The sequence below is a fragment of the Cavia porcellus genome, unplaced genomic scaffold (genome assembly GCF_034190915.1).
Source record: "Cavia porcellus strain 051 isolate PalLab524CR breed Dunkin Hartley unplaced genomic scaffold, mCavPor4.1 scaffold_17, whole genome shotgun sequence".
Taxonomy (NCBI): Eukaryota; Metazoa; Chordata; class Mammalia; order Rodentia; family Caviidae; genus Cavia; species Cavia porcellus.
Window position 1 is genome coordinate 18,832,436 of NW_026947500.1, and position 139,863 is coordinate 18,972,298.

Here is a 139,863-nt window from a genome sequence, read left to right on the forward strand (position 1 = left end):
CATGATAGCTGGAGCTGAGGCACCTACGTTGTTATCATGAGGCAGCAGCTCTTGTGAGGAAAAGCCAAGCACACCCCAGGGAGATGCCCGTACAGATATGAGCTGGGTATGTTTAGCACAAACCCCATTCTGCAGCCCCTCTGAAGTTGGGTTGTGAGGATGTGGTGAGTGCCGCAAGCTCTCCAGCCATTGAGATTGGGTAGGTGCCAGGATGGGGCAGGGAGGACAGATGCCTGGCGGCTGGGGCTGGGACACTGTCTTTCTGCCTTGCCAGCTTCTCTTCCCATCCAGCTCCTCGGATCCCCCCACCAGGACAACGGGTGCTATGTTCACGCCCCGAAGGATGGCGCCTGGGCTGCCTGGACAAGGGACAAGGGACAGGGCCGTGGCCATCACAGGTGGAGTCCATGGGCCGTAGGGAAACCGAGGCTCCTGTGTAACCTGGCCATGCTCTTACCAGACGAGAGTCTAAATGACTTCAGGTGCCGAGGCCAATGAGCAGACCTTGCAGGAGCCATGGTGACAGTGACCACTCCCTGTCCTCAGCCATAGCCGGGGACAATAGGATGCAGGCAGCAAGGGCCGGTCCCCAATGCCCCCGGGAGGCTGATGCCCACCCCCAGGGTGTCCCCCACCTCTGCTCTGGGCTCAGGTCGTGATTCCTGGCCTTTGGTGACCCCGTGTCCTGGGCTGAAGTGGGACCCAGCCCTCCAGTGGGGAGCTGAAGGCCCACACTGAGTGGCCACTAGGATTGGGAGAGGAGTTGGACCTCAGCCAGGGGCACCTGTCATGGGACCACTAGCAAGGCTGCCAAGGAAGGGAACTGGTGTGACGGTACCCCGTCCGAGCCATGGGCCACCGTCACCAGCCAGAAATTCTTTCCTTTAAAAAAAAATTTGAACTCAAAAATATTTTCTTCTTTCTTTTCTTTTTTCTTTTTCGTTATTTTTTTTTTTTTTTTTTTTTTGGTACCGGAGATCGAAGTGCTTGCCAGGCAGGCGCTTATGCAGCTGAGCTAAATCCCCAGCCTCTCAAAACTATTTTCTATTGAAGCAGCTATGAGTACTTTAACCAGTTATTAAACACAGATGAACGGGCAGACATGCACACATACAGAATATATAAAGCAGTTATATTCAGCAGAGTGTACTCTTCCATGCTAAATTTTAATAACCATCTTCTTACCTTTAGGTTTGTAAGACGAATGCCCTCGTCACCTGGAATTTTCCCTAGAGGCTATCACTCCTTTTCCTTATCTAAATCATTACAGGGTTTCCTGGAATACTTTTAAGTTACTCTGAATACCCGTCCTCCTGTTAGTTAACACTATAAACAACAACAGAAGGGGGAAAGAGAGAAGGTCTGTAAATTGCTAGATGGGACCTTTGTTCATTTTCCCTACTGATCAAAAAGCCAAATTTGCTAGGTGTGGTGCATGCCTGTCAATCCCAGCACTTGGGAGGCCCAGGCAGGAGGATCATTACAAATTTGAAACCAGCTTGGGCTACCAAGTGAGCTCAAGGCCAGCCTGAGCTGCATGGCAAGAACTTGTCTCAAAAAAAAAAAAAAAAAAAAGCCAAGTTTGAGGTTTTGACCCTTTACTCTTTAACTTACACTTAGAGGAGTACAAAGAGAAAAAACACCCTTTTACAACTTTCCAAGTTAAAGTAGTCCCAAGTTCATAAGATATAAACTAAAGGTGAAGGTTTTTTTGACAGACACTGAGTCATGTGTGGTCATTTAAAATGCACAACATGCCTTTAAAATCTTCCTTGTGGCTGGGCATGGTGGCACATGCCTGTAATCCCAGCCCTGGGGAGGCTGAGGCAGGACGATCACCATGAATCCCAGGCCGACCTGGACTACTATATAAAGAAGGAGTTCAAGGCCAGCCTGGACTGCATAGCCAGACCCTGTCTCAAAGAAAAACCAAAAGAAAAAGAGCTTCCTTGTGTACTTTTGCAAAGAGATACAGAGCAGAAACAAAAGAAAAAGAGAGAAAGGCCTCCGAAGGTCAGGCCTCCCAGATGGAAGCCGCTGGTGCTCAGGCCACGGCCGCCACCTGATGAGCAGAAGGCTGTGCTTGTTTCTGGCCCAAAAGCCTTTTAGCGCTTGCTTCCGAGTCTCATGGGAAGCATTATTCAGCATCAAGACATGGCTGGACTCCTGAGCCACGTTAGCATCAACCGCACAGCAGGGAAAAACAGAAACATGGACCCACAGCAGTACCAAATGCACCAGGAGGCCACGGCTGGAGTTAACCAGCCACGCGACTGACTTCTCGGCTGGCTGGACGACTGTCTGGAGACCCAGCCCCGCAGGAAAGTCCCCACGCGATAGATAATCCAGCATGTTCACCCACATGGCTGATGCTGGCTATGGCATCAGTCTGTTCAAAAGGAGACGGATCTGTAGGTCTGCGTGATTTTCCTTTTCTTGCTTTCCCGACAGTGAATCCCGGCATCTTGGCAACCAATGGCTGCCCTACTTCCTTCGGCTCTGGGTGGTGAATGAGTTCACCTTCCTCAGCCCCTTCCATTCTCAGAGAGGTTTCGGTCTGGGGTGATATTGAGCCCCTGCAGATGGGGGTTTTTTACGTGCCTTCTGTCCCCCGTCCCTCTGGGAATAGCACCTCTACTTGGGGCTTGAAGAAGTGCTTTTCTCGACAGATGCACATCAACATCACCCCCCCACTTTCCTTCCCAGGTATCCAGGTCCTCCCCTTGCTTGGAGGACAGCAAGGCACCGCGGTGGTGGTGGTAGTGCCTTGGTCACCAGGGGGAGGCTCCAGACTCCTTGCTCAAGGGTCCCCAGCTGCCTCTTGGGCCTCCTGGACCCCTACCAGGCCCTCCTAAGGTGCATGTGTGCTTGGAGGGGCTGGGCCTGCAATTAACCTGCCCCACCCCTTAGAAATTAATTCTTAAAACACCGAAAGAAATGTGCAGAGACTGAGCTCCCAGGAGGGGCTGGCCATCACGTCATTGCTCTTCGAATTTAAAACAGTGGCAGAGCACTTTCCTAACATGCTCAAGATCCTGCCCTGCAACAAGTAAACACTAAAATAACGGGACCTAAATGGCCTTTGGGTTGGGTAAACCACGATTTGACCGTAAGATGGAATCGCATGGAGGCACAAGTCACAGAAGAATTTTTATGACATGGTAGTCATAAGCTATTTGAAAAATAACATAAGTAGAACAATCAGTACAGAAGGAGCCCGTCACCAAGGATGACTAGAGCAGGGCTGAAAGCTCCAGAGTCGGACAGCACCCGGCTCCCAAAGGCTGGAGCAGCGCCCGACTCCCCACTCCCAGCTCTCCCCCACACTGGCCCTCCTCCCCTCCCCGGCACACCCTGCCGAAGGGAGCTTCTGGCCCAGGACCTGACATGAGGCTGGCCACCAACTGCACACACGCATGCACTCCGCCACAGGCAAAGATGTCTTGAGGGGGTGAAGGGGACAAACTGGGGCTCTGGTTGAAGGGAGCCGAGAGCAGAGAGCTGCAGGATGGGCTGCCAGCCAGTAGTTCTCACGGCCACAGAGCGGTTGCCAAACATGGTTTTTCCCCAGGACAGCCCCAGACCACCAGAAGGCCGGGGCTGAGCCCTAGAGGCTCTGGTCTGGTACGTCATCCTGCACAAAGCATGCTGGGCCTCGTCCTTGTGGCCAGCTGGTGGCCAACGTCACTCAGCTGGTGGCCAACTGCTGAGTTCCTCTTACAGCTGGCCGTATTGCCCTGCACAGATAGACTGGCCTTCAGCTAGGTCACACGAGCTGCTGAGAAAGCAGCACCAGGATGGGGGGAGGAAAAGCAAGTCAGGCCAACCCCCGGTGGTGCCTTGGACACAGTGTTTCTTAAATTATCAGTGAGTCTCACACAGAGCTGAGGAGAATCTGACCAAGGGTTAAGAAAGCAAACAGTCGCCACTGAAGGAGGAGATGACGAGCCCTTTGCCTCAGTTCTGTCCCCTGTATTAGGCATCTGTGGGCTGTGTGTCAGGGAAAGGCTTCGGGCTGCTGCAAAGCCCCGGGAAACCAGTAGCCACTGCCCAGCTCTGTGACCTCCAAAAGCAGTGATTTTAAGTCAACTACAAGCAAGTTCCGCAGGAGGACGCTTTTTAGAGTTCGTTGTTGTTTTGCTAACACTTTCTCATTTATGCCCAGCTTCCCTCTGTGCAATTTAATGGGAGCCTTATGACAGGTCCCCCGACACACGCCATGCTACTAAGGGCCAGAGTTTATTGCGCCCGGGGGCTTGTTTTGTCATCCTGGTCTCTGTCTCACCCCTGTCCCACCATGTTGGTCCCTAGCTGTCCCTATGAAGCCCTTTGGCAAATCTGGGTTCCTTAGGGTGGTCTGGTGGCAAGAGCCCCGACTCTTTGCTTTACTAGCTTTCCAAACAAATATTTCCTCCTGCATGGAGTTGTCCTCGGCTCCTCGGCCCTTGCAAGCTGGGGGTGATGGACGTGGGTTTGGCGCCGTGTCTGTGAGCAGAGGCGCAGGCCAGCTGGGAAAGGTTCTGTCTCTGGGTGTCAGAGTCACCTGTGTCCCCTCCTGCTGTGGGTGGGGGACACTTCCCCACCACGCTCCTCTTGCCTCTTGCCCTAGCAGTGCAGGGTGCCAGGCTCACACAGGTGTTTAATTTAACCCGGGAAGATGTCATGTTTTTGTTCACAGAGGCCCTCAGCAAGCAAATCCTGTGGGCAGCAGCTCCAGCGGGCAAAGCCCCTTCTGAGGCCCATAGAAATGGCCCAGAGACAGCATCTCCTCTAAACCTCCTCGTGGACCACTGGGCAGGTTCAGGACACAAAGCCAGCACACTGTCTTTCCACGAGGGAAGGACTCAGAAAGACACAGATTAAACCTGCGAGCAGTTATTTTAGAATCCAGCTGAGCCCTGTAAATATAAAGTGCACCCCAAACTCCCCAGGCACCCAAGTGGGGGCCCCTGCTCTGCAGCTCACTTTGTTCCTAAGACAGCACTCTTCTGTCTCTCTCTCTCTCTCTCTCTCTCTCTCTCTCTCTCTCTCTCTCTCTCTCTCTCTCCTGCCACACTTTAAACCTTTGCTTCTCACCATCCCGGTCCTGACTCCCCCATTTTCCGCTAAGAGCCCCGCTTCTTCCTTCTTTGCTGGATTGAGAGCAAGGACTCCAAGAAAAGTGGAAGGCCAGGACAGGGGACCCCAGTCCCACCCCAACACCTCCGGCAGGACACCTCCGGCAGGACACAACAGGGCGGTGCCCGCCAAGACTAGCCAGATGCAGCCAGCCTACGGTAGCTGGCACCAGACGTAAACACATCCCAGGGACCTCTGCAGTCCACCATGATTGTACCAAAGGACAGACGGCTGTCATTTCAGGGCAGGGGGTTGTTTGCTCTTTTCCCACTCACCTTCATTTTCTAAATTGCCTGCACTGACAGCCTTTGTAAGGGAAGACCATGCACGCGTGCATGGATTTAAGGCAGCTGCAGGAAGCTTTAAAAGCCGACCTGGTCTCGTCTCTTGATGCCCATCTTCAGCCAGACATTTGGTCACCTTGTGACCACCACAGGAGACACGCTTGGAGCGCCAGTCTCCTCCTTCTGTCACACTGTAAACCTTCTGTTCACCCCTGTCCTTTGTCACTAGCATTCTCGGTGACTGTCCGGACATCCTGCTGGGTAAATACAACACAATACCACATGCTTATGTTCTCCCCACTCCTGGAGACTTAAATTACCCCTGAACTTACCTCCTGATCTCAGGTCCAGGAGTACACTGTGCCTTCCTCTCTCTGATTTGAGTCCCAAACACACTGTCACAGGCCTGGGGCCATGGAGAGGAAAAGAGTAGTTTACTTCCTCTTACGTATTTGAAAATTTGCCTTCTAGAAGGATCCAGCTGCTCTGTGCATCCATTTCTAAATGTCTGGCCTGTTAAGCAGCTTTTCAGAACCTCATTCCACTAATTCTGCTTACATCTCACTGCTGCCTCTTGCTACAAAGTCATCTGGGTACAACGCCTCTCAAAATAAAATCAGGGACATGACAGTGGTTGTTCTGCAATATCTACCCCAGGCTACAGCTTCTTTTTGCTCCCTATGCCTACTTCATGCTGTGATGGTTGATCTTCAGGGGCCATTTTGAACCATGAGGCTACTTTGAAGTTAGATGCTATGCAAAGTAGAGGAAAAAATTCCCAGTAACATTACAGAGCTGCCAAGCCAGACTTAGATTGCCTATGTCCGGCTTTCTTTTGTATTCAAGAAAAAGGGCTTCTGTATGACCTAAGCCTTTGAATTTTCAGTTTCTATCACTAACAACTAACTGAGCTACTACTTAACTTCCTCAAAACATGATCAGTGTTGGTTTTTTAGCACACTCAAATTTTAAAACCCTGTTTCTAGGTGTGTTGGAGTTTGGACATGGTTTGAGCCTGTGCCCCCAGGCTTCCTGTGTTGAAATTTAATTTCTACATTGAGACAGTGGGATGGTGGGCAGTCAATGTGACCATGGGGCTGAGAGGGGGATCTTCAGGAGGTGACCAGGCTTAGAGTCATTAGGGTGGAACCCTTGTGGTTGAATCTTGGTGGTTTTGTTTGAAGAGGACCAGGGAGAGACGGCAGAAGGCACATAGCTACACAGGCACATGCTCCCTGCCTGTCACACATGGTGCCCTGGGCTACCTCTGCCAGCATGCAAGTCATCAGCATATACACCGATTTTCTTCCTAATGTATCCGGGCTGTGGCGTTGTTATTAGCAACAGAAAAAAGTCCCATAAGGAGGAGCCAGGCGGAAAGGGCTCCATTCTCCCTTGTTCTGCCTGTCCTGAGGGACACGGCGGACAGAAAAAGTAACAAAAAGGTGCCTGTGGCCCAAGAGCTTGGGGTTTGCACATACATGTGAGTCGATCCCGGAGCACGAGGCCTTCCGCTTTCAGCCCCCTGAGAGAAGGATCGGGAAGCCCTGTTCTGGGGCCCCTGGACGTCCAGTGGCACTCACATCCCGGAAGCCACTGAGACAGGTGTGCCTTCTCTCCCCTCCTCCTCCATTCCTCTCACTACCCACCGCCTTGCTCTTTCTCTTGCCTGGTGTTTGGCAGCAGGAGGAGCCATCAGGAAGCCCCCTACCCAGGCTGGGGTGAGCACCCCCCTAGGGACTGCAGCCCGGCTGCCCAGGCTTGGAGAAGAAGCGGAAAGCCGACACCCTCTAGCACCAGTGGCCCAGCCCTGCTGGCGCTCGTGCTGGGCTATTCCTGTCCTCCCCGTGTTCTGATGGAGACTCGCCAGCCCGGCCTATCAATGCCCCTTTGTACTCGCTCAAGAGCTGCCCTCCAACCCACCAATGGCAAGCGATCCTGGGTGCTGCCCAGCAACTGGCCTGTGGGCCATGGCCCCTGCCAGCCAAGACACCATCAGAGCCAGGGACAGGAAACACAGCATTTCAGGCTCCGCTCAGCACAGGCGGCCTTCACGGGCTGGGAGGGTGGTGGCCCTCAGTGTCCTCTGGTGCCCCGGCTGGGCTCAGCAGGGAGAACACACTTGCCATTGTCCTGGCCGCTCTCCTCCCTTGCCTCCAAAGCCCCACACAGATCAGGACACCTCGAATGCCCAGTCCTTCCTGTCAACCCTGGTGACAGGGAAAGAAAGAAGCAGAAGTCAGATGACACCCAGCACTGGAGGGAAACTCCGGAGGGGAAGACCGGCTGGCTACGTGTGCGAGCGCAGAGGGCACGGATGCGTCACTGGAGTGTGTGACAGCAGCCAGGGCTGGGCCAGGGCAGAGGGCACGGTGGGCATTCAGCCACCTCCACCCTCCGGGGTTTCCTTTTTGGGGCCTGAGGTCAAGGTCGCCTGAGACTACTGCTTCAGGGGTCACTGTCCCCTGAAAGACATACACAGGCCCTGCTTGCTTATCTGCTGCTGGGCTACATCTCGTGTGATCTGAGATGGGACCAGGCAAGGACACCGCTACTGTCGCCCCGATCTAACCCAGCAGGTGGATGTATCCTGGCCTGTGGGCCTCTTAGGCCTCTTTCCTTCCCAGACAGGTGTGAGAGTGCATCCATCTCTAACCTGCCACATGAGGGATGTGAGCCTTCCAGCAGCGGAGGATAGCTGGATCCTAGCGAGGGACACCTAGCCAGGCTCTGCGTGAGCAGGCTGGTGTGGCCTCACCTGTGACTACAGGTCAAGGGCAGCCCCACCTGCCCTTGTGCCTTAGTCCCACCGCCTACTGAGGGTAGCTGAAGCTCCTAGCAGGGGCATTGCTGGCAGCCTCGGGACTGGGGAAAAGCACAGGGCTGGGCTCAGCAAGCAGCCCCAGAGCCTCTGAAGCACATCCAGGTGTGGGGAATCTAGGCCTAGCTGGAGGTAGGACAAGAAAAGAAGCCAGCCCAGGCCAAGGGCCACAGGGTTCTGCCATACAGGGACAGAGGGTATGGGGCACAGGGTGACCACTGCCCAGCCTCGGCCTCCCCGCCAGCCTCGACCAAGTGCTGTGGGCCTTTGCAGAGGCCACCTCGGATCTGAGGTGGGCTGCATTCTCCATGGGAGAAAAGAAAAGGCTGGGTGGGCAGAGAGCTAGGCAGACACAGGGGGCTGGGGTTCAAGTCTGGAGTCTCAGAGGTGCAGGAACCCCCTTATCTGACAGGGGAAAACACCCTGCAGCCACGAGATAACAGCCCCAGCCTGGATCTCCAGGGACATCCACAATGACAGCTCCTTCTGAACTCAGCCTCCCATCCCAGCAAGATGGCCTTGACTCTGAATGCCTCAAGGATCAGAGTATCTGGGAGTGTTCCCAGTGGAATTCGGGGTGCAGCTCGATGGAAGAGCACCTGATGAGCATATGCGAGGCTCTGGGTTCCATCCACAGGAGGTCAGGCAGCCCTCAAGAAATCAAAATGCCAGAGGGAGACAGTCCTGCCTCAGCCCCCTTCACCTCAGCGGGAGGGGCTCAGGGAGAAAGGGCAAGGGGCACATAGTGAGGAGTGCTGTATGTGGCAGGGTGCCCTGAGGCCTCAGGGACTTGGAGGGGAGGCTCTGGGCCTGCCATAGGGTGAGGGGGTGGGGTTGGCAGCAGGAGGCAGCCCCCCGACATAGGACCCTACTCACAGTCCCCAGGGGCTGCCCTAAACACTCAGGCTGGCAGCAAGCCTGGTGGCAAGCGATCTGTAGACCCGACTCCCTGAGCAAGGGCGGCCACCCCAGCCTGGTCTGGCCTGCGGGGAGAGGAGGAGACACAGACCGATGCCACGTGCCAGCAGACGGCTCTCCTCCAAGCCACAGAGCACCTGCGCCTGGCCACCACCTTGCACCCACACTCCCCAGCTGAGGGCTCTGTGGCTGAGACAGTAGACTGAGCCAGGGCCAGGAAAGGAGCCGGCAGCCCCTGTCATTAGCGGTTGGCTGAGTGCAGGCTGGGCCAAGGGGCAGTTGGCATGGACAAACCATATGATCAGGCATGCCCTGGGGAGACCTGGAGCTGTGAGCAGTGTCCCTGGCACCTGGGCTCTGGGGTGAGGACTTTTCCCCCTTCCAGGCTGCTGATGACTGAGGTGCTGGGCTGGGACTACTTGGGGAGCAAGCAACACTGACAAACAGACAAGGTGCTTTTGGGCACTGGTCCAGGGCCGGGGACATGGGGGCAGGACGGAGCTGACCGTGTGGGCCTGGGTGGGACAGTGTATTTAGGCAGCAGCAGAAGAAATTCAGCAGTGGGACAGAGAAGGGGGGTTCCCCTTGTGCCCACGTGTGTGTGTGTGTGTGTGTGTGTGTGTGTGTGTGCGAGCATGTGTTACAGACGTGGGTCAGCGAAAAGCAGGCACAGGGGCTGAGGGCGGGGGTGGGGAGGAGCAGGGCTCCCGGGAAGGAGCCTTGGGGAGGAGTAAGCTGCCCAGTCACAGTGCAGCCTAAGTTATTTTTGCAAACTAGAATTGATATCAACAGTGAGGGTTGGAAGAAAACAAAATTACAATGGCCTCCAAGTGAGAGACAGTTTGTTTTCTTACATCGAGAAGTCCGGTCGCAGTTTCCCTCTGCCTTCAGCCCTGCTGTTCGTGGCTTCCACACCACAGGTTTCCTTGTGGTCCAGCACAGTGCCACAGTTCCAGCCATTGCATCCTGTTTCAAGCTGGAAGAAAAGAGGAAGTAGTTAACATCCCCTCTGTTCACCATCCTTGCCGTGAGGTCTCTTCCATCTGCAGAAGGTGGCTGTGGGGCTCCACCTAGCTGAAGGGGAGACAGAGCCCCTGCTGTGGAGAGGGAAGTTGGGGTGTAAGGCAGAGAGGGTGGGAAGGACAGGTTGAGGCTGGAAACAGGGCTTTGCTGGATGCAGATGCTCATGAATACAAAGCGGTGTCCAACTCAGCCTGACCCTTCCAGCCCCAGAAGGACATAGGGCTGAAGGCAGGCCCCGTGTTCTGCCCCATGTCCTGCTCCTCCCTGCCTCTGGGCTGGTCCCCCGAATCAGTGGGCTGCTCCCGCTCCTGCTGGACGGCTGCACAATGCTCCAAATGGCGGAGGCCTTGACTCATCGGTCACCCCCATGCGCCGGGAATCCACTGTATCTCTGACAGAGCGGCCACACCCGGCTGTGTGGTCTTGGGCACATCTCTTTGCCCTGGGGAATGGCTCATCATTCCCCTGCTGAGGGCTCTGTGGCTGAGAGCCCTCAGGCCTCAGGCTCATACCACCTGGCCTGTCATCCTCCCTGACCCCACCTGGCCCCTGCTCCATGGACCCTGCCTGGTGACCTTGGAAAGTTCCCTGGCCTTGGAGCCTCCAGCACCCTGTCTCTGGCATGGGCAAGGTGCCTTGGATCCTCCTTCAAGGCCAGGCCTTCCTTCCTTTGTCGCCACTCACCTCTCTCTTTGGTCACGACCAGGTCAGAGCTGTGGTCCCTGAAAATGTGGTCCCTGCTGGAAATGCAGACCCCAGCTGCCTGGGTGAACAGGCTTCCGGGGTGCATAGGGGCAGGCAGGCCGCGCCCAGCGATGTCAGCGCTGCAGATGCCCTGGAGGTGGGCATGTGCGGGCGGGCAGCCGCGGGCAGGCCGGGGCAGGAGCATACTCGCCAGCTGTCCCCTGCAGCGGCGCCCTCCAGGCCTTTCCAAGGTGGAGGAGCCCAGGCACAGCCATCTGCCAAGACTCCAGCGTGCAGCCTGCCCATCAGCATCTGAGGCATTTGTCCCTGTTCTCCCAGATCCCAGGGTCACCTCTGTCCTCCATGGTGCCATGGGTGTCAGACCACCCACACTCAGCCCTGCTACGGGCAGTGAGATGAGGAGACGCTGGCCTTTGGTTTCCACCCAGGGTGATGAGAGCCAGCCAAGCCCTCTCCAATGCAGCACCTCTGCAGGCAGGAACAGGTAGGGGAGACCTGGCCTTCCCCCCATGAATCCCCCAGAGGAGGCATGAACTCCTGAGGCCCTGTCATTTGGTCAGGAGGACGCAGCTGGCTACTAGAGGCATCACTGTGACCAGGCAGCTAGGAGTGGGACCACCATGGTCCAGCATGCAATCTGCACAGCTTTCTCATCTTACAGACACCAAAGAGCTCAGAAGGAGCTGAGGGGAATTCACTCCACAACCCGGAAATTATCCACTGCTTCTGGTCATGGGGACTGTGATGCATGAATCCCCCAGGCCGAGGGGTCACAGCCTGAGACACTGCTGACCATGGGGTGCCAGCAAAGGTGCCCAGTGTCCTTACTCAAAGACACCAGTGTGTCTGTGTGTCTACTCCTACATTCACATGCGTGCGTGCACACACCCACAGAGACAGTGTCTTTCCACTGCAGAGATGGGCTCAGCCATGTCCCTTCTTAGGACACTTCCAGCAGTCAGTTCAGGGCCAGTGCCAAGGAGCTGGCTGCGGATGGCTCGTTTTATCAGGGTTCCCCAGAGAGATCTTGAAAACGTGTGGGCAGGGAGAACACAGTCCCTTTAAGATGTCCTGGGAGGGATCCAGCAGACAGTAGCTTTGCGGCTTTACAAGCTGATGACACAGCAACCTGGGAAACTCTTCCCTGTGGGAGAAGAAAGGCCCAGGGACAGCGGAGGACACTGAGGCTGGCAGGCAGAGGTCTCAGACACCAGCATGAAGTGGAGTTGCAGGCACAGAGGCCATTGCCCAATTTTTATTTTAGATCTTCCTGGGCTTCCTTTCTTTGGGAAGGTGAGTGTGATAAACTCACAGCCTGGGGGAACCTCTGGGGCCCCACCAGTGGAGTCTATCCAGACCATGGAAAAGGGACAGGCTCTTCCTGTGTGGATGGCACCAATATCTAACGACCCTGCTCTTCAGCGGCTTGTGACCCCTGTGACAGTGACCACTGTTGTTGCAGGCCACTTCCCAAGGCCCTGCCAGAAAGATTCCTGTGGGGAGGGCTTCAGCACAGACAACCTCTCTCAGCCTCAGTTTGCTCAACTGCAAAGTGGGTCGCAAACAGCTCCTCCATGGTCTGGCCCTAATGAAGGCCAGAAGCCCATAGGACAGCTATCAAGGGCAACCCTATCCCAGATGCCTGCCTTGTGACACCCTCATTCTCCCAGCTGCTGTCCTGGTGGGGGGACTGCCTCAGCTGGAGGCAGTAGGATGGGGGGGGGGGGGGCTGCAGCCAGGGTGGACTTCCCTGGCCTCCTACGTGGCCGCCACCAACCCTTCAACCCCCAAATGGGCAGAGCGCTGAAGGATGGGCACTCAGGAAACAGGCTCAGAAACCAGGGGGGTCCAGTGGGACTACTGTACCCCCTCGCCCCAGCCTGACCACAGTACAAGTGGCAGACGTGCTACGGGTTGGACCAGGGCCTGGCCCAGGGTGAGCAGAAGATCTGTTTTCTAAAAAGTCCCCTGGGTGACTTGCATTTTCTGTGCTTTCAGTTTCTCTTACAGATCCACCTCCCCAGTGGAGGAGAGATGGCGGATGGGGGTGGGGGGCACATCAGGAGGCAAGGCTGGGCGTCCAGCCTGGGAAGGTGGAGGGAGGACAGGGCACTCCAAGGGTTGGCACCAACTTCCCCGAATTCTGAGCATAGCCTCCTGGGCTCTGTGCTCTCAGCTAAGCCTCAGTTTCCCCCATCCAGTGAGTGGGAAGATGCGGTCTTTTCTGGGCTCTTCGTCAAATGAGACGTAACAGCACCAAGCCCCTCACAGACCTGGCCTGGGGGCCTCCTGCCCACTCCTGTCTGATGGGGTCCCACAGCAGAGCTCTGTCTGTTGCAGCTTCCACTGCCTCCAGCCAGCCTGGGAGTAGGGACAACTGGAGTGCCATTTCTCACCCCTCTGCTCTTTTATCTCATTTTGCTTTTGCTTCTGGCAACATGAATGATTGAACCCAGGATTTCTCACTAAGCTACACCTGCATTTTTTTATTTTCTTATTTTGAAACCAAATCCCACTAAGTTCCTAAAATGCTCAGGCTGGGGTGGAACTTATCATTCCTTCTGGCTCTGTGACTCCAAATTCTGGGATCACAGGTGCCTACCACATCAGACTGTTAGTTCCTTTATGGGAGGGCTGTTATGGATCAGAAACTGGTGGGCAACTTAACACCAGCTAGATTACATCGGCATGGTGCTGAGAATAGATGTCCCACCTAAGGAAAGTTGCCAGCATAAACAGAGACATGGAGGAGAAGTGAGGTGTTGAGGCATTGAGGCATTGTGGGTTCTCCTATGTGTTTTTGTTTGAGCCGTTGGTTCTGGAGAAGCTCTGGTCCTCACATCGAGCATTGCTTCCTGGCTCCAGGGTAGATGTGTGCTGCTTGGTCTCCAGGATGAACCCGTCACGCTCGCTTCCTGGCATGTACCCGACTGTGCTTCTCATGGGAGGAGCTCAGGCCTCCGTGTCACTGAGGATGGCTGTGGTGCCTTTCAGGACATCCCTGGTCTTTGTTGTGAGTGTGACTTCTCGGCTCCAGTGTAGAACCCTCAACCTACCAGCAAACCTCGCTGGCATGGACTTTCTGGCTTCTACCGCTGACCTTTGGGCCTTTCCAGGCTCTGATCTGTAAAACATATTGGTGTGAGTCGTTGTGGGCTCTAGACCTCCAGTTGGACTCATGGGAGGCACTGTCAGGGACTCTAGGTTTTCATCTGGACTCATGCAGGACATTGCTGTGGGATTCAGGACCTTGGCTGAATATTCTATGTCTTTGGTGTTGTGGATAGATTTCCTGCACTAATGCTTTTTCTGGGTGACCATCATAAAATAATATTATAAATTCCATGTCCTGATTTTAACTGTTCTCCTCACAACCCCTGACTACAACAAGGGATAAAAGAAGATCAGGCTCCTAAGACCTTGACCAAACCCCAGTCTCATGCTGAGAGCACAGGAGGGTAATGTTACACACAGGAAAGTGAAGTTACTACAGGCAGCTAAGTTTGATAGAAATCAGTGGGGGACTGAACACTCAAGGAAGACAGCAGAAAACACGAAGGCTTTAGAACCCGGGCTGGAGGTGCACCTGTTGAAGGCCAGGCCTCAAGATAGAGATGTAGGGCTGGGGATTTAGCTCAGCAGCATAAACGCCTGCCTTGCAAGTGCATGGTCGTGAGTTCAATGCCCAGTACCAAAAAAAAAAAAAAAAAGATAGAGATGTAAAGGCCCACACATCTCCCTAAGGATAAGCAGGAACTTGGAACTATAATTGGTATCTCCTGGTCCAGTGAAGTCCAGATAAGATATCAACCACCGAGCAGGTGACCAAAGCACCCAAACCCATTCCTTCCCAAAAATGCTCCTTCCACATACCTGCCCTACTGAGTGGCTATACTTAACATCTTATTGGTTGGTTACAGTTTAACCCACACTATACCCCACCTTATGATTTGGCTGTATAAAACATTCCTAGATACACTCATCAGTAACCAATACACTAACACAGTTCCTACAGAAATGACCTTGGTGCCAGCTTGCTTTCAGGTCCCCTCCTGTTGCTCAGCAGCTATCTCTCAATAAAGCTTTCCTGCTGTTAACCTCTGTTGTTCCTTAGAATTCCTTCTACCATTTTGGGGGACATGAAGTTGTCGTATCAGGTTGGGAGTTATACTTTCCTTTGTATCAAATCCAACACCTACCTGCCTGAGCCCACCCCAGACTAGCCAGAGTGCAGGTGTCTGCTGGCTACTTGAGAGGTTCTGGAGAACCATCAGCAGACACCAAAAGACAATGCACAAATCTGGGGTGCGGGCGGGGGTGGAGGTAGGGGTGGGGAAAGATATTAAACTGCAGCTGCGTCTGACATGAGGTGGGAGGGAAAGACACACAGTGTCCTGTACTCCCCAGCTCCTGCGGCCTGGTTTGGTCCTGCAAGGCCATGTTCCTTGTGTCTGTTCCCACCTGGCTTCCCAGGCCCAGGGGAGGTTCCAGGATGTCCTAGGAAACAAAGTCTGACTGAGCTGAGGCTGAAAGAGTTAGCAAGCTGTGCCTGCCCAGACGGCGGGGCGAGCACTGCGAGATCCTGCCTCCCTCCTGGACACTGGAACCCACTCCACCTCCTTCCCAGCACCATCTGTGGGGGAGGCCTTGGGACTACCTTCGCCCAAGCAGGAAAACAGAGGCTGGGCTGGGCTGGAGGCACCTACACCACCAGGGTGCGTCTTGCCGGGGTCAGAGCCACACGCGTGATCCCCACGCCCAGAGCGCTGAGAGCCCGGCAGTCTCATCCCAGCGGACCTGTGTGCAGAGGGGTCGCGCCCAGCTCGCTCGCAGTTCTCTTCCGGTAAGGGGCGGGGCCGGGACGGAGGGGCGTGGCTGGGGAGGGCGAGGGGCGGGGCCGCGGCGGAGAGGCGGGCGGAGGTCCGGGGTCCAGGCCGCGGCGACTCTACTCGCTACTCGCTCAGGCTGGAGCCAAGCGGTCCGGCGGCTGCACCATGGACTCACGCACCGAGGAATACGAGCTCAATGGCGACGTGCACCCGGGCTCGCCCGGCTCCCCGGACCCCATGGTAAGAGCGCCCCCAAACCTGGCGCTGAGCCCTTGCCCCGGCGCCGCCCTCTCTCGGTGCAAGCCCTAAGCGCGTCCACTCTGCGGGGTGCCGGGGACGCTGTGCCCCGGCCCAGCCCTGCTGGTCCAGAGCAGTGGCCGCCGGGGCTCCGGGCACCCCGGCAGGGACGCGGGGGCGCGCTGGATCCAGGCAGTGCCCGCTGCGCTCTGCCTGCCTCCACGCCGCCTCCCTAACTTCCAGCCCCCGGGCCATCTCCTGGTGCGCCACGGGGTGGGCGTGGAGTCGCCGCCTCCGGGATCCAGGCCAGCGTCGGGCAAACGGTTACGTCACACTACCCATGCTGTGGTGTTGAGGAAACCCGGGCGCGTGTTGTGGCTCCATTCACCTGACTTCCAGACACAGACGTCACCCACCAAACCCCCCCTCCGCCCCAATGCCCACCCGCGGGCTGTCCAGAGCCTGCGCCCCACATTGGAGGTGCTCCCCTCCCTGAACCCCCCTTCCCCTTGTCCTTCCTGCTCCAGCCAGGGGCCCTCGCATCCGGGGCCCTGGGGCCCTGGCAGCTTCAGCCTAGTGCCCAGCCCTGACCAGCGCAGTTGGACCTGGCGTGGACCTCTGGAGAAATGTTGACTTTGGGCGTTCTTTCGTTTTCCGACCCCTCTAGGGATGGGGGTGGAGAACTGGGGCTCGGCTGGGATTTTCCAGGCGTCCTTGGGGCGTGAACCACTCTGGGGCAGTGACATTTTGCCTGGGTACTGGTGGCCAGTTCTAAGCTCACAGGGTGGTGAAAGGCCAGGCAGGGAGGGATGGCCACAGGAACCAGGGCTGGGATGAGCCGTGGATGAAAGGAGCGTCCACTCACCATTTAGGTTTCCCGTGCAGAATCTTCAGAAGGGAGAACAGATGATCCCTCTGCCCTCAAGGTCACGTGGGAAGCAGAGCACGGGCAGAGGGCAGGGGCTTGGAAGCAGGTTAGGGGGACCTATCCTTGGTCTTGCCCAGGCTATGGCCTCCACCTGGCACCAGCTTTGTTCACAGCAGGGTGGCCTGTGCTTCCTGGGGGTTCTGGGTGCATCTTGGGCCCCAGAGGATTGTGTAGGTTGCTCAGGGGTCACTGTATTGGCTCTAGGGACAAGAGAGAGGGAGATGGAGTCTCTTCCCACCACCCTGTCTATCCCGGACAGCAGAGAGGGGCCCAGAGGGGCAGGCGAAGCTTCTGGTAGAAATGCGGCATTCCCGGGGGAGGCCTTCCTGGGGGGCAGGGGATGTTAGCACAGGCTCCTGAGAGCTAGGCGGGGCAGAGTAGGCAGGTGAGGCCTTCTGAAGAGTGTGGAAGGCAGGAGCAAAAGTTGGACAGCTGAGTGTGCAGAGCCGGGTAGGAGGTGATGGGCTGGGAGGTGGACTACACAAGCGAGGTCCCATCCCAGGCCGTGGGAGTCCTGGGTCCCAGGCAGGAGCTTCCCGCCCTCGACTCTTGCTATGGCTTAGTCACATCGTGCCAGCACTCTGTGCCTCAGTTTCTCACCTTTGAAATGGAGGTAATAACAGCGCTCCCTACAGTGAGAGTCCTGGTGAGGGCTATGTGGTTGATGTACAGGAAGTGCTTAGAGTGGGGTCCGGCCACTGCTGCGCTGGTGGCTTCCTGTCTTCCCACTTTCCAGGTCTCCTCTTGGAGTCACCTCACACTGAGCTGGCCTCAGAGGAATGGTAAACATCAGTTTTAATGTGGAAGTTGTCCGCAGCTGTGGTGTGCCCAGGGCATGACTTGAAACAGTTTTCTATTAGACACAGCAGGAGTCAGGTAGCCAGACTGTAGCTGGTGCACAGCCCTCTGATGCTAGCCACAGTCTCCTGCCCCTCACAGCCCCCACGGTGAGGTTCCTGGGCCGCACTTAGCCTCCAGGCCACAGAATTGTATCTTCCATGCCCACTGACTGTTGGGGCCAGGCGTAAACTCAGCTGCTAGGGGAAGCATCTGCTTTCCCTCATTTCTGCTTGCCTGGCAGTTCCTGAAAGAGGCAGGGTCATAGCCAAGTTCCAAAGGCAATGTGGATGGGCCTCTGGGTCATTCCTGGTTAGCGCAGAGCCCACAGGAAGTGGGCCTGCCCAGCCTGGCCCAGTTCATGGCCCAGCTGCCATGGGGACCCACCCTGTGCACTTCCGGCTGAGGTTTCCTGCCAGGAATAGACATGCAGGGGCTGCAGACCCTCAGGTTCTGCTTCCTGTGATGGCCAGGCATTGACAGGGCAGGTGCAGGCCTCAGACAGCCCAACTCCCCAGCTAGTCCTGGCCTGAGACAGGGCCTTGTACTGAGCCTGGCCTGGGGGCAGCTGACAGCTCCTGCCCAGCTCAGGTGGCCCCCAGGCGTGCTATGTGGGAGTCAGTTCTCAGCTTCTCCCACCACTCCCGGTACCTAAACAGCCCCAGAGATAGGCAGACTGGATCAGGTCACCTAGGACAGCAACTGGCCGTGAGGCCACTCAGCCCTGGAACCCTTACTTTTCCTAACTGCTGTTTTCGTTGTGTGTAGCTAATTATGAGTTGGCGGGGCTCTTTGGTGAAGGGGAAGTTAGCCCCACGGGAGCTGGAGTTGGGATGATGGGGGAGTGTGACGGCAGCTTCTGCTGTTCTCCCCACGCAGGCCCCAGAATTGTCGTCTAGTGCTCCTAGGAAAGAAGTCCCTCTCTACCCCAGCTCCTGGTCTCACTAGGGGTTCAGAACTCCAGTGGCCCTGGTGACATATTAACCAAGGTGTTTGATCCTTGCTGGCTCGTGTCACTGGCATGGGGCTTTCCTAGCATGCTGTTGATATCCAGTGAGACCCATCCACTTGTCCAGCTGGACTCACCTGTGCCACTGTCACCTCCGAGGCTTAAGGCCTGGGTACCCCAGGAGGCCTGTCGAGAAGTCCCTTTCCCATTCACATGAAACCCCTTCAGCCTCTGAGCCCCACTAGCCACCTCTGTGCTGGACCCAGTGATGCATGTCCTGGTAGAGCACGAGGCCTGGGCGCTTGGCCCAGGCTGAATTGTGTTCTGCCGTGGAGATGCTGTGGGCAGGCACTGCAACCCTCAGTGTTCCGGTCTGCAGAGAAGGGAAGTAACGTGCAGAGGGGCTTCCCCAGCCCTGAGCCTGGGATCCAGCCTGCACTCCTTATGCCTTTCTGGGGGAGGGTCTCAGAGCCCAGGCCTCTGCTGGCCTTGGGACCCCAGGCCATCCACGGGTGTTTGCTGCACAGCTGTGTGGCTCACAGGGAGATGGAGGCTTAGTCTGGGAAGGGGAGCCCTTGAGAACTCACCCCAGCCCCCTTGGTAAGGACGGAGGGGACAGTGCTTTCAGCCCCAGAGCTCTGAGTCCCAGGCTCCGAGTTTTAATCCCCCACATCCCTGGCTGTGCGCTGCGCCACACCTCAGGGGAAAGCAGGACCGGAGCCCCTGTGACCGCATGCATGGAGAGCCAAGGTCAGGAGCTGGAGCCTGCAGCACTGCTGCCAACAGCTCCTTGTGACCGTGCGGCAATGAAACAGGCAGAAGCACTCAGGGCGAAGAATTCTTCCAGCTGAGCACAGAGGCCCTTGGGAGCCTGAGGCAAAAGGATCCTGAGTTTGAGGCCAGCCTGGGCCACTTAGTGAGACTCGTCTCAAAATAAATAAAAAGGGCCTGGGAGTACAGCTCAGTGCTCACTGGGTTCAACCACAGGATGCAAAGCCAAAAATCTTTCTCCCACTGAGAGGCCACCAACTTAGCCTAGATGTATGTGTATGTTTATGTATGTGTGGGCATAGCTTGTACATGAACGTGCAAGTGTGTTGAGTTGTGTGCACATGGGCATGAGAGTTGGATGTATGTACACATATGTATGTACAGTCTATGTTGGGTGCATGTAGTATTGCAGTGTTATATGTGTGCATATTATGTACATGTGTGTATAGGTTGTGTGTTCAGAGCTGGTGTACATGTAGGTCTGTATATATCGGCATGTTTGTGTGTATGCAGATATGTGCAGATGGAAGGTATAGATTTTGATATGAAGTGGTGGGCATGTGTGCTCACCATGTTCATGCATGTATGTACATGTGTGTATGCATGTGTCTGTGGGTTTCTGTCTGCACATGTGTCTGTGTATGTGCACATGACTGTTTCTGTATACGAAACCCCTCCTCCAAGAGGCTCACAGGGTCTGCCTCTGGCATTTGCCCCCTAAGGACAGATCCCATGTTCAGAGGAGCCCTGGGGCAGCCCTGGGGAAGGCAGTGTGGCACTTTCAGAGCTTGTGCCTGCTGTGGACCTATGATTTCTGGGTGCTCTGCTCCCAACAGGGTGCATACATTATGGGCATGGCTAGCTGGACCCTTTGCAAGGGCAGAGCTGGGAATGACCTCAGAGCGGGGCACTGGCAGGTCCTGGCTGTCTGCATCCAGACTCTTGGCAGCTGGGAGGGAACAGCCACTCCCTGGAAAGTCCAAGGAGTGTGGCCACCATAGGGCCTGGTGGTACACTTGCAGGGACCCCAGTGCAGCACTGGGGCTACAAGACTGGCACTGGTGGCCACTCAGGAAGGGGCAGCTTTCCATATGCACTCTGGAGTCTAGAATTTTGTTTTGTTCTTTTGAAATGATATCTCACTATGTCATCCAGGCTGGCCTCAAACTCAAGGCAGTCCTCCTGCCTCTGCCTCCTAAGATTGAGATTAGAGGTGTGTACCACCACACCCATGTAGAATTTTGACCCAGGTGAACTCATTGGCAGAGAGCAGCTGTGATGCCAGAGGCAGGTGGCTGAAATGTTCTGGCTGAGGTACAGGCAGTAGAACCTATCTATAGTTCCCAGCACCACCCTCCCTTACTCCTGGATACATTGTTTGAGATGAAATTTAAATTTAACAGGATCAAAGCAAAGTCCCCACCCTGTTTGCTTTCTGTGTCAGCTGCTCTGCTCCACACTTTCCAGGTTGCAGAAGTGGCCACGTGACTGCTGACATCCACCTCCTTTGGCACCAACCTCCTGTCCTGCATCTTTCATGAGTCTGGAAACAGAATCTCCCAGGGGCTCAGGAGGCTGCCACTGGCACAGGGCCCAGGCCACCATTACAACCCACTGCCCAACCCCCAAGGCTGCAGTGCAGTGCTGACTCGGGGTCACCAGTGAACATAGGACTAGGCCCTGGGCTGCTTGGATTTTCCTTGGTGCCTGGGAAGGGGTATGCCCGAGGAGGCCTGAAGTGGGCCAGCTGGATGAGCAGAAACTGAACACCCACAACTGCCTCGGAATGAAACACGCCGGCCTGAGAAGTGATTTTCCATGGCAGGAGAGGACCACATCCTGCCAGGGGAGTCATGGGACAGCCCAGCTGGGGCCCTTAGCGTGAGCGTGTATGCTGGGTGTGGTAGTGCATATCTGCAATCCCAGCACTCTGGAGACTGAAACAGGAGGATCACTTCAAGTTCCAGGCAAGCCTGGGCTACTTAGTGAGTTCAAGACCACCCTGGACTACATCTCAAAAAACCGCACTGTAAACCAACAACCACTATCATACTAAATGGACACAAATTGAAAGCTTTCATTCCAAAACCAGGACCAAGACAAGAACATCCACTGTCCTTACTCCAATTCAGTATAGTTCTGCAGATATTAGCTAGAGCAATTAGACAAGAGAAACAAAAGAAATAAGGAAAGGCTAGGAAGTTAAGTTGTTGTTATTTCCAGATGTTATGATACGTTACATAGAAGACCCCCAGAACTTTTACTTATAGAATTAACACCAAGTTCAGTAGTATAGCTGGATACAAAATGAATACTCAGACTGTCAGTAGCCTGAGGAAGCTGAAGTGCAAATTGAAGCCCAGAGAGAGTAAAAAGAAAAACTTCAATAAAGAAGGTGGTAGCAGATGGTGCCTCCTCCCTGAGGTGGATCTCACTGTACAAGAGGAGCTGTTGGAACCTGGGGACACACAGTCACGGTGACGATGGTGACGGCTGGCAACCCCAGAGGCCGCTGCAGAGAGACGCAGCAGTGGAGGGGAGCAGTGGACGTGGAGGACCACACTGGCTGGCACTGTGGGTCCTGATAATCCATGACTGAGGTTAACTAAGAGTCACACAATGTGTCATGGCACAGTGCCAGAGAACCAGGGACCAGGCCAAATGAGCAACAGCTTCTCATCCCCAGCAAACTGAGGAGGTAAGATCTCCCAACATGCTCAAAACTCAAAACCAGATACACTGGAAGATACCTCAGAGAAGCAGTCATCACCTAAGAGTCCTAAATACTAGCCGTAAAGCAACCCACCACAGGCAACTTACGATCATCACCCTAGGAATTAAACTAAAAAAAGAAATGAGAAGACACTGAAACAAGATGTAAGCCCAGACATCCAGTTCACCAGAGGTAAACCCAGGGCTCAATGAGGTGGGGCAACCTGAAAGCCCCCCACCAGGCCTCTCTGAAGTGGACACAACAAAGCAGCTGAATAAGGCTCTGTAAAAAATCAATAAAAAAGAAATAATCTCTCAAATAACTACAGAGATTACTAAAATACCATGCTTAGTGACATTATAGCAGAAATAGACCAAAAAAATAGACAAGCCTAAGAAAACTATGGAAGCAAAGCACAGGAAAAAAGGACTCCATAAAGTAGATTCAAGCAGAGATCCACAGAATAAAAGCTCCATTGAAAGTATTTCAAGCAGATTAGGCCAGTATGAGGACAGGGTCTCAGATATTGAAGACAGGCTTGCAGTCAGTGACCAGGAAAAGGAAGATTTCTCAATAATAGCAAGGGATCATGAGAATCAATCCAGCAGCTGCTAGATGAGACAAAGAAGAATAACAAGATTAATTGAAGTAAACAAACAAGCAGGAGAAACCACAAATGACATAAAAAAATGTTCACAGACAGCAGGACAGAAAATTTCCCATTAGAGAAAAAGAATTTGACATTAAGATAAATGAGACAAATACAACACCAATTAGCAATGATCAAAAACAATCTACAGCCAGGCATTTCATAGTCAAGATTCTAGAAATTCAACACAAAAATAGCATCCTAAAAGCTGTTAGAGAGGAGAAACAAATCACCTGTAGAGGAAAGCCCATCAGAATTACAGCTGACTTCTTGGCACAAACTCTCAAGTCAAGGAGAGCTTGGAGTATTCCAAGTTCTAAAGCAAAACAACTTTCAACCCAGGTTGATATATCCTGTAAAACTATCTTTCAAAATTAATGGAGAGGGGCTAGGGATTTAGCTCAGCGGCATAAGCGCCTGCTTGGCAAGTGTAAGGTCTTGAGTTCAATCCCCAGTACCACACACACACACACACACACACACACACACAAAATTAGTAGAGAAATAAGATACTTCCATGATAACATCTGAGGAAATTTATGACCACCAAATGAGTACTCCAAAATGTTCTGAAGGACTTTCTAGTAAGAGGTAATTAAGGACTACAGCTCCATGAACCCCAAAAGAAGGAATCTGCCAAGGAAGGCAAACAATTAGAAGGAAGGAAAAAACGGAGAAGCCAACAATAGGAAAATAACATGACAAGGACAAGTCATACATATCGGTTATAACCATCAATGTTAATGGTCTCAATTCAGCCAAGAGACACAGACTGGCAGAATGGATCAAGAAGCAAGATCCAACAATATGCTGCATACAAGAAACATTTAATTAAAAAAGAAATTAACGGACAAAGTCAAAGGATGGAAAACAACACTCCATGCAACAGGAAGCCAGAAAAGAGCAGGGGTAGCCATTCTATTTTCAGACAAAGTGAATTTCAAATCAAGACTGATTAAGAGAGATAAAGAAGGTCCTCATACAGGGAACAATCCAAGAGAAAGAGATAAAAATCATAAATATATATGCAACAAATACTAGTGCACCCAGCTATTTAAAATAATTACTAATGGACATGAAAAATCAAGCCCTAATACAATTGTATTGGGAGGTCTCAATACCCCACTGTCACAAAAAGACAGATCAACTACACAAAAAAGTCAATAATGAAATATTAGAACTAAAACTTTTGAACAAGTGAACTCAGTAGATGTCTGTAGTGTTCCACCCCACAACATCAGAGTACACATTCATCTCAGCTGCACACAAGGAAATAAACCATATGGTCCAAAATAGACCATGTACTGGCTCATAGAACATGCTAAAGTAAATGCAAAGAAGTTGAAATTATCCCATGAATACTATCAGACCACAGTGCAATGAAATTGGAAATTCATGCCAAAGGAAACCACAAGAACTTCATAAACACATGGAAATCAAATAGCACCATACTGAACACAGATGAAATTAAAGAAATTAGACAGTTTTTACAGTTGAATGATAATTACAATACAACATAGTGAAACTTGTGGGTCACAATGAAAGCAGTCTTAAGAGGAAAATTTATAGCAGTAAATGCTCATATCAGGAACACAAAGCAAGCTCATATAAACAACTTAATATTGAACCTCAAACTTACAGAAAAAGAAGAGCAGGTGAAACCAAAAGCTCGCGTAAGGAAGGAAATTACAAAGATCAGAGCAGAAATTAACAGATTGGAGACAAAAAACAGTACAAAGAATCAATGAATCAAAGAGTTGGTTCTTTGAAAGATTAAATAAAACTGACAAACCCTTAGCCAACCTTCCAAAAAAGGAAAGAAAAGACTCAAATCCACACAATTAAGATTGAAAAGGGCAAAATCACTACAGACCCTGAAGAAATCAGAAAACCATCTGTACCTACTTTGAAAACTTGTATTCTAATAAGTTGGAAAATGCAGAAAAATGGACATATTTCTAGATACATATGAATTACCAAAGCTGAATCAAGAAGATATAAAAATCCTACATAACCTAATATCAATAAATGAAATTGAAGATGTAATTAAAAACCCATCAACAAAGACAAGCCCAGGTCCTGATGGATTCTCTGCTGAATCTATAAGAAATTTAGGGAGGACCTAACACCACAACTTCTCAAACTCATTAATGAAACTGAGAGGGAAACAATACTTTCAAATTCATTCCTGGAAGCAGACATTACTCTGATACCAAAACCAGAGAAATACCCAACTAAGAAAGAGAATTACAGGCCCTAATTGATGCAGAAATCCTCAATAAGTTACTGGCAAACAGACTGCAGCAAATTGTCAAGAAAATTGTATACCATGATCAAATACAGTTCATCCAGGGATGCAAGGATGGTTTAACATACATAAATCCATAAATGTAATACACCATATTAACAGAGCCAAGGGTAAAAATCATATGATCATCTAAATAGATGCAGGAAAGGCTTTTGACACAGTCCAGGACCCATTCATGATAAAAACCCTACAAGAAATCGGAATAGATGGTCTTTATTTAAAAAATCAATAGTCTTCCTGTGCACAAATAAACTCCCTGAGAGAGGAATTAGGGAAACCACACTCTCACAGTAACATCCAAAAAAAAAAAGAAAGAAAAGCAGACAGAGAGACTCTGGAATCAGTCCAACAAAGGAAGTAAAGATCTATACATTGAAAATTATAGCACTCTGAAAAAAGAGATCAAAGGGTTATCAGAACATGGAAAACCATCCCTTGCTTGTGGACAGGAAGAACCATCACTGAGAACGGCCAAACTGCCAAAACTGTTACACAGATCTAATGCAATCCCTATCAAAAAACCATTAGTATACCTCACAGATCTAGAGAAAACATTTCTAAAATTCATCTGGAACCAGAAGAGACTTTGAATAGCAAAGGTAGTCCTGGGCAATGAAGGCAAGACAGAAGGCATCACAATCCCTGACTTGAAATTATACTACAAAGCCACAGTGATAAAATCAGTATCAGCATGGTACCCGTAAAAAAAAAAAAAAAAAAACAGACCTGAGGATCAGTGGAACAGACTAGAAGATGCAGACACAGCTACAAACACAACCACCTTTAACAAAGGGGCTAAAGGGGTCATTAGAAGACAGACAGCCTCTTTAATACATGGTACTGGAAAAACTGGCTTTCCATTTGCTAAAACTATACACATGTCTGTCACCATGCACTAAACCAAAGTGTAAATGGATCAAAGATCTAACTACTGAAACAGAAACACTAAATCTACTGGAAGACAAAGTAGGTAGAAATCTTAAAGACATAGGGTTAGGCAGAGAGTTCACAGACAAACTGCCTGGGAAGTACTTCAAAGGATCAACTGAGATAAGGATCTTAAAACATTTTTGCACATCAAAAGAAACCAACAGAGTGAAAAGAAAACATTTTTACACATCAAAAAGAAACCAACAGAATGAAAAAGAGTTTTAGTCAACTGTCCCTCAGACAAAGGACTTTTATATAGAACATATAAAGAACTGAAAAAAAATCAGACCCCACAAATTCAAAGACCCAATCCAAAAATGGGCATCTGAATAAATATGTCCTTCTCAGATGAAGAAATACAAATGGCAAATAAATATGTGAAAAAATGTTCAGCATCATTGGTCATTTGAGAAATGCAAATTAAAACCACACTGAGATTCCACCTCACCCCAGAAAGAATGACTATCATCAAAAAATCAACAAGTAACAAATGCTTGAGGGGCTGGGGGCAAAAAGGAACCCTTCTCCACTGTTGGTGGGAGTGTAGACTGATGCAACCACTGTGAAAATCAGTGCGGAGATTCCTCAAAACACTAGGATTGGAGGTACATTCAACCCAGCTAGTCCTCTTCTGAGTATTTTCCCAGATAAATTAAAAACATCATGCCATAGCAATATATGTGCACCTATGTTTATAGTAGCACAATTTGTAATAGCTAAATCTTGGAAACAATGCAAACGCTCATAAACCAAAGAATGAGTAGAAAAGATGTGTTTTGATACAATAGAGTACTATAAAGAAGAAGGCTTTTATAGGCAAATGGAAGCAACTTGAGACCACACTCATACGTGAAATAAATCAGACTCACCTGTGTAAACACTGTGTTGTCTTCCTAGTGTGAGAAACTGAAAGAGTAAGAGCCATCATCTCCAGCAGAGATTGTGAAAGGGAAAGAAACTGCTTCAAAGGCAGGAAGAAATGGATGAGGGAAAGGAGAAAGGAGGTTCTTAGCTAGTGTGTATATGTATAGTTCCTAAGATGATTACATTATTAATTTCTTTTAGTGCATTGAAAAGAACATTTTGTGCTAATATTGTTCGGCCAATTATTCATGCCTATATTTTGTAATGTGAGCAGCTACTTTGAAAATAACTATGCAATATATTAACCATTGTTAATTTCCTATTATCCTATTTTGAAACTCTGTATCACTCTTTCTTTTTCTCTTTAGATTTAAAAAACCTAGCCCTAAGAATCCCCAGAGCATAAGTGAACCTGGGAACAATGAAAGGTGTCAGAACAGAGGGAGATGCAGGGTTCCCCAAACAGATGCGCTGGGTTAGGGAGATAGAGGTGGCGCTGGGAGTGTTACCTGGGCCAGCGGGGCTGGACCCCAGTATCACCAGTGTTTGTGCACTGAGCCTCCTGTGTGCAGGACGCCAAGCCTTCTGTTGAGGGCCTGCCTTGTGTGTGGGGGGCTCCTGCCCGAGCAGCATGTGGCTAGGGAAGGTGGCCAGACTGCTGTGGTGACACTGAGGCCCAGGAGGCGGGGTGGGGACGGCAGTGGGGTCTGAGTTGGGCCCTGCCTAGAAAGGGCCTGTGCCTGGCCTGGACTAGTGTGCTAGGATCTGCCCACCCACGTGGCATAGCAGCCAGGCAGCCATGCAGACCCCAAGGGCACAGCTAGACAGGTGGGCAGGGAGGAAGTCCAGGGCCTTCCCCTGGGCATTTTCCAGCTATAAACCAGACTGTGGGTGCTGAGGTGGCTGTTGGATGCTTCCTGTCCCTCTTCTGTCTCTAGGGAGCAGGTGGCAAAGGCTGGGCACATCCTCTTCCTAGAGTAACAGGCGTCTGATCGGGTGGGCGACAGAGCCAGCTGCCCCTGCCATGCCCTCAGCTGGGTCCCTCCAGCCCCACCCGCCACCCCCATGCACACGCCGCCCCTTCCCTGTGTCCTCCCCAGGTCCCCGCTTCCCCTGGCTCTGCTGAGTGTCCCTGTCCCCACAGCCGCCATCCCGTTGGGGCCGCAGGAACCAGCCCATCAACGTGAACCACTACGCCAACAAGAAGAGCGCCGCAGAGAGCATGCTGGACATCGCGCTGCTCATGGCCAACGCGTCGCAGCTGAAGGCCGTGGTGGAGCAGGGCCCTGCCTTCTCCTTCTTCGTACCCCTGGTGGTCCTCATCTCCATCTCCCTGGTGCTGCAGATCGGCGTGGGCGTGCTGCTTATCTTCCTCGGTCAGTGTCGGAGCACACGCCAGGGTGGACGCATGCGCGGGGTCCTGAGGGGAGGCCTGCTTCCCAGATGCCTGGGGCTTCCTGCCACCCACAGTTCCAGCGGCAGCACAGCAGTCCGGCTCAGCGCCCAGTGATAAAGAGTGGCCAGGTTAGGAAGTGAGTGCGGAGGGGACCCAGCCTCCGCTAGGCTTGGGAGGTAGGGACCCCATACCTGCGGACAGGTGAGCCAGCCGCACCCACATTGCAAGGCACAGCCATGGGAACTTCATGCTCCCCAAACTGGCCGTCAGAACCACTTCCTCTGCCTGATGGACAGACAGACCCACAGAGCACAGGCAGGCAGGAAGTCAGCCGGGCCCCATGGGTGTTCCGGGGCTCCACAGGCTGCTACCTTTTGCTGCCAGGACCCCCAGGGCTGGCCAGAGGCTCAGTTCTGGTCAGGACCAGTGCAGGCACCAACTCAATTCCAGCTTTGCCTCCTGGCAGGATGGCTTGGGACACGTGGGTGGACCTGCTGGGCCCTCTTTCTCCCAGCTGGGAAAGGGGGCCCAGCAGAGCTGTGGGCAGTTGGGTGGAGCCATGGATGGAGCACAGGAGGGACTTGGCACATTTGCCTCAGAAACCAAACCTAGCTGACTTGATGTCCAAAAGCAGTGTGGCCTTGGGTGTGTGACCTGCCTGGGCTTTGGCTCCTTGTGGGGAGGGTGGAGGACCACAGAAGGAGGGCCGCCCAGGGCAGAGGGCCTGCTGTCAGGATTTCAGCAAAACAGGCGGTTTCTAGCAGGGAGGGTGAAACCCACCCTGAGTGCGGTTGAGGGTCCTGTAAGGTCCAGACGATGCCCACATGGCCAGGGGCCTGCCACCATGCGGATTCCTTCTCCCCCACAGTCAAGTATGATCTTAACAACCCGGCCAAGCACGCCAAGCTGGACTTCCTGAACAACCTGGCCACGGGACTGGTGTTCATCATCGTGGTGGTCAACATCTTCATCACTGCCTTTGGCGTCCAGAAGCCTGTCCTGGGTATGGCAACCCAGCAGTAGGGGGTCCAGGTGAGTGGGAAGGAGCCAGTGTCTGCAGTTGACCACCTCAAGGAAGCTGAGGACCTGGTGATCCCTCCCTGGCCATCCCAGGCTCCTTCCCAGCCAGAGCACCCTCAGCCAAACCTGCTCAGCCCTGCCTGCTCGACACCTTGAGGTCCTGTGGTCACAGTGTTTGGAGGAAATGGGTTAGGTTGGGTTGGGTTTGTGGCGCTAGACACGGAGCCCACAGCCTCATGCCTGCAAGGCCAGCGCTGCACCCGGAGCCACACCACAGACTCTGGCCACCATTTAAACCCTGGAAAGCTCTTGGAGGGTGGAAGTTCCTTGCTGTTCCTCAGAATGATGCTGTGCTCCCCTCAGAGTCCCACTTAGCAGGTGACGCTTCATCCGAGCTCTCTTCTGAGAAGGCAGCCTCCCTCGGAGTCGGCCCCCTTGTGGCCCACTTGACCAAGAAAGCAGGATTTGGGGGTTTCTCATGGGAGCTCCCATGATGCCCATCTCCCTACCCCTGACCAGGCCTCAAGAAGCCTGCAGTACCCTCCCTGGCTCCGGTATGGACCCAGCGCAGACAGGGCTGCCCCATTCCTTGAGTATAGGTCGAGGACCCCAGGGTAGAAGCATTTCCCATGTCATGTTCAGCCTCTGCCTCTGTCCCAGCTCAGAGAGTGTGAGCGGCTGCCTGAGGGCACCAGCCTGGGAGGAAGATGAGCAGGGAGCCAGGGTGAGCTTCATGGAGGCTGGAACCATCTGTTCCACAGTGCACGTGGCGGAGAGCAGGGCTGTGCATTCCCTCACAGGCGACAACTGGGGCCCACCGGCTTGGCCTTGCAGCCCAAGGCTGCTGTGCTGCTGGTCCAGGACCTGGGTGGCCCTGCACAGCATCTGATTTGCTGTACAGCTCCTGCCCTGCCCTGGTGTGTGATGGGTCACTCCCAGAGAGCCCAGGTGCCAGTCTGCCCCTCACATGTGGCACCTGCCAGGAGCTGTCAGCAGGGGGGTCAGCACTCATGCATCTTCTCTTCTTTCCAGACCCTGAGAGGCACCTGCCCCACAGCTGGTCACCCTTACCTAGGACTGCACTCCCTTGAGATGTCCATCTCCTTACTCACAGCACACCGAGCCCACCAGGCCAGCACCTGGAATAAACCTCTGCTCCCACTGTGACTGCCATGTAGGGCTGGACGCAAGACCCAGAAGGACAGAACTGGGGAGCCCAGCTCCTGTCGCCTGGGAACATGTAGCAGGTCCAAGGACAAGCCGGACCAGGAGCCAGCCGGCCTCTGTCTCAGGACATTCCAGAAGGACAAGGAGTCACTCCTTCCCTTGCCAATACACCAGCATCCCCACTACCTGTGGGGGGCCTGCCGGGTCGCCTGGTGGCTGCTGCCTCTGCTGTCTCCTAACCCAGAGACACTAGGAGGCCCCCGTGGACCCACTGATGGCCTCAGGCTGCAGCCTCAGCGCCTGGGCTCTGTGGCCATCACGAGTCAGCTGCACCTACTCAGGCCCTAGACTGTGCTCACCCTGTCCTCCAGCAGTGACCTGGCTGAGCCCTGGTCCCTGCCTCGGGGCCCAGCTGCCCACTTTCCTAATTGAGAATGACCAATGGCTCGTGCTTCTCCCCCCATCCTGGGGTGGGTTGGGACCCCTCACGAGCATGCTTTGTAAGCCTCCGAGCACACAGCTCATCCCAGTGCCTTCCCAGAAAGTCGGGGTCAGGGACCCCTTTTGGCCCCCAGCCTGTCTCAGGATGTGGTATGGAGGCAGAGGGCCCTGAGTTGAGGCCCCAATGCCTAGCTGCTTTTTCCTGTCTCTTTTTTAATTTTTTTAAATTTTGAGACAGGGTCCCGCTAAGCTGCTCAGCTGGCCTTGAACTCCTTATCTTCCTGCACGGGCTTCCTGAGCAGCTGGATTGCAGGTGTGCGATACTGCAGCCAGCTGCTTTTATGCCTTTATACCAACACATAGAGAAGTTGGGAGAATGCCATCTCAGACTTAGGAACGTTTCGCCAGGTGTGGTCTCCACCGTCCCAGGACCTGCACCACTGGCCTGTCCTGCATGTGTGAGGAACACGGAACTCCAGGCCCCGGCCTCACGGCGAGGCCCCCAGCACTTCCGTGTGCAGCGCTAGAGATGGGGCCTTTGCAGCCCTCCTGGAGCTGGTGCATGGCTGGCCCTGTGCTCAGGGGCCCTCTGTGTCCTTTGTAGCAAAGTAATAAAAATAAACACCCTTCCAGGACCCTGCACACGCCACACTACTTCTTTGTCCAAATTCAGGGCAGGCACTTGCACGCCATCAGACCCTGTGATGTCCCCCAGCCTCGCCCAGGAAAATGCTTTTGGGACCACAGTCCTGGGCTGGAGGGTGGTTTGCACTGTGGCCACCAGCACTGTGTCCTGGTGTGAACTGGCCCACAGCAGCCAGATGTTGGCCAACAACACGTGGCGTGGTTCCTCCTCTGAGGAGGAAATTCACCCACATGGGGCTGGGGAAGGGAGGATCCCGAGATGGGTGCACCAAGGCCAGGCCACAGCCCTGTTCCCAGAGGCACACGCTGGGCCCACATGTCCTGTGTGCCGACCCCCACCCAGGCGCCTGTGCTCACTGCCTGTGTAATGTCCGGGAGCATCTCGCTAGCACGCTTTGTGGTCCTGCTGCTCTCTGGAGTACTGCCTTGCAGCCATCCTGAGGCCATCGCACTGGCATCCAGGGCTGCCTCTCCTGGTCTCTGCTGGTCCCTGTCTGGGTTCTGTTACCTTTGATACCTTGGGGGAGAGCCACCGTCCATGTCAGCAGAGGTCAGTGTCCTACCCAGCAGACCGCCTGTGCTGGGAGGGGGACACTCCTGATCCATGTCCGGGCTTCTCCTCCTTGGTCCTTGGTCTGGCCTTTCTCCAGCCTTACCTCCTGTAGCCTGTGTTCACTGCTCTTGGGTGCACAATCAGTGCTCTGGGTGTCCTGAGCCCTGTGCCTCTGTCACAGCAGGCGAGGAACAGATAGAAAATGGTCCAGCACATTCCCAAGTGCTCCTCTGTGAGGCCTGCCCTGCCCTGCTCTGAAAACAGATCTGCTCTCGGGGGCAGCACCGTGGTGGGGAGACCTGGAGAGTGACCAGGTATGGCAGGAGCAGGGAGATAAGCATAGTGAGGAGATGAAGCCGCAGCGGGGCCTGTAAGGAGGTCAGCAGGCAGTGCTGGAGGGATGCGTGTTACAGGCAGAGGGTTAGCCATCACCCTGAGGCTGGGACCAGCTGGGCCTGGCATTATATGAATGGTAGGGTGGGGACAGTCACTCAGAACTGGGAATGGCTGCAAGGGGCTGAGTGAGGTGGAGGTTGGCTTCCTTTACCTTTCTATACTGGATTAAAGAGTTCATTAGCTTGAGGGATAGGCAGGTGGATGGATGGGTATGTGGGTGAATGGAAGAGATAGATGACAGGCTAGACAGATGATAGATAGGATAGATTGGGCCCTGGTCTGGCTTAAGTGTCCCCCAAAGATCCCCAAGGTGGCATCCCTGAAAAGTGGTGGAACCTTTAAGAGGTGGGGCCTCGTGGGAGGTCTGTATGTTATTGGGGGCATGGCCTGGAAGGAGACAGAGACTGCAGCCCTTCTTCGAGATGAGGTGAATGTTTTCTCTGCCATGTACTCCTACCATGATGTGCCACCTTGCTGGGGACCCAAAACAATGGGACCAATTGATTGTAGGCTAAAACCTCCAAATCTCTGAACCAAAATAAACCTTCACACTTTCTAAGTTAATTATCACATGTATTTTATTATGGTGACAGAAAACTGACTAATATAGGTAGGTATGTCTCAGTCACTTTCTTATAGCTGAGACAAAATACCAGATAGCCATGACTTAAAGGAGAGGACCATTTCAGCTCACATCTTTGTTCCATGGTCATCCAGCTCCAAAGCAGAAGTGGCATGGCTGATGGACCTGGGGAGGGGTGGGGAGGCGTGCTTTTCCCACAGCAGCCAGGAGGCAGGGAGGGAGCAGGGCTGGAGATGGAAACACACCCAGTCACACCCCCAGTGCCACGAGACCATCCAGACCCCACCTCCTAACAGGGGGCCAGCCAGGAGCTCACCATGGTTCACCCCTTAGATCCAGTCTCCTCCAAACACATGAGGCTTTGGGGGGACACCCCGACCTGAATCATAACAGGAGAGAAAATCGGGACTGAGAGGTGGTGGGTGGGCAGATTGATACAGGAGGTGAAATGCGTGATGTATGTTTAACATTTTAAAAATGAGTTACAGTAGAAGACACTGGGATTAATCCGCTTCAGAAGACCCCTCACTCTGGACACACTTGGCCATCACTCTAGCCACTTTCAGAAGCTGCTCTGGAAGTGCCCTTTCACGTGTGTCAAGCTGTCTCAGTGTCCTGCGCTGACTCAACAGGTTTTCTTTTCATGGTCGCTTTTACCTTGCGGAAGATCCAGGAGTTGCCTGGTGCCGGGTCCCCTGAGCGCAGTGAGTGAGGATGCACTGCGATGGTCGGGAGAACCTGCCTTTCCGCGGGGACTCAGCGGCAACACTCACTATATTTTTTATCACACTTCTTACAGCTGAAAGTCAGGCAGCCAGATGTCTTCATGTTTTCTTCTTTTGCTCTTGGATATTTATTTTGGGGGAATGTTAACTCCAGTGGCTGTTGACCTGGGTCTGTCCCCCGGAAGCCACCCCAAAAGTCATCTTCTGGGGGATGTCGCCAGGCTGATTTTAAGCCACGGTGTCCCTTCTCCCACATGGATGCAGTGGGGTCCACCAGAAGATGGGGTGTGAGAACCTGTGCGACATGGCCTGGTCCCTCCCTCAGGGCCCTCCATCCACTGCAAGATGAGCCCAGGCACCCAGCTCGGGGTCAGATGACGATTTGGGACCCCGTGGCCATTTGAGCAGCACCTTCTAAGGGTTCCCGCCCACCTTCAAAGACTGGGAACAGAGCTTCTGAGCCATGATGGGGCCTAGCAGTGACGTGACCCCAGGCTCAGAGGGGCGTCCTGTCCATCTTGACATCTCCCAAGTGCCCTTCAGGTGCCCAGGGCAGTAGGGAGCAGAGCGAGCCAAACCCCTCCCAGATCCTCATCCAACCAAGGGAGCCATGACCTGTGGCTGGCTGGGGGACACTGGCAGGGCTCCTAGAAGCCATCTGCAAGCAGGGTGCTGACCCAGTGGGACCTGGGAAATGTTACCACATATAAAGCCGTGTCAGCGCACTTCCAAAAGCAACCCAGGGTCTGCATGCTCAGCGTTCACCAGCCCCGTGTTGTGCAAGATGTGGATGTGTCCTCACGGCCCCGTGACCAGAATGCCCAGCGCTTTGCCTCAGCCCTCTCCTCCTTTCCTGCACCCCAAGCCTCTGGCATGTGGCGCCCTCCCTCAGCTTGGCTCCTCGCACTGGAAACTGTCCCTGGAGCAGCTGCGCCCCTCACTTGTGTGTATAGAGAGTACCCTGTACAGGTGGCATTTCTACCCAGGACCTGGAGGATTTCAACAGCAAGCCCGAGAGACCCAGGCAGAGGGAGCCCCACAGCAATGGTGTCACAGCACATGACACGTGCCCTGAGGCACAGGTCGCTGGTGAGGGTCAAGTGCTGGCATGGAGGGGCACCAGGGAGGAAGGGGCCTGCTGTGCCACCACTCCCCTGTGCCCTTGGTGTACTTTGGGTTGGGGGCACCACTTGGCCAGGTGGTGCCAGGGATGGGCATGAGGGGGCACCAAGGTCTAGATGGGGAGTCCCCAGCGTTCTCCCCTCCATAGGCCCTCGTAGGAGGGGCACTAGTGGGGGACAGCCAGGAGGGGGAGGGGCCTGATGGTGGTCAGGGATGCTGGAGTCCAGCCAGGCGGGAGGCAGGAAGCCAGAAGGGTGTCCAAGGGCAGCCCGTGGGCTCGGCGCAATGCCCTAGTGCCTTGTCACAGATGGAAGGAGGAAGTCGGCAACACTGAGGCCAGCTGGGCCCAAGGCCAGGGACAGGTAGTCCTGTGTGTGCCCTCTCAGGATGGTACCCTAAGGAATCAGGTCCCACAGGTCCTGCAGCAGCTCTGAGGAGGCGGGGCAGCCCCAGGCCTCCCTTGGCACGGGCCTGTGGTCTCACCTGAACCAATGTTTCCAGTCTTCAGATGACAGAAACCAGATGCATCTATCCATCCATCTATCCATCCATCTATCACCTTATCATCTGTCATCTACATCATCATCTATCTGTGTCATCTGTCATCTACCTGCATCTGTCACCGTCTTGTACCTTTGTATCACCTGTCTGTCTTCTGTATCTCTGTCCTCTATCTGCAGCACTGGGGCTGGCCCCGGGCTTCGCACTGAGCCACCCCATCTGCTCGCCTGCCTTCTGTCCTTTCCTTTTCCTTCCTTCTTCCTCTCTCCCTCCCCTCTTTTTTCTTCTTTTTTTTTTTTTTAATCTGTACTGGGGATCGAACTCATGACCACGTGCTTGCAAGGCAGGTGCTTATGCCGCTGAGCTAAATCCCCAGCCTCTCCTTCTTCTTTCTTTCAAAATAGTCTCACCAAGTCACTAAGTTGCCCAGGCTGGGTTGGAACGTGTGACTCTTCGCCACGGCCTCTCACCATGCCGGGATTACAGGTGGGTACTGTGATGCAGGCTAGAAAGGGATCCTAAGGTCCCTCCAGGTTCTGTGCCTTTTCCAGAGTAAGTCGTGCCTGTATCTTCTGTCACCTCCTAGGTGTGCACTGCCTTGACTGTGGTGCCAGGACCCTTCCAGCAAAGGGTGGCTGAGGGCCTTGAGCAGTGCCCATGGTGTATCCAGAGTAGGGTCCCATGTTACGCAGGCACAGACAGAGGCCTGAGACTTGGCAGCACATTTCCTGATCTTGTGGTCTGAGAAGGGGGAGTGAGAAGGTAACCGGGGCCTCCCTCGTTGGACACCTGGTGGGAGCCCTGAGTGCAGCTGCTTTTGGCCCTAACACACAGAGAGCCGGCCGTGCGGTGACACGGCCCCACCTGATGTTCTGAGCCACTGTGAGCCGCAGCCTGTGTGCAGTGCTCGAGGGACCTGGCCCAGCCACACCAGCCACTAGTGCCCCTGGAAAGTACAAGCCCACTGTGACTCTGCTGGTGATGATGCTGGAGGAACTAGCGGGCGGGGGCAGGCAGGAGATGGATCCTTGTGCACATGCATGCACGCATGTGTGCACGAGTGTGCTGCATGTGTGCATGTGGTGAGGGGAGGCAGTGCAGGCAGAGGGCACGTGACACTGCTCTGCACCCTCAGGGTCCTGTCTGTGGACCAGGAGTAGTGACTGGAGTCCCAGCAGGGCAGGGGCGACACTCGAGGTACATACTCAGAGGAGCTGCCCAGCCTGTGCAAGGCAGGGGGCCAGGGACCCCATGGCCTCAGCTCTATTTGCTTGGTCTGTGTGCCACAAGTGACCTTTCCAGGACAGGCCCTGCAGCAAGCTGGGCCATCACCTCCAGCCCAGTGTGGCCAGCACCAAGGACTCAGAGGCTTGGTCAGGGATATTTCTCACCTCTACCTCTGTGTGGCACCACGAACCGCCCTGTTCTCAGAGCCCCTATCCCTGCTCAGCTGGCCAGCCCCACCCCTGGTGGGTCGTGCAGAACGTGTGTTTGTCTCCAGCCTCAGGCTGTGACTGTGGCTGTGTTCCTGGTCCCCAGACCCCAAGGCCAGGCTTTGGCAGGCTGATTCATCTGCCCCCCTCCAGGCCCAGGTCCCCTGGGGTTCTATTCCCAGCACAGGGCAGGGCCCCGGCTGTGAGGGCCTGAGGGACTAGACGGTGATATGGTGATACGTGGGAAGGGGCTCAGGCGATCACAAGCAGGGAATAGGAACGAGGGAGACGCCCTCCCCTGGGCTCAGTGTCCCCTCAGAAAAGCGAGGCGCAGGTCCTAACCTTCTGGGACTGTGAGAACTGAAGTTAACACATGTGAACACTGGGGCAGCTGATGCCCCCTCCTACAGCACCCTCCAATGCCTCCAGTTGGGGGTGCCCAGGCCAGGGCCTCACAGAGGTGCTGGGCTGGCGACAGGAGTCCACCCTTGCCTTGGCCAATGGGGCTAGAGGGAGACCAAGTGACAGGGACCACCGAGGGCAGAAGGAAGGCTCAGGGGCCATCTGAAGGGTGAGGGGTACACGGCACAGGAGACAGTGTAGGAGGAACACCTGTGGGGGAGGAGAATGGGCAGAGGACACCTGCGTGGGCAGGGGAGGGCTGGCCCCAGAGAGGCCAGGGACACTGGGGGGCCTGCCCCAGCTGGGGCAGCTGCAGTCACCCTCCTATCACCAGGCAGCAAGTCAGACAGAGAAGACTCTGTTTATTATCATCAAGCACCTTGTAGGGCGAAGGTGGTGAGCTCCACAGAGAAATTATAAATAATGAAAAGGAAACATTTAGAAAAAGAGGTGTCAGCCCCACAGCAGGGAGCGGGCAGCGGGCATCGGACAGCAGGGAGCAGGGGACTCTTTGGTTGTGCAGTGGGAGTGGCCTGGTGTCTGGCTCCATCACAACCCCCGAAAGTCGTCTGCCAGGAAGGCCAGGAGGTAGCGGCTGACGTGCCTATCAATGATGACCGGTGAGAAGCCCAGGACGCGCCGGGTCCCGGGCAGCACCTTGGGGTCTGGAAGAGGGGAGAAGGGATGGAGCAAGTAAACTGTCTCCCGCACTCCCTGGGGCTTGAGGGGTGGGAGCACCGCCACTTCCTCCCACTTAGACCCTGTGTGCAGACTTTAGGGGCACAGGGCCCTGGAAGCGCACCCTGCCCCACACCAGGAACCTTCCAGGGGCAACACACTCGGGCATCACGGGGAAGGAGGGCTGCAAGCCGTGTGCCTCAGTGGCCCCCTTCACATGGGGCCTGCGACCCCATGGCAGGAAAGACCTCAGGCTCCAGGGTGGGAGACCTGATCCCTGGAGCTCCAGGTGACAGGCGTGGCGAGGCTCCCTAAGCCCCGGAGCCCACTCCTCTCCAGAGAATAACGGTAACAGAGGCCACCGAGGCTGCAGGCTGCATGCACTCTACTCCTGTCTCTCTGCTGCTACACAGTGGGACACGGAGGTAGGGGCCCAAGGTGCCCCGCTGCACGCAGGGCTGGGCACCCACCTGGAGGGCAGCAGTAGAGCAGCAGGGCGAGGCCGGCGGCCAGGCCAAGGCCCGCCAGGAAGCTCATGGGTCCTGGGGGGGAATGAGCACCAGAATGAGGGCCAGGCCAGCAGGCAGGAGGGCCTGTCACCAACAGAAAGCCAGGAATGGATCCCGACAGGACGGAGGGCCCCTGGGGCACAGACAGAGCCCTGGGGGGAAGAGAGAGAAGGAGAGGGAGGGAGGGGGAGGCGGAGGGGCGCGGCCCCTGTTACCCCTGTCACTCAGCCTGCGGCTCTCGCTGCCCCAGTCAAGCTCTGTGCAATCTGAGTTCTCTGGAACAGAATCACAGAGCGAGGTTAGTCATGGGCTGGGCCAGAGAGCAAGGTGGTGGCCCCCAAGGCCATTTCTACCTCCCAAGCCTGCTGGGCCTCACACATCCTTGCATGGCCACCTCATGGCCTGGGATGGCTGGGCCAGGCCTGGGGAGGTGAGGACCCGTGGGGAAGCCTGTGGTTTGGGGTCTTTTCTCTTAGTCAGGCTCCTGTGACATCAAGACCCCAAGCGTGGCATGAGTATCATTGTTGAAAGCCAGTCTCATCATCTTGGTGGCTCTTACAAGGTGCAGCTGGGCTGCGAGCTTCTCCCCAGACCTCCCTACTCACCCAACCCTCTGGACAGGCCCTGGGGACACCAAGGAGCCATGGAAGAGGCTCCACCATCAGTGTTCTGGAAGACTGGCCAGGGCCTATCCACCTGCCCCTGGGTGTCCACACTGCATCCTGTGAAGCCTGTGGTGGCTTCTGTGGGCTCGAGTCCAGGCTGAGTGGCCTGGGTTCATCCCTGTAGCCAGACACAGCAGCCTCCCTTCCCAGGGCCCCATGCACAGAGGCCTCAGAACCTGGCCACCGCCAGTGCCCTCTCCGCTGCAGAAGCTCAGAAGACCCCAACCAGAAGGCCCAGGAGCACTGCCTGGGACGTGCCCCTCTAACTAGGACACACAAGATGACCAGCCATCCATGTCCAAGGGCACGCTATACAAAGTTGGGCACACAAGGGTGGCTGGGGGGCAGAAGGGGGCACCACCCCGGGTCCACTGTGAGCTGGAATAATTGTGGGCTGGGACAGTAATAATTGTGGGTCTCACCATGTAGTGGGGGCACCAGCACGGAAATGAAGTCCCCTCAGTGATGAGGGTGAAAAGGAGCATAAGAATGAAGGACAGAAAGGAGAGATAGACGGCAGGGCAGGGACACCGGGTGAGATTTGTACGCCCGCATGCGCTCCTTTGGGGCCATGGGATGTCCCAGGGGAGGGCCAAGGGACAGGAGACACCCAGGCCGGCCTGGGGACAGAGGACACCCTGGCTAGCGGTCAGCAGTCCAGCATGAGCACCGGGGCTGGGGATGGACTTACGCAGGGCGCGGCGGCTGGGCAAGTGGCAGTGCAGGGGCTGCGCGTGGATGTACAGGGCGCGGTAGAACTCCTGGCAGTGCCGCTCGCCGCTCCGCTGCAGGTGGCTCAGGAGGTCGCAGAGCCTCACACGCAGCGACGCCTTGGGGTTCCGGAACTGGGGACGCCAGAAGGGGGAAGGAAGGGAGAGCAGGCTGGGGGGCGGCTCCGGACAGCAGAGCCTGCAGCCCCAGCTCCCCGCCCACGGCTGCGGCCGTGGTGTCACTGTCCCTCCGCAGTGCCCGTGGCGTGGCAAGGAGAAAGCATGGGACAGGCGACGGCGTCCTGGGCCTCGCTGCAGCTTCCTGGGACCGCGGGGCGGCACCTCAACCCCCAGAGACCTTTTTATTCATCTGTTAGAAGGGAAAATAATAAAGCTACACGGCAGCCTCATAGGGAATTAATGAGGTGAGGGCATAGGTGACAACTTCTATCACTGTGCAGTTCACAGGAAAGAGAGTCAGATATTCAAGAATCAGTAGGGGAAGCGCAGGTTCTTCTAAAGCACTTGATGAACCAGCAGGGAGGCCGTGGCGTGGTGCTGCCCCCTGGTGGCAGCATGCGTGACTGCGGAAACCGCAACGGACACCGACGCACTGCGGGAGCCTTTTTCCTGTGTAAACATCTTACATGTTTTCAAATGTCCAAAGGATCACCTAGCAGACTTGAAATCGCACTAACACTGATTTAAGTCCAAATTGCTTCTGTATCTGTGGAGATGGGGTCTCACTGTGTTGCCCAGGCTGGTCTCAAACTCCTACCTCCTGCCTCAGCCTCCTGAGTAGCTAGGACACAAGTATTGACACCAAGTCTGGCTGAGCCCATCAGTGTTTGCTTTTGGGGTTTGTTTTTGTTTGTTTGTTTGGTTGGTTGGTTGGTTTTTTTGGTACCTGAGATCTAACTCACGACCTTGTGCTTGCCAGGCAGGTGCTCATGCAACTGAGCTAAAATCCCTCGTCCTGGCCCACTGTGACTTTCACGATGCAGCAGCACCTGAGCAGCAGAGGACCCGTGCTGACTCCTGTTCTGTCCTTACCAACTCGTCTCGTGAGGAAGGGACCCACTCAGCAAGGAGGCCAGGGGCAAGGCCTGGGGCGCCTGGGCCACCAGCCTCAGCCTGCTTAGTCCTGGTGACATCGCCTGGAGCAAGAGGCTTGGGCTAGTGCTTGGGAGAGGGTGCACCCAACTCTTCCACCCAGAGTCCTGAGACCAAGGCCACCTCAGGGTCCTCCAGGCCTGGGAGGTTGGGCAGGATGAGACCTGGGACAGAGCCAGACGGTGCATCCAGAATGCCATTTGCAAGAGGGCCTGCCCATGCAGCCATGCTCTGAGAGGTCAGGGTGTGGCCTAGCCTCTGGAGACAGGTGACCCTGGCCACAGGACAGCCTCTCGGGCCTCAGTAGTAGCATGTGCCATAAGGCAAGGTGACAACCATGCCTACTCGCTGTGGTGTGGATCAGAGACAATTTGGGGGGGGGAAGGCAGTGGGCAGCTGTTACCTTGCTTTTGTGCCCATTCCACAGATGGGGCCACTATGGTTCCCAGCAAGACCACCCTACCTCAGCATGCAGGGCCTGCCTGCCTGAGGCTGCTGCCCACCTTGCCTTCCTACTTCTGGGCATGGAGGAAGTGAGGAGAAAAAAAAGAAGCATTCTGACAGCTCAGAGATGCAGAGGGAAGAGCTGCTGTGTGGCACCAGGATGGCGCCAGGCCTGGACTGCCGACCCTCCCTCTTCCGTCCTCCCCATCTGCTCTTGTTCCTGTGCTTCCATGTGCTACTGTATGATGTCACATGTTGTCACATTCCCTGGGTCACCTCCTAGAACCTTCCCACCAACTCTGACAGGGGCCAGCAAGCATGATGACATATAAAGAAACTGAGGGACAGATCTTCTGGGCTCATTTCGGGCTACTCCAAAGAGACAGCTTTAAGATCAGGTGACCTGAGAGCCCAGCCCAGGTGTGTCACCTGCGAGCCACCCTGAAACACCAGGTGTGCCATCCCCTGAGACCAGCCAGGGTGAGCAGTCAGCTCCTCCCAGTCAGCAAGGAAGGGACCCTGGGAGGCGTGTGGGGACCCCCACCCTCACCTCCTCAGCACCTTTTCGGCCTCCTTGTTGGTGAGGACCTGTGGGTAGTAGCGGTTCAGCTGAAGGACGATTCTGTCCACCTGCTGCTCACTCAGGCACCCCTGGCCTGTCAGGAACGGCGTGTCCTGTACCAGGCGGTCGCAGTAGGTCTGATCTGGAACACACAGGGAAGTGCAGGGTGTGAGCCAGCGCAGGCCTGGGGGGACCAAAGCCAGCAGCCGTGGTACCGACCTCGGAGGCCCTGCGCCTGCGGCAGGGAGACAATCTCTGGAAAGCACCTGCAGGACTGTGTCCGCCTCGGGCTGCCCCCGCCTGACAACCCACCTGGGCAGAAGATGCAAGTGAGCAGGAGGTGCAGCAGGAGTCCAGAGAGGCTGCCCTTGCTGCCCATCTCCTGCGCCCAAGAGCTGATCAAGGAAAGTGGACTTCCAGGGGTGAAGCATCCGCCCTCTAGCGGACTGCCCAGGGCCATCTGTAAACTGGTGAGGCAGCTCTGAGAAGGCCAGGATATGGGCTCTGCAGCTCCCCCAACCACGCAGAGGCAGGACACAGGGCTCAGTGTGCCACTGCCAAGGGACAAGACAGCGTTCTTATCACATCTCGCAGTCACGGCTACAGCACCCAGCTGCACCATCGTCCCCTATCAGCGCTCCAGACAGGCAGGTCCAGCGAGGAGGTAGGCAGACATCTCCAGCCACTGTCCTGTCACCCCAAACATGCACAGGTCGGGGAACGGACATGGGCCCTGGAGGAGTATATTTTACATACGTGCCTGAGGGGGAGTTCAGTGTCAGCTCAAAGTGGATCATTAGAACCCTAAGACACTGCATGCAATCTCCATATTAATTACAAAGAAAATATCTATAGAATATAAACAAAAATGAACAAGAAATGAGAAGAGAATGAAAATCCATTACTACAAAAAAATCAATTCAACGCCAAAGAAGGCATTAATGGAAGAAATTAGGGTCAAAAAAACCACAAGACATACAAAAAATGCTGTCTGTAAGAGACTCATTTTACATCTTAAGACATAATTAGGTTAAAAATGAAGGGGTGTCCCTAGTATAAGAAATAGTAAGAGTACATAAGAGTTTATGGTAATCATGATTCCCCATTACATTGCTTTGAAGCCTTCTAAAGTTTTCATTCATTAGATGGAATGGTTTTATTCTGGTTTGATTTTATTATGTGTGATGGTATGAACAGCTATTTTGAAGAAAACAAGTCATCATAATAGCCAATGTTGATCTAATATCATCTTACTCTGAAGTTCTTCCATGCTTTTGCTCTTCTGTTTCCTGTGGTTCTGTCATGTTGTATCTTATTCAATTGTATTATGTGTGATAGTATAAACAAATTTTCTATGGAAAATGAGATAATATAGTAGCCATTATTCATTTTCTGTTATTTGGTTCTGAATGCCCTGTGATACTCTCATTCTCTTGAACTATTTTGTTATGTTTGATACTATTGTATATGAAGTTATGCTCAACTATTTCAAAGAGATATTATGGTAGTTACAGTTAATTATGGGTTGTCTTTTGGTGAAATACTGTGTTGCTTACGTTGTTCTGTTCTGATCTGCTTTGTTATATCCTTTTTTGTCTTAATCTCTTTAAAATAAAAAAAAAGTGAAGGGGTGCAAAAAGATATTCCATGTAAGTAAAAATCAAGAGCAGGTGATACTAATATCACACAAAACAGACTTTAATTGGAAAGGTGTTACAAGAAAAAAATTACATTAGGGGCTGGAGATTTAGCTCAGCGGCGTAAGTGCCTGCCTTGCAAGCAGGCAGTCGTGAGTTCAATCCCTGGTACCGATAAAAAGGAAAAAGACAAAAAAAAAAATTTACATTATATGATTTTTAAAGGTTTTTTTAAAATCCATTTTATTTCAAGAATTAAAAGAAAGGAAAGAAAGAAGAATCAGAAAAAAAAACTACAAAAAAATTTCAAAACATATCAATCAGGAGCAGCAATGGTACACACACTGCGCATTGTCACCCCCAAATCATTCACCCAGAGTGCAGGACATCTGCATTCAATTGTCTAAACAATACCAGAACAAATATTTCTCTTTAGCAAACTCAGAGAAATCAGTAGTGCAACTAACTATCCTAACTATTTTTCTATACCTATACCTATACATATACATATATATACATATATACATTTCTTCTTTCAGCTTCTTACACTAACAGTGTTTACACGTGCCTTATTTATGTTCTCAAGTTACATCCATTTCCTATAAAAGTCTCCAGTTATCCTTCTTTATGGCTGAGTAGAACTCCATTGTACAAAAATACATTATATGTTAATAAAAGGGTTAATTCACTAAGAATACACAGCGATTATAACAGTTATAAACAGAGGCTGAGGCAGGAAGTTACAAGTCTAAGCCCAGTCTAGACAACTTATTAAGACCCGCCTCAAAATAAAAATAAAAGGGCCTGGGAGATAGCCCAGCGGTACAGCACCTGACTGGCAAGCCCAAGGTTGTGAGTTTGATTCCCAGTATGAAATAAAAATAAAGGCTGGGGACACAGCTCAGCATACAGGGCTTGCCTAGCACATGTGAGGCCCTGGGTTCAATGTCCAGTACCACACACACACACACACAAAAGCAATAAGCACATAAAATAACTTCTAGTCTTTTACGGAAGTGCATACCAAAACCAGGAGGAGACACTGCTTCCTATTCTCTAGGACAGCCACATTTTAAAACTACAAGTGCTGGAGGGACAGTGAAAACACTCCACCTCTTGTGCACTGCTGGTGGAAATGCATAACGCTGCACCTCTTGTGCACTGTGGAAAAGGGAATGGGAATCCTCAAAACTGTAAACACAGGCTTTTATCACATGATCCAGCACTTCTGCCTGTGGGCAGGGCCAGCTGACAGCAGATGCTCAGACACCAGTGTGCCACTGTCCCTAGCAACATCTTTCTAAACAACTGCAGGATGGAATTAGCTCACTCTACAGGTAAGAGGCTCTCACAATGCAGCATACACGGATGCACAACGGGATGCTGCTCAATTACAGAAAGGGGTGACATTCTGACACGAGGATAGCTTTGAAAGCACATGCAGCTCAGGCGTGGTGGCGCATGCCTCTTATTCCAGCACTCGGGAAACCGAGGCAGGAGGATTGCCATGAGTTCAAGACCAGCTTGGGCTACAAAGTAAGATCAAGGTCAGCTTGAACTGCACAGTGAAACCCTGTCTCAAAAAAGCAAGCGCATGCTAAGTGTAATAAATCAGACACAAAAGGGGAACACGTGATCCCATTTATTCAGCCATACCCATAGTCTAATTCATAGAGATGGTGAGTAAAATAGAGGTTACCAGGACCTGGGAGCAGAGGAGCGTTCCTGTTTAAAACAGACCATCAACTTTAAAGACATCTTTTTTTACCCTTTTTTTTTCTTTTTGTTACCAGGGACCAAAAGCATGACCTCACACTCACCAGGCAACGCTTGGGCCTCCGAGCTCAATCCCCAGCCTGAGAGTCGCTGTTTAAAGGTGTAAGTTTCTGTCAGGGTTGATGACAAAGTTGTAGGAATGAGTAGCGGTGATAGCTGCCTGGCACTGTAAATGTGCTTAGTGCCACCACAGTGACTACAAAAGTAAACATTATATTCTGCATATTTTACCACAATGAGGATGAATAGCCGGGCAAACTATGGCTCATCGATACAATGAATCAGCACTAAAGAGAAATGAGTTACTGAGTGATGAAAAGACTGGAGGAGCCTAAACACATGCTTTTAAGTGGAAGGAGTCAATCATACAAACTCTATGATTCTAATCATCTGACATTACAGAGAAGGCGGCCTCATGAAAACATAAAACTAGCGATTTCCAGGCCAGGAGGAGGAGGGAATGAGTGAGTGGACATCAGGGAATTTTGACAGTAAAGCCTCACTAGGTGAATAAAGGACATTTCGCATTTGTCAGAACCTACAGAATCTATGATTCGGAAGTGAGCCCCAGTGTCAACTCGGAACTTCAGTTAATAGTGATGCACTAATACAAGTCATTAAAAAACTAGGGAAAATGGAAGGGGCCCTCTGGACCTTTTTTTTTTTTTTTTTTTTTTTTTTTGGTACCAGGAATTGAACTCACGACCTGATGCTTGCCAGGCAGGTGCTGTGCCGCTGAGCTACACCCCCTGCTCCATTTTCTACAAATAAAACTGCTCCAAAAGCAGAGTCCTGGAGCTGGGCACAGTGGCATGTGCCTGTACTGCCAGTTTCTTTGAAGGCTGAGGTAAGAGGTTTGCTTTGAGCCTGGGAGTTCAAGGCCAACCTGGCAACACAATACGACTGCTTCAGCAATAAAGAGGTGAGAAAGCCAGGAGTGGTGGTGCACACCTGTAAGCCCAGCACTCAGGATGCCGAGGCAGGAGGATTTTGAGCTCAAGGCCAGTGTGGGATAGAGTGAGACCTTGTCTCAAAGTATGAAAAACTAAAAATAGCAAAAGAAGAGTTACATAAATAATAAAATGTGTGTTAATTAAGAAGAAAATCTATTTGGAAAATTCCACATTGTTGATTTAAAAAAAACTAAAGGTCACAGAAAGTTGGGGTAATTGCCTGAGTAGGGTGACAAAGGACCTTTCTGAGTGGCAGAATGTTATGTCTCAATTCCCCCTAGGCTGACAGCCTAGCAGGTACACAAATTTGTCAGCATTTACCAAACTGTTCACTAACAACAAGCGCGTTTGTTCGGGAGTAGATCACACTTATATAAGGCAGATCTTTTACAAAATAGGATTATCATGTTGAAAGAAGTGGCCTCTCCTCTGGCTTCATCCCTGGGGCACGGATCTAACAGGCTTTTGTCCTTTCAGATCTCCCAGGTCCACATGGCCAAGAATGGTGGGCAGGCTGGTTTGCAGTGGCTCTCGCCAAGGAGCTAAGAGGAATCCCAGCGGAATCCAGGGAGCACTCCCGTGTGCCAGGCATTCTGCAGACTCTATGTCTACCTATAACCAATATCCTTCCACCAGCTCTGCTGGTGAGCACAACTACCACCCCCCACTTTCAGATATGGAAACTGAGGCACAGCAAGAAGATAAAAAGTACTTGTTCAAGACTGCAGCCAACCAGAAGTGGCAGATTCAAGGTCAGAACGTAGGCAAAGCTGTGCTGGGGTCAGCTCTTGACATCCAGGCTGTCTGACTCTCTTATTAGCACATAAGTCAACTGTGTGATCGGGTGCATGGGTCTGCTCCCTGCCAGACAGGAGCAATCCCGCAGCTGCCTGTCTAGCGCTGTCTCCCCAGGGTGCACCGTGTGTGTGGCCAGGTCTGAGCTCACAGTAGGCACACAGGAATAAGCTCTGGAATGAACGGATGCTGGTCCAAAGCCCAAGGGCAAGGTCTGTTTGTGAACAGTGCCTGGTACTCTGCTCTGCAGTGGCTTCCTTTCCCTCAGTGAGCCGCTAAGCCAGCTGGGCCTCCACTGCCCACAAGCCATGAGTCATGGCAGGCCTGAGTCACCTGGCACAGGCGGCATAGCCCAGGGGCTGAGGCTGGCTGTGTGGCCCCAGGGCTGTGCCTTCCTGCAGTTCTAGTGAGCTGTGCGTGCCAACCACACACAGGCAGCCACTGGGAAGCACAAAAAGATGCAAGCAAGGACTCCGCCTTGTACTCGGTAAACAAGGCCCAGAACTGTTCCCACAGGATAAAGGATGGAGTGCTCTCAACAAAACCCATGAGCCTTCACCACGTCCACACTCCTGCTGCCTCCCAGCTGGCACCAGCAGCATGGATTCCACTCTTGGCACCCTCATCTGAGCCTCCTGGGCAGACCCTGTCCAGAGTGTTTGTAGGCATTGATTTGCACGCACGCTGGCTGGCAGGGAAAACTGGTGGAGGCAGTCGCCCACCACAAAGAGGGGCAGTGAGCCCAGGACCACAGTTCTGCAGCCCATTCCCCCCACCACAGTCCTGGTCCTCCATTTCCCATCCCCAAAAGAAAGCCTGTGGAAAGTGTCTGGAGTAGGCAACAAACAAAAAGCGTGTCCTGTTTCCCCAGCCTAGAGAGGCCTGCCTGGCTGCGGCCTCCAAGCTGGAGGGTCTCCTTAGACAAGAAGTCTGGGACTACCTGCTCTGCTGCAGTGGGCCGCCTCAGACTTGGCAAATGCCCGGCCCTAAGACAGCCCCTTGGAGGCCAACACAGCTCTGAACACATCCTGGGGATCTCTCTAAGGAAGTGGGATCTAGGCAGAGGAACCATTTGCCTGGGCCAGATCTCATTCTGCCTCTGCCCCGGGGCAGCACCGTGGCCCCGGGGCACGGGTCCCTTCTGAGAGTCTGGCTCCGCATCCATCCACAGAGGTGTGGAACCAGAAGGGCCCAAGGCAGGGCTGGTGCACAGCAGGAAATAGCAGCCATGGGTGTCTGCAGGAATGATACAAGGGGAACAGGTGGCAGCTGAGGTCTCTTCTGGCAGGATAGTACCAGGTTCCGTTCTGTAAGACCCTATTTGTGCTCTAAACTCCAGTGAGTGCAGAGGAGAGAGGATGGAGACTCCTGGGACCACCCTGCTCCCCTGGGTCACTCCAAGTGACTTATGTCACCAAAGGCAGAGAAAGACCCTCAGGAAGGAGGTGTGGCCCAATATCCCCAAAGGCCCCCCTTCAAAGTGCAAAGCCCACGGAGCAGGGCTGCCCTGCTTAGATGGCATCAGGAAGAGGAGGGGCAGGACCCAGCCCTCGGAGGTTGACAGGGGTGGTTGGTGATGGAGCGCAACGGCCTCGGGATGTGGGGAGTCCAGTCCCTGCTCCCACTGCTCTGGGCGACTGCTCTGGGCCCGTCGGAGACAGGGATGCGCGCGACTGGGGCCCCATCGACCCCCGAGGGAATGAGGCGCTGGAGTCCCAGCCTGCGCCTGCCGGGCGTGCACAGCATCTCTGCGCCAGCGCTACTTCCTCCCTCAGACCTCAGCCCATCCTGGCCGCAGCACGACCCACAGCTGCGGGGCCCGGCGTCGCGCGGTGCACCTGCGCCCGAGCTCACCTGCGGCCTCCGCCCCCAGCTCGGCCCCGAGCTCCCGCCACCCCGCGCCGCGCCGCGCCGCCCGCCACGACCAAGGTCAATCGGCTCCCGCCACCGGCCTGGGCCCGCGCCCACCTGTCATGGCGGCGGACACGGCGCCGCCCCGCCTTCGCCGCCGTCCGCCCCTCCGTCCTCCGGCCAGCCCACCGGCTCCGGTGACCTCCGCCCGCGGGACGGCCCTAAGCCATGCCCCTTCCCGCTAGGCCCCGCCCGGCCGCCACGGCAACGTCGCGGGCTTTAACTCCCGCCCCTCACGGATCCCCGCCCCTTTCCGCTAGTCCCGCCCCCGACATGGACGGCTTGCTGAAATCACGCCCACCAATCGAAATCCGCCTCCTTGGCGCTCCCGGCCCTGCGCCCCGCCCCTCGCTGAGCCGCGCCCCGCCTCTCACTCGAGCCCCACCCCCCGGAACAGCCTACCCAATAGCAGGAGCGTATCTCGGGGACGCAGCCTGTCTCCTCGGCCCCGCCCCCAGCCCCTCCCCGCGGGGAATCCCTGAGGTTCACACGCATCCGGCGCGCTAAATCAGCCGCGCAGCTCCGCCCTGGGCCCCAGCGCTCTGGCTCCGGGATGGCGACAGTGACATACCCAAGGTCGTCCTGGAGGTCATGTCTGGGGCAGAAAGCCCGTGGGCATCTGGTACCCCCCACCAGGCTATAGCCCAGGTGGATGGAGCCCGCCTGGACGAAGACGCTTCACTAATCCAGGGGCGGGTAGGGACTCAGTAGTGTGACCTAGGCTGTGCAGCCCCGGTCGGGTCCCTCGTCTGCACAAGGGGACCCTGGCCGGGTATTGTGTCCCTAACTAGAGAAGTCGGTTAAGCTGCTTTCGCCTCACTTTCCCGGACTATGCAGTGGGTGACCTCAGAAAAGTCTCTCACCTCTCTCCGACTTCCCAAGGCCTTTGTAGCTCTGGTGCCCAGCACAGGAAGTGCCCAGACCCACAGGAAGGCCTGGGGTCAGCTAAGAAATGGACACATGGGGTTGGGGAGGGCGGGTGCCCGCAGCCCGTACTGTTGGTGAGGTGCTTGGTTTATCTGTGCCTGCAGTATCCTCATTAGCATGGAGACTTTGTTGCCAGCTAGGTATGGGGTTCCCTTCTGGGTCCTCCTGCCCTGTGCCTCAGTTCTTTCCTGTGCTGCCACGGTTCATCGTGAGTGGGGACCGGGGGTGGGGGGTGGGGGGTGGGGAATGAATGTTACTAAGAGGAAACACCAAGAATAAGGGGATCTGTCTAAATCAACCGCCAGGGTTTCAATGGCCCTACAAAAATTTAATGTTGAAGTTTAATCTTCATGGTGAGGTATTTTTAGGTGTGGCCAGGTGAGATGGTTAAGAGGTAATTAGGATTCATCTGTTCTGGATTAGAGGATTAATGGGTTATCGAGGGAATGGCTTTGTATAAAATGAGCCTTCTGCCTCTCACTTTGGGATGGCCTCTTCCAGGCCCTAATCTGGCAGGAATACCCTTCGGATGTTGAGATGCTAGAGCCCAGTTCCAAATTCATGAGCTGAATATACCTTTGTTCTCTTTTTAAAAAATCAGATTTTATTGGTACATTTTAGATATACATAGTGATCACCTTCATCATAGGGAATTTGTACTTGTACATGACCGATTTGTTTTTTACCCCCATTCTTCTGCCCTCCCTTCAACTCCTTCTCTGCTCCCCCTTTACGAAAGGTTGTTTCCAGGTTATAAAACACCTAGTTAAAAAAAAAAAAAAAAAAAAAACCTAGTATTCTGCTAGAGCAACAGAAAACGTGTTGACACATTGGACTAACAGGATTCTTGATGAGAGCGGGTGGGGGCCACCAGGTGTCACCTGGAAAGCCCATCTGATAGCAAGAGGAATCAGATATGGAGGGTGGCGGGTTCTTCTAAACTGACTTGGTGACACTCTTTGCTCAATCCGGATATTTAATAAGGGAGGTGATGTAGATGGGCCTTGGAGAAGGTGCAGAAGCCCAGCTAACGTTTGGTCAAGGTTACATACGTCCTGGTCTTATACCTCCACCCCAATTTGGAACCAGGGCACGTTTATCTTATCAAAAGTAACCATAATCGTAAGGTGTACAGAAAAACGACTTCGTGGCAGGTGCTTTGCACTTCCCTGATTGTCAGGGGTTTGGTGCCCTCCTTACCCCAATCTGCTTGCCTGCTCCTTTCCCACCATGGCTCTCCCAAGCACATCCAACTCCCCTTCCTCCCTGCTGAACTGAAGGGGCAGCGCCACCCCTTACTGGCTCCGCCGTGCCAGTCTCTCTGTGGCATCCACAGGGCCGGGTCACCCCAGGCTCGGAGCCTTTCCACTCCTCCAGAAGTATCTCTGGATTTCCAAACTTCTTTGCATGTGGTGCCCTCATCCCAGAATTCTCTTCCCAGTTCCCTGACATCCTCCTTTCCTCAGGCTCTGCCCCAGTGTCCCCTCGTCTGTGCCCTCCTGGTCCATGTCACCGTCCCTGGGGCTCCCAGTCTCAGAGAATCACTACAGCCTGGTCACTGTGCCATAGCACCTACTCCACAAGAGCCAGCATGCAGTAGGCACTGAGCAGAAGCCCATGAGTAACTGGTGATGACTGGGGCCAGGGACATAAGAAAAGCACAGACTTTGTAAGACAGAGTGACCTTCCTGGGAGGCGCAGGCTAAAGACAGCCTATTCCTGGGCCAGGGGCAGTGTTGGGGGGACAGGAGGCTGGAATTGACCATACCACATGACGAGGTGCATGATGCAAGGGTCGTACACTGACAAGGAACAATGACATTTTCTTCCTCATTCTCTTGTGGTCGGGGGTCACCATGTATCCATTCATTCCTTCAATAATTCACTCAACAAAGGTCTCCTATTTTGCTCCCATCCAACAGACAGATCAGAGGGAAGCAGAGGGAGCCCTGAGCCCCACAGCTTCCTCCATGAGCACACAGACACACAGCTGTGTGGAGTCATGATAGGTGCACTGAAGAAGGCCAGGCCAAGGAAGAGGCAGAGGGTGACCGGCACGGCTGCCAAGTCTCCACAGTGGCCCCAGAAATCTTGATGGCCATGGTGTCATGGTATTGATAGCCATTCCCCCTTAAGAGACTCTAATCATGGGACTGTTCCCCTATCCATGTCCATGGAAAAAACTGTCTCCCACAGAACTGATGTCCAGTGCCAACAAGGTCAGGGCCTGCTGCCCTGGGGAGTCCTGTGCTAAGTAAAGTAAGTCAGTCGAAAAAGGACAAATGGCTCATGCTTGTAATCCCAGCTCTTGAGAGGCTGAGGCAGGAGGATCATTGCAAGTTCGAGACCAGCCTGGGCTACAAAGTGAGCTCAAGACCAGCCTGAACTATGTAGTGAGACCCTGTCTCAAAAAGACCAACAACAAAAAAAAGGACAAATGCTGTAGGATTCCACTCCCGTGAGGCCCTGAGCACAGCCAAACTCACAGAAGTAGAAAGCAGACCCATGGCTGCCAGAAGAGGGGTTAGTGTTTGGGGAAGAGGGGTTAGTGTTTGATGGGCCAGGGTTTCAGTCTCAGCAGATGGAAACACTGTGGGGATGGACAATGGTGACAGCCTTGCAAGACTTTGGAGCTGTGTGACAGGGACTCTGGGGGGACTCAAGTGGAGGCTGAGCTTGAGAAGCCTGGTTACATCCAGACCCTCTGGAGTCCTGGGCCCCAGCCTGAAGGAACTGCCAGCCCCACTTGTGTCCCTGACCCTGAAACCCAGCTGCCACTCTGGATGGAGGCTGAGGGAGCATGCAGCATTCCAGTGGGGAGCCCCAGCCCGGGTCCCAGGCAACAGTGAACTCAACCGCCACCCCCTGCCCCCCAACTGCAATCACACCTGAGAAGCACAAGCTAGTTCTGCCTGGCTGAGGCCAGAGAGTACACCGACAGAACCAGGGTACACGAGGGTAATGTGGAAGCAGCTGCTGATGCTGTGGAGTTCGGGGTGATCGCTGGATGGGAGTAGAAACATGAAACATGCAGGTAACCCCGTGACTGAATTGAGGCACAAGACATAATTTTTTTCCCCAACCACTATCCCTGGATGGGGACATACTGCTGAATAATGATGTCTCCTCTGTGTGGGACTCTAACTGCAGCCTCTGGGTGTCTGAATTGAGCATGCTGTGGCTGGGGCCAGCCCCTCCACCATAGGTACTTCCATTGGGACGGAGGCTGCTCCACCTACCATGGGCTCCGAGGTGCACAGGAGGTAAATTTGGTGATTGACTCCCTGAGATTTGGAGGACTGCTTGCTTCAGCAGTACAAGCGCAGCGATCCTGACAGATAATAGCAACAGATGTTACTGTTACTGGGTTTTTGGAGCCGAGGAGTGAAGTGCACATAGGAGCCATGGGGCCACCAGGTACTGCAGAGGGAAGTGTGCCAAGGCCTCTGGGGTAGCAGCCTGAGCAGCTGCACCCAAGAACCTGCAAGAAAGTCACCGTGGGAAGTGGTCCTCTTGTTCCACTCGTGTTAGTGGAACTGGACATCTAGGGTTTTGGGGAGATGTGAGGCTAACCGCCCCCCCAACTTGTCCCTGAAATAGGGTCCCACAGCTCCAGCAACCCTGTGGGAGGGCTTATCTCTGGTCCAGTGCAACCCTAGCCACGGTGCACACTTGGGGGTCTGGCGTGCTGCTCTCCTGAACAATAATAGCTCTGCCCTGTCATCTCTGTCATTTCTTCTCCTGCCTCTCTGCTCACTGTGGGCCCTCTGTGGCCATGTGGACGCCCCTTTCTGTAACGCCCAGCTCTAAGGAGCTAGAGCCTTTCACTCTAGTCCTCTCCACTCCAGCTCCAGCAGTTCAGGGAACAAACACTGGTCTGCCCTTGCAGCCCCAAAGCTTCACAATGGGCCTCTTGGCCCCAGCCTGCCCTATGTGGTAGGGTCCTCTGCCCCCCTCCCCCATGCCATCTTGGCTCTTCCACTCCAAGGATGGGGGAGGCAGAGAGAGGGCTTGGTGGGAGTCCTCTAGGCAGAGCCTTTTGTTGCACATGCAGGGCCCTGGCCAGCACCACTGCAGTTCCAGAAAGAACTAAGTGGTTTTGAGTCCTGCATCCAGATCTGCCAAGCAGCGGAGCAGATACTCCCTGCTGGGGCCACGTCTACACTGTCCCTCTCAGCATCCTGTGTGTGTGTCTCACTAGGGCCCCCAAGGAGGACAAGAAACACCAAACACACCCCCTGCTCTCAAGCCTACCGTGGAAATCTGCCAAGGGAAAGAGCATCCCAAAATGGAGGGCACTGGGACCAAGGTGTCTACAAATGTGACATCCAAGAAGCTGGGACACAAAGTGTCCCTCAGCTGGTAATGAGTCACATAAATCATGGTCCATCCATTAGACTCCATGCAGCCTACTGGTTGGTACTTGCCTGTGACGTAAAAACACAACAGATGTCACTTCAGTAGGCAGTGAGGAGTAGGGGAAGCTGCTCCTCCTAAGGGCCCCATGGGGGCTGCTGGGCCTCCGGGCAGGAAGCAGGGGAAACTCAACTCTTCTCAAAGGCTGGAGACAGGCCAGACCCCAAACTGTGTGAGGTTGCAGGTACATTTTTAATTGACCCAGGACAAACATGGGGCCCTGCCACGGCAACAGTTCCTTCTGGGAATGAGGCGGGGGGGAGGGAGGGTAGGAGTCAGCCCCTTCCCTTCTTGGTGACATTAGGAATTGAGCCCAGGACCTTTGCACGGAGCTACATCCCCATCCCTGTCTTGTTATGTTTCAGGTAGGGTCTAAATTACTAGATTTCCTACGCTGGGCTCAAATTTGTGATTCTCCTGCCTCAGCCTCTTGGAGTGCTGGAATTACAGGCCTGCACTTCCACACCCACCTGGGGTCCCCTTTTACAAAACTGACAAAGAACTGGCATAGAGGTGATTGTAATAGTTTTAGTTAGGTTTTTGTTGTTGTTTAGATACCAGCTATGGAATCTAGGGCCTTACAATGATAGTAATGGCTACACCACTGAGATACACTCCAGCCCTATGATTCTTTTTGTTCTTTGGAGACAACCTCTTACCTTGTTGCCCTGGCTGGTTTCAAATGTGTGAACTCCATCGATTATCCCATCTGGAACTCCTGAGAAGCTGAGACTACAGGTGCTTGCTACTTCTTTGGTATTCCTCCTCAGTGGACCTCACTACGGACCTCACAGCAGGGGGTCTGTAGCCCCACCCCTTGGATCATGGGTCCACCTGGACTCCTAATGAGTAGGACACAGAAGTGACAGAGTCACTTGCAAGGCTGGGAGCTGAAAACTGAAAGAGCCTTTACCAGGTGCTCATATCAGGCTGTCACTTTAGAAAGCAGGTGCCATGTTGGAAGGAAGCCTGGGCCACATGAGGCAGCCCCAGGGCAAGGGCAGAAGGGCAAATGTTCCCGCCAAGACTCCCTGAAGCCTCTGCTGACTGCCAGCAGCAGCCCCAGCTCTCAAGGGAACCAGCCTTCAATGTGACACCACGGCAGCCACCAGCAGACTGCACCTGCTACAGAAGAGATGAGGTGGGGACCACCCAGCAAGATGCCGGAAAAGCCCGCAGCATAGAGAGGTGATTACATACCATTAGCATTTAGGGCTGCTATGTTTGCGGCTGTGTAGGAAGGGATGGCCAAGGCGGTGATTTTTTTTTTTTTACCTTTATATCTTTCAGTAAGAGAAGGAACTGCTGTTTCCCTCCCTGCACTTCACAGCTGCCAGACATAGAGCCCTGGCAGGTCCCTGCTTCAAAAGAGCACCCTGAGGGGATACTGAGGGGCAGCTGAAGTTGCTGAAGGGAAGTTTATTGCTGTTTTCTTATTCTACTGTGCAAAACTAGACCTGCTGAAAAGTCTCCCAGCCTCTTTGGAGGAAGGAGCTGCCGGGGCTCTTCACCTTGCAGCCAGCTCAAGTGAGTCACTGTTGTGAGTTCCTGCAGCCCGGCTCCTTCTGGTACAGCGATCCCTGCAGGGCACCTCGGGCTCCCTACACCCAGAGGCTGATTTCACAGGCCAGTTCCAGGGTAGACACAGGTGGGTCGCAGGTGGCTGGCAGGCAGGGTCACCCTGGCAGGTTCGACACAGGCTGAGTGGTCATCCCTGTGGAGGGCACGGAGGTAGGCAGGATCTTCTCTGGGTTCACTGTGTGGACAACCACGTGGGCATGTGGGGAACTGGAAGGGGCACTGGGACTCAGGGCACTGGGCCCTGGAGTCCAGGGTTCTTTGTCCATGCCAGGGGTCACGCTGGCCAGCTCTCGGATGCCTTCACTGATGTCTCTGTGAGTAAAGGAGACATGAGAGATGTGGGAAGATGGAAATAGGGTTCAGCCACCCAGGGACCCATGCCAAGGCCTTCAGTGGACTCTCGACAGGTGCTGCCCCAGGTCTGCAGACTGTTGGTCTCACTCAGTCCTTCACCCCCATGACCAGCGGGTGGTCTGGGTCACCTTCTTCAGGGTTGAGAAGGGACTTTTGGGGCTTATTCAGAGTGTCCTGAAATTGCCACAACTCCACAACGCAAGGATATCTCGGGCTGAGAAAGGTCTCTGGGGACCAGCTGTGTCTGGGCCAGGACCTTCCCTGGCAGGTGTGTCCCCTTTGGTCACTTAGAGCCGATCACTACCTCTTAGACCCTCAATACTCTTGTGGTCCCTCTATAAGCAAAACAAGCTAATAATGAATTTTCTGGGGGGATCAGAGCCTGGCTGGCCCTGTCTCTGGCCTCTGCTCCCAGGACGCTGCCTGGTTGCCCTATCCCCTGAGTACCAGCTCCCTCTGACCTCCAGGCAGACTTCCCCTGGGGTCCTCTTTGGGCTTCATCTCTTCCCAGAACCTTCTGCATCACTGCTCCCACCCACAACTCACTCTTATGAACTCTCCACCAAGCAGTAGGAATTAAGGAATTAAGAAATGGTTTGTGGTTCAATGAATAAGTAAATGAATCAAAAAATTACTAGTGGAGAAGAAAGAGAGCTTAGTGGGTGAGGAAGCTGACTGAGGAGATGCCGCACAGCATGAAGACACACCCAGCTTCCAGGTTATGGTTATGTGTGATTCCGCACCTGTTTCTGCACCTGTCGGGGTCTTCACCTGTGCAATGGAGAAGCAGGGCCTGCATGTAAGGTGAAGATACGTGCAGGAAGAACTCAGAGTGCCTGGCACATTGCTGGTGCTGGGCAGTGTTCGTGAAATAAAGCCAGGGCAAGTGAGGGCCTCGCCTTGCTTCAGACAATCGTTACCAAGCAGGTGGTGTGGGCTCCGCTCTACTTCCTATTTCCTGCTGGGGAGCTGACTCTCAGAGTGGCCCCTGAGCAGGGACAGGACAGACTTGTGGCCTCAGACAACTCCCAGGAGCCCCAGGCCTCACCCCTCAGCCATGAAGCCACAGGTGCAGTGAGATTCTGGGGACCCCAGCCCAGATCACTGCGGTCTGAGGAATGCGTGTTCTTAGGTGGCAAAGCAGTCTCTGACAGTCTCTGACAAAAGCAGTCTCTGACACAGTGTGCACCCAAGACCGCAGAGAGGGAAGCAAAAACGAAATCCCTCCCTACAGGCATCGGCCAGGCTGAGTGCACTGCGCATGACTCAGGTCACCACCCTGTGCCTCAGTTTCCTCCTCTACATCAGGGTAGGGACGGATAGTCATGACAGTAATGGTTAGTATTTACTGAGCTCTTGTCTAGGCTTGGGCTCACCAGGATATGGGCACTGCTTGAGTCTTGCCTCACAGGTAAGGAAACTGAGGCACACGGAGGTCTGCAGCCTCGGGAGCCTCCCTGGGGCCCACAGTGGCAGTGAGCCAAGCATGGCAGGCACAGGACAAGCCTGGAGCAGTTAGTGCAGAGCAGGAGTGCCCCAAGGATGGCAGGGACATGGCAAAGGACAACCAGACTCCTAGGTAGAGTGTGAGGAAGGGGAAGGAGGAGGGGACCCCAAAGGAGAGGAGGCAGCATAGGAGACCTGGACACAGTTTTGTCCCCTTTTGTGCATTTGTGAAAATTTCCCAGAGTTAAAGTTCTAGAAAAGAATATCTGCGAGTTTACTGTGATAGCAAAGTCACAAAAACAACAGAAAGGAAGACCCAGGGGTGTGGCTCAGAGGTAGGGAGCTGGCCTAGCATATGTGTGCAAGGCTCTGGGTTCCATCCTCAACGCTGAAAGCAAAGCAAAACAAGAATCACCAACAGAAAAATGAAAGAAAGAAAGAGAAGCGAAAAAAGGTCAAGCTCCTCAAGGGAAGTATAGCAGAATCACAACACGATTGAGGAGTTACCCTGCTCTAAGCACTGCGGAGCCCTTGGGTCAGAGCCCCTTCTTCACACCCCAGTGGCGGAGGCATCTGGGAGACTCGTCTCAGATGAGGGACCCTCATTTGTGTCTTCCTACAGGGGCAACCTAGTCTGTGTCCCTGTCTCCCACAGGTAGCACCTGTACCACCCACACAAACCTCAGCTCGGTCTTGCACAAACATGACAGACCCAGGCAGGGGTCTCTGTACACCAGACAGGAAGGAGCCTTCAAAAGGTCAGGCCACAAAGCACAAAAGCCCATTCTGACAAAGGATCCAGGAGACCTGGTGGCTGAGTGCTGCAGGTGACCCTGGGCCAAAGTGTGGACATCACTGAGAAACGCACTCCTCCCTCCAGGCTATGCAGCATTGGGGCAGAAAAGGAGCATCCTTGTGTTGGTTCAGGAAAACAAAGGCATGTGTGTACTGGGAGAGGAGAGACAGGAAGTAGAGGGCCAGAGACTGAGATGCAGAGGGAGGGGACCCCCCACCCCGGGGCTGGGGAAGGACCCCTGTGCTGGCAGGCCTTGATAATCCTACAGCCTAGAAGTCTCAAGACACCACGATCAGGACAGGGTTCTAGAAGCATCGCTGGCTTTCTGTTTCCTAGTTAGGGCTGGAGGCTCTAGCAGATGAGGTATGCAGGCCCTCAGCAGGTGGCAGGTGCTCCGGGACCATCCCAGGATTCCAGCGTTTCTGCACTCGCATCCCCAGCCCTCCCGGGCACAGCAACCCCAGCGACTTACACGGTGAAGCTGTGGTTGTCATGCGCCTGGCTGTGCCGGCCTCCATGCTTGCCACCACCTCCCCCGCCACTGCTGCTGTTGTTGTAGTTCTGGCCCTTGAGGCCCAGATACGAGGCCTGCACTGTCTCCAGGTCCTCACCTCTCAGCTGGTACCACATCTGGGCTGTCCTGGAGGACAGAGATGGGGAGGAAGGACACTGAGCAGGAGCACAGGTGCAGAAATGGCAGAGTCCACACAAAGCCAGGGCAGGTTCTTGGTGTGGACAGCTTACCAAACCGCTGCAAGAGCCGGACAGCAGATATTCGAGGGGCCACCGGCTACAACTAAACTCTGCCATCCGAAAGCAGTGAGTGGGTGTGGTCCAGTAACAGCTTCTTATAAAGCTGGGCGGCTATAGGACAACCATGACCAAGGCAAATAGTGCCTTGGAGCTGAACGCTTAAAGATGGTGAAAGCGGTGAATTTTATGTTGTGCAGATTTTACCACAAAAGACAAGAAAAGCTTCAGTTGCAGTAGGGGAGGAAACTGTGGGTCCACTACCCCTCAGCCCAGAGCACTGTGAGGCTGCATCAGCTAGGGGTGTCTCAGCAGCCCTGAAAGCAACCAACACAGCAGGGGAGGAACCCCAGGCACACACGGGTGGAGGAATAAACCCAAGCTGGGCGTGGTGGCATGTGCTTAGAATCCCAGTGCTTGGAGGCTGAGGCACAGGAATCACAAGTTTGAATCCCATCTGGGTAACTTGGTGAGATCCTGCCTCAAAATTTAAAAAAAAAAAAAAAAAAAAATTTAATTTAAACAAAAGGCTGAGGATGGAGCTCAGTGGGAGGCCTTGGGTTTAAAAAAAAGAAAGAGGAAGCCAGCTCCCTGCACCCACAGGGTCGCAGTGCTCCAGTAGCCACTGAGCTCCACATCCACCTCTCTAGGGGCTGCACCGGCTTCACACAGGGATCCCCCCTCAGCAGCCAGGGCCACTCAGGGGCCTCTGCAGCCTGGCCCAGGGTGGCAGCAACAGGAGCAGGTGGCCCGGGCAGGACCCTGACGTTCCGGCACTGTACCTGCTGGAGCGCCGCTGCTCGCTCCTCTTCACACACTTGAGGAGGCAGCAGGTGAGGAAGGCCGTGGACATAAGCAGGATGACAGCACAGCTCACAATGGAGGCGATCACCGCCACCTTGAAGCCGAAGGTCTCGTGGGGTGGCACGGCTGCGAGGGACACGACCCCTGGTCACCGTGTGGGTCATGGTGTGGCTCTCGGACCTGCCAGGCCCCGGAGGTGGGGACGAAGGGACACGGGGGCTGATGGGACCTGGCTGGCCCTCGAGGGCTCTGTGCTGGGGCAGGCAGCAGGCACTGGTGGGGAGGCAAAGTCTGTGCAAGCTGTGTGTGCAGAGAGGGCTTTCAAGATCTTCTCCGAGAGGAGGGCATTAGGGCAAGGTTTTAGAGAGTATGTAGGAGTTCAGAATAGCAAACTGGAGATGTTCTGCCAGAGAACTTAGGTCCTGCCCTGCAGAGTGAAGAGGGGCTGTGGAGCAGGTGACCGCACATACAGCATCAGTAAGGATTTGCCCAGCCCATCGCTGGAGGGTCTGCAGTGCCCCAAGCAGGTGAAACCCTTTGGAGGCCTCCTTAGGGCACTTTTCAAGAAGCAGTAACAGCAAGGAAAATGCCCATCACGGGGGTCTAAGGACGTCTGTATTTATCAGCCTCCTGACCCCAATTAGGCACCAAGGACCAGTGCTGTCAGATTTTACAAGATGTCACAGCTCCTGTCCATGGCCCCATGACCTTGGCTCCCGAGCTGGATGCTGGTCGTCTGGAATGAAGACTCAGTCTCCGAAAGGAGACGTGACCACGCTCTAGCCAGAAGGGCAGTGTGGAACAAGGTCTGAGAATCTTCCCTCTGGTGGTAGTGGGAACCCTTGGCCCCCAGAGGCTCCTCGTGCCTGAAACACAGTAGCCACGTCCCAGGACCCTGAGGTTGAGGTCACACCCAACAGAGCCTCACCAGGACCCAGGCCAGTATTAGAGGCAGCACAGAGGTGCATGCTTGTCATCCTAGCACTCTGAGAGGCTGAGGCAGGAGGATCACAAGTTCAAGCCACTTGAGTAATTTACCAAGACTGTATCAAAAAATAAAAGAGGATATAGTTTAGAGCAAAGGCCCTGAACTCAGCCCCCCCTAGATGCATTCATGCATGCCTGAATGGATAAGAAAGCAAGAAACTAGAAAACTAGAAAATGGCTTTTCCTCCGAGATCAGACCTCCAGGACTGGGCATATCCTGCCTCTCTGTGATCCTGGTACCTAGACTTCTTGGTACATGGATTATCCTATCAGGGTTTGCTGCAGTCATGTAGATAAACATATTTTCCTCTTAAGAGATGACCAAGCGCCAACTCATGCCAGCTCATACCACCTCTGTAGCCCTCAGCAGTCAGGGCCCACAGCGGGGCAGAGCAGGACCTGAGCCGACAGCTGGGACAGGGGTCCGCCCTGCAGACATGGAACTTGGAGGGCTGCTGGCCAGTGGGAGCAGGGCCTGACCACCAGCCTGGCCCTGTGGCTGGTCAGCCACTGCTATCTGTGTGGCCAACTGGGGCAGCTCAGGAGGGAGAGATCTTACCCTTGCACACAGGGGTTCCTGAAGACCAGCTGGCAATGATTCCCCTCCAGGCACAGGTAAGCAGGCCAGACCCCATCATCTGATGGCCGGAGGGGCAGTGGAACACAAGCACAGTCCCCACAGAAGTGCCATCGCCACGGAGGATTTGGAGGGTGCCTTGCGGGGGCGGCTGCAGTCGAGCGCAGGTGCCTGAGGACAGAGACAGGGTAGGCTGTAAGGGCAGCTCTAGGCAGTGAAGGGAGGTGCTGGCGCCACTGGGAGCTGCTGCCCATGGGGAGTGGGCCTGAGACCCCCAAGGAATGCTCTGCGCTCTGTGGGGTCATCTAGATGCTGGGACAAAGCAGAGATGGGCCCTACATTAAATAAAATGTAAGTGTTCTGAGGATCATGGTACAAAAGAAGAAAGAAGTGTCAGAAAACTAAACAGACACAAATATACAATTATTACCCAGGCAGAGCTCCAAAGGCAAAAAATTAAGAAAAAAAAAGAGGGAGAGATTAATATATTTGATTGCATAAAAAGTACAAGACACGTGCTTTTGTTCTTCTCTAATCACTGAAAAACAAACAAACTCAGAGGGGGAAAAATTAGGAAAATATATTTGGAAAACAGAACAAAAGTTCAATACTCATAATTTATAGAGATTGATAAGAGCTGAACATTTTTTCTCTCTCTCTCAAGACAGGGTCTCACTGTGTAGTCCAGGCTGGCCTTGAACTCACAAGGATCCTCCCACCTCAGCCTCCCCAAGTACTGGGCTTACAGGTGTGCACCACCAGGGCCAGCTAAGAGTTGAACAACTGTTTTTAATGAACTAATGTATAAACAAGCAACTCACATGTGTTACCAATGTCCAACAGACATGAAAACATACTTTCCCATCCAAAAGTCAAAGAAACTCGAATTCAAGTGAGAGCGAATCTTTCCTTCGTCACTGTGGTAAAGGTTAAAAGAAGAACTCGGGGGTACAGCTCAGTGGAGGCACACTTGCTGCATGCACAAGGCCCTGGATCTCAGCCCCAGCACTACAAACGAATGAATGAAAAAAAGACCAAGCAGGTAAGCAAAGGTGGAGAAGTGACCACCCCCGGACTGCAGTTGGATTTCAGCCTTTCTGGATGGAGTTAGGCGGGCATGTGAAGAACCGCGTGCTGGACATGCCCAGAGGAACCCAGAAGCTCCCCAGAACCATGGAAAGCCTCATCTCCAGCAGGAGGCAGTGTTTTACTGATGGGGGGGACACCAAACAATGAATGACCACTAAATGCTCCAAAGTGGTCACAAAGTGCTGACGTAAGGGCAGAGAAAGCCCAGGGTGGCACTGAGCAGCTGAACTCCCAGCTACTCAGAGGGCCGAGGCAGGAGCACCACTGGAGCCTGGCTGGAAACACACAATGAGACCCCCTTTCAAAATATGGAAAAGCAGGCTTCTCCTGCTCAGCCCCATGCACCCGAGAACTATCGCTTTGTGCCAGGGCCAGCCGCTGCTTGCTTCTGCAGCAGGGAGGCAGTACAGGCGGGCTCGGGTTCTGCTGTGCACTGCAGATGGCATGGGAGCTTCTCCGTGGTCAAGGATGCTAGGCAAAGCTGCTTGGGGTGTTCTAGCACAGGGCTCCTGGCGCTCCAGTGCAACGGGCTCTTCCTTCTGGGTTTCTGGTATGAGTGTGGAGCCCTGACCCAGTAAGCCTGGCGTATCCAGACCCCCAGGAAGACTGACTGCTGTAAAGGACCTGAGCGTCTCTGCGCCTGCCTTCCAGAGCCTCCAGGGAGGGGTGGGCTGTTAATCAGCCTGATCTGCTGTGACCTTTCCCTGTCCTCTGCTCCTTGTCCCTTGGATTCCTGAGCCCACTGAGACCCACCACGCTCCTGCGCACTCAGCCTCATCATGTGTCCCTACTCTGACTACATTTTTCGTCAGCGGCTTCTCTATCCTTCAGTTATTTATGCTGCAAACCTCAATGCCCGCCCATGTGCCTTTCCTCAATCCACCTAGCAGGTGCACTCTGATTTCAAAATGCCCACCCAAGTCATCTGGAGCAGGATGAATGATATCCTCAAAATTTTTTGTGTCTACCTGCCAGGTGGACATGTGGGCTGGCTATGTGCCCAGGCAGGTCTCCATCTGTAGGACTACTCCCCATGTTTTATTCTAGTTCTGAATTCATCAGCATGTCTGCAGGGGGAACTCAGGCTTGCAGAAGGCAAGCTGTCCCTTGCCAAAATCGTGCCTTTCTTGAGGCCAGGATATTCATGGGGCACCAGCTGAGCTGCATGCACAAGGCCCTGGGAAGTGGTGGAAGCAGAGGCTACCAAAGCCACTTTCCATGGAGTGAGACTTGGTTCTGGTGGACTGGGTCTCGTGGACTTACTTCCCAGCCGTGTCCAGAGCCTGTGCCCCAACTGAAACATGGAGGGTTTCAGAAGCTGACAGCCAAAGGAGAGCATGTCCACACAGCCTGGGACAGCCCTCAGGAGGAGCTGGAGTGGACCCCTGTACCATGAGTTCATGCTGCTTTCACCTGAACCCTTTGATCAAGGCATGAGGGAGGGGCTGACTTGAGATCAGCAAAAACAATGGGTGCCTAGTGGGTGCTGTACTATGGAACAACCCTAGAGCCCTCCCTCATGGGTGGGGGAACAGGCAGAGCAAGGCTGAGGGACATCCTAGGGTCATGGGGTAGGAAAGTGGTAGAGATGGATTAGGACCCAGCACACTGCATGAAGAGCCCCACCCCATGGCCAAACCCAGAGGATTAACTGATCTGCCCTGGCTTGTCTTGGGCAGCCTCAATGCTAGTTCCCCTCCCTGACCATGGCTGCCCACCAAGAGAATCCTTCCCATCCAAAAGTTGTGCACGGGGACAAGATGGCCATAGAAAACTACACTTCCCAGCCTAGCCTTGCAGCTGTGAGCGGCCATGTGGCTGCATCTGGCCAATGGACTGTGAGACGGGTGACCACGCCTCTTCTGGGCTGGGGAGCTGGGAGAAGTATGAAGAGGAAGACCAATCTCTCAGATCCTAACAAGATGAAATAAACTCGAGTTAGGGTTCATTCGCCATTTTGGTGGATTTCTTTTGTATGGAGACTGACTCAAACCTGATACAAAGTGTGAGGCCCATTTCAACCCAGTGCCCTGTCTCACCCCGCCCCCCCCCCCCAGGTCTCTGAAATGACAATAACAAACCTGGAGTCATGGCCAGCCCATACTCTGCGCAGGGTCCCATGCAGAGTGCTGTGATGGCTACAGAAATGAGAATGCAGATTCTAGGACTACAAAGGTGGGGCTCAGGAGAAAGAAATCTGCACCTCACAGCACAGCTGTTGTGTCCACTGCAGCCTGGTGCAAGGACAGCTAGTGCCAGGTATAACACCAAGGCATTCTGAAGGTGTCTGGCACAAGGGCAGGAGAATGGGAAAATAAAAAATGCCACCCCATTTGGGCTCAAGGACACAGGGGCTATAGTCAGTCAGTGGGCAGCCCCCATCTTGTCTGCCCCTTCAGTATCTGGGGAAGGCCAGCCTCAGACCTGGCCAGCACCAATCTGAAAGTTCCTCGTTCTTTATCAGCATTACTATCAACAATAGCAGTGCATGCCTGCATGCAATACTCTGTTTAAAAAGTACCCCACACTCGGTCTCATTCAGCATTCAAAACAGTCCCAAGGACGGTAGGGAGGAAACCATGTTTACTACCAACCAGGATCAGACAGGCAGGCTGCTCTGCCTGACACTCAGTCCACTATAGAGGCTAGAGATGGTACGAGACCCAGAGTTTACGATAGCTAACTTGGATGCAGAACAAACGAGGGAGGTCATTCTGCTCCATGTAACACAGGGTTAGTATGTTTTCTAGACAAACAGCACACACAGTAATAAGACAGTGACAAAAACTCAAGACCAAAGAAGAGGAGAGAGAGGGAGGGGAAAGAAGGGGGGGGAGGGGGAGACAGGAGGAGGAGGAAGAAAATAAGCTAGGGGAAAGAAGAAAATGGCTCAAACACAAAAAGCAGGTCAATTAGGTAAGAAAAGGAAATGAAAAGAAACCAGATCAAGCTCTCCATTAGCTGACATGATTTTAAATAGAAAATCCTCAGAAATCCCCTAAAAACTACTGGAACTAACGAGTTGAGCAACATTGTCAGATAGAAGGTCAGCATACAAAGATCAGTTGTGTCTCTGGACAGTAGCAATGAGCAAACTAAAAATTAAATTAAGAAAACAACTCCACTTACAATAGCATTGGAACAAATAAATTACATAGGAATAAGTTTAAATGAAAGTTTAAAACTCAAACTCCGAAAATCTACAAAACACTGTTGAAATAAAGACCTAAATAGATGGAAAAACTTCCCATGCTGATGCATCAGAAGACTTCATACTATTCAAAATGAGAATTCAGTGGTACCTTCATTCATGAACGTAATTCTTTCCACAACTCTGGTCCCAAACCAAATCGAATTTCCCCAAAAGGCCAACTCTGAATCTAAGCACTGGATTTGATTTGGTTCACAACCAACTCAGCCCAATTAGAACTGTGGAAAGAATTATATTCATGAATCAAGGTCCTACTATATTCTTCAAATTGCTCTATGGATCCAATGAAATCCCCTTTAGAATTTCAACTCCTTTTTTGAGGAAATTGATGTTAATCTTAAATTCCTATGGAAAAGTAAAAGACTTTGAAGTCAGCAAAACAGTCTGGAAAGAAACAAGTTGGAGAATTTAGTTCCTAATTTCAAAACTTACTACAAAAACAACTTACTACAAAGCTATAGTAATCAAAACAGTGTGGTGTAGTACTGGTATAAGTATAGACATATAGAGCAATCAAACAGAAGTAATCCCAGAAATAAACCCTTATAATTACAGTCATCTGATTTCTGACAAAGGTACCAAGACAAACCAATGGGAATAGTTTTGGTGCTTGGAGAACTGGAAATAACTTTGGATCCCCTACCTCATCCCATAGTCTAAAAATTACTTAAAATGAGTCAAAGATCTACATATAAAATCTAAAACTACAAAACTCTTAGAAAGAAACACAGAAGTTAAATCTTTGTGACCTCAGGCAATGATTCTTGGCTATATCAAAGCTAAATACAAAAGAAAAAAGCAGACTCTATAACAACTACAAGTATTATGTTTCAAAGGACATAATAAAGTAAAAAGACAATTTCCTGATTGAAAGAAAATATTTGCAAATCATGTATCTGATAAGAAACATTTCTAGACTAAAAAATTATAACTCAATTATAAAACAAATCTACTTTTAAAGTGAACAGAAGATCTGAATAGCTGTTTTTCTAAAGAAGATACACTAATCCACTAAGCGGTATATGAAGCCATTTTCAGTATTAACTTGTAAACATAAATCAAAATCATGATGAGGTACTGTTTCATATCTACCAAGCTAACAACTGTGCATCAAAAAGACATAATCACAAGTGTTAGGGAGATATGGAGAAACTAAAACCTCGTTCACTACTAGTATGCGTGTAAACTGTACAGTCACTTTTGGGAAGGGGTCTAGAGGCTTCTCAAAGTAACACAGAATTACCATTTACAATGGAATGCTAGTCAGCCGTGAAAAGGGATGCATCATCAGTGCTCATCAGTGCTACAAGGCTGAATGCTGAGGCTGTGATAAGTGAAAAGTCAGACACAAGAGGCCGCACACTGTGTGACTCCATTTACATAAAGTGTCCAGAACTAGCAGAGCCAGAGAGACAACAGATTGCTGGTTGTTAGAGGCTAAGGGAAGGAAAAGACCAGAAGGTTGTCACCTTCTAGGTGGTAGGGACCTTCTTTGGATGGCAAGAAGTCTAAACTTGGAGTGATGGATGCATATCCAAAAACTACTGAGTTACAAATTTTAAATAACTGAACTGTATGGTTTATGAGTTATAATTCAATGAAGCTGCTTAAAAATACTGGAAGGGAAATATGCCAATGAATAAATACTTATGCAAAAAATTATGTATACTTAAGCCAAAGATACTGGGGAGGAGGATGGTTTCACCTCTTCCCTTGATCAGCACCCAGAATGCAGGAGTGTACACCTTCTGGGGTGATGTGTGGGCTGCAAGGGCCTAAGGCTGTCTTACCTTTGGGAGGCTGACCCTGACTGAACACCCCTCTAAACCCCCAGGCCTGGGCTACTGTTGGCACTCTGGACTGACCCCACTGACCCTGAGTCACCTAGCTCCTGGGGCTACTGCTGGGATTTGAACTCCTGACTCCATAGTCTGGGCTCTTCGTGAACTACCAGCTGTGTCTGCGCCCGCAATCCTAAGTGTAGTGAGGAAGCCTGACCTCACCAACAAGTCATGACCAGCATACCCCCCCCACACACACACACACAAAGCTCCTTCACTTTTTCAGGGTCTTATACCTTCATACATTCTGTGCTTCTGGCCAGAGAGGCGCCATGGGCCAGACTGTGGCCCTTCCCCAGCACAACAGGCAGCCACACTTCTAGGCCTGGATTTACAGTTGCAACTTGTGCATTCTGGGCTGAGCTGTGGAGAGGGGTCCACCTTTCCCAGCCCTCCAGGGACCAGAGGTTGCAGTGACAGCCCTTGCAGCTGTGTGCCCAGACTTGGATTCATCCTTTAAAAGCTAACTGGATCATCATCACCAGACGAGATGCCTGGGGTGAGGGGTACAGGTCTGTGGCACAGCCTCTGCCTAGTATGCCCGAGTGCTGGGTGGACCTAGGGACAGACAGGCATGGGATCCTGCCAGCGCTGGGTGAACCTTAGGGTAAAGGGAACTGGGGGTGTAATTATGAAACCCTTTTCCTCTACAGGGTGCCTCAAACAAATAACAAGGCTGGGGGAATTTCCAAGCAGTCTGGCTGCCATGGAACTAGCCCTTGGAACGCCCCTTCCTGACCAGGAGGCCCCTGGTGAGTGGGGGTGGGTGTCTAACCTGGACCCAAACCTGTGTCCCTAAGACAGGAAGGCCCTGTGTCTCAGGGCCTCACCAGCAAATCCCTGATCACTCACTTCCTGGCATGGGTCTGCATGCCCACCTGTGACTGCCACCCCAGGCAGGGGGGAGGAAAACGGGATGACTGCGGCCCCGTCAAGGAAACCACAGTCACTGACTTCCCCTAAGCACATCTCCGAGCGGCATGGACCCAGGGTGAGAGAGGGTGGGGCACAGAGATGTCCCGAACAGCTTGCAGTGTCAACAGCCACATCCTGTAGGTTCCACTGCGTGTGTGTGTTTGTGTGTGTGTGTGTGTGTGTGTGTGTGTGTGTGTAACGGAGTGGCGCTCCTCCTTAGAAGCAAATGCAGGCTGAGATGCACTGCAGGACGCTTGTATCCCACAACCGCCAGGCCATGTATCTTAAAGCACAGACTTCCTGCCTGTCACCCAGTCTCGCTAATATTGGGGATGAAGGGTGAAATCAGCAGCCACCAGCAAGATGGACCTGTGAGAGCCATCACTCTGGTCTGTAAGAAACCCAGGATGTATCTCCAGGCTAAAGAGTTAAATAGCCATGTGTGGGGGTGCACACCTGGAATCTGAGGCTGAGGCAGGAAACTTGCTGTGAGCTCAAAGCCAGCCTAGGCTACAAAGTGAAGTTCAGGACCTGGGTGAACTGTATATCAAGACTCTGCCAGAAAGAAAGAGAGAGAGAAAGAGAGAGTGAGGGAGAGAGAGAGAGAGAGAGAGAGAGAGAGAGAGAGAGAGAGAGAGAAAAGAAGAAGAAGAAGGAAGGAAGGAAGGGAGAGGAAGGAAGGAAGGAAGGAAGGAAGGAAGGAAGGAAGGAAGAAAGAAAGAAAGAAAGAAAGAAAGAAAGAAAGAAAGGAAAAGAAAAGAAAAGAAAGAAGAAAGGAAGGAAGGAAGCATAAAGCATCTTGGAGCACAAGCCCAGTGAAGTCCATACCAGCCCTACACCAGCGTGGGCAGGCTGCAGAGAAGGCGCTTGCACCTAAGGTTGGGAGGACCAGGGTGGGGGGGATGAGTCTGAGAGACTCAGGAAGGTGGAGGGGGTTACACTCAGTCCCCATCTGGACCCTGCCTCTCTAGCCAGTCATCCAGGGGCTCACAAAGAAGAAAGCGCAGCCCCTAACAGGACTGCTGGAATAGTTCCTCCTTTCAAAATAAAACACAAGAGCTGGGGGGTGGGGGGGAGCCACAGCAGGAAGGGGAGAAAGGAGCCATGACCAGGGCCTGACCAGCCCTGCACAGTTGGGTATGTCAGGGCACCTTCTGCCTGGAGAAGCCAGGAGGCTCAGCTTCCTTTAATCCACCTGCTAAATGCTTGCCGAAGGCCATGTAAAGCCCAGGCTGGGAATTCTCCTGAGGCCCAACCCCTCCTGGCCGGGGAGTTTAGGGTCTGACCCTGACCTGAACACTTGGCAGCAGCCACATCCATCGGGGCCCATTTCCTCACCTCCCCCGGGGTTCCCTATCTACAGAACGGGTGACCTACTTCCAAGAGGGGAGAAGCTGACACAGAGACCTCGAAGCTGGCACAAAGGATCACTGCAGGGGGGGGGGGCACACGACAATCAGCTATGTCCCAAGCATTACAAGATGCACTGGGATCCAGGGCATCAATCCTGGAGCTCCCTCCCCACTCCCATCTTTCAGTCCACAGCACCCAGAGACCTCCATCCCCAGGCCCCAACTTCCTAGTCCACGGTGCTCAGACCCTGTGAGTGTCTCTGCACCCATCCCTGGGCCGAGACCACATTCTGTGTAAGGAGGCTGGGGCTCACAGACCTGCCCAAGGCCCCTGGCCACTGCTCACTCCCCTCAAAGCCTGGAGACCCACAGCCACCCCTCACTGACCCCCTACCATAGCCGGAACACCCCGCCTCCTCACTTACCCCCTGCAGCCCCAGAGTCAAATCTCACTTGTCCCTCCCCTGCATTAGGTGTCCAACTGTGCCCCCCGCCACCATGCCTTTGAAGGACCCCAGGTGCCTGTGAAAACACATGGCTCCAGGAGGTGCAGAGCCAAGCTGGAGGGGTCCGAGGCTTCTCTGCCCTGCCCGAGGTTCTCCCAAGGACACCAGGCCTTGTATGCCCCCATCCCAACTGGCTCTGTGTTCTGAACTGTGTTGCTTTCTGGGCGCAGATTCAGAGCATTTTTTACTGGGGCGCCTTGAAGACCCCTTTCTTTACCATGTAGAAATAAAGCTTCAAGGAGAGGAAAAACAGCGGGGAAGATGAAGTGACTGTATTAAACGCATGCAAGAAACTGAAGAGCAACTCAAGGCCCAGCTCGGGGCGTGGTGAGGGCCGAGGGTCACAGCAGGGCCTATGAGTGCCTGAGGCTCTATCCCCATCTGGCACCTCTGCCCAGCCTGTCTGCCACTGCTGGGCACACAGGGGCACACGGCCCAACCTGGAGGGCCCATCCTTCAGCTCCTCCAGCCGCTCACGATGCTAGCCTGTGTCTGGGAAACATACTTGCTTGTTAATCTTTTATCTGGAACCTTGGACTGGGGTCCAGCCTCTTCTGTCCTTCCTGCAGCCCACATGGCCTCAGAATCCTGATCTTTTAAATAAGTTCCCTTTGACGCTGGCAGAGACTGCCGGTGAGGGAGTTGGACAGGCCACTGGGTCCAGCCCCACCAGGACTGGACAGCTACCAGTGTTGGGTCCCCGTGTGATCTCACCTGGGGTCTCAGTTTCTCCAAATGCACAGTGGGAATCCTCAGGTGGGATTTCTCAGAGAGTTCAAAGGGGTGACGGGCACACACAGGTGATGTGAGAGTGGGACCCCCAAAGCCCCAACATGTGGCACCAATGTTGAGTGTGGGAGGCCCACTGCCCTGGCTATGTGTCTTCAGGCCAGTCAGTGTCCCTATCTGAGCCCATCTCTCCAGGGAGGAATAGGTCCTCTGACCCAGGCTTCAGAGTCCTTGATCCCTTGGGCCTCCCAGGCTGAAGTAAATGCAGCAGAGGAAAAGTATTCCCCCAAATCCCTGGGGTGGGTAAGGACTGGGGCTCCAGAGAGCTATGCCTTTTATCCCGGGCCAGGCTGGGACCCTAAGGAGAGGCGTAGCCAGTATCCACAGGACGGTAAACCTTACACCCTTGCTTGCACAGAGCCTCAGCTTTTCCTCTGTTCAGTAGGTGCAGCCCTCCTCTGCGGTTGCAGGGGTGAAGCCAACAGAAGACGCCTCCCCGCTGCGTCACTTTGGGGACCCTTCAAGGTCCCTTCTGACATGGCCAGAGGGCGGGCCCAGCTGCTGGAACCCTAAGTCCTTGGGCAACTTCCCAGATTAGGGAGTGCAGGGGCTGCCTTGGGAGCAGGGCCAGGAACAAGCCGTCCTACCACCAGAATGGTACCACTGGAGGTCGCTGCACTGGGTCACGGCCAGCTGCGGCTGCAGGACCCCCAAAGCCCCACCTCTTCATGGCACTGCCCATTTCACAGCAGAGAGACCGAGGACGCCCAGCGCGGGGGATGGTCTTCTGGTGATGACTACCCTGGCCGGACAAGGGCTCTCCCTAGACTACACCTGGCCGGTCACCAGCTGTACACTGCCCACCACTTAGCACATGAAAAACTGAGGCACCGCTGGAGTGATCACCCTAGGTTAGAAAGGAGATCACTCTAGGTTAGAAAGGGTGCGTGGACCTCAAGCTCCAACAAGCGACCTCACATCTGGGAAGTGCTCAGGGGGACTGAGACCCAGAGGTCACCCACTTTGGGGAGAGGAAGCAGCCCTCAGGATCCCCACCGCACAATCTAGAGACCCACTACCAAGAGCCCCCTACTAACGCCCTTTTGTATGCAAAGTGTCCGAGTTTCCAACCACTCTCCCCTCCCCCAAGCTGACTTCGGTGGGTCCCTCCACTCCTGCCCCTAGACAAGCCCTCCCTCAAGCCGCTGTGCCCTGGAAAGAGCTCATTTGGGCGAGTCACCAAGAGACATCAGATCCAGACTGGCCTCAAACCCAGGAGCAAAGCACTCCTGATTCGGGCACCAAGTTAGGGATCCTGCATGTCTGGCCAGGCGGATACGTGTATCAAAGTAAACACACGGGGCCTGGGAGAACTCTTAGCTTCAGCAGTGCTGAGCAAGAACCAAACCCCACCTCAGACTTCAGCTTCCTCCAGTGCGGTGAGCTAAGCCCAGCCTCGGCGGGAGTCACCCTCAGGTCGGACCCTGCCAGGGAGCAGCCACCTAAGGTCGCTTCCAGGACGCGGAAGATGCAGGGCTCGGGCTGGGGATGGGGTGCGCATTTCCAAGAGTCAGACGTTAGCGCATTCACAGAGCAACGCCAAAGTTCGAACCCCGGAACCCAGGCAGCAAAGGTGAAACTCCTTTAGCACATTCTTTAACTCACACACTTCAAAGTAAAAGCCAGCTTCCCTCCTTCCGGAGACCTCGGTGCCTCTGAGCGTCAGGTCAACCGTGGCAGCCATTCCGCGCTCGCAGACTTCAGTTTCCCCTTCTGTAAAGTGGGTCTAGGGAAGCCCGAAGACAGCACAGCCCTCTGGCGCCCGGAGCTGCGGATCTGGCCAGGGGATGCCAATCCCGACTTCCACGGGTGACCGCGACAGGCAGACCATCGCCGCACAGGTGCGACGGGGCGCCCGCGGGACTGGCGGGCGGTGGAGAAGGAGTTCCCCCAGCCCCTGGTCCCTAACTTCCTGGTCTGTGAAATGAGCGCAGAGCCCCACGAGCCCTGCGACCCCGGCCCTCACCTGTGTGGTTCCCCGGGGCGAGCGTGGTACTCCCGGCCCCGCCCCGGAGCCTCGTTCTGAGGCCGAGGGTCGCAGCCGCCCCGCGCATCCTGCGCGCTCCGCTGAGAGCCCGACCGCGGGGACGGGGCGGGGCCCGTCGGGGGCGTGGCGGGCTGTCCCCGCCCCCAGGGCGCGAGGCTTCGCTCCGGTCCCGCCTACTCCTCGGGGCGGGGCCTGCGGGGGCGTGGCGCACTCTGTCCCCGCCCCCTGAGCGCCGGACTGTGCTACGGCCCCGCCTACCCTTCGGAGCGGGGTCGGGCCTCTGGAGGACCCGCAGGATCCCGGTGCTCACCTCCACTCCCGGTAGGTTGTCCACGTGCTTCCAGGTGTTTATTTTTTTTCCTTGTGTCCCTCTGACCTCCTCCTCTCCCCACCGCAGTGGACCCTGCTCCCCAGGATCTTGGCTCTCTCTTGCAGTCCTGGCTGCTGAGAGTAGGATTCACACTCCAAGGCCAGGTGCCGCCCTGGGGGCCTCCCCTGCTAGCTGACCTCTTCCTCCCAGGTCCACCTGCCGCAGCCCGAGGGCGGCCCCACTGGGACCAGAGATTGTGGGCCGCCTTTCCTCTGAGCCCAAGTAGCTGCGTGAAGCAGGGGAGGCCAGAGCAGAGACCATTAGCCTAGCCTGGGAGTGCAGGTCTCTGAGGTTGGAAGTGTGCTTGCCAGCTCCAGAGACAGCGGAGAAACCCAGGGTGGTTTGCGGGCAAAGGACCCGGGGGAGAGGGCCCAGGCCGGCAGCACTGCCTGCGGACAGCAAGCAGGTGACCGATGAGGCTGAGGTTCTGATGGACCACGAAACAGGGCCCCTGTGAGGCAGAAGTCCCGCCTGGCCTCTGCTCTCGGAGCCACATGAGCACCCTCCCCTCCAGCATCACGGTTTCCCCTGCCACATCTGAAAGCACAGGATCACAGGATCATCTGCAAACAACCCCAGACCACACTCTGGGACCCCGGAATTCCCTGCCACATGGCCTCGAGACCACCAACTGGGCTTGTGCAGCCCCCCTAACTCACTGCCCTCCCCCATGCACTACTGGAGGGGAGGTCTGGGGCAGCTCCTGGATTACTGAATTCAAGGAGATGGAGCTCCGACTTCCTACACCACCATGCTTTTGTTTGTTTTTTTTGTGACAGGGTCTCACAGTGTAGTTCAGGCCGGCCTTGAACTCAACTTTGTAACCTATGCTTTCTTCAAGCTTTCAGTGATCCTCCTGCCTCAGCCTCCAGAGCTGGGATTACAGGAGTGCTCGAGGACACCCCCAGCTCCCAATCTGGCTCAGGTCTCCAGAAGTTCCACCTGACCATTAGGAACCCAACAAAGGACCATAGAGTGTCTGAGAACAAAACTTATAATTTCACCCCTCAGGAGGCCAAAAGTCAGAGACCAGGGTATAGGAAGGGCTGCATTTCTCCAAAGCTTCAGGGGAGCATCTTTCCCAGTCCACGACAGGCTTTCTCTCCTCTGTGTGCACGTGTACTTCTCTGGGCCTCATTTCTGCTGAACAGATTTTGGATAGAGTAGGGCCCAGCCCCATGACCTGATCCTAACTTGATTACCTCTGAAAAAGACCCTACCTTCAAAGAAGGTCTTGAAGGTTAGGACTTCAACAGGTGCAGTTCCATCCCCGACAGGAGGTCTCAAGGGGCAGAGTGCGTCCACCTGAGAACTGCAGCTTTGTTTGCTTGTCTGACTGCTGGGGTGCGTGGCGCTGGGCCCTCTGGCTTGTTAGGAGAGCAGGGCAGGCCCAAGGCCCTGTGGCACATTCTACAGGAAACTGTACACCTCCTTGTGCCTCAACGTCCCCTTGCCACCAAAGCCTTCTTCAGAAGCAGTGGAAAGGACCAAGAGGTGGACCAGTGGCCTAGCTGAGCCCCAGTCCATGCTGTCTGTCTGCCTTTTTCTGGGACCTCTGCTATGGTCTGTTCACTTCAACCACATACAGGGAGGGAAACTGAGGGCCACAATGGGAAAGATGCCCGCACGCCAATGACAGTACACTGCGATTGAAGGGAGGAAACCCTGGCTGATGGGCCTCCTGCCCCTCTGAGTGGGGTAGGTGCCTTTACTCTGAGCCTTAAAGCCACCCCCCCCCCAAATCCCCGGTGGTGTCTCCCAGGGTTAATAAGAGATCGTAGGCTGTGACATCAGGCACAGGTTAGAGGAGAGGTCACGTCCCTGACTCTGTGTCCAGCCCCAAAGGAGCAATATCTCACCCTCCAGGCTTTTGATATAAGGTATATGATGTAGGACCTCCAACTAATACAAGGGAGATAGAACTGCCAACCTGCTGGAGATCCAGTCCAATACACTGAGTTCGTGTTCTCTAAAATTCAAGAATGAATTCTAGAAACAACAGAGGTTAAAAGTAGGAAGGATTTATTGAGTAAAAGAAAAATTTGTGTCTCAGAGAGACAGAAAGGGGCCAAAGAGGTGGCAAAGGACCCTGCTTCCCAAGGGAGCTTTATACAGCAGGACCAGGAGGTGAGGCATGGCTCAAGTGGGACAGAACTATAATCAAGCAATGACAAGTATAGTCGCCTAGGTAATATTGAGCCAATGGGAAACCAGGGATTGGGTATGAGGCGGGACCAGACTGTGGTGAACCAATAAGATTACAATAAGTATAGTCACTAGGGTAATATTGATTAAATGGAGATCAAATGGGGAAGCAAGTCACGTTGCAATCGCACCAGGGATCCACAGTGACTTTCCTGGAAGGGATGGAGTAGGGAGGTTTCGGCCTCCACCCCAAGGTGACAGATGCCTACTTATCAATCACTGCTTCTCTATCCTAAGGCAGGTGTTTCGGTGAGTAATTCCTCTTTCCTGAGGCCTGAACTTCAGCAAATGCACCTCCACCCACAGTTGTCTTCTGCACTGACCTGTCCAGGCCCAGTATTGTCTCTCCGTTTATAATATTTCTAAATAACTTAGCTATCTATAGTACTTTAACCTCCTCTTCCAGGGAGCCCTCCTTGACCCTGTGCCCTAGCAGAGCCATCTTGAGCTACTGTCCTGCAGGCCTGCTCTGCCAGAGTCATTGCTGCCCTTAAGAGGAGCAGAGGAGGCTGCAAGGAAAGTGTAGGCTGCTGTTGAGGGAGGCAGGAATTGGGCACAGAATCTGAGACAGGGCCGAAGGCACAGTCGCCCGGGTCTTGCTTTGAATCTAGGAGCACGTGGGACTCTCAGAGGGTTCTGTTGGATGAGAGGAGGAGTAAGAAGATTCCAGGGGGCTGGGAAGCCCTGAATAACAGCATCCTGCTGCAAAATAGACATCACATGTGCTGCCAAGGATTTCCAGGGAAGGGGAGGACCTGGCCTAGGCTCAGTGTTTATCTGAAGTACCTGTGGCGGTCTTCCTTAAGCCCTCAGTTGCCTGACTTGGCACCTGTGGACCCTGTGGCCTGGGAGGACACCTCATACCTTAGCCAGCTGCTGATGGTGGTAGAGTTCTTGGTGTGACAGTTTTCCTAAAGTTGCATAATTACACAAATGTAAACTGCTACTTTTTTTTTAATTTAAAAGGAAAAAGAGAAAAAAAGCAGAACAAAACAAAACTGTAACTGTACAAGTAATTCAGAACTACAAAATAAAAAACAGTAAGCTATCACCAGTTAATAGATTACACGCCGTCATCTTAGAAATGGTGTTTCAGGTCACAGGATCAAAGTGAACATTCAAACAGTGAGACTGCAAATAGTTGTGTTCAGTAATCCAATCCAAAATATTAATATGGTCTTCTATTTAACACATCTAAACACCCCTGCTGTTGTATCCTTTAGGGCACCTTTTTTCCCTCTCTTTATTACAACAAAATTTACACATTTTGGGTTTATTACTCCCTTAGATCTTATCACCTTTTTTTGTAAGAGAATAAAATCAAGCATGATAAAACAAAGCTGTCAGTCAAAACCAAGGATAGATATAGCACATGATGTAAAAACAGAGTACAAGGTTATCAACAATGGTTACCATAATGCCTCTTGCTTCCTTAAGAAGAATTGTCTATCTCATTAGGTATTATAAAGTTGAACAAAACAGTAGAGAACAAGACCAATAAAACCTAAACATTGTAAAATCTTACAGAACCTCAAAAGAGGATAATAGTCAAACCAGAATGGGCATCATAGTGAATCTTATTGCCTTCAAAGTAGTTGCCTATACTCTGATACTTGATACTTTCATACAGAGCAGAATAGAGTCTAATAAGTCAAAACAAGATAACGGGCGTATTACAGGACTTCAAGTTAATAGGAAATCAAAAAAGTTACTATAATATATCCTGCTAGTTTTTTTTTCCTCCTTAGTTTAAAAAAAGAAATTTAAAAAATTAAATAATTTTTTAATGAATAAGGGAGAGGTTGAGATAAAAGGGGGCATAACATAATACAGGTTAAAGCATGACACTTTCAGTAACCTAGTGCTTCACCACCAAATAACCTGACTTAATAGTAGTTACCATAGTGTCTTTTTCCTTGAAATATTTGAATATAACTTCATATGCTATAGCATCAAACATATCAAGACAGTAACCGCTACTTTATTATTTTATTTTTATTGTGGTGCTAGGGATCAAACCCAGGGCCTTGTGTATGCCAGGTAAGCACTCTACCACTGAACTGCACCTGGTACTCAGAAACGCTTAAAATGCTTTTTAACAATTATTGATTTTATTTCTAGTCAATAGAAAAATGAAATTTTCTTCCTGAAAGCCTTTTACAATGGAGCAAGTACAGAAAGTTCCACTGCCAAAGAGTAAGAGTCAGGACGATAAAAAGACAAAAAAAAAAAAACCTTCCTGGGGCTGGGGGTTTAGCTCAGCGGCATAAGTGCCTGCCTTGCAAGCTCTGTGGCATAAGCGCCTGCCTTGCAAGCAGGCAGTCGTGAGATCAATCCCCCATACCGATAAAAAGACAAAAAAAAAAAAAAAAAAAAGAGTAAGAGTCAAGGAGGCACAAAGGATGCACGAGTTTTCTCTTTTCAAAATGTATTGTTTTAAAAATTAAAAGGAACTAAAAAAAATAATAATGGCACATACTTGCTCCAACAAGCTGGATCTTTGGGAAGAAAAAAATTTTCCCAAAAATATTTCTGCCGAGTGGTTTGGAGCCCTCCATGGGTAGCACTAATCCTACTATTACAGACAGCGAAGATGTTTGGATATATTACAGGCCGACAGATAGGGCTGGGCCTGGACAGGTCATTGCAGAAGGCAGCAGGGGTGGAGGTGCATTCTTAGAACAGGTCTCAGGACAGAGGGGAGCTAGGACTGATACGCTATATAGGCATCAGTCGCCTTGGGTGGGAGACCATAACCTCCTTAACCCACCCCTTCCAGGACAGTCCTTGTTCAGCCCAAGAGGGCTTGCAAAGTTACTTGCTTCCCCATTTAATCAATATTACCCTAGCGACTATATTCGCATCTTTATTGGCTGACTGACTGTACTTGCACTCTTATTGGTCGACAGACTATACTTACACGCATTAGTTGATTGACTAATACTCTTATTGGTTGTCTGACTATACTCGCACTCTGATTGGTTGGTGGTAGTTTTGTCCAACTTTACACTGCCTCACCTGGTTGCAGGAGCACCAGTTTTGCTCTATAAAACCCTCTTGAAAAGCGAATCCTGACCACCCACTCAGGACCCCCTTTTGCCCCTTTTAGACAGAAGCTTTCTCTCACTAAATATTTCCCACTCTTAATCTCCATGGCTGACAAAGCCTGGTAGAGGAAGTCAGGTGATAGGCGAATTTTTTCTCCTGTCTTTGGCTGTTTTCTGTATTTGCTACCATGAACATGTATATGTTTTCTAATCAGAAAACACAGATTTTTCAACGCTTCATAAATGTAAACAATTACCATTGTTCCCAAGGGCATTCTGATTACCAATGTTCCCAAGGTCGATCTAATTTGCACTTATCAGAAAAGACACAGGCTGACCTCTCATTTCCCTGTGGGGGAAACGGGGGCAGAGAAGGGAGCTGTCTGGTACAAGGGTCCCCTAGGCGGTAGGATTATACTTTGTTACTGTGATCTAAGGAGTCCCCAGCTGAGGATAGAGTTCCAGATAGTAGGTCTGCGTTTTCCTTGGCCAGAAGGTGCTCCTTGCTAAGCTGAGAGGTAAGAAGGTGCCAGGTGGGTCAAGGGCAACCTGAGATTTAATGCTCAGGAGCACGTTAAGCTTCTTTGTTCCCCATCCCCTGCCCAGCAAGCCAAGCCAGCCCCAAGTGCCTGGTCACTGGAGAAGCAGGTGCCCCGCCCTTCCCTTTTGGTTCCCCTTCCCTTCCTCTAAGAATGGAGCTTCTCAGTCCTGATTGGCTCCAAGGTTCCCAGTCCCAATCCTGCCTCTTCGCTAATCCTGACTCTGCCCCACCCGTTTTCCATCAGTGAAGCCCCTCACCACTGTCTGGGGTCCTACCTCCTTCCCTGTCCAAAGGGTTGAACCCGAAGGTCCTGACAGCGCAGGGCAGCCACCTCTGCTGAGCACCTTGAGGAGGCTCTCGTAAGGTTGCACGATGGGTGGACTCTCATGTCCTGTACTCCCGCCAGCCCATCCAGATGGAGACATCAGAGACTCTGCCTCAAGGAGCTACTTAGAAGTCTCTTGTTTTGCAAGAGGAAACTGAGACCTGAGGCTCAGGGTCTGCCCCAAGTAACAACTCAACCCAGGCCAGAGCTGGAGTTCTTGGTGTGTCAGGGCTGAGCCTGTGAGACTGGGGTTCTCTTTGGCTCAGTTTCCCACCCATGAAGCTGACAGGTTTGGACTCCCGCTTCAAGGATGAGGTGTGGTGTTTGGCTGCATATAGAGCCTACGATGGGAGGAGCTTGGCCACTATTTCAGGAGGAAAGTGGAGGGCAGGGAGGCTGCTGTGGACCCTCTGTCTGTACTTGGCTCTCACCCAGCTGCTCAGAGAGGGCTATGTTACAGATGGTATCTTAGTTTTTTTGTTTGTTTGTTTGTTTTTTGTTTTTTTTTTTCTGAGACAGAATACCCAACACCCAAAATTAAAGGAGGAAAGGTTTATTTCAGCTCACAGTTTGTAGAGGCTTCAGTCCGTAATCACCCAGATCCAAGGCAGGGTGGCTTTACATAGGGGCATCGCAGAGGAGAAATGGTTCATGGCAAACAAGGCAGGCAGAAGCAGCAGCAGCAGACTATGGCAGCAGCAGTTTTGTGTCCCTTAAATTCCATCCAGGCTGCCCCCCCCAAGGCAGGCAGCACTCACACTCAGAGTGGGGCACCCTTAATCCCAATATCGCAGCATAAATACCAGCATCGAATCCTGAATCCCACCATCACACAAACTAGATCTGGCCTCCTCTGAGCAGTGTCACCTGTGACCACAAGAAGCTTTAGGGTGGGGAACATCTATATATAAGCTGCAACAAATGGGAAACAGTTCATGCTTGAGCCAGACCCTTGCTATGTGTCTGCCTTAGTCATTTTCAAGGAATAAAATCCTAGTTTGAACCCCTCTGAGCAGTGGAGACCCTCCATCTCAGAGCCACTAAAATTCTTCAAGCCAGCAGTCCTGAGCCTGTCCACTTTGCCATGCCTGTTACACTACAAGGCTTCCTCCCCCATCCCCCTGCTTCTCGATTGCCAACCTGGTCTTCCGTGTGTGGCCTCCATGGCATGGTGTGGTCCTCCTTGATAGAGACGTGGGCATCGTACCATTTCCACTGGTAGCTGCCTTCTTATCTGTGGGCCACACCATGCTAAATAATAATAACCTTAGTGATTTAAACCAGGTTCCAGGGAGGCAGCTCAATGGTAGAGCACTTGCCTAGCATGTGAGAGGCTCCGAGCAGGCACCTGTTGGTGCTGGTAGGCAATGCCTGTTCCCTCGCCCCACAGGGGTGACAATTCTGAGTTGAATGTTCTCCACTGGGAGAAGCTCAGAACATGTGAAGCATGATCTCATAGAGGGTTCATATCAGATAAAGCCACTAATCTTCCTGCTGCAGGAAAACAGAGTCTCTGGGCAAACAATAAAAACCTCACATCCCTATGCTGGGTGATGCAAGTGGCGGCTGCTTCCTCCCTAATAGCAGTATAGCCTCGCTTTATTGTTTCTTTCATGCTCTGATACAATTGATTAAGATTCCCAGCCTGCATGCTGGTGGATGCCTGCAATCCCAGCACTCTGGAAGGCTGAGGCAGGAGGCATCAAAGTTCGAGCTTAACTTGGGCCACTTAATTTCTTAGTGAGAATTTTCCTTAAAATAGAAACAAAATTTTTGGAAGGGTTAGAGATGTTGGTCAGTGTAAAGGCCCTGGATTCAATCATTAGTGGCACACATACCAAAAAAAAAAAAAAAAAAAAAAGGATTTATTTTAAAAAGAAAAAAGTATAAAAAACAAGGATACAGAATTTCAAAACAAAATCGTAGGACATTAACAATGGTTAAGATAGTGCATATTGTTATCTTTTATTAAGATGCTCAAGCATAGAGCTGATCCCATTTCCTAGGAATATCCAACCCATTCCTGCTTCCTTAAAGCCCTTCAACATCACCTAACACAAGCCCAATTCCTGCTCTAGTTCCTCCAACACTGTCTTCCAGGGAGGCCCAGGCTTTCCCGAGGCAGGTGTTCCCAGGCAGCAGGACTGTGATCTCACCTTTAACTCCCAGTGTGGTTCCCGGGCAGCGCTGGCGAACACATGACCTGTGTGCAGCAGCAGGCTGTTGGTATCACTGAAAGCTCTACAAGGTTTGCCATCACTGTTCTAAGGTGCTGGCAGGATGGAGTGGCACCCCAGAGTCCTTTTTCAGAACGAGTTCCAGCTGTTTCTTGACCGTAGCTACTTGTTTACAAACCCCATGTGTTGGTGGTGTGTTAGTTTTTCATGACTGTGATGAAATACCTGGGAGGAAAAACAAGGAAGCAAAATTTGCTTCTGTTCAGTTTCAGAGCTGAGGGTCCATGACCACTTGGCCTTCTTGCCTTTGGCCCGAGATAAGGGGAGTGCAAGGCAGAGGAAGCAGCTAACGGGAACAGGAGCCCAGGGTGTGGCCAGCCACCGGGGGTAGTGGGCCTGACCTGGGGCTTTGGGGGCACAGTGGCTCTACCTTCTGTACCCAGTGCTCTGCTCTCCAAGTCAGCCTTCCTTCATCTCATCCATCTCTGTGCCTTTCGGTCCGGGCCGGCAGTGTTTCTGCTGGTGTGACCTCAGGAAGCTTGTTGGTGCCCAGGGTAATTCCTAGGAATTCAGGACTTCAGACAAGAGGCCTCTCTACAGATCAAGTCTGGAGAACCCCGCTGCTGTTCTTTAGTTCTGAAATGCTGGTTGTATTCATGAGTTACGCCTCCAGTCTCTTCAACAAAATACCCGGCAACTTTGTTGATGTCTTCAGACCACACTTTCTAAACAGTGAGTTTCCTAAGTTTAGCAATTTTGACAGGCCGAGGGCCTCCCAAAGTACCAAGTAGCAGTTCCTTTTTGCTTAACACTTCCTTCCTCAATTTATTTTTCCTCTCAGTTGTTACTACAAGCGGCCAGGAAAGACCAGGCTGTGTCTTTCACACTTCAGAAGTCTCTTTGGCTAAATATCCAAGTTCATCACCCTCAGTTCTCTTTCCACCCAACGCTAGAAGCCAACCCAGCCCCTCTGTCACAAAGATCACTTTTTCTCCCATGTCCTCCTAGGGCCCCCAAAGCACATTAGTGTTCCTGTTCCTGCTTATGTGCTCTTCATGGTGATAAATGTACTGGGATCATTTCTTTCTAAAGCCTCACAAGGACCACCTTAAGTGAACATCCATGTTCCACCAACAGTCACTGGAAGGCAATCTAAGTGGCTTAGCCCACTTTGTTTTGGAACAGCAGAATACTAAGTACCGGATAATTTATAAACAATAGAAAAATTTTCATATGATTCTGAAGGCTAAAAAGTCCAGCATTGAAGTGCTGGCCTCTGATAAGGGCCTTTTGCCTGCACTGAAATGAGGTGGAAGATCTCGAAGGGCAGGAGGACCAAGGAAGAGACAGAGATGGAGACGCCTCACCCCATCCTCTGTGATACTAACTCACTCATGAAGGCAGAGCACTGATGGCTCTCTTTCAAATCCACCTTTTGACACTGCTACAATAGTGATTAAATACATGCTTTTTGGAGGACACTGTCAAACCAGGCTTTTGCCATCAGGTCTCTTGCATTAGTCCATTGTTTGCAATTATAATCAAAATACCTGAAGCAGGCTGTATGGTTTGGGTATAGCGGTCCCCTCAAAGTCTCATGTAGTCAGGTTTTTGCAGGGGTGGGTAAATCTAGAGTTTGTGATTGATTCAAGATCCAATGCTGGGATTAAAGGTGTGAGCACTATACCTGCCCTAGGGCAGGTAACCTGTGTATAATATAAGGAACAGAAAGAAGCTTGTCCCCTTCATCGTCTCTTGTTGCTTTTGCTGTCATCTGCTGCCAGGAACTGTTCTCCTCTGCCGTGTGCCACCCTACCTTATGGCCAGCAGATTGTGGACTAAAACCTCTACAAACTGTGAGCTAAATAAACCTTCTCTCCTTTAACTTTGGGTGCTGGGTATTTTGTCTCAGCAACAAGAAAAGTAACTAAGACACAGGCTAACTTTGTGGAGAAAAGAAGTTTACTTTAACTGGCTGTTCTGGAGTTCAAGGGCATGACATTGGCATCATTTCAGCTCTGATGAGGACCTCTGGTGGATGGAAGATGTGCTCATGGGAGAAACTCATGTCTCAAAACAGAGAGGCTGGAGTCCCACGGCCCCTTCCAAGAGGACACCCTGCAATGACCTAAAGACCTCCTGGTAGGCTCCACTTCTTCAAGGTCTCACCTCCCACCTCCACACTCAGGACTAAGCCTTCAAGATACAAATCTTTGGGTGCTAAAAAAAATCGAAACCAAAGCACTCCTCAAAACTCTTCCATCCTCTATTACCCAACTCCAAAGCCACATCCACCCCTGCAAGCACTTTTTATAGCAACACCCCACTTTCTGGTACAAAATCTGGCACAAAATTAATTTACTAGGGTTATATGCAAATTAGAGTGTCATAAACTTGATGATGGTTTAGGACAATAGGAATTTATTCTCATTTATATTAGAGACCAGAAATCTGAAACTGAGTTGTCTACAGGGCCTTATGCTTGCCAGGCAGGCTCTGTACTGCTGAGCTATATCCCAAGCCCCTCCAAATAAAATTTTAAAAAGGCTTGGTGATGCAAAGTTAAATTTTAAAAAGGACTGGGGATGTCAGCTTAGTGGTAGAATTTTGCCCAGCATGTGTGATGCTCTGGGTTCAGTTCCCATTATGGGGGGTGGGGGTGGGGGAGGGAGATTTGCTTTTGGGGATGCATATAGCATGTGCAGCAGGAGAGCAGCCAGAGCTTCCTGGAGTGGAGGCCTGGCCCTGCAAGAAAAGGGCAGGGTTTTGTCCCATGGAGAAATGCTGTGAGCTCTGGGTAGGACAACTTGGCCAGAGCAGGAGGTCCTGGAGGGTACAGGCTGGTCCATGCAAAATGGTGGCTCCTGGGTAGAGAGGGGGACAGTCATCAGGGGATCTGATATCGTGTGAAATCACCTGCTTATGGAACTGCTTTACATGAAATCAGAGGTCAGATGAACCTCTGCCTCTGTTTGGCCCTCACTGAGAGCCTCTTCTTTCTGGATCCAAGACAGCCAGAGCTCAGGAGTGGCCTGTTACTTTCATGGTCATGTGACCTCAGGTGCCAAGGCCATGCTAATCCAATCCCTGAGGCTAGAGATTGGGGATAGCCACTGGCCACACCCATGCCACAGGATGCAGAGGATGGGGTCAGCTTCCTTGAACACCCTTGGCTTTCCAGAAATGTGGAATCCAGATGACCCATACCAGGGTCCACCTGTTCCTCTCTGAGATGGTGTCCTTGGTGGTCCCAAACCCATGGCCACAGCCTTATGTTGTCTGTTAATTAACAGTACATGGGAAAATGCCCAGAGACAGAGACTACGGGAAAGACTGGGTTTAATCCTGTCAAGGGACAGGCAGGCTGAAATCACAGTGACATCAGTGTACATCTAGAAGGGAGGCTAAGTACATACAGGGGTGGAGTGGGGGATTGTCGTCCCAAGGAATCTGGATGGAAATGTTTGAGGTCAAAGCCACAAGGACCATTAGCACAGGTAAGTATATAAAGCTGGGTCTTCCAGCATCTAGGGGACTGCAGGTCAGTCCTAAATTTCTTTGTGGTCCTCAATTCTTGTTAGCCGTGGGCAGCACAGATTCCTGTGCTTGTGTGGGCGCCACACGTACTGGAAAGGTCCTTCTCAGGCCATGCCTAACAGTGTCCTGTCCTGATGGTCAGGGAGGGTGCATGCAGCCTGGGACCAGCCTGGGGCACTGGCAAGGGGGCAGGTGAGGCAGCAAGGGATCAAAGACAGCAGAGAGGGTGGCATCATCCTCAGGTGCCCCTGGGAATGTTTGTCCTTGGGGTTCAAGGTGAGAGGTAGCCACGGCTGCTGTGGCTGAGATGCAGCTTCCTAGACGAACATGGGAGCCTTGGCCAGAGCCTCTGCCTGGGGCCGCTTGAGCCCTGAGACCCACAACAGCAGAATTGGGGTCATAGCGGGAGGCGAGGGGGGGAGCAGGGCAGCTTGACTATGGGATGCAATGTACAGCAGGTAGGGTGGGGGTCAGGCTACTCCCCTAGGCCTGTGCTGACCTGGTTGCCTCCCTCCTTGGCCCACCTAGTCCTCTAGCCCCAGCTTCATGGAACTGAGGGAGGAGGCTTGGTCTTGGAGGAGGGGCCTGCACCACAGTGGGCCCCCTTCTCCCCTCAGTTTTCGCCTTCATGAATGGGGGAGGAGCCCTAGAATGATGGACAGCCTCGTAAGAGATGATGGGGTGGGGGGTATCCAACTGCCCTAGGGAACCATATTGCTGTAGTGTGACCCTCCCAGATCTGAATTTCCCTCTGCCCTCCTGTGGGTGTGGTGGCCTCAGTGCACCTGTCTCTGTGGTGGAGCTGGGCACCCGAGGGGGAGCTGCCTCAGTGTCCTTAGGACCAGCCACCATGAGAGAGGCAGGAGAGTACTGGGCCTCCTTGACCTCATTTCCTATCTGCACAAGGAGGGGTCTAGGCTCAGGGTGGGGCCATGCAGCAGGACAGGAATGACCCAAGCCTCTCTAGGGCTGTCCGCCACTATTCACTGCACAGCTGCTATGCATCAGGTCCTGCCCTCATGGAGTTTCTATTCTGCCCGAGAAAGCATGTTAAACAAGAGAGCAGTGAGTTGAAAAAGTGGACAGCTGGGGGCAAAGACTCATCCAGGAAACCACAGCAGGAGCTGCAGGCAGAGTCCCCAGCAGCAGGAAACAGCGGCTGCAAAGGCCTGGAGTGGGGTGGGACTGGCACTCCAGAGGCTGGTAGAGTGTGCTTGGCAGGAAGTGTGCTGGGGGTGGGCACTATGGGGGTGCCCAACTCCCTTGGTCCCAGAAACCCAAGTCACTCAGTGCAACTCCCCCCTTGGAGCTGGGTGCCCAGTGGTAGGGCTGGTGCCTGAACACGTGGAGGAATGGTGAGTGAACCCTAGCTGGTCCCCTCCTCACTATGTGACCTCTGGGCCACAGTTTCACCCCTCCTAAGATGCACTCTGAGTCATGTTTCTCTTCTCAGGTGGTGGCAGGGGCTTCTTAGGCTGCAGCTGATCACCTTGGTCAGGACTGTGGAGACTGCCAGCAGCCCATCCATCCAGCTTAGAGCACAGACAGCTAGCAGCTGTTGGGGGGAACTATGACACCCAGGTGGAGAGCTCTGCTCCACCCTTGAAGGGGCCAGGTTCCTCACTTCTGCTTTCCTCCTCTTGCCCCTGTGCAGACCCGATGTTCCCCAAGCTCTCCCCTGGACTGGCACAAGGAGCCCCAGCCTGCAGGCCATGTGGGCAGCAGTCAGGTGGACACAGCGGAGCCCCAGCCCAGGCCCTGACTCCAGTGCCCATCACACACCTGCTGCGGGGACCCCTTCCTAGGCCACCCCGCGGGGCCCTTCCTCTGGACCCAATGGGGCCTCCTCCTCCTCCACCTGCAAGGGTCAGGGCTGCCTGGGCAAAGACGAAGAAGGAGGACTGGAGGAGGAAGAGGCCAAGTGCTAGTCCATCTGGTGTGTGTCCCTCATCACTATCCCCCAGGTGAGCAGTGCCATGTGTTTGGGCCTTGGGACAGAGGAAGGACAGGGATGGACTGTGTGGAGGAGGCCCGGCAGCCCACAGCCCAGATGCACAGGTGTGGAGACCTCAGGCAGCTTGCCCCTTTGCACCTTCCTGCAGTTCCCGACTCTGCAGCCAGAGGCCTCCCTGACCCGTCATCGGAGCCTGGGCTCTGCCTGCAAAAGGGTTCAGCGTTCAGCGGCCACCGGTGTCAGCACAAAATAAACTCGGAGCCAGGCCCACTGGAGTCCAGCGCGTGTCTGTGGTGGGTGACCAACGTGGGACACGTCCTCCCCGGGCTCGAGGGGACACTTTGTTCCTGCAGAGTCACTGTTGGGGCCCCTGCTTAGGACTGGAGGGCCTCCCAGACTGCATGCCCTGCTGAGGGAGCTGTGCCCCAGCTGCCTGCTCCCCCTGGCTGCCTGATTCCCCCGCACACACCGCTCTCAGGGACCTCCCTGTGCGACTGTCTTTCCTCAGCTATCTGGTGGTGAGGTGGCAGGGGCAGCTGAGGTCAGGGTCTGGCCCTTTAAGAGCTCGGCAGGGCTGCAGCTGTGGGACAGAAGGGATATGGCTCGCCCACGCGGTCCCCGCGAGTGGACTGCGCCCTCCCTGCCCCCACCCCATCCGCGAGGTGGGATGAGCCCGCTGACTGTCCATTCCTCCTGCTGCAGCCAGGACTGGCCTGACACTACTCCGGTGCAGGAGCGCGCCAGTGGCTTCACCTCCCTGAGCCTCAGCTTCCTCCGTGTAAAGCAGAATCAACGCATCTAGCAAAGCTCGCTGAACAGGGATAGAGGCCCTGGTGCCTGTGGAGGCCTCCACACAACCCCCCATGTGTCCTGACCTCACTCCGCGCCGGTGTGCTCTCCGCACATCTGTGCTTCTGCACCTGCACGTGTGACAATCACTCATTCCTGGCTCCCACACCCACCTCCCTCAGCCTCCACGTGGATGTCCCCACATCGTGCTATGTGGATGATAGAGGTTGGGGGTCCTGGGGACCAGAACCTCATCATCAGTCTCTTAAGTCTCCCTAGCCTTGGGTCCTCAGGGCTTGGTGCACACATCACGGTTTATATCCAGGTGTCCCTCCGATGCCGCCTGCATACTAGCATGGATGTGGAACGCGTGTTACTGGATTGGTCCGCACATGGGTTTGTAGCTGAGTGTGACGTTGGGAGGTGAAAGCTGATTGGAAGAAGTGCTCACTGGGGGCGTGGCCTGAAAGGGCTTGGCTACCTCCTCCTCCCTTGATCTCTCTCTGCTTCCTGCCTGCCACGCCAAGAGCTGTTTCTCTTCTGTGATGCCTCCTCTGCCCTGCTACCCTGCTTGGGAGCCAACCAACTGTGGACTGAAGCCTCTACCATCTCTAAGCCAAAATAAACCTTTGCTCCTTTAATTTGTGGGTGCTGGGTCTTTTGTCCCAGCAGCGAGAAAGTTACTGACGCCCCACATCTTGTACACAAGACCCTTACCCTGCTGTACAGCTGCTCCTGGCCAGGTGTGGAGTCCATTCAGTATGGTCACTTGTCCTCTACTTCTCCCCAGCTGCCCACCTGGTGGGTGACCCCACCAAGGAGAGAAGGAGAGAGCACTGAGGCAGTGGCCACTTGCTGACAGCAGGCATTTATTTAGTTGAAGAGCTGCATCTGCCTGCAAAGAGGCAGCCACAATCTCCCACCCAGGACCAGGTGGCCTGCATCCAGGGAGGCCACCATTCACCCCTCCAGGCAGCTCCGGCCTTGGCAGAGAGGCAGATAAGCAAGTGGAGTCCAGAGGAAGTGAGTCACAGTGCAGCTCACAAAGTGCAGATGGAGGGGTGTTATGGCTTGCATTTAGCTGTTTCCCCAAAGGGCAGACATAGGCAGGGCTTTCTCAGGGGTGGCTGAATCTAGAGTGGTGATGCTAGGATCAACGGTGCATGATTCCTAAATCAGTCCACTGGTTTGGCACCACCCTAATCCTGGTAGCTTAGATACAGTGTAAGGGATAGAAAGAGGCTTGTCTTCCCCCTTTCTTGCTCTGCAACTTTCTGCCTGCCATGGACTGTTTCTCCTCTGCAATGCCTGTCTGCCACATCACCCCTGCCTTGGAGCCAGCCGACTGTGGACTGAAACCTCTACAAACTGTGAGCTAAATCAACCTTTCCTCCTTTAACTGAGGGTGTGTCTCAGCAACCAAAGAAAAGTAACTGAGATAAGGGGAGAAGCTAGGATGAGGTGCAGGCAGCCCTGCCAGCCCTAGTGGGACTGCAGATCAGGAGGGGCTTTGCCAATCCTGGGCAGCACCCACATAGCCTTCTGCCTTTTGGAGATGGCACCATGTACTGTGACACCATGTACTGGTCCACCTTCCCCACTCCAGGCACATGACTGGGGCTGAAGCTGGAGGCTCAGCTCTTGCCTTGGACTTGCTGGGTCATCCTGGGCCAGGTAGCTATTCCTCTCTGGAATATTTCAGTTTCCTCCAGACGACCCCTAGGGGTCAAATGCCCCAGCTCCAGGCCATCAGCCTATCTTCAGCATTGCAGGACCCTCATTCCTTCACAGGGTTCTGATGTCACCTCCCCAGAGAACACAGGCCCTGTGTGGCAGAGTAAGGAGCAACAGGAGGCATTGTTCATGGAGCGGCTGAGCCTGCAGGGCCCTAGGGATGCAAGATGTCCACACTGTCCTGGGCTGTGTCTCTGTGGGCTGTGGCACTCAGCGCCTCCAGCCAGCGCTGCTGTAGCTCCACAGAGGGGGCGCTCAGGTACCAAGATTGCTGCCCCTGCTGCAGCTTCCAGGTATGCCCCACCTCCTGCACTTCCTTGGGGTCTGGCATGAGCACTGTGCAGCCGGGTAGACAGATGGTGTTCAGCAGCTGGCCGTCCTGCAGCATGAGAGAGGCTCAGTGAATCCCTGCAGGGAGCCACACCCAGCTCCCTGCGGTGCCAGGGGGGATACTGAGCCAGCTAGGGCTGGTGGACACAGCTGCCCTGCCCTCTGTCAACAGCATGGGCTGCCCAGGGTTCTCCCTGGGTGACACCTCATGGACACTCAGACCCTGTGGGACTGCCATCCAGGGAGAAGCAGGACAGCAGCACTTGGGGCCAAGAAGAGTGGAGCAGGGGTCCCAGACTGGGGCAGGGCCACAGGGGTCAGCTTCCCACCCTGTACCCCAGGACGTGTGAATGAATGTGGGAAAAAGGGGTCAGCCCTGTGCCCCCTCCCTTCCCCACCTCTAACTCTGGCTGGATCTGAGGTCCTGGGATAAGCAAGCACCTGTCTTCCTACAGTGAGGAGCAGAGGGCTGTTCTGGGCACAAAGGGAAACTGAGGCTCAGGGTCACACAGTTGGAGTCGGTGGGTACCAGAAAAGCCAAGGGCCTGGGGGCAGGACGGGGTGTGGGGCACCCACCTGGTCACTTGCCTGCAGCCGTAGCACCTGAGGGGCTGAGGCAAGGATGGCAGCCCACACTTCAACCCAGGCCATGCCATCCTCCGATAGCCGTAGTGGGCCACAGAGCTCACTGGGCTGGGAATCTGCAGCTGGCAGCTTCCAAGGACACAGAGACACAGGTTAGGGGTGCTCTCCCCTGCAGCAATCACTCCCTTCTTAGGAGGAAGGGCCAGGACTGCCACTTGGAAGGAGCTGGCCCCTGAGATACAGTGAGGACTGGACAGAGGCTGGGCCCAGAGTTGTTTGCTCCAGTGGCCACTTCATGCCAGACCAAGGGGCACAGGCAGGGTCCGGACCCACTAAATGGAGGGAGACCATCAGCCAGGTCAGGACATGACCAGTACACCAGGGGGATTCAACAGCAAGACCTTAGGTGATAGTCCCAGGGGGAAGAGACTATGTGTTTCAAGTCTGCACACACCACTTTGCACACCACACCTTATACACACAGACAACACAGACACACACCACACACAAGAATGCACACATGTGTGCTTCTCTCGCTCCCTTCCTCTCCCTGTCTCTACCTTTCTGTCTGTCCCTTCAGTACTGAGTACTGAACCCAGGGCCTATCTGACCTACATCCCAGCCCTTTTTAAACATTTTATTTTGAGACAGGGTCTTGCTAAGTTGCTCAGATTTGGCTCTGACTTTTGATCCTCTCACCTCAGCCTCTCAGAGTGTGAGGGTTATGGGTGCACACCACCGTGTCTGGCCTGAGCCCCCACCCCTACCCCTTGAGGTGCCTCAGAGCTCCCCAGAGCCACCCAGACATGGGTGGCCATTTGCTGGATGAGGTCCGTAAGACCTGGTCCTCCTTCTGGGGCTAAGCTTACCCACAGCCCTGGGCTCCCAGAACACCCTCAGGATTGAAATGCAGCCCAGGCAGGCACAGCAAGATGCTTCACCTGGGGCCATGCCCCCCGATCCTAATAGTCCTACCTCCTTGACTTCTTAGACAGACCCAGATCAGGGTCCCCACAGCCATGAATGAGCCAGGACAGCCAGGGGCTCTGAAAATCCCCTGACCCCAGCCCACCCCACCACCCTACAGTGAGTGGGACAGAAACCAGGCCTGGAGCTGACACCCATTCCATTCCCGTCTCCTCCGGGCCTAGCCTCAGCCCTCACTGGTCCCGAGAGGCCCAGGCTGCACAGGGGCTGACTTCTGCATTCGGTTGCTGATGGCTCCCAGTGGCTCTCTGGGTCCCAGGCCAGTAGATCCTGCTGCAATGCCTCCCCATCTGTTCCCGTCTCAGGAACTGATTACCCACCTGCATGCTCTGCTTGGGCTCAGGGGGCGACTCAGTGCTGGGGGTGGTGGGGGCTGTGGGCTCAGTCAGAAAACACTCCCTGCAGACACGGCTCTGTCTGCTGTTCTCGGCCTTGAACTCGGAGCACTTCCCACAGATGACCTGCAAGACAAGGGCACCTGTGACCCCACATACTGTCAGCGGCCCAGCAGGGACTTTAGAGTGCGGGGTGAAGTAAAGGTTTGTCCAGAGTCCAATCCAAGGGCAGAACCAGGCTGAGGGTCCGGGACCTGCCCTCCTCACCCCAGCAACCCAGGCCCAAGGATCTGTGTGTGACAGTGGGCTGAGCCACCAAGCACATGAGAAGACCCCATGTCAGAATGGCCCCATCCTGGTCACTGGGAGGACACACGTTGAAACCTCACTCCTGGAGAATGATGTTCCCCCAAACAAGAAGCAAACACAGCCAGATCACAACAGGCTTGGCGAGGGTCTAACACCACCAGGGAGACAGGCGGTGGGGAAAGGGCAAGCTGCCATTGGAAATGGGGCGGCAGATCCCCAGAAACTTAAACAGAATCACTGTGACCCTGAGGAGGCCCCTGCCTAGCTGCGTCCACGCCATCAGCACCCGTGAGACCCAGAAGGTGAAGCAACCCAGTGTCCACTGATAGATGAGACAGGAAATCATGGCCCGTGGGTGCCACAGGGAGTATCACTGAGACAGCCAGGTGGCACATGATGGGGGAGGAAGCCAAAAGCCTCTAGTGACACTTCCAGAACTTGCGCTGCCCTGAGGCCTGCAGCTTTGCCCCCGGCAGACCCCTCAGCTCCAAGAGCAGTCGGTTCTCTGTCTCATCTCACATTCCTTTGTTACGCTGGATCCTCATCCCATCCCAGCATTTTAATCTCTTCTCCGGTGTCAGCACCATCCATACACATACCCTCAGCCTCTGCTTCACAGCCTAGGAGGATGCTGCATAGTCACCCCATCCTGGCCTCCTCGTGGGCAAACGCAGGGACAACTTTGCTTCTAGGGCCCATGCTGGCTTCCCTGAGCCTATGCAAATCTTAGGCCTGAGCCACAGCCTATGAGTGATACTATGATCCCCAAGGTCCTTTGCTCATTTACCAAGCCACCTACTCCATCCATCCATCCATCCATCCATCCATCCATCCATCCATCCATTTATCTATCCAACCACCTATCCTCCCGCCACCCACCGTCAGCCATGCACCCATTCATCCCTCCAAGGCCTCATCCATTTAGTCTCCCCTGCTGCCAGCTCTGGTCAAGGTTTTGTGAAAGGTGCCACCAGGAACAGCAGTTCAGGCACAAGCTGCTGGTATCTTCAGGAAAACAGCTCCTCAGCAGCTCTCTGCCAAGATCCACTCACTGCCACTGAAGTCATTTTAATACTTCCACCTAAAACATGTGGGTTGCCAGTTCCTTCCTTGGGGTACTTTTAAGTTTAGTCCAGAGCCATGCATGACTCAGCCACCCCTTCTCAGAAGCCAGGGTGTTGGAGATGACGGAAAAGGAACAGAGATGGTATATGCTTGGGCCCCATCAGAGGTGGCCGCTCATTACACGAAGCCACCAGACCTTTGTCATCTCTGCAGTGCTGAGGCAAAGGCCAGCAGGAGGGCATTTCCACCAGGGCCACTCCTGTCATCTTCAGCCACCTCCTTCATGCCAGGGGCACTGTGCTTCCAAACCTGGCCTTTTTTCTGCTGCTAAGAAGCCAGAACTGAGCAGAATTTGGCTGCCACAGTGTAGCTCTCCCAGGGCCCACTGACACGAGCTCCGCAGGGCTCTCAAGCAGTCCCTGGACCCAGTGGGTGGCTGCCTGCCCCATCGGAGGTGCCCCACTCACCACCCCACACAGCTTGCAGTGGTGCTTCCTCTTGGTGATGGAGTTAAAGGTCTCGCCGCAGCCCTTACAGCTTTGCTTCTCCTTGTCACGTCTGGTCTTTGAGGATGGTTTTCTGGACTCCAGCTACAAGGAGGCAAACAGCTGTCGTCAGTCCTGGAAGGCACGGGTGACCTTACCCCTCTGGGGGTGACGAGCCACAAACTCAAGACAAAGGCAGACTCTGCAGAGGGCATGAGGTAAAGAGCCAGAGCAGCCGCACGGCCTCTGTGTATCACACAGAGTCCACGGATCAAGACTGGAGGTTGGGGAGAACTCGGCCCATGGCTTTATCTGAAGACATCACTATGGAGCCAAGGGGAGGAAGATGGTACAGCCGGGCCAGGCAGGAGTCTGCACAGACTGCACTGTGGGGGCCCTGGGGCTATGTGGAACCCAAGATCCTAACTCTAACCATCCTTCACCCAGTACACGCCTGCTCCATGTTGGGCATTTGGGGGTGTCCACTCCCGCCTGGCATCACACACATGCAGACATAGGTGCATACACACACACACACACACACACACACACACACACACACACACACGCATACGTGTGCCACAGCAGGAGGCATCTGGAGGGCTCATGTCCCACTCTGTCTCCAGTGACAGAGGAAAGTGGGCTGGAAGGCAAGAACAGGCCCACCTGGAGCCCCTAGCTGAGCCTCAGGCCTCGGTTTCCTTCTTTCACCACCAGCTCTGAGGCTGGAGACAGACCCAAGGCTCCTGCTGTGCCCTGATTGGCTAGGAGACCCTGGCAAGTCCCTGGTCCATGCTGAGCCTCAGTTTCCTCATCTGGAAGATCGGGTGAATGACTGCTCTCTGCCCCTGAACCTCCTTCCCGTACATGAATTCCTGTCTGGCTTGGGGAGGCTTCTGGGTATCTTTTCATGTCACAAGGACCCCAGAAATGCCACCAGGCAATGCAAAAGTTTCCCGAATACCCCCAACCCATGTCTAGTGCATCCTCACCAGGGAGGAGGAGGGTTAGGGCTGACACAGAAGCCACCATCGCTAAGATTTTAAGAAATGCCAAGGATGTTCATAAAATTCCCAGTGTGCCAGAGCTGGAGTGGCCCCCGATGGGTTTATTTCTACCTTCTGTGCATTCGGAGAAGAGAGCGGCCTAGAGCCATTTTTTGCTCTCACTGGTGTTGCTGGGATCTGTTTTAAAATATTACAGTTTGAAAAAGAACACCTATGGTAGGGGCAGGCAGCAGAGGACCCGAGGCCAGCACACAATGGGAGTCTCTGGAGATCAGGGAGCGGGCACTCAGTGTATGGCTGTCCCTGTGTGGGAAGGGATGAAAAGGGGGACAGGAACATGGATGTGGTGGGTGGGGACTTCAGGAGAAAAAGCTGGGCTGCTTGGGTCCTTGTGGTAGTGTATGACTTTTAAGAAGAGAGGATGAAGACACAGATACAGATACACAGACACACACAGTGGCTGAAGATGACGTCCACCAGCCACAGAGAGAGGCCTCAGGAGAAACCAGCACTGAAGGCCCTCTGGCCTCAGGCTCCAACCTCCAGAACCTGTTGTTTACGTCACGTGGGAATCTGTCCCACAGCCCGAGCACACGGATAGCATTTCCTCAGTGCCATCTGGGATGCATGACCCTCGCCCATCTCCGTTACTGCCTGCAGGTCCCGTCACCTTGAGGCTAGCACCCAGCCACCTATATGAGAGGCCCAGAGGGACAGAGACCCTCCTGATGCCAAGCCCCAGATCCCCATCACAGGACCCATTGCTCCAAAGACACAGGTGTGTGATGGCTGTGGCTTCCCACTGAGGTTTACCCCATGGTCAGGACAGTGGCCAGGTCCACCAATGGGTGGGCAGGTGGGAGTTGACACTGTCCTGGCTCCCCATTGCCTGTAGCTTCCCTGCGGCACCCTTGCCCCTCAGTAGCTCTCAGCCCCTGCAGGGGTCTCCTTTGACACCTCTCAGGCTGGAGGTGCAGACATGCACTGCGGTGAGGAGAAAGGTTCCAGGTTGAGGAGGGGACAGAGAGAAGGCAGGTGATGGGAAGGGCCCGCCCAGGCCCCACAATCTCCTCCCACCTCCCCCTTAGGATGTCCACTCCCCTGACTATCAAGTGAGGTTTGCAGCCTGGCAGCCCAGACACATGGCTTTCAGACACCCTGGGAGGGGACCCCTGCCCTGGTACCACCGGGCACCGACAGGCAGCACTACACTGCAGCTGAGAATACAGGAAGCTGTGGGGCTGTGATGTGTGGGTTTTGTGGCTGACCAGTGGCTCAGACCAGTGGAAAACCAGTCCCAGCCCACATTCAGGAGGCAGTTCCTGGAGGTCTCCCACAGTCAGAAAGCACAGCCAGGTCAAGGGTGTGGACAGGAACCCAGTCTTGCTCTGGCTCCCACGATGCTGAGGACTGTAGTCCACTGCAGTCCACTCTTGATGTGGCTCTTCCCATCACACACAGTACCTCAACACAGAGTGCTGGCTAGCTGTGTAGCCTGCAGGTGTCCAGGTGGCCAATGGGAAAGGGACCCATCTGGATGCCAGGGACAGATCCCCTGGCCAATCACACTCCCATCTTGGATGAGGCTATTGGGCAGGCTGACCACAGCAGTTGACCCACTGTAGCTGTCATGCCCAGTGGCCCTGATGATAACAGCCTGACCCTGGCCAGCTCAACACTGATGGAGGCCTTGTCTTTTAGGGCTCCCAAGGGTTTTCTCACCAGCCAAAGAAGGTGGGTGGTGAGGAGGAGGAGCACCTGTGTCGGGTATCTGACAGGGACTTAGTCTCTGTGCAGAGGTCAGCATCAGAAAGGCCAGGCCCACATCCTCCCCAAAAGCTGAACAGCAGCTTCTTTGATCACCAACCCAGCAACTCCACTCCCAGGGACCCCAGAGGGGCTGAGGTGGACTCAGAAGGTGGTCTCCCCTGAGGGTCAGCAAGGCTGCCCCCCCCAAATTTCCTCTTCACCAGAGGTAGCTGTGCACAAGGAAACTGAAGGGACAGTTCAGTAGCACAGACTCGGACTCCAATCAATGGACCTGAGGGAACTTTGTCATTTATGCCAGAGAGCAAAGAGATGCACAGCAGGGAATCCCCATGTGCCCAAGCCACAGGTGCAGGGCCACAGGAGAGGCCAGGCCTGGCTCTGCTACTCCTCTCAGGGCAGCTCTGCCCTGGAGCCCAGGGAAGGTAGCCTTCAGCACTCTGGGGGAGCCTCTGGCACAAGAATGACCAGGACAGGTACTCACTGGTGTCCTAGATGGGTTTGTGTGTCCCTTGGTGGGCAGGGTAGGGGGCTTTCAGATTTCTGGGCTTCTGTAAAGAGCAGCTAGACCTTTTCAGAATGAGGAAATCTGAATTCTGCAAAGTTTCTTGCAAAACTTCCTGGTTGGGGTTTCAGATTTCTTAGGAAAGAGGGGCTTACGCAAACTGTGTGTCTGAAGACATCTCAGGTTAGGGAATCCTATCATACCACGCCATATGTGGGCGTGGGGTACAGGCCTGGAATCCCAGCATTCTAGGTGGCAGGAGACTCAAAATCTTGAGACCAACCAGGGCAACTTAGTAGTACCTTAGTGAAAACCTGCCTCAAAATTTAAAAAAAAAAATACCATAAAAAGGAAGGGGGCTGAGGCTGTACCTCAGTGTAAAGGCTCTGGGTTCAATCCCAGGTGGCCAAAGGGAAGGAGGCAAAGAGGGAGGAAAGAAGGGAGAGAGAAGAGGAGGGACAGAGGCAGGGAGGGAAGGGGAAGGAAGGGAAGAGAAGGGAAGAAAAGAAAACATTGAGTTTGATGTCCTATAGCAAAGATCACTCCTTGGGGTCAGCACTAAAACTTGGTCTTGGGCACCTTGTAAATGTCCACTGAGGACATGTGCATCCTGCCTTGCTTGCTTAGTGCAGCTGGACAGATGTGCCCACCCTGGATCCCCTGCAGAGTCTGGTGTGGCTCATCTGTGCCAGGACACCCTGTAAAATTGGGATTCGGGGCAGGGAGCCTAGGGGCAAGTGCAGCCCTGCCCACTGTCCCCACTGTTTTTGAAGGAGGTGCCACCAGGCTGGGTGCAGGTGAAGGGACAGCCCAGCAACAGGAGCCAGGGCTGGGACTGTGCCTGCCAAAGGCAGAGCTCTGAGGCAGGACGAGGCCAGGGGAGTGGGGTAGGTGGAGCACTCCTCGGCCCACAGGGGCCAGTATTCCCAGCAGGTCTGATGACCACAGCCAGACCAGGCTGACTCCAGACACAGATGGAGGCCTTGACTTTGGGGCTCCCTGGGATCTGCTCACCAGCCAAGGAGGTAGGCGGCTGGGAGGAGGAGCACCTGTGTGGGGTAACCAACAGCATCCCTGACCTTCCTGCCCAGGGGAAACTGAGGCTGAGATGGGCAGAAGTTCTTGAGGCTGTAGTTTGTCTCCAGAGCAGAGCTTCCAGGCTCCTGCCAGCTAGAACACTTCTGGTCTGGGCACTGACCCCCCAGTTACCCCCTGCTCTGGGACTCCATCTCATATACAGATGCCCCAAGCTAAGGCCCCTTGGCAGCCCTGCATGTAGCTGTTCTTCCAAACAGCACACGTCCTTCCCACCTGGGGTTTCTCACCCGCAGTCCCTCGACTTCTACCTCCTGACACTCCAGGGCATCCCAAGCCCATGCCAGGCTGAGGACCAGGTAATGGGGGGAACACTGGAGGTCTGGCAATCACCACGAAGGTAGTCAGAGACACCAGCCTTTGCCAAGAGATACAAGGGTGAGCCGCATGGTCCTTCTTACATGTATGACAAGCATTCCTCCGGCAGCAGTGTGGGCGTCACACCTGCACACGCATGCTGCTTTGCACACATCCCTGAGTTCTCCAACAAAGGGATTCACAGAGTCTGGGTCCGCTCAGCTCACACATACATTCCCAGTTTGGAAGGTTGCCGAGGAGCTGATTGGGGGAGAAGCATTTTTTAGGACCCCTGGGGCAGGCCACAGGGCTTCACGGAGGTGGGCAAAGCAGACAGTTGGTGCAGAGGTCCGGGCCTGGTGGAGCACAAGGAGGCTAAGCATGTGTGTGTGTCTGTGTTTGTGTGTGCACACGCATGTGTGCAAGAAACTGGCACGACCATACACAAATACGAAGCCACTCCAGCAGTTGAGATGTTTTTCACATCATCCCACCTCCACCCCAGACTGCCTTGGAGAGATTCAGAATTTCTGCCTTTCAGTTTCAACAAAATTTGCCATCAGGAGGGTCTGCTCTGCAGAGCCAGGCAGTGGCCTAAACAGGGGGCCTCCTATCCTGACTCGTTGGTGTTTATCTCAAGTGTCCACTCTTCCTGCTTCTGGGCATGCTCCCCAAATGCATCATGCACAGTGCTGCATGCTCACCGACCGCTCCCCAAAGCCTCCACCAGGAGCCCCAACAGTGACCACCTCCAGGACCCACTTCACAAGTGCCTGGTGCCCGACACAGCCTGTTCTGTGCACACCCAGCCTGAAGCAAACAGCAGGGCTCACACCGATCCCCGGCCACCCCCTCCAGACAGCACTTGTCCAATTCCCCCAGTGACCCCCATAAAGCCCGTACTGAGCACAAGGTGTGCATCACTCACCCCTGGGGCACCTCCACTGCCATCGATCACCCCTGAGACCTCCACAGAGCCTGTGCTCACTATCTGCAAAGAACAGAGAAGCTGAGTGTGAGGTGGGTCCATCCTTGGGCCCCGCACCTCTGTGCGTGGCAGGCAGTAAGAGGAGGAATGTATGCTGTTTGATAATGTCAGGATGTGGGGAGGCCACCTTCTGGCTGAAGGCATCTATCTGGTGCAATTAGCGTTCTGTAGTGTGGCTCCACATCCCATTCCAATCACCCATTTCACAGAGTGAGGATGGGCCTCTGGATCCTCTCCTCCTCCTGAGGGGATCTTTGTGGAGAGTCCACAGAACCAACATTCTAATGTTAGGAGGCTCGGCTGACTTTGCATCCTCTGTCCCTGGGTCACCTCAGAGGAATCTGCTTTCCCAGCAACGGTACAGCTGTCCTCCAAAATATACTCAGGAAGCAGAAAATATGGAGCAGATTTCATGCAACCAAGTGATGTACAGACAAACATCTGGGGGGCTGCCTGGGTGTGGGCTGGGGGTTGCTAGGCTAGCTTGGGAAAACAGTGGTCTCCTCTATGCACTGCCCCCTTAGAAAAGCCAAAGGTGAGGGTAACTCCTGCCTTGAGTGCTTCTCCCCAGGTGTCCTTACTGTCACCCTAATGTCCCCCAAACACTGCACAGGGATAGCCATGCCTTCCTTGCAGGAGACAGAGACTGGCCTCCATGTTCAGTTCTGTCCCTGACTCCATGGAAACCCAGACATGAGGGACGGCCACCTCAGTCCCCAGCTGCAGCCCTGTCTTCCCCATCTAACTCAGTGGACTCTCCACAACCTGCCCCTTACACAGCCCAAACCTCCACATGGAATCTGCCCCCTGGGCCCCAGAGCAGCTCCCCAAGGGGTGGGGCATGAACTGCCTGCAGTGTTCTAAGCCTGCGTTTCCCAGAGTGGGGCAGAAAATACAACTCAAAAACACGACTGCAAGGAGGTTGGTGTTTTCGCTTTGCTTTGTTTTTGGCATTGATTTTGGCATTAATTCAGGCCCTTCACATGGGGCTATATCCCTAGTCCTTTTTATTTTTTATGTTGAGATAGAGTCTTGCTAAATTGTCAAATTGCCCAGGCTGGCCTGGAACTTATAATTCTCTTGCCTTGGCTTCCCTGAGTGCTGGGATTTATAGGTGCGAGCCGCCATGGCCAGCTGAGGTCTGCAGTTACTGGAATTCTCTTAAGGCACAGGACTGCCATGGACCAGTGACCATGCCTCCCCCCACCCCCACCCCCAATGGCCTTGATGCGTTACTGAGCTTCCGAGAGATTCAGGGAGGCTGTGCAGAAACAAGGAGAGAGCAAATGCACACACCGCAGTCACGGCCTCCAATTAGGGCGGGACGTGGGCCCAGGCTATGCGGGAGGCACCAGGCCACCCCTTCTTTCTCTGCTCCTTCTGGATACTAATCTGCAAGACCCCAGAGCTCAGTAGCTGCAGCAGGGATGCATGTGTATATCTGTGAGTGCGTGTGTGTGCATGTGTGTATGTGTGTGCATGTGTGCGTGTGTGTGCACACACACCAGAGTGAATGTGCCTGGGAGCTTCCTCGCCACCCCGGGAGTCAGCCCCACCCCTGACCCAGGCACCAACTCACAGGTGACTCTGGAGATGGGCAGGGATCCTCGTCCTGGCTCCAGGCACTACCGAAGGCCCTGAAGGTCTCGCTGTTCTGCTTGTGCTTCTCGATGGTGGCCTGAATGACCTGGACACAGCAAAGCCACGGGACTGTCAGAGCCGGGAGGACTTTGACCCTGCAGGGGGACATGCCTAGCTCTGTGGCATCAAGGCCCAGGCGCCTGACCATCATGTTTCTGCTAGCCATTGGTACGGGCTCTGCCTCAGAGCCTTGCAAACTGAAGAGGCCATTTTGGAGAATGGATACCTCCAGCATGACCCCTCCTATTCATTTATCTCTGCATTATTAATTTTACTTTTAGACAAGGTCTAACTGAGTTACTCAAGCTGGCCTTGAACTTATAGTCCTCTTGCCTCAGCCTCCCAGTTAAGGCCCATTTATTTATATGGATTTGTGCAGGAAGAAGAATCAAGCTGGTGAGTAGATTGAAAGGCTCCTGTCATCTGAAGGTGCACACAAAGGCAACCATAGTCTGCAGGACTCACATCAGGGCAGGACTGGGGCCAGGAAGTGGGCCAGGCAGTGGACCAAGCCGCCACTTCTGTCTGCTCAAGATCTTGGACATTTAATTACTTCAACATTTTAGATAATTCACCTACCTGAATCCATTCTTTCTTTTCCTCTTCTGTCCTATAAAATCAAAAACAGCATGTTTGAATCCAGTCCTGGATACTGACTATAAAATCCCAGCTTCTTCTCCATCTTGAACTGACATCTAACCTAATTCTCCTGAGCTTTGGAGAGTCGGGCCGGTGGATACCGGCTTGCTGTGCAGACTCCTTGCACTGATGTAAACCAACACCTTCCTGGCACCAGCAAGTAATTCTAAAACCTTCATGTCATTGGTGGGACATGGAAGGCTGGACCTTCCACACACTGCCAGTCAGAACCTGGCCTTAAAGTATGAAGTGACCGAAGCTACCAGATGCAGGGCAGCAACTTTGATCAGCAACTCTGTCAGATGTACCGGATGGACACTTCGACACACACACAAAAACCAAAGCATGAGAATGCGACCAGCAGCACCATTTGCAATGGCAGGAGCCAGGAGCAGCCTACGTGCCTGTGTGTGGGAACTGGTTAATGATCACTATGGAGAACTGCACTGCTTTAAGAAGTGGTATAAAGATACAGGATGATGCCTGACAAATGTGATGGAAAAAGCACGACACAGAAACAGACTATACTGCAGCAGCCACCTGCACTGTGATATGTGTATGATACACACATTTGGGATGTTCACAGATGCCCATATCATACCGAGTCTGCAGCTCCAGGCACCGCTTCCTTCCGGTCAGGATGAATGTGTGCGCTGCGTTTGGCTTCACAATATCCTGCACCTGACGAGCCACGGACAAAACACAAACCCACACAAGCCGGTCACATGGGCTCTTCCTGAACACCAGCCCCATGTTCTCTGACTTGGAGATTTGTCCCAGTGGAGGTGTCAGAGGTGACCCAGCAGGCTCTGTGGTCTGCAAGGAGAGGACCCTGAGGCCCAAAGTCACGGTGGCTGATGGAGGTCACTGAGTGAGCTGGTCCATGGGATGTTGGGCTCATCCTCTGCCTGGCACAATGCTGACCTAACCCGAGGCCCAGCAGGCCTTCTCTAGAAGTTGCCCAGCCAGCCCTGTTCCCGCCTTCCCCACCAGCACTGCTATGTACCAACTCTCAGCAGGAGCTGCCCCCGCTTAGGACAGTGGAGGATCTTATGAGAGGAGCTGGGGGGCCTCGGCCACCCTGCACCATTGGAGCCCTCATGGGCAGGTACATCCTCGGTTTAAAGACACAGCTGGAAAACATGCACCTAGAAGCTGTGAAGCAGCTGCATTTCTCCCTGGAGTCCCAGATTCCATCCTCTTCGCCAGTCCACAGGGGGTCTGAGGCTGACTCTCATCAGAAGCCCAGCCCCTGACCCGCCGAACCTCTAGACTTTCCCAACTTCAGGACAGAATTGCATTGACTAGCAAAGTCATTAAAACAAGAGTAATTCTAAACACTGAGAAACGGTTTCTTCTAATTGTGGAAAAGGCTTTATCCTCTCCAGTCATTGCTTGTCATTGTTTTGCTTCACTTGTTCAGAAAATTGTAAGGGAAGTAGGAATCTTTGAGTGTCACTTAAGCTGACTTTAACTCTTTCGAGTGATTAATTACTTTGATTTCATCCGTATTTTTGGAACACCTGTACTTCAAGGCTCTCCCCACAGGGGATAAAATTCCAGTCCCACTGCTGTGAGTCACAAAACAGGCTTATAAGAAGGTGACAGCAAAGACACACAGGTGCCCAGGAGCCCTGTGTGGGGCTGAGACCGTACAGGAGAGGAGAAAGCTCTGGGCCTGGGACCCATGCAGGGCGAGTAGCCTAGGCCCAGATCCAAATTTGCTCCTGCACACAAACATCATCTTTGGAAAAAAAAAAGTCACCTTTGGGTCTCTAACTACGGCCTAGAGTCCCAGCCTCTACCACTGTCCCTCACTACTGCCCACGGTCCCCAAAGCTGGACATTTTAGTTTCTTAACAACCTCCTGTCCCCATGCATCCTGCAACAGGAGGCCATGAGGGACCTGGCAGATGGGCTAAACCAGAAAATGGAGAATTCCTCCCATACCAGGGCCAAGATAAACATTCTGGCAACCCTCCAGTCACAGGCAGAATTGTAGGCCAGAGTCTATCTAACACCCCCATCCCCGTTGATCCCCCTTTGGTGGGCAAAAGGTCTAGAGGAAAGGGCCACCCACCTGGAGCCCCGAGATCTCCATCTTCTCCCGAACGCTGAACTTCTGTCCCATGAGCCGCAGCTTGGGCACACAGTAGAGGACCATGCTGTTGAACTGCAAGAGAGGGGGCAAGGTGAGGGCCACAGGACCCTTCTAAGGCCTCCTCTGAGGTCATCCTGCAAAGATGTGCACAGTCATTTAACTATGTTTGCCCCTCTGAGGGAGGAGACCCTGGAGGACACCTCTGTTTTTGTCCTGTTCCTATTTTGTTTTTTAATGTGCTCACCGTGCACCTGGCTGACCGTGTAGTCAGGAAGAAAGTCTTTTGAATGAACTCCTGATGCATTCACAGACAGGGATGGATCTCACAAACAAACAAACAAACGGGCCAACTGAATGAAGCAGGTGCATCTCATGGCATTTATGTGGCACCCAGAAGAAGTGAATCTATGGAAACAGAGACCAGATGGACAGCAGCCAGGGCAGAGGGTAGCACTTGACCATACAGGGTCTTGACAAGGGCTTTGGGAAAAGTAAGAATCTGTGTCTTCCGGCTACACCAGGTGCCTGGGGCACCTCTTCCTTTTGTCTTTTCTCCTGCCTCCAAGCCAGCATCTGGTTCTGGGATAGCTGAAGTCAACCTGTGCTACTACGGTTAAAAACCTAGGATGATGACAGATCACAGGGTGGAGCTTCTGCTAAAGCTGTCCTCGTAGGAGAGGAAGTCCATGGATGAGCCTGTCCTTGGGCCACGGCGCCCTGCCAGGGGACACGGGGGCAGGCGAGGGAGCCCCGGAGCTCACCAAGAAGAGGTGGCGGTCCTGGGCTGTGCCGTTTTTGGCTGAGAGCTTCTGGATGTGGCCCTCTTTGATCAGCTCATTGGCTGGGTTGACAATGTCCTCCTCCCCACCCAGTTGCTCGTACACCTCCAGGAGCTTGTGCATTTTCTCCTGCAAGAGACATGGGGTCAGGCAGGCGAGCTGGGGAACAAGGTAAGGGGGACTTTGCCCTGAAACTGCAACCCACAACCCCAACTGGACGATGAACCTGTAACAGATGAATAGAGGGAAATACAGGGAAGCCCTCGAGTCAGACACTAAAGGATGCACAGAAGTTCACCACGCGGAGAGAATGATAATAATAAATAGCAGCTGCTCCCACTGTCATGTGTCAAGTGCAGTTCTATACATGGTGCGTGCTTTAACTCATTGAATCCTAGGAGATGGCTGCCACTAGCACTCACAGCTTACAGACAAAGAAACTAAGGCCTGAAGAGGTCAAGTATGAAGGGGCCTGGCCCGGGTGGAAGCTGACATGGCAAAGGATAGACTGAGCCTATTGGGAGCCCCACAGCTGCAGCACGCTCTGGTCTGGACTTGCTGTGCCCTTGGCCTTGAGTAACTGAGACCTGTTGTACCTGGAAGCAGGCCTAGGTGGGGGTGGCCCTGATGGCTATACCACTGACACAGGTAGAGGCAAGTGTGTCAAATGGTGGGTGTTGCATGAGATATAGGGCCATTAATGGGACTCACAGGGCGGGGCTGAGGGCTGCGTGGGCAGTTAGGGAGGTTGAGCAGGCACCTGGCCTGTGCACAGCTCATCATGCTGTCTTTGAGCCGGCATGTTCCAGGGGGCTGTGCATGGCCCTGGCAGATGCTGGGGAGGCCGGGCATGCACCCAGCCTGCACTGGGGGGCCTGGCTTGTCCTGGAGATGCTGAGCGTGCAGCTGGTATGTATGCGGAAGCTGGGGGGTCCTGGCGTGGACTGAGGGAACTGGCTGTGCATATGAGGGGTACTGAGGATGTACCGGGCGGGCATGCACAGCACAGGCCCAGCAGAGGAAGAGGACTCTACCCTTCTATGATGAATGAATGACTGATGACACTAATGACAGCTGACACTTACTATGCATGCTCCTGTTAAGGGCGCACCATGTGCAGAAATTCTTTTAACCCCACAAAGCCCAAAGAGACCAGGCTTGGGAGGGCCCTCTATTACTTTAAAATAAAAATTTTTTTTTTTTTTGTCTTTTTGAGACAAGGTCTCACTATGCAGTTCAGGCTGGCTTTAAGCTCGCTTTGTAGCCTAGGCTAGTCTTGAACTTGCAAGATCCTTCTGCCTCAGCCTCCCAAAGGGCCCCTATTTCTTTTTCTTTCTTTCTTTCTTTTTTTTTTTTTTTTTTTTTGGCGGTACTGGGGATCTAACTCATGACCTCGTGCTTGCCAGGCAGGCGCTTATGCTACTGAGCTAAATCCCCAGCCCTGAAGGGCCCCTATTTTCAAGATGGGAAAACTAGGGCACAGGATACTAAGGACTGTATATCTGAGAAGCAGCCTGTCTCTCCAGCTCGAGATAGAGCCTCTGACACCCTGGGTTCAGGAGTGTCAGAGGCCCATGGGGGCAGGGAGTGCAACAGAAGCCCAGGGGGGTTCAGAGTGTTCAGGCCCATGGGGAACAGGGAGAAGGTACCACAGCCCACCCACCCCTGCACTCTGCCCCACTCTGCCCTTCCCAGCAGCTGCACTCACCATTTTCCGGATGGCTGCGTTGGAATGGTTGGCAGCTGTGGAGATGAGCTCCAGAGACCCTGCAGGAGAAGGCAGACTCAGGAGCCCAGGCGGCTGCCCCAATGGGGAGGTGCGGTGTCCCTGCACTGCACATGGCCTGTCTCAGGGAGCCCTGGCTCTTCCTCATACCTGGGCAGGGTGAGGCCTGTGGCCCTGCAGATGCACCCCACTTGCTGGGGACCCACTAGGGCCCCAACGTTCCTGAATAGACCCCTTCTCATTGACCTGCTGCTGCAGTATAAGCTCCACACAGGGGCACTGTCTGGCTGCACTTTCTCCAGCGCCAGCATCCTGGTCACAGGCCAGGCAAGGGGGATCCCTCTGTACCCCACTCACTATGTCACTTCTGGACCTGCTAGAGGCTGGTGCTCTTGGTTCTTTCTCGAGGACTCTGTGTCTCCGATTCTGCCTCTGCTTATCTTATGCTTCTCTCTCCCCTTCTCCCTCTGTTTCTTTCTCTTGGCATTTCTTTCTCCCTTCACTTTGTTCCTGACCACTCTGGGTCCAGCAGTGTAAAGAGCTCACAGACGAGGCCCATGGGGGACAGGGAAAAGGTGCCACGGCCCACCTGCCACTCTCTCTGTTCCTGTCTTTCTTCCCCCTATTTCTGTCTCTTCATGTCTGTTTCTCTCCCTCTGTCTCTGTCTCCATCTCTGATTCTCCCACCCCTGCTTCTCTGAATCCCTCTCCCTCCTCTGCTCTGTTTTTCTCAGTCTGTCTCTCCCCTATATGTCTCTTATTTCTGTGTCCGTCTCTTTCCTCCTTCCCTTTTCCCTACGCCAGGGCTCACGGCAGGTCCCCAATCCCCATCCCCTCTCAGGACCCCTCCACCTGGCAGCCACCTCCACTCACTCTCAGCATCCTTGCGGTCTGGGGCATCCTCGGGGAGCCTCTTTAAGTAGTCCTTGAGCAGCAGCTCATAGCGGGGGACCCTCTGGACAGGCTCCAGCATGTGGTGCTGCAGCGTCAGGTTCCCGCATACCTCCTGCTTCTGCAAGACGGAGGGCAGAGGGGGCACCTAAGGACACGTGTGGCCACCACAGCCCTAGAGGCTGCCCAGAACTGAGGCTCAAGCAGCTGCAGCGGCATCACAACCAGAAGCCAGGTGGGCCTACTCTAGACCCACAGCTTGCTCTTCACACAAATCCTCATTGCAGAAGACAATGCAAGCACAAGGCCATCTCTTCCTGCAGGAGTTACTGTCCCCCGCTGCATTTGCCATGGACAGGAGCTGGGATATGGGGCAGGGCTTTGCCCACATGCCCTGCAGGGAATTGGATGTGGCCTCTCCTCATGTCCAGAAGTTGTCCTGAGAATTCTCCCATTATAAACATGGGCATGGGCATGGGAGTGGGCAGGCAGGGTGCTCTCACCCAGGTGGCCAGGGTCTGCCCCACCCTACTTGGGGCTCCCAGCATCTCCCAGCACTCTCTGACTTGTAGTACCCACTTCCAGAGCTCCAGCAGCAATGCACAGCTCCCCTGGGCAAAGCAAACCCTTAATCCAGCATCATAGCTGCAGACATATACAATGTATGATCCAAGTATACAGTGAATGTTTACATACTAAAAATTTATCATGGCAAAAGATGCACTCATCCATCTCAAGATAGTTCTTCCCTTTTCGAACACACTTTTCTCACCCTTCTTAACCCTTTCCAAAGCAATTCTGGCAATTTTCTTTCATGCCTTCACAAGGTGTGATCAAAAATACTGGGGAGCTGGGTATAGTAGCTCACACCTATAAAACCAGCACTTGGGAGGCTGAGGCAGGAGGATCATTGCAAATTCAAAACCAGCCTGGGCCCAAGGCCAGCCTGAACTACATAGTAAGACCCTGTCTCAAAAAGACAAAAAACAAAAAACAAAAAAAAGTACTGTGAATGCTGCTCACAAGCGCCATCCCATGGAAAGTCAGGCAGGTCAAAGCAGGACAGAGAATCCACACTCCCAGGGTCAAGGATCTAGTACCATGTGACTTCCAGCTCTTCCCCAAAGGCAAAGTGACCACAAAAGGTGAATGTTTGGGATTCATTGAAGACATTGAAGCAGCCAAGACAACTCAACCAAAGGCGCTCCTGAGAGAGGGCTTCCAGAACAGCTTCAGAAAATGTCAAGGGCTGTGGTAGCAGTAGGTCCAAAGCAAGGGGCTCGCTTTGAGGGGGGTCAATGACATGCATCTTTCCAGTGTATTCTGATCACACTGTGCACATGCCAAAAGCAATCACAGCTGCGTTCCACTTGGGGTTTCCTGAGCCCCCTTTTTTCCTCCTCCCCTGGCAGGACTCACTAGAAGCATCTTGGCTAAATAAGGGACTGATGCTTCTGCTCATAGTCCACCAGCTCCTGTGGTTCCCCCCTGGATCTCGAGGCCCCAACCATTTTCACCTGCTCCAGGGTCAACAGTTTCCAGCTCAGGGGATTGTAAGCCTGTCTGGATCCAGGGGGCCCGTGACAGACTACTCTGCAACCTTCGTACTGATGAGGAATGTGATAGTCACGTGCCCACACAGCATCTCCCCACAAGAAGCTGAGGTGTAGAGAGAGACAAGTCTGACTTCCTGGTGAAGAGGCCTGGCACCCCACCCTTCTTTAAGTGAGAATCACCAGAAAGGAGGCAAACGGAAGATGTGTGCGGCCAGGCAAGACCAAGTGAGATCACAACCTCACTCCAGGGAAACCCACAGGAGCACATCGCCTGTGCCAGATCATGGAAGAGCAGCAGAGGAACCCAACGAGTCCTGGAGGACAGCAGGACAGAGGCCTGTCCTAGATGAAAGAAGACGGACGTGATGAACGTGATGGGTAGTCTCAGGCTGACCAGAAAAAAAAAGACACTGGGACAACTGGTAACATTTGAGTATGGGCTGTGGAATCAGTAGAACTAGGACATCAGTGCCAAAATTCCTGGTTTTGATCACTGTGCTGCGGTCACTCGGGAGAATAATCTCGTCCACTCTTAGCAACAAAGAGCTACAGTATCCGCAACTAAATACCAAAAAACTAAAAAATCCTCATAGGTATGAGTATGCATTTACAGAGAAAGGTGACCAGGATACAATGTTATCCAACACTTTGTTATTTTTGCAACTTTTCTGTAAAGTTTTGAGATTATTTAAAAATAAAAGTTTCAATAATTTACAATATGCTTTGGGTTGAACAAAGGAAGCCTTCCAAAACCTTGGGAAACTTGACCATGACCCGATCCCATCTGGGCTGTGCCAGACTTGGCCCACACATGTCAGAGGTTGTGGGCCATGCTGAGCACTGCAGGGCATTCCTGGCTCCCATCAAATAGCAGGAGCCACACCAGTGTCCGCAGACAGGGACCAGGTCCTTGGGGGCAATGTCACCTGCGAAGCATGGCTGACTATGCTGAGTCTGAGGTGCAGAGCCTTCCCACAGCCTGCTGTGCCCCGCACCTGGCGTCTGCCCAGCTGTCAGGACACACTGGTCAGTAGCCAGTCTGTGACCACAAGCTGTGTCCACGAGCAAATGTCCCTAGGCAGTTGCTGCTGGGTATAGTACAGTGCCAATGTGGCCACAGCAGATGGTCATCTGTCATCTCAGTCTGACAAGTGTCCCACCCCCTAAGGCCCTGCTGGACACATGAATTTGGCTTGCACTGTGCGGATAAGGAAACTGTAGTCTGTGCTGGGCCAGGCACCATCTCACCACTCAGGGGACCTGCTCATTGAGCTCCAGGTCACACACATGTCATCATGCTGTGTGACCATGTAAATATTTTAGTGTTGTGACATCTCCCCAAAGAAAGTCAAACTCCTCAAAGTACGCCCTCCCCTGCTTGACAGGCAATGTGGGAGGAAAAGCAAATGGGTCTTGATTATGTCTCCCCCGCCATTCTTCCTTGAAACAACCAAATCAGATATAAATTGGCAAATGCAAATTTAGACAGAATTCAATGTCCTCAATCACAACATTTTGATAAGGATGATGACAATGACAAGTATGATGACAACGAGAATGATGATGGAAGAGGAGGAGAAGAAAAGAAAAACAGTAAGCTTATGTCTCAGGGCTGAGGAGGATACCTCAGGGGAGCCTGGGGAGCCCTGGCCAAGGTCTCTCTTGATAATTTACAATGCACTAGCAAAAGGCTACAAGGGAAGAAACCCGTACAACTGTGTCCTGGGAAGCAGGACTTTGCCCTGTCCCCTCTGCAGGGCTGCAGAACCATTGCACCTGCACGGTCCACAGCTCTGTCCTCTCAGAAACCCACTTGGGCTGCTCCCCATCTGCCCCAGCAGCCTGACTGCTAGTTTATGTTCCTGGGCCCCATTTCCCCGCTGTGAATTAGGAATCATCATTCATCCCTGAACGTCACTATGCAGATCAAAGCATCAAGGGGGCATCTGGACAGGTCCCATGACTTTACTGATTTTCTCTCTGCCCCCAAACATCAATGAACTCATCTACTGCTGCTGAATGCACAAAAAAACATCTTCACACACACATGCACACACGCTCACACCCAGCCCACATGTCTCGAGGCTGCCTGCTCGAGGCCACCTACCTGGATACTATGGACAACGTCCTTAAAGGATGGAGAGCGCTGGGTCCACGAGCTCACCAGCCCCACTGCCCGGTCAAAGTTCTTGACGTACTCCCCATACATCTTCAAGAATGGGGCCAGCTTCTGTAGGATATCCCCGAGCCGGGGCTTGGTGTCCCTTTGTCAGGGAGAAAGGTCATCAGAGAAACAGCCTGGGCAGGACAAGCGCTCCTAAGGTTAGGGGACCTGAACAGATGTGGGGGGCAACCCCTGGCCCCTGGTGCTAGATGGTGGTGGGTACCTGAGTCACCCTCTCTGAGACTGCTTTCTCCTCTGTGTCACATGGAGCAGGACATAGGATGCTCCTGGGAGACTGAAGAATAGAATGCCAGCAGGGGCTGGTGATGTCTGCCTGTAATTCTAGTATTTTGAGAGGCTGAGTCAGGAGAATTACAAATGTGACCCAATCAGGGTAATTTAGTGAGTTAGGAAGACCCTGTCTCAAAAAACAAACAAACAAAGCAAGAGATATGGCTCAGTGTCTTCAGCACCAACCCTCCCCAAAGAAGAAGGAGGAGGACGAGGAGGAGGAGAAGCAGCTATCTTTAAACACCTCAGCAGAACAGGCAGAGACTCAGTGCCCAAATACAGAAGACACTGAGTTATCAAAGAGGGTACTGAAGTATTATTTTGTGCCTTTTTTTCTTTTATCTCTCTCTCTCTTTCTTTCTTTCTTTTACTTATTTATTTATTTTTGGTGATACCAGGAATTGAATCCAGAGCCTTCCTACTCAGCTACATCCCAGCCCTTTTTAAATTTTCAGCTTTGACACTGATTTCTGCTAAGTTGCTATATCATCCAGGCTGAGCAGACCTTGGGTCCTCCCAACTCAGCTTCCCAGAGTGCTGGGATTATGAACATGCACTGCCACACTCGGGGCTTATTTTGCATCCTTTAATGAGAAAAGATTAGAATCAGGATTCTTCCCTGGGTTGCCAAGGTCAAAGGGATACTCGAACTTTGCAGTACTGATCACAAAGCTTACTGGTGCTTTGGGACAGGACTTCTTGGAAGTACATTCCGAGAAGTGAAAAACATTAATAGCCTTTTACGTGAGGACTCATTATTGAAGATTTGCTCTACATGAATAACGAAATCAAAGAGAAAAATCCATAGGCATAAAACCACTGCCACCAAAAACAAAACAAAACAAAAACACTGTCACAAATTCCTGCCGTGGCCGACACAAGGAAGGCTTTGACTGAAAAGTCCAGGAGCAGGCAGGGTGGTGAGGGCTTGGACCCCTGTGCCACTGCCACAGAAGGAGCCCGGGAGGCTGCATACACATTTATGGTTGAGTCTCTCGGGCCTGGAAGAAGAAAGCCTACATCTGACTTGGTCAACCAGAAGGTTCACACCCAGCCCCGACTACCTTGGGGACCCAGTGTGACCTGCTCTGCAGCTGGATCCCACCCTGAAGATGTGTAAAGTGACTGGGTCTGGTCCTGACTTCCTTAGCTGGGATCTCTGGCTCTGGTCTCAGGGGACACTCAGGGAAGCCAGGGCTGCAGGGACTGGACAGCAGGGACCCAAAGCAAACTCTAACTGGAGATGCACCCTGCTGATGGATGGAAGGGACAAAGGGGCAGGAGGCGGGGGCTGGGGATTTAGCTCAGCGGCATAAGCGCCTGCCTTGCAAGCAGGCAGTCGTGAATTCGATCCCCGGTACCGGTAAAAATGAAAAAGACAAAAAAAAAAAAAATACAAAGGGGCAGGAGGAAGAGGCTTTGTCAAGGCAAAGGTGGCCTCCATGCTGGGAGGGAAAACAAACCAGGTAGCACTCCTTGTTCCCTGGTCTGTGTTTCCAGACATAAACACTTATTCTTTAAATCACCCTCAGTGTGTTCTGTATCATCAGCCCCCTCAGAAGCTAGGCTTGGAGATGCTAAGAGGCAGGTCAAGGTCACCCCTTGGAAAGTGGGGTGCCCGAGGAGGGTGCCTCGGTCACCAGGAGACAGTGCCCTAGGCACCCCCGGGATCCCAGCCACCCAACTCCTGCTTGGAGGCCCCAGGGGCATCAGGCAGCATGGACGGCACTCACCACTCCTCCATTATCCTTGTACGTAGCTCGGGCAGCAGGAACTGCCCATGGAAGCGATAGATGGAGGAAATGTTAGAGAAGATGCCTGTCGTGACTTCTGGAGGGATCCCTGCTTCTGCCAGCCTGGTACAGAAAACCTGGGCATAGAGAAGCGTACAATGGTCACTGAGTATGGCCCACTGTGCACAGTGATGCAGGGTGGGCATTGGGCGGGGCCCTGCCTTATGCTCTCTTAAAGAATGCCAGAGCCACTGTGGCCGCTTGTTGTCAACCAACCTCATGGCCTTCACACAGATAGGCGGCAGGGGCAGTCTTGGGGGATGAAGCAGGATCCCTCTCCTCTGCCCCCTCTCAGGAGAAGCGGGAGGCTGAGGATTCCTTTCCTGTCATGCAACATGGAAGTGGGAACAATACACTCTGGGAAGCTCTGCTTTCCAAGAAGGCCTCATTTCCTGCATTCAGAAGCCCAGGGCTGCCTCTCGGACAGGGGTCGTACGTAGTGCTCACTGTCCCCAGACAAGAGCCCTGCAGCCACGTATGTGCTCAACTACCAAGAAGAAATGTCCTCAAGAGGCTCATACAACACCTTTGTCCCAGAGGCACAAAACAAGGAAAGAAAAATAAAAGTTTCTAGACCAGGCTTGAGTTTGTCAGAGTTTTAGTGTCAAAGTCATTCATATTCCAACTGTAGTGTCCACCTGGAGCTAAGGGGTGGAGTACTTTTCCCTGAAACTCAGTGCCCACCTGCTGGGACTCCGGAAGGGGACCAAGGTGGGCTTTGAGCTGTGTGCACTTCCTTACCTGGTCCAGGAGGTGTAGCCGCTTAACGTAGGTCTCCTCGGTGTGTAGGAGTTCCTGGGCAAGGTGGAGCAACTTCTGGAGGTTGGAGCACTGCGGAGAGAAGGGAAGCAAGTCACGGGGATGGGATGGAAAATCGCAGCCAGCCCGGGCTCCCTGCTGCTCACCAGCGTGAGTAGGGGCCACCGACAAAGGAGCTCACGGCCTGGGCTGGGCGCTTAGTTCTTAGCATATACACTATTTCCATCTCTGCCAATACCCCAAAGTGACTGCACCCCAGAGACAATGCTATCTTCCCGGATCTCTAACTACAGTAGTTACAGCCAACACATCAAAACTGACTGCAGAGCTGGAGGCGCTGGTCAGTGGTACAGTGCTTGCATAGCATGCGTGAGGCCCTGGGTTGCATCCCAGTACCATCAAAAAACCAAACCAAAACAAAAAAGCGAGAGATGTCAGCAAGGAAAACGGCAGGCTAGGAAGCAGCAGGTCCTCCTTCCCCACAAACAGATGGTATTGGCAGCAATGTGCGGAGCAGAAAGCCTCTTGCAGATTCCAGAGATCACTGGAAGCTACAGCACCCAGGACTGAAAACAGTGCCCATGAAAGGGGAGATTTTAAACAATAGAAATGCATTTCTCACAGTTACGGAGGCTGAAGTCCAATATCATGGACTCGCAGTTTTGGCGTCTGATAAAGGCCACCTCTCTGTTCCCAAACATCTTGAATACTTGCCTTCACATGTGGGAGGCTCTACCCCTGCACCAAGCCAGCGCACAAAGACTGCAGAGGTGGTTTATTAAGATCCCAACCAAAAAAAAAAAAAAAAAGTACAAGATATATAAGGAACAGGAATTATGATCCAATTAGAGGAACAGAATAGAGCCCCCCAAGCTGCTCTAAAGAATCAGGTCAGTGAATTACTGGAGAAAAAAGTCTAAACGGGTGGATACTGTGTCAAGCTGCTGAAAGCAAATAACCACAGGAAATCAGGAAACAATGCATGAACAGGATGTATCAATGAGGAGATTAAAAACTGTGCAAAAGAATGAAATTTATTCTGGGCCTGCAAAATACAATAACTGACCTGAGAAACTCATAAAGAGCAGCAGAAGATTTGATCAGGCAGAAGAATTAGAAAATCAAAGTCAGGGAGCAAAACAAAGGAGAAAAGCAAACAGGCTTTGAGGGACTCACTGGGGGCTGACAGAGGACCCACGCCATGCATGTGGAACCGAGAATTTACTTGAAGAAATAATGGCTTAAGAAAACCCCAAATCTGAAGAAAGAAATGGGCATGCAAATTCGTGGAACTCAAAGAACTCCAACAGAATAAATCAACAGAAAACTACACAGACAAGCCATAATTAGATTGTCTAAAAGTCAAAGATAATCTCGAAAGCAGCAAGACAAAACCAGTAGCTCATACACAGCGGCTTCCAAAAAGGTCTCGGAGGATTTCTCAAGGGACTCTCTGGGCCAGGCCGAGTGAGATGTTGAAGGGCTGAAAGGTGAAGAATACATGGCTGGGCAAAACTGTCCTGAGAAACTGAAGGAGAGGGCTGAGATGTGGCTCTGCCCTGGACCAGCATGTGGGAGATTCTGGGTTTCATGCCAAAGACCACAAAAAGAAGAAAGAGGAGGAGCTTGGTCAGGAAGAGGGAGGAAAGGCCAGGATCGGGAAAGAGAAATGAAGATTTCTCCAGATCAGCAACATCGAAGGGACTTCATTACCACTAGCTCTGCTAACAAAACAAAACAACGACAACAAAATTATGGAGAGACTCTTTCAAGTTGAAATGAAAGAATGACAAACAGGAAGACAAACCGCATGATAAGGTAAGATTCCCCAATAAAGGGAGCCACGGGGACAAATATAATGATCTATGCTATCATGATTTTGATGCACAGAGTTAAATCACAAGGACACAAGACAAACTTTAAATCTAGGTTAATCAGTGAACGGCATATAAAAATGAATTGGTGACACTGATAACACAGCAGGGGAGTGGGGGAACTGTAAAGGAAGTTGTTAAAGCCGTTACCCACATAAAATCAAATGCTATAATTTTAATGTATTTTATGTAATCACAGTCATAGCTACAAGAAAAATAGCTATGGAATATATACAAATGGAAACGAGAAAGAAATCCAAAGCAATCAGTGGCAAACAAAAAAGAATGAAATGGGAAGGACAGTAAGAGGAATATAAAAGAGGGATACAAAGAGGAATCAGACATACAGAAAACAACAGAAAAGGAATCTTGAGTCTTCTCCATTGATAATTGCTTTAAATTAAAGTGGATTAGGGTTGGAGATTTAGCTGAGTGGTGCCTGGCAAGTGTGAGGTCCTGAGTTCGATTCCTGATACCACCCCAAATAAATAAATAACTAAAAAACGTAATTAAATGTCTCAATTAGAAAAAATATAGGCAGATCATGTGGGGCTCAGGATTGAGAAGCCCAGTCCACTTTTCCCATGAGTCAGCAGAAGCCATGCTCAGTCTCGGAGAAGCACATCAAGAAGCTAGTTTGATCTTCCTGTAGGCCAGGTAACCCGGAGGCGGAGCCCAGGAAGAGGGAAGCCAGTTTGCTTTTCCAGTGTACAGACTGGAGCAAAGGCTGAGAATCCATTCAGAGGACAGGCTGAGTTGCTATCAACCGAGGTAAAAAACCAACTACATGCTTGTATGGTTTGATTAACTCTGCAGGACTAAGGCAGGTAGTCTGAGCATCTGCTGGGAGGATGACAGTATGCATTACGGCAAATGTGGGGGATTTCCTTCTGTCATGTTTTGCAATCCAGTATTGTTCTCACTGTTTTGTTTTGTTCCAGTTTATTGTTTTCTTTTATTCAATGCTCTGTTTTGATTGGTTTTATTCTGCTTTGTTTGATTTTATTAGGTCTGAGGAAATGGACAGCCATTGTGAAGATAACAAGATATAACATGGCAGCCACTGTTGACCACCTATTGTCCTGTTCTGAAGGTCTGTACCACTTTGATTGGCTTTATTCTGTTTTGTGCTGTTGGGTTTTATTGTCCTTAAAATTAACATATATATATATAGTCAGAGGGTGTTGCTCAGAGGATGGTAAAGAATTTGCCTAGATATACAAGGCTGAGGGCTTGATCTCCAGCATTACACATGCACAGCTTTAGGCTGACTGAGTGGGCTGAAAGAGTGGAATCCAACTCTATGCTATTTATAAGAAACTTCGTTTGGGTATAAAGACATATATGAACTGAAAGTGGAAAGAATGAAAGGAGATATTTCATGCAAATGGTAACCAGAAGGAAACAAGAATGGTCAGGTTTACAGCAGACAAAATAGGCTTTCTTGAAAAAGTATTACAAGCAGCAAGGACATCATATAACAATATAAGGAAGGGCCAGGACTGGAGATTTAGCTCAGCAGCTTAAGCGCCTGTCTGGCAAGCGCTAGGTCGTGAGTTCAATCCCTGGTACCAAAAAAAAGACATAAGGGCCAAGCCACTCAGAAGGCATAACAATGACTATTTATGCACCAAAGCTCAGAAATTCTAAATATATGAAGCAAATTTTGATAGATTTGAACAGAGAAATAGGTGCCAAGAAATGAAAAGTTGGAAATTCTAATACCTCACTCTCAATGGACAAAACAACCATATAGAGGATTAGTAAGGAAATAGGGACTTTGAAGAAAACTATAAATAATGATGCTTAACAGAAAAATACAGAATACTCTACCCAACAATACCATAATATACATTTTCCTCAGGAATAGGCTTCACATTTATGCATCAAACAACTCTTAACAAATTCAAAAAGACTGAAATCATCCCAGTATCTTTTTTTTTTTTTTTTTTTTTTTTTGTCTTTTTGAGACAGGGTCTCACTATGCAGTTCAGGCTGGCCTTGAGCTCACTTTGTACCCCAGACTAGTCTCAAATTTGCAATGATCCTCCTGCCTCAGCCTCCCAAGAGCTGGGATTATGGGCGTGCGCCACCATACCTGGCTCATTCACGTATCTTTTCCAGCCACAATGGAATGAAATTAGAAAACAGTAACACAATGAAGATCCACAGATACGTGAAAATTAAATAATATACCTTTAAACAACCAATGGGTGAAAGAAGTCAAAGGGAAACTAGAAATACATTGAGACTAAATGAAATTATGTCTTTAGAGAACCCAGCAAAAGTAATGCAAAGATGGATATTTATAACTTTATATATGCACATTAAAATATGTACATTAGGGGCTGGGGATTTATCAGTGGCGTAAGCGCCTGCCTTGCAAGCAGGCAGTCGTGGGTTCGATCCCCGGTATCGATAAAAAGGAAAAAGACAGGGGGCTGGAGATTTAGCTTAGCGGCATAAGTGCCTGAAAAAAAAAAGAAAAAAGAAAAAAAAAAAAAAGGAAAAAGACAAAATATATATATATATATATGTATATTAAAAGAAAAAAGATCTTGAGTCAACAACCTAAACTTACAGATCAACCTAAACTTACAAACCAGAGAAGACAGAGTAAGTTAAATGCAAAGCTAGCAAAAAGGAAGGAAACAATAAAGATAAGAACCGAGATAAATGAAACAGAATGGCAAGACAATGGAGAAAAAAATAAAAAACAGAAGTTGAGTTTTCAAAAAGAAACAATCCACAAACCTTTAACTAGATTAATTTACAAAAAAAGAGAATTAAAACCAGAAATGCAAGAAGGGAGATTAAAATTGACACCATAGAAATTAAAACATGAATAAATATATCCCAATGAATTGTATCACCTACAAGAAATAAATAAATGCTTAGAAACACACGATTTATAAAGGGCAAATCATGAAGAAATGAAAACTCTAAAAAGATTAGCAGTACATAAGAACATTGAATCAGTAATCAAAAACTTCCCAGTGAAGAAAAATTCAGGACCAGATGGCTCCACTGATGAATTCTATGACAAATTTAAATAACAATTAGCCAAGGGTGGTGGTGCATGCTGGTAATCCCGGCACTCCGGGAGATTGAGGCAGGAGGATCTTTGCAAGTTCGATAACCAACCTGGGCTACAAAGTGAGCTCAAAGCCAGCCTGAACTGCATTACCACACTCTGTCTGAAAAAGCTGAGGAAGAAGAGGAGGAAGAGGAGGAGGAGGAGGATGAATTAACACAAATCTTCCTGAAACTCCTCCAAAAATTTGAAGAGGAGGGAATACTTCCAAGCTCATGCAATAAGGCTAATGTTATCCTGATACAAAACCACACAAAACATTACAAGAAGAGAAAAATACAGGCCAATATCCTTGATGGATATTGATGTCAAAAGCTCAACAAAATACTAGAAAAACCAATGGCATATTGAAACCCCCACGAGTAAGTCAAATTTATTTTAAAATGAAACTATGGTTCAACATATAAAAACCAATTAGGGCAATATGCCACACACTGACAGCATGGAAGACAAAAAAGACATCACAGTGGATGCAAAAAGGTGCCCAAGACTAAACACCATTTCACAATTAAAACACTCAGCAAAGTGGGAACAGAAGTAAACACCCTGAGTGTCACAAAGGCCACCTATGCAGATCCCACAGCAAACCTCCCACTCCGTAACGACGGACTGAAGGGCTTTTCCTCTAAGGTCACAAACAAGACAAGGTTGGGCGCCTACTTTTGCCAGCTGTGCTTCACACAGTACTAGAATCCTTAGCAAAGCAATCAGGCAAGAAAAATAATTTTTAAAAAACTCCTCCAGGCAGCCAGGTGTGATGGCTCACACCTGGAATCCCAGCACTCGGGAGGCTGTGGCAGGCGGATGGTTGTTAAGTTTGAGACCAGCCTGGGCTACAAAGTGAGCCCAAAGTCAGCCTGAAGTGCACAGGGAGACCCTGTCTCAAAAAGACAAAAAAAAAAAAAAAAAAAATCTTCCACATTGTAAAGGAAGTAGCAAAAATTAAATCAGCTCACAGATGACCTAACCTTACTTGTAGAAAATCCTAAAGACTCCATTAAAAAACTGCTGAGAGTAATGACCTAGATCTGCAGTCTCAGTAACTCCTGGGGAACAGGCTGCTTCAGGACTGACCACACACGTCTCCCCAGGGAACTGCTCACCCCTGCTGTGCCCACAATGCCAGCTGCTGCCGGGTGGGGGACCACACAAGGCATGGCGAGTTCCTGTCCTGGAGGTGGCATCAGAATGGGCCACCACAAGCCAGCAGCGTTCCTCCTGATTCAAACACAGCTGCCCCACGATGGTTTGGCCCGAAGGAGAACCCGGGAGGAAATGAGAAGCCCAGCTCGGAACAGCTTGATCCCAGCTGCTTAACTCAGCACCTCGTGCCTCAGTTTATCTATTTGTAAAAGAGACCCTGCTCCCAGTCCCCCTTGCATGAGCTTGAAAGGACATGTAAAATAGTAGAGGCCCCCTGTACTCTCAATGGCTTACCCTACACACGCCAGGCACAGAAATTAAAGGTACTACACGTTTTAAGTGTAATTCAATCTCGGTTATATTTTATTAATATAAATAAATGAATATATGAGTATTCATGAATACAGAGTCTGCAGTAGGATGGAAGGAAAGTCTGCCCAGGAGCAGTTCTTTTCTGGGAATGGATCCAGCCCTCCTCCTCTACCTGGCCCAGTGTCCCTCCAGGCCCCGTGGGAATGGCAACTGCGTGCCTGGCCTAGGATACCCCATGTGTCCTCTGAGAGCTGGGTGATTTCCTGACCAGAGGTGTGCGGGATTACACCCTTATCCTTTCACGGTGCCTTTCCTTCATTATTTCCAGTTTTCTTCTAACTCATTTTTCACGGGTGCAAGTTGATCTGCCAACTTGATGTGTGTATACACCTGTGTTACCCCAAATTAGTATCCTTCATTCTACCTCATATAGACTGGATCTGGAATGTCCCCCAGAGGCTATGTGTTAAAGGTTTGGGCCCCAGCATGGAGCTCCTAGGAGGTAGTGAGCCGTAAGAGGTAAAACCTGGTGGGAGTCTTTGGGTCACTGGGGGCGTGGCTTGGAAGGGAACTGTGGGTACGGTTCCTTCTTCTTTCTTTTTTTCACTTCCTTGTCATGAGATGAGTAGTTTTACTCTGTCACCTACTCTTGCCAAGATGCATCACTGCAGGACCAAAGCCATAGACTAACTAACCATGGACTGAAACTTCTGGAACTGTGAGCCTAAATAAACATTCCATCTTTGTCAGCTGCTTGTCTCAGTAGTTGTCATGATGGAAGGCAGACTCAGCAGGACAGGCAGAGTGCCCTGGGTTCCTGGACCAATGCTTCCTCCAAAGATCACCCGGTGCATGGTGAACAGTGTCCTAACTCTGTGCCCCCGAAGTGGGGAATGTGGAGCACCACCTGGAGGACTCTCCTTGAACAAAGAGCAATCATCTCCACTTTGGCTAAGCCTGGCCCTGTCTCTACACACTGATGCGCACAGAGCTGGCTAAGCCATTCCCTTTCCCTTCAACTGGTGCTCAGCAATGTAAACAGGGCTGGCTGAGGAGCTGGTGTGTAATGTTTGAAGCTGGGCTGCTGTTTCCCTGCCCCGTGACTCCCAAAACATGGGTGACACTGGTGGGATGAAGAGCCAGGGCTCCAGGGCTATCCTGGGATGGAGCCTCAAGATAAGAGGTTGTGACTGCCCAGGGCAGAGAAGCTTGCACCTCAGAGCTGAGGCACTGCCCCCTCCCTATACATTAGATGCTCCCTCCACTGTGCTATGAAGATCGGGCTCTCTGCATGTCCTCCTCTCTGCATATTGCAGAGGTGATCTCAGGCCTCCTGCCCAGCTCACGGCGCTCACATATTTCCTGCCATTCTCCCAGTCGCTCATCCTCAGTCCTCTCCCTTCTTCACTAATTAATGAAATCTGGGTTGGATCCTGGGTTGAGGCCTTTGTTCTTAGGACCCCTTGGCTCCTCATAACTATAAATATGCCCTAGTATGTTTATTCTCGCTGTGGGCTAGAGTGGCAATTGCACTGGAAGTGGTGGATTAAGATTAATTTTTGGAATTCCAACACACTTTCCATAAGGTTACAAGTATAAACTTCCTGGACCAAGACAAGGTCTGGGTAGGGCTTTCTATTGGAGCAGACAACCTGTTCTCACTAGTGACAGAAGCATCCACGTCTTCCTCTGACACAACAGACCTTCCTGGACCTAAGTGGAGGAGCCTGGGAGTCTGCACTTTTCCAGCCATTTCTTTCCCATGTTCTGACATCTGTTTGAGTTTATTAGTAATATTTGCTGTATATATTGATTACTCATGGGGAGTTGGTACATGTGTACAACACATCTGAACTCTTTTTTTTGCCTGCTCTCCTCTCATCTCTCCTCTCCTTCTATCTCTGGTCCCCCTCCCCATTTGGAAGGGATCTATCCCTCTATTTTCTATTACTTATCTTTTATTTTTCTCTTTAAACTGTTTACCCTTTAGACTTCTCATATAAAAGAAACCAAGTGATATTTGTCCGATTTCTCTGTCTGATTTATTTCACTTAGTATTATGGTCTCAAGGTGCACTACAAGTGACTCATATTTCCTCTTCTTTACTATTGAGTGGTGCTCCATTATATGTAAGTACTATATTCTCTTTACCCACTTATCTGTTGGTGGATATACAGGATGCTTTCAAGATTCAGCTATTACGAGTTGTGCTGCTATAAACATAACTATACATGTTATCACTGTAATACAATGTTTATATTCTGATACTTGGGCCTTGCTGGTCCTGCAGAGACTTCCTTTCTCTCCCAAGGTCAACCCACTCCTAGAGATAATAAAGGATTCCCCTCTGGTGACATTTTTCAAATGCAAACCAAATGTTACAGTATACAGGATCAAAGTTGCAAAGTGAAAGACTGCATTGAGAAGAAAGCCCTAGGGTACTCTGGTGTGTAGGGACTTGATTCCCTGATTCACAGTGTTCAGCTATCCAGGCACGCAAGAGACAGCTGCAGCCATGATTCAAGGAAGCCCAACTATTGCTTAACAGACCTTGGCATCATTTACAAGGTGCTGCTTTTACACGTATGCATAATGCAAGAGCTGTGAGGTCAGGAAGGCCTCTATCCAGATTTCAGAAGACCTGGGAGACCATATGGTTCATGCCTGGGAAGCTTCTTGCACTGACGGGCAGTGTATGAAGTTGTGAGAGAAAGATGAAAGCGTAGCTAGCCAAGAATCCCAAAAGTTGGAGAAGCCAGGAATGTATAATTTCTGTTGAAAGACCAACAGCAGTGACCAGAGCCAGCACAAGACAGAAGCCATGAGGGTTACAACCACCAGCCACAGAGGTAGGACTAACCAAGCTGTTCAAAATTTGCAGTTCACCACAACTTGCTATGGGTGCTGTACATAGAGCTACAGGATTTAATGCTTGCTCTGCTGGGTTTCTATCTTACATGGGTATTATCCTCCGATTCTCTCTTTTGGAATGGGAATATTTATCTCACCAAGTGTTTAACTTTCTTTTTGATTTTTACAGAACTCACGGGTAAGAGTTAGCCTTAAGTCTCAGAGGAGACATTGGACTTGGACTTCTCAGCAATGTTAAAACAGTCAGGACTTTGATAACTCCTAGAGAAAAACTAAATGCATTTTACATAAAGGGGTCCACAGGAGTCTTTTTGAGGGCCAGGGATAGAACATGATGGTTTATGTCTAGATGTCCCCCAAAGCCTCGTCAACCATAGGTAATACTTTTGGGAGGTGAATGAATCAGAGCAGTGCAATAGTGATCTTTGGGTTAGTCCACTGACAAGTTCATAGCTAAATATTCTCTTAGGAGGTAGGGCCTGGTCAGAAGCAGTGGGGTAGTGGAGGCATGGCTTGGAGGGTTTGTCTTCCTTTCCAGCTCCTCCTTTCACTATTTCCTGGGTGCCCAGAGGTGAGCACTGGTTCCCTCCACCATGCCCCTGTCCATGCCATCCTGCCTTAGGGCTTGCTGACTGTAGACTGAAGCTGAGCCAAAATAACCTCTCCTTAAGTTGCAAGTGTCTAGTATTTTGTCCCAAACAGCAGGCAACCTAGATACACATCCCCATTTTCTCTGTGGGACTGTTAGCCACCTGCCCTCATCACCCCAGGACCAGACAAATACCAGATAGCCCAGGAGAGGCCCTTGGCCCCAGAGCTGCTGAAATTATTCAAACCAGAAATCCATAGCCTGCTCAACCTGCCTCGCCTGCTCCTTCCTGTGAAAACCACAAGGCTCCCACCCTCTCTTCCCCCTTTCTCCCCTTCCTCCCTGGCCACCTGACTGACCCTATGCTATCCATAGTTGTCACCTGATCTATTGACTGTCAAGCACTGAATAAGAACACCTGTATGAAACATGGCCCCAAGCTGCCCTCTGCAAAGTTGGTTCACAGGGCCAGGCCCTGGCTTCCCTTCCCCATCAATCCTGTTGTCTCCTGACCCCACTGGATTAGTAGCAACCTCACCACCAGGAGCCAGCAAGCCCAACCCAGCCTAGTCACATGTCTCCTGCACCAGTCACTCGGTGACATGCCCACATCCTGAGAAATGAGCCCCCACCCTGAGCCATGCCCTGTGGGTGACCCTGGGGAGATAGCATGCAGTCTGTGCCTCAGTTTCCCCAGTGGTGCTCACACTGCCTTCCTCACAGGGATGCTGACAGCAGGCACAAGACAGAGGGCAGCTGTGGGCAGTGTCACCCACCAAACTGACCATCACCTTCCCTTTCACAGTATAAGCATGGACACTGAGCTCAGGGTCATGGTGCAAGGTGCCATGGGCATCTAGCCCAATTTTTCCAAGCAGACTCGGCCCCAGGACTCTCCCCTAGTGAGGGGCAAGCCTATGTGCTTCCCTCTTGAGAACAAGGCACAGGTAGTGCCCACCACAAACCTCAAGGCTCTCCCATGGAGGGCTGGGGGCCAAGGGGAGGCCTACCTGGGCCGGGCCAACTTCCTCATCAGCCTTCAAGGGTTTGTTCTCAGAGTCAGGCTCCTCACTGACATCACTGTCGGCCTCTTCCCGGGGGGCATCCTGGGGGACCTGGCTGCTGATAGCTGTCTCAGGGTGCAGCCCCAGGCCGGCAGGGCCTGGGGGGGCCTCGCCACCATCCTCACAGGGGAAGCTCTCGCCGGCCACGCTGGCAGATGGACTGTCGATCCCACTGTCCCGGTTGGGAATCTTCATGCTGCCTGGTGCCCCCAGTGGGCCAGCATTTGGGTGGACGTCCTCTGCTGTGGCAGGGCTTTCAGCACTCCCTGGGTGGCTTCCAGGCCTGATAGGAAGCGCTTGCAGCTTCCCCAGGGAGGAGCTGCCAGGCCCAGCATTGGGTTCCTCTAGAGAAGAAGCAGCTTCTGCGGGTGCTGAGGACCTTCTACTCGACTCCATCCTCAAAGCCAAAATCACTGCGCTCTGTGCGACACTGGCCAGGGGCTTCCTGTGGGGCAGAAACAAGCCCAGCTCAGTGCAGCTCCCCAGGTGGGCCTTTGGGGAGGTGACTGGATGGTGGAGGTGGGTCACTGCAGCTGGGGCCTCCCTGGATCACCTCCTGCCTGCTTTTCCATGGGCTGTTTCTTTTCAGCCATGCTGCTCTGCCATGCTACCCTGCCTGGGAACCAGCTGACTATGGACTGAAACCTTTACAAACTGTGAGCCAAAAGAAACCTTTCCTCCTTTAACTTGCGGGTTTTGGGTATTTTGTCTCAGCAATGAGTAATTAATTGGGACACTGTGCTAGAGAATGCCTAGGGCAGGCAGGCTGGAGCTGTGCTCAAAATCTCAGTACCCTGGTCAGTTTTAGCTGAGTCCTAGCTAGATGATTTCAGAGAATGGCAAATGTTTTATTTTAAAAATAAATTTTGCTGAGTATGGTGGTGCATTCCTGTAATCCCAGCACTCAGAAGGCTGAGGCAGGAAGACGATGAGTTCAGGGTCAGCCTAAGCAATTTAGTAAGAACTGGTCTCAAAAAAGTCTCTCCTATATTAAAAAAAAAAAAGACAGACAGAAACAGCATAATCCTACTTGCTGCTCATAAATTCAAAATATACGTGAAAAATAATAAGCCCTGGGGCTTCCATCTGTAACATATGTTTCACACCTACAATATTTCCAGGAGGTGAGGCTGGTGACTCAGCGTGCCAGCCTCTTCTTCCTCACCATCCCCATGGCCCACTGGACAGCAATGGGGGCCAGTTCCAGGAGCCGCCAGCCATGACTGTCCCACACACTCCCTGGGAGACCAGGTCACAGGTGGTCTTGCCCAACACTGTGGACCGGACCAAGGCTCCTGCCTCCAAATCCCACCTCCCAGGCACTGGGGCCACTTCACACTTGGACACCAGCCTCTTCTGGCACCCTCCAACGAGAGGCAAATTCAAGTGTCAATGCTTTCTTTCTTTTTCTTTTTTAATCTTTTTGGGTAAAGGGTCTCACTGTGCAGTGAGGGCTGGCCTTAAGCTCACTTTGTTGCCCAGGCTGATCTCAAACTCGCAACAATCCCCCTGCCTCAGCCTCCTGAGGGCTGGGATCACAGGTGTGTGCTGCCACACCTGGCTTCTATTTTATTTTTTGAGGCAGCATCTTGCTATGCAGTTCAGGCTAGCCTTAAACTCACCCTGTAACCCAGGCTGGCCTCAAACTTGTGGTGATCCTCCTGCCCCCTCCTGACTCCTGGGATTACAGGCATGTGCTACCACATCTGGTTCTATTGTGGATCCTTGGTGCCCAAGGAACTCAAAAGTAAGACTAGACTCCAGTGGGATGGACAGTCTCCAAAGAGGTCTTTTGAAAAAATTTGTTTATTTGTTTGTTTATTTTTTAATATACTGGGTTTGAACCTAGGGTCTTCACAACTGTGCTATTTTTATTATCTTTTGAAATATATATATATATATATTTGTTTGTTTGTTTGTTTGTTTGTTTGTTTTTTCCCTCACTAAGTTGCCCAGGCTAGGCTTGAACTTTTGATCTTTCTGCCTCAGCACTAGGACTACAGGCAGGCTGGAGATCGTGCTCTAGACCCCAAGATGCTGCCACAGAGGGACCAAAAGGCAGTGGATGGCAGTCACTTACCCCTGTCCAGGGCAGCCCCCTCTCCAGTACGGGGTGCTGAGGGCTGACAGCCGGTGCTTGTTTCCTGCTGTGCTCTGGGGTTGGCCAGTAGCAGTGGCGGGAGGGGTCCTCTGAGAATCTCTTGCCCAGCAGGTTTGCAGGGGGCTGCTTAGGAGGCCCTGGAGAAACAGCAGAAGGGGATGAGAAGCACTTCCTCTGGCTGCCGTCAGTGCAGGCAGCGGAGGCCGCAGCGGTAAGGGAGGGGAGGGGAAGGTCAGCACGGGTCCCCACCCAGGGCAGTGAACCACGTGAGGGACACAAGCACCTGCAGACGGACACAGGACCCAACGCTGCCCATCATGGGTGCTGGGGCGATGCAGGCAGCTTGAGAAGGGCAGGCAGCACCTGAGACCACGCCCCATGGGTGAGCAGAACCCCACGGCCAGGAAGGAAGGTCACCTCAAAAGTATGGGCAGCTCCCGATGCGAGGAGAGCCCACCCCCAATCCCTCACCCGGACACACACACAGCACCCTCGCACATGTGCACACACACACACACACACACTCACACTGGCTCACACACACACTCACACTCAGGAAGTCTTCTGCCGCCCAAGACTTTGCGTGTCCCCTTCCTTACTGCTAAGCACCATGAAGCAAGATCTGGGCGGAAGCCGGCTTTGAACGCTTACAGACGCGCAAGCAGAAACTGGGTGTCTCAGGGCCTGCCGCGGGCTGCCTGCCTCCCAGGGCAGAGGGCTGCGCCAGCGGAGTCCCCTCGGGCTCTGTTGGGGACAGGCCCCTGAGCAGAGCACCTCCTGGCCACTGGCCTCCGCCTGAGCATTTACTTCCCGAGGGAAAACTGCCTTTGAGTGGACCTTTCTTTCAGTGACATCACACTCATTTCAGGTAGACGTTTATCACGGGCTACCATCGCATTCTTAACGAGCTCAATGGAGAGAAATATTAAGATTTCCAAACAGAAAATACACGTTTTGCAGCATTCTTCTGTTAGCTTGGGAGACACACTGGAGTTTCTAGGAGTAAGACATGGGGTGAAATGTGAGCCTCACTCAGCTGTGGCTTGTGCAGAGGCTGTGTCTGGTGGGGCAGAACAGGGCTCAGCCCCAGCTCAGTGAGACTGTGCCTCACCAGCAACCTCATTTACTCTCATCTGAGATCATGCAGAAAGCACAAGACGCTGTACACCAGAGAAGTTGGCAAGGGGCTACATGCCAGGCAGCAAGCCCCAAGGACCCTGAGAGATGGGAACAAACAGGTGAGCCTCACTGTTGCCCTGGCTCACCACTAGAGACTATTTCTGGGCCAAGGAGCAGGGAACGTGGGTGTATGGGGGGCTCTCCTAGTTGAGAAGAAGCAGATGAGAGTGTGAGAGACCAAAGGAGACACAGCGTTGGAGAGGAGAGGTCTGCACAGAGGAGGAATCCAGAGCCTTCAGTGGGGTCCCAAAGGACTGTTTAGCATGCATAGGAGGAAAGACTGGACAAAGAACCTCCTGACAGCACCGGGGGAGTGGTCTGCAGAGACCTTCACTCTGCACTCACCTAACAAATCCTGAAGAAGGTCAAGCTGCTTACTGAACCCAAAAAAATCCAGACACTTATAGTAGTGAAAAACCATCTAGCAAGACATAAGACATAATGACTAGCATCCAGTCAAAAATGACCAGTCATGAGCCAGGCATTTAGCTCAGTGGCATTAAGCGCCTGCCTTGCAAGTGCACGGTCATGAGTTCGATCCCTGGTACCAAGAACAAAAACAAAAACACCCCAAAAATGACCAAGCATGCAAAGGGATTATAAAGGCATAATGGAGGGGGAACCCCTAAAACTTCAGTTAATTGAAACTGATGTGTAGCTACACAGAGCAGGCAGGGACATTAAACCAGCTATCACACCTGGATTTGAACGATGGCAGGATGGCTTCAGGCCAGGCCGATGCTGACCCTGCTTAGCTTCACCTGAGGTTAATTTACATACAAACCCACTGAGGCCATATAAACAGTGAGCAAGGCCTATGGCCAGGCAGGAGGACCAACATCCAGCCAAATCAATGTGACCTAGAGATGACCCAAAGCCTTGAATACTCACCTCGGGGGCTCAGGATGGGGAATTCTCTGGCACCTGCTGGTGTGGCCAGGGGTCTCTGGCTTCTCCACTGAGAACACAGTGGGGTGCTTCATGCCTTGAAATTGGGGTAGGGGTCAGTGGAACCTCAGAGCAGCCTAGGGGCGTGTGGACAAGCTGAGTGGGGAGAAAAGGAGACAATTAACACTGCGTCTACCGTTCTGCTTGGACATCACAGTCAGATACTTGCAAATTCAGCTCACGCTACCACGTCTGGTCATCTGAACTATTTAAAGATCTTAGTCTGCTATTGTCTGATCTTCAGAGTCCCTGAGCCCCATGTATTAAAGGTGTGGTCCCCCAGGAAGTGAGTTCTTCAGGTTGCAAGGCCTAATGAGAGGTCTTTAGGTCATCAGGAATCCTGGCCCTTTTCTCTGCCTCTCTTTCATTTCCCACCATGAGGGATCAATGGCGTAACCTCCCCAGGGTCCTGCTATAGGTTGCCTTGCCATAGGCCCAAAACAATGAGGTCTATTGATCATGGGTGGAAATCCTCAAATCTGTGAGCAAAAAATAACCCTTTTCTCTTGATAATTATCTCAGGTATTTTGTTACAGTGTCAGAAAGCTGACTAACACACAATTCTTTTTTTAGAAAGCTTCAGAATTGTGGAAAATCAAAAGGCAGTCACATGACCTGTCACCCTTGCACCTTGTGACCACAGATCAGTCAGGCGGGCTGGATGCAGGATGGGGTGGAAGTGTCTCACTCTCCCAGGCATGGGCCAGCTTCACTCAGCGCAGTTCCCAATGTCAGCCCACCATGTCCTCAAGAATTTGGGTCTCCCGAAAGAATTAAAAGTTGGGTGTCAAACAGGTACTGATGACACCCAGGTTCCCAGCAGCAGTGCTCACAATAACCAAAATGTGGGTGCCATATGAGTGTCTCCTGATAAGCGAATTGTATAATGAACTGAATTTTGAGAGTCCCCCAAAGACCTCTGTGTTGAAGGCTTGGTATCAACCCTGGCACTATGGGAGGCAGTAGAACCTTAAAGGACCTGGCCTAGTGGGCAAGAGGTTATTGGGGGTGCCCTTGAAAGGGCTCTTGGAATCCCAGTCTCTTATGGTCTCTTTCTTTGCTTCCGGGCCACCTTGAGGTGAAACATGCCTCCATAGAAGCCTCCAAAACCAGAAGCACAGATAAACCTTTCTTCCTTACAGGTTAATTTAGCTCAAGCATTTTGTTACAGCAACAGAAACAAACACAAAGGGATAAGCAAAATAGGCTCTGGCTATACAGTGGGACCTATTTAGTCTTAAAAAGGAAGGAAATTCTGACCCCTGCCACAACTGAGTAAACCCTGAGGACATTATACTGGGTGATGTAAGCATGACATCAAAATGACAAATTCTGTACTGTTTCACTTATGTGGAATCCCTAAAGGGGTCAAGTTCACAATCATAGAAGGGTGGCTGCCAGGGCTGAGAGAGAAGGGAGGGCAGAGTTAGGGTTTAATGGGCACGGTTTCTTCTGCAAGGATGAGAAGACCCTGCAAGGTCACACCAAGGTGACAGCCACTCAGTGGAGCACCTAGGGCCCCATTCTCCCTGTCCACCTGTCAGTACACTGGCCCTGTAGAATGTGGCCTTGCTGGGGGCAGCCACCTGCCCCTCTCTGGGCCTTGGCACAAGGACCTGATCTCTGTGTCACTGCCCTCTTTCCCCACGACCCTCCTGTGAGGCCAAGGCCTGGCTGGCTGTGCAGCCCTGTCCCACAGGAAGAGGCTGGGCGTTACGCACGGACACTGCACTCCTGTGCCTTCCTGGTGGCCCTGGTCTCATTCAAGGCCCTGTGAGTGACTGTGACGAAGTGGAATACATACCTGAGACCAAAGACCCCCTCACTGGGTAGCAAACCCAGAAAAAAGGAGGGGAGGGCTGGAGCTCCCCACCCACCCAACAGGGTAAAACAGAGGCTTCTGGCAGCCCCAGCCTAGTAGGAGGTCCTGGCTGGACTCCCCATTGCTCTAGCCCTAGGCCTATCCCTTAGGGACTCCCTGGGGACCAATAGCCCCCACAGACTGGCTGTGGCCCAGGGGACTCTGCCTTGAAGGCAGTGAGGACACAGTGGGCCCCAAGCACTTGCATCTGGCATGATCCTGTCACTAGACCAGACTGTCCAGGTCACCAAGGAAAAGCTCAGCATCCTCCAGCCTCAGTCTCCCTGTCTGTGAAAGGGACACAATCATAGTTTTAGGAATATTCCCAGAGCCTGGAGGCAGCACACAACCTCGAGGCCCTCATATTTTTAGCCACTCTGGCAGACCGACACACACAGGGTATCTCGCCCATCTGACAGGTTCGTGGGGCCCAAGCAGCAGGGGCCCACGCTGGTTGGTATTGGGGATGGGTGTGAGTGGTGAGGGAGAGAAGGATGAGGAGGGTTGCCCGGATGATTTAGAACCCAGATCCCTGGCATGCATGGTTTCCACTCTGTCACAAAGCAGGGCTCTATGTCCCCTGAACTACAGCAGGACACAGGAAAATCAAGGGGCAAATGCAGCACCAATGATTTTGGCTCCAGGTTGGCTTGGCAGAAACTCACAAAACTCAGGAATGCAAGGGGATTAGCGCGCAGAGCTACACCAGGAAGTGCTGGCGCATGGCAGGTAGGGCCACCTCTTCTACAGGGCTGTTGCATCCAGGAGGCCAACACTGTTACCATTTCTGCTTAATCTTTTCACTTGTAGGTTTAGTGGATTTTTTTTTTTTTTTTGAGATAAAGTATCACTCACTATGTTGCCTTTGAAAAATTTCCTAACACAGAACAGGAGAAAACCATTTCCACTACAGCTCCAAGATCCTCAGCTCCACTTGAGCCTTGATCAAGGCAAGAATTCCCTGAGGCCAGGCTCACTCTCACCCCAACAGGCACCTTGGGTTCATTATAGCATTCTTTCCTCCTTTGATTATAGTTGACAATTATTTGTTTTCAAAGATAATAATAAAAAAAAAATGGACAAGAACTTTCTGTGGAAACTTCCACTCCACTGTCCACGTGGACCTCTCCCTCCACCTCCCTCCCTGACTCTGTCTTTCTCCCAGGAGCCACATAAGCCCTTCCCAAGACCCACCCTACCCAGCTAGATGGTCTTCCCTTAAACACCCTCCCCCTCCCCCATCCCTTCACCTTGACCTCACCCCGACCTCCCTCCTCCACTTCCTGCTTTTAGGCCCCTCCCGCTGGATTAAAGGACAAAGGAGCGGCAGCTCTTCCTGTTGCGCAGACCTCGGTGTTGTGGGTGATTAAGGAAATGAAAGAATTCAAATTCACCTTGTAAGGAACTTTTATATACGGTGTAATGCATTCTTTCGCATAAAAAGTGTGCTGTGATTAAGTTCAAATTTTGAAAATATAAACTCCAAATTGAGATGGGGAAGCTCAAACCCCAACACCAAAGCAGTCCTCTGAAGGTCTGTCCCATCACATCTCTTTACCTAAATCAAGGTGATGACTGCGAGTGACAGCTGGATGAGACGGGAAGGTCCAGATGGCAAATGGACCTCGAAAATTTATCCACACCCACACCTCTCAAGAAATAAACGAGGGATCCCCCCAAATCCTGTGCAATTGTAGAAGTTTATATCAGACCTAATGCAGAGCCTAAAAAAGTGAGGCCACTCTACCTTGCAGAACCACAGTGACCAGGCCACCTTATCTCATAGGACCTGAGTGACCAGGCCACCTCACTGCATGGGATCTGAGTGTCCAGTATTCCCTCCTCTCTCAGTGGGGCTCAGACAGATGGAAGGGCAGCAGGAAGGGACAGAAGGCATGTAGAGGGAGGGGACCGGCCATGTAGCTTCCCAGGAGGGGGGGAGGGGATCTCCAGCAGGGCAGCCAGGCTTACAGTCAGCAAGGTGAGTCCCTTTTCGGTTTTAAAGGAAGCTGAGGGCAGCCATCTAGGCCACCTGTTGGTGGAGGCAGAGGAAGCTGTCCCAGGGTCTGAGGCAGAACACAGGGAAGAGCAGAATGCAGGGAGACCCCGGCTCACCTCCCCCACAGCGCGTACCCTAGGCTGGGGTCCTATCAGGAGGCTGCCCCCTTTCACGCTGGGCCTGCTTCCACCCTGTTGCTTGCTGCCTGCACCTACCTGTTCGAGGCTGGCCTCCGGCCTGTCTCTTGTACAGGACACTGGTCTCTTGGTCACCTACATAACCCACAAATATCTGCAGAGCGGAGGCTCCAGCGCCCAGCAGGAAATGTCAGTGGTGAATGAAGGGCCCCTCATCTCATGTTTTCTTCCTGGCTGGCTTGGCCCCTACCCACTGTCACTCACTGTGTCCGGGGCCAGGCAGGGACAGGCTGCGCTTCAGTGGCCAGTTCTGTTCTTTCTTATGTCCTTGTTCATTGTTTTTAGCGCATGCTCGTCCCTAGTCTCTTGGAAGCCGCTGACATCCCACAGACCTATCCTCAACTACTCGGCCCAGCCCGGCATCTCACTCTGACCCACTCCCTTCACCAGAGAGCCTCAGTTTTCCCATCTACAAATAGGGATCATTGTGGTCTCAGCTGGAACAGTGGAAGCTCCTATCTAGAGATTTCCAAGGTCACATTCTTGCCCTTGGGCCACCTCAGGGACACTGGGCAGCCGAGGCAGGTGTGTCCCCAGGCTCTTGAACAGAGGTGCGGCCTCTCGAACCACACTGGTTCAGTTCTAACCTCGGAGCAGCATGGGCACCACCCCGCTGCAGAGCTCACAGGCCAGCGTAGCTCTGAGGGTTCCCTAGCACTCAGGAGGCAAGCAGACATTGGCGACTGGCCCCCACCCTCAGGAGCAGAACAGGGCTGGGACAAACCACTTCCTCCAGTAGCCGGCCCCGCCCAACCCCTAGGCCACTGTGCAAGTTGACTGCTTCAAAAATGGGGAGTGGGGGTGGAGTGCAGTGGACTTGTAGGACTGAGGACGTGGGCTGGGGCAAGCTGGCAGTGTCCTTTGCCTTAATTTCTTCTCCTGGCAAAGGCCACTCAGCAACCCCAGAAAAATGCAATCAATGACAGGAGCAACCTCCCACTCCCCACCTCATCCCCTTACTCCCTTCCCCCAACCCCTAACAAAGCCCATTGGCCCAGAGCCCAGCACACCTCTGCACAGGTGGCATCAGATTGTGTGGCCACTGGTGTGGTGACCCTGCCCTCAGTCACAGAGAGCGGGCAGCCCAGCCCCCAAGGAATATGTCTGGATCTGCCTTAGCAGCACAGCCCGAGAAAGACTTGCATTTTCCCCAAGCCTGGGTGATCTAAGAGAGCCTGGGCCCAGCATGGAGAGAGCCCTGCATGAGGTCATTTTGGACCTGTGCCCTCTGGGACTTCCAGAGGACGAAGCAGTCTCTCTCCATCACAGGAGTCCGAGCTGCCCCCGGACAAGTGCCAGCACTGTCCCACATGCCACAGTTTACAAAGGCTCCTCACCTTTCCAGTTTGATGCCCATAACTCTGACCTTTTCACAACAATGCCAGAGGAACACACAGAAAGACAGACAACAGGATGATATAAGGTACCACTCCACACCACGGGGCAGCTTCCTGTCTTGAAAATATTCGTCTCCCTCAAATGACTCCCTCCTCCCTCAAATGACAGCCGCAACCCTCACCCTGCCAAAGTCCCCCTCCCAAAATCAGATGGGGCTCAGCAGGCATCCTGGGAGCCAGTCTCCACTCACTGTTCTCTGGGCAGCCAGCGTAGGTCTCCTCCAGGGCTGAGCCTCCCGCGACAGCAGAACACAACTTCCTTTTTCTCATTTTCACAACATGGGTCACAAAACGACGGCGTATTTGCATTTCCGTGCCATTACGCAGTGTGAGAGGAGCTTGTGGCTGTGGAGGGGCCTCTCTTGCAAGGTGATGGGGGTGACCTCAAAAATGCAGTCCTCAGCCACAGCCACAGCAGGCCCCCAGTGCAGCTCAGCCTGGGCTGGGTTAAAGTTTAACAGGCTGCTCAGAAGGACCCAGGGCATGCTGGGTAAGGACCCCTGGAGACCACACTCCCTTGCTTTGGTAGGCTTCTCCGAGTAGACCTGTGGCGGCAGAGAGCTTCAGAGGCAGAGGCAGCAGAGGCTGGCCTAGACAGGCCCACAGCCTTCCTCAGACCTCAGTGGGTGGAAATGGCGAAATGGCCACAGAAGTTAGGAAATGGAAGGGCCCCGCCATGAACACATTGCTTCAAGGTGTCCCAGGGTACCTAGGAGAGCCCCAGTGACCAAACTCAACAGGACTGACTGCTCCAGTGGCACCCTAGATCCCAGTCTCCCAGCCAGGCCCACCAGAAGGGCTTCTCTTTGTTTTAGGGAGTCAATAAAGAACCCGGACTAGAAAGTCTGACTCAATATTAATAATGCCTTCTTAATTCAACCCTAAATAATAATACTAATCATGATTATTGAAAAACAAGCAATTTCTGTGGGTCTGTCTCCTCTTTGTCATGGGGGAGTCATGGCCCCTGGCAGGGGTATGAGGAGGTCCCCAAAGCAGCCACCGTGAAGGCACCAGCACCAGCACTTTCCATAGGAGTGCAGGACAAAGGAAAATCAAGCCCCTGGGGCTGGGGATGTAGCTCAGTGGTAGAGCACATAAGGGCCTGGCTTTGATACGCAGCACTGCAAAAAACAAAATGAAATAAAGCTGCAGGTGCAGAAAGCAACAAAAGGAGCCCAGGACGATTCCTGCTCCCCACAGTGGCCTCCCAGCATTTCCACCAAAGAGGCTTGCACTGTGAGCTCCTGGACAGTGTCCACTCCAGCTGGAAATGGGCTCTCACTCCCCAGCTCAGCTCCTGGTGCTAGTGTGGGAGAAACCACACGTTTTGCCTCCCAGGAATCCTTTCAGTTAGAACATAAAGATTGGAAGAACGCTACAGAGGCTCAGCGATGCAGCATGTGTTCTTTGCAGAGAGGACCACGTCGCACCTGCCCTGACACCTCAGCTTGGACACCTCAGACCCAGTGATGCACCAGCCACCAGGAAGCTGCAGGCTTCATGATGCTGGGTGCATCCCCAGCTTCCTGCTGGCCCTGCAGGGCACAATGCGTGGCTCCCAGGTGCTGTGACCTTGAGCTGGACACAGCGTCTCAGAGCCTCAGCTGTTCCTCTGTAAAATGGAGACATCAGCCGTGTGGGGTGGGGTGGTGAGGAACAAGGGCCTGGCCTGTGGCAGGTGCTTAGGAAATCACCCGCGCTGTCTTGGCCTGTGCTTGGCCTTGAAGTCTTAACTTCTCTTCACATGTTTGCAGCCCAGGCCAGGCAGGAGTGTGCCTGCCTCAGGGCTCAGTACTTTGCCACTCTGCTGACACATGCTGAGCCAGGAGGCTGGCGTTGGGACTAGAGGCCTCAAAGCCCACCAGTAGCACAGAACTGGCTGAGGAAGTCAAGATGATCACTGCCAGCAAGCACAGCGGCAGGTCACATGTGAGATCTGAGTGGTAAGGGTCCCCAGACATGACTAACAGGTAAAAAGGAGAGGGAGGGAATCTAGGGCTTGAACGCAGCCCTGAAGATAAGCATCTTTTCCTCCCCAAATGGGGTGGGGAAGGAAGAGGTGCCTCTACCTAGGGGTGACATCACCTAGGAAGGAGCCTCATCATGGCCACACTCTCATGCAGCCCCTCCCACCACCCGTCAGGCTGACCCATAGGAACCAGAAATGACAAAGATGCTTCCAAGACCAGATCATACAAGACACTGAGCTTCAGGCTTCCCCTCCTGGGTAGGGTCCTGGGGGGAGGGGGGGGAAGAGCAGCCACCATGCACTGAGGGCCTCAGGTGGCCCCGAGGAGAAGGATCTGGGCTGCTGGCTGCCAGCCATGATCAAGTCACTGTGGAGGTGGCTTCTTGGCCTGCATCAGGACTTCAGACAAGTCTGGCCACCGTATCTGCCTGCAGCCCCACAAGACACCTGGAGCAGAGACAAGTTCCCCTATTCCTGACCCAGCAAACTAAGAATCTGTTGTGGCCTTAGACTACTAAGTTGGGGGTGATTCGTTAGGCAGCAGTAGCCAAACGGTGTTTTCATCAGGAAAAAGAGCAGGGGGTGACTGAGGTTGCAAAAGGGAGGACCAGCCCTCAGCACAGTGTTCACCAGGAAGTAAGGGCGTCCAGTACTTTCCCACTTCATCAGAGTCCCTTGGTAACAGTGGGAGTCACATTGGGGGTCACAGTGATGATGCATTTGTGCTGTTCATTCTCAGGGATCCTAAGTAACCCCCGAATCACAGACCCTTCAGAGGGAAGCCTAGGTTCCTTTTCCTCCCCTCAGCTTGTTCCTCAGGGATAAGCTTCTATTCCCCCAAGCAGCTTCCTGCAAGGAGGTAGCTCTAATGAGGACCAGGGTCACCCCTAAGCCTCTGGTCTGCTCAAAAACCACCCCAGCCCTGCCTAACAGGGAAGCCAGTGATGACTTGGTGCAAAGATCAAAGAGGTGTAAAGATGGGGATACAGAGAGATGAGGAAGGGAAGAGCTGGTGGGTAGAGACCTGTTAACCAGAGGAAAGTACCTACTTGCAGGAGACAGTCTCCTGGGGTGGGGTGGACAGTGTCCACTCAGCAGGAGGAAGTCTGCAGCTGAGGTTAGAGGAGGGCAGGTGTCTTTACAGTCAGTTAATAGCCCTTTGCTAGCAGCTACCAGATACAGAAGCACAGACAGCAGGTTCAAAAGGCAGTTCCCACAGGAAACGTAAGCACCCCCGCGCATCTGTATTCCTCCCAAGCAAGGCGGGGTGGCCCTGTGGTTCCCTTTTCAGCATGACAGCTGGTCACTCCTTCCACAAGGCCCAGGGCTCACAGTTGAGCTGCTTCTGTATCACTCCCTACTTGAAGGGAACTGAGAGCCTCAGGTCTCACATCCTTTCTAGAACTGTGTCAGTCTTCAAATATCAGACAGATGATCTAATTATTCTTGTCTTTTCCTCAAGAAAAGGGAAATGGCAGGGCAGGAGTGAAGGGGAACCATGGAGGGTATTTCTGAGGGGCTTGGGCAGGGGGCACATTTGTCAGCTTCCAAGCTCCCAGCAACTCCTGCTGGACACCCATCTAATGATAGACCCCAGGAAGCAGAAGCTTCCCAGAGGCAGCGGGAGCCACTTCAGTGATTGTCTTGCTGTGCTGAGCTCCTAAGAATTCTCATTTTCTTCCCAACACTTCTTGAGAGTGCATACATTTTTATCGGAGCATTTTTTTTCATCTTTTTTTTTTTTTTTTTTTTGTCTTTTTCCTTTTTACCGGTACCAGGGATCAAACTCACGGCTGCCTGCTTGCAAGGCAGGCGCTTATGCCGCTGAGCTAAATCCCCAGCCCTATCGGAGCATTTATGATCTTTGCATTTGGCAGAGAAGTCAAACTGTTTAAAAATCAGAGAATGAAAGTTGCTCAGGGCTCATCCAAGGTCAGCCCAGCACTCTTGCACAATGCAAGACTGCTGGGCCCATGGCTGTTTATGGATGGAAATTTTAATTTCTACTTAGCCGTCCTAAATCTCTCTCAGGAAAAAAATGTGGTCAAGAAACCCAAAAGGAAGAAATGCTGAGTGTCATTTTGCTTTCTGAAAGTACATTTTTTTTAGTTTGCTAAAAAAGTTTTCTAGACTGCATCAAACTAAAATTGCATTTGGTTTATGTATAGACAATAGATTTTAAACTCTGTCACAGGCTTTATCATCTCTGCCATCTCTTCTGCTTGGGCAGCTGGAAGGTGGACAAACCCAGATCTGGAATCTGGGAGGGCCATGTGCAAATTCAGCCAAGCTGAATGACACTGTATAACTCTCACCCCAAGACGGGGAAGATATCCTTGGACCTCAAGCCGAAGTGACTGCCTAGAGAAGTGAATACAAAGAGCAGGAGGGACAAACTGATTAATCATCCCTCACTTTGCTCTATTTTTTAAAAAAGAATCGCTTTAAAATACTTGATGGTTTAGTCACCTTAGCCAAAGGAGCCTTCAGCATTGGACTGGAGAGACAATCCCAGCTCCAGCACTTACAGGAAGTGACATTTGGAGAGCTTCCTAGATGAAGGGTGTAATTACAGGGTAGGTCTGGGTGGGGGGAGCATCCAGCCGGAGAACATTTGGGCCTGAAGTGGAAGCAATTGTTTCTGGTCTTTAACAAAAAGCTCTGATGTGTCTACCCTTATGCAAAGGCTGTGCTTTTTTTTTTTTTTTTTCTTTTAACAGTGTAAGAAAAAATTGCCCATGTGTAAATAGAGAGTGATACACAAAAACCAGGCATGAAACGGACGGCCACACCCCCTATCAGCCCCTGAATAGAAGATAATTCCAGCATTGTTGTGGGCCAGCTGCACAGCGTCAGGCAGGAGCACTTGGAAGTCTGGTGCAGACCGGGGCCCTTCCTGCGCCTCCCAGTCCCAGAGGGGAACGAAACCCCAGGAGGGGTGTTTTCACCATAACTCATGACTCGGATCCACTCTTTTCCATTCAGTCTCTGGGCTCAGCTGTTCCAACAGCACGTGGGATTCCCAAGGTCTCTTTAAGGGCCTGCTGCTGAGCTGGAGTGGGGGAGTGGGGGAGAAGAAAGGACAGAATTAAGGGCACCTAAGGATGCCCACGGGACTGCAGAGTCACAGGGCAGACAG

The 139,863-nt window shown here is 52.5% G+C and overlaps 4 protein-coding genes and 3 long non-coding RNA genes across 16 annotated transcripts in view; 4 read left to right on the forward strand and 3 right to left on the reverse strand.

Moving 5' to 3' along the window:
* The first annotated feature begins 11,474 nt into the window (after positions 1 to 11,474).
* Positions 11,475 to 14,966, forward strand: LOC134470861 (uncharacterized). The gene is made up of 2 exons (XR_010040049.1): positions 11,475 to 12,162; positions 13,735 to 14,966. It is a non-coding gene; the product is annotated as an uncharacterized LOC134470861 (long non-coding RNA).
* Positions 14,967 to 15,762: 796 nt separating this feature from the next.
* Positions 15,763 to 31,550, forward strand: Ninj1 (ninjurin 1). The gene is made up of 4 exons (XM_003468173.5): positions 15,763 to 15,938; positions 28,029 to 28,260; positions 29,149 to 29,312; positions 30,333 to 31,550. Exons 1-3 carry the CDS (start codon positions 15,864 to 15,866, stop codon positions 29,301 to 29,303), a joined length of 462 nt encoding a protein of 153 aa, XP_003468221.1. The 5' UTR covers positions 15,763 to 15,863; the 3' UTR covers positions 29,304 to 29,312; positions 30,333 to 31,550.
* Positions 31,551 to 37,610: 6,060 nt separating this feature from the next.
* On the reverse strand, positions 37,611 to 49,249 carry Card19 (caspase recruitment domain family member 19). Of its 2 annotated transcripts, XM_003468382.5 has the most exons (6): positions 49,079 to 49,249; positions 41,949 to 42,091; positions 39,812 to 39,965; positions 38,671 to 38,730; positions 38,417 to 38,488; positions 37,611 to 37,933 (listed from the first exon to the last, which is right to left on the reverse strand). In XM_003468382.5, exons 1-6 carry the CDS (start codon positions 49,083 to 49,085, stop codon positions 37,818 to 37,820), a joined length of 552 nt encoding a protein of 183 aa, XP_003468430.2. In that variant the 5' UTR covers positions 49,086 to 49,249; the 3' UTR covers positions 37,611 to 37,817. The 2 variants fall into 2 exon arrangements, with proteins under 2 accessions (XP_003468430.2, XP_005002979.1); XM_005002922.4 differs by lacking the exon at positions 38,671 to 38,730.
* A 5,623-nt stretch (positions 49,250 to 54,872) lies between these two features.
* On the reverse strand, positions 54,873 to 73,587 carry Susd3 (sushi domain containing 3). Of its 2 annotated transcripts, none has more exons than XM_003468383.4 (5): positions 73,329 to 73,587; positions 61,642 to 61,830; positions 60,074 to 60,221; positions 59,014 to 59,181; positions 54,873 to 56,257 (listed from the first exon to the last, which is right to left on the reverse strand). In XM_003468383.4, the coding sequence occupies exons 1-5, from the start codon at positions 73,414 to 73,416 to the stop codon at positions 56,041 to 56,043; spliced, it is 810 nt and encodes a 269-aa protein (XP_003468431.2). In that variant the 5' UTR covers positions 73,417 to 73,587; the 3' UTR covers positions 54,873 to 56,040. The 2 variants fall into 2 exon arrangements, with proteins under 2 accessions (XP_003468431.2, XP_013006109.1); XM_013150655.3 differs by lacking the exon at positions 73,329 to 73,587 and adding an exon at positions 72,968 to 73,252.
* A 13,256-nt stretch (positions 73,588 to 86,843) lies between these two features.
* Positions 86,844 to 89,024, forward strand: LOC134470862 (uncharacterized). The gene is made up of 4 exons (XR_010040051.1): positions 86,844 to 86,906; positions 87,206 to 87,515; positions 87,654 to 87,798; positions 88,208 to 89,024. It is a non-coding gene; the product is annotated as an uncharacterized LOC134470862 (long non-coding RNA).
* A 122-nt stretch (positions 89,025 to 89,146) lies between these two features.
* The window catches only part of Fgd3 (FYVE, RhoGEF and PH domain containing 3), a 53,405-nt gene continuing 2,688 nt past the window's right edge, over positions 89,147 to 139,863 (reverse strand). Inside the window, exons 1-19 of one of the 8 annotated variants that reach the window (XM_013150656.3) lie at positions 134,944 to 135,193; positions 129,242 to 129,394; positions 127,151 to 127,308; positions 125,017 to 125,515; positions 114,106 to 114,195; positions 113,305 to 113,441; positions 111,224 to 111,380; positions 107,543 to 107,681; positions 106,652 to 106,710; positions 104,926 to 105,072; positions 104,144 to 104,236; positions 102,665 to 102,744; positions 102,004 to 102,034; positions 101,363 to 101,470; positions 99,724 to 99,786; positions 94,107 to 94,229; positions 92,251 to 92,391; positions 90,935 to 91,072; positions 89,147 to 90,407 (exon numbers count right to left, since the gene is read on the reverse strand). In XM_013150656.3, the coding sequence (XP_013006110.1) occupies positions 90,183 to 90,407; positions 90,935 to 91,072; positions 92,251 to 92,391; positions 94,107 to 94,229; positions 99,724 to 99,786; positions 101,363 to 101,470; positions 102,004 to 102,034; positions 102,665 to 102,744; positions 104,144 to 104,236; positions 104,926 to 105,072; positions 106,652 to 106,710; positions 107,543 to 107,681; positions 111,224 to 111,380; positions 113,305 to 113,441; positions 114,106 to 114,195; positions 125,017 to 125,466 (2,181 nt within the window). In that variant the 5' untranslated portion in view covers positions 125,467 to 125,515; positions 127,151 to 127,308; positions 129,242 to 129,394; positions 134,944 to 135,193 and the 3' untranslated portion in view covers positions 89,147 to 90,182. The other 7 variants (XM_013150657.3, XM_063227334.1, XM_023564366.2 and 4 more) reach the window with 7 other exon arrangements.
* LOC111756295 (uncharacterized) lies at positions 115,076 to 120,579 on the forward strand. Its single transcript, XR_002790787.2, has 3 exons — positions 115,076 to 115,941; positions 117,007 to 117,090; positions 120,183 to 120,579. It is a non-coding gene; the product is annotated as an uncharacterized LOC111756295 (long non-coding RNA).

What these genes read in the sequence shown, in the direction of transcription:
- Ninj1 (XM_003468173.5), top strand. Translation starts at nt 15,864, where the DNA reads ATGGACTCACGCACCGAGGAATACGAGCTCAATGGCGACGTGCACCCG. An exon ending in CCGGCTCCCCGGACCCCATG is followed by an intron (nt 15,939 to 28,028) that starts GTAAGAGCGCCC and finishes CTGTCCCCACAG; the next exon opens with CCGCCATCCCGTTGGGGCCG. An exon ending in CGTGCTGCTTATCTTCCTCG is followed by an intron (nt 28,261 to 29,148) that starts GTCAGTGTCGGA and finishes TCTCCCCCACAG; the next exon opens with TCAAGTATGATCTTAACAAC.
- Card19 (XM_003468382.5), bottom strand. An exon ending in CCGCAGGCTGAGTGACAGGG is followed by an intron (nt 38,489 to 38,670) that starts GTAACAGGGGCC and finishes ATTCCCCCCCAG; the next exon opens with GACCCATGAGCTTCCTGGCG. An exon ending in GCTCTACTGCTGCCCTCCAG is followed by an intron (nt 37,934 to 38,416) that starts GTGGGTGCCCAG and finishes CCCCTCTTCCAG; the next exon opens with ACCCCAAGGTGCTGCCCGGG.
- Susd3 (XM_003468383.4), bottom strand. Translation starts at nt 73,416, where the DNA reads ATGCGCGGGGCGGCTGCGACCCTCGGCCTCAGAACGAGGCTCCGGGGC. An exon ending in CGCCCCGGGGAACCACACAG is followed by an intron (nt 61,831 to 73,328) that starts GTGAGGGCCGGG and finishes CTCTGTCCTCAG; the next exon opens with GCACCTGCGCTCGACTGCAG. An exon ending in AGGAACCCCTGTGTGCAAGG is followed by an intron (nt 60,222 to 61,641) that starts GTAAGATCTCTC and finishes TGTCCCTCGCAG; the next exon opens with CCGTGCCACCCCACGAGACC.